Consider the following 144,179-nt stretch of genomic DNA (forward strand, 5'->3'; position numbering starts at 1 on the left):
AAGAAAATACTACTTATGTTATTTCTATTTTTTTCAAATTTGTTGAGGTTTTCGTAACAATAAGATGTATACTCTATTAAAAGTTTCAGTATTTATCAGAATCATCTTACCGATTTTGTTGTTTTGGTCTTCAGTAATTTTCTTTTTGTCCACTTGATTTGCCTTTGCAAGAGGCACTTATGTCAAAAATTTTCCCTTATTACTGTATTTGTCTGTTTTTTGATACATCTTCTTTTGTTTCTGCTTTATGAAATTTGCCAGGAATTTGTTAGATAAATGTAACTATTTTCTCTTCATTTTGAATTGAAGCCTAGGCATTAAAAATGTCCTTCTTTGTGTCTTTTCCTCTCTTTGTACTGAATTCTAAGCAATCAGTTATCAACTTAATGAGCCCTACTTCATTTCACCTAATGTGTTATGATTCTCTCATTTTGAGTCTATCTAATCTCTGTTTTATGTGTGTCTCTCATATAAGCATAGAGTTAAATGCTGATTTTGGACAATCAAGACTTTTTTAATAGATGTGTTAATCTAGACACATTTATTGATGTAATTGATATTGTCATGTTCTACTTTATATTTGGATGCATGTCTCTTGATACATAGATTCTTTCATTGTGTGGGTGGTTAAAAAAAGATTCACTTACTTATTTTAGAGACAGAGCACACATGCAGGAGGAGGGGCAGAGGAAAAGGGAGAGAATCTCACGCAGATACCTGCAGAACACAGAGCGTGATACAGGCTTGAGCTCACCACCCTGACATCATGACCTGAGTTGAAATCAATAGTTGGCTGCTCAGTGGACTGACCTACCCAGGCATCTCTTATTTACTTTTGTTTCTACTCTTTTCTTACTCCTCCTCCTTAACATCCTTCTTCACCTTCTCCTTTTGTTTCCCCTTTCCTTCCTCCTGTTCTTTCTCACACTGTTCTCTACAAAGCAGAATAGAGGATTCTCCAAGAGTTTAGGTCAAAGAATAAAATTTCTACTTAGAAAAATCCAACACTTCAAGGATGTGGGGAAAAAAGGGACCCTCCTCCTCGCACCTCCTGCACGGGTGGTGGGAATGCAAACTGGTGCAGCCACTGTGGAAAATAATATGGAGGTTCCTCAAAAAGTTAAAAATAGAACTACCTTATGATTTAGTAATTGCACTACTGGGTATATATACCTCAAAATACAAAAACATGAATTCAAAAGGATACATGCACCCCAATGTTTACCAGCATTGGTCACAACAGCGAGATTATGGAAAGAACTGAAGCAAGCGTCCATTGATCGATGAAGGATAACAAAGATGCAGTATTCAGCCACAAAAAAAGAATGACTTCTTGTCATTTGCAACAACGTGGATCAAGTTAGCGAAATAAGTCAGAGAAAGACAAACCATATGATTTCATTCATATCTGTAATTTATGAAACAATACGAATGAGCGAAGGAAAAAAGAAAGAGAGAGAAAGAGACACAAACCAAGAAACAGACTCTTAAGGATAGAGAACAACCTGATGGTTACCAGAGGGGGGTGGGTGAAGTCTGCACGAACTAGGTGAGGGGGATTAAAGAGTGCACTTATGACGAGCATCACACAATGTATACAATTGTTGAATTGCCATATTGTGCACTTGACAGTAATACAACACTTCATGGTAGCTATACTGGAAGAAAAATTTAAAACTAAAAAGAAAAAGGAAAAGCCAACAGTATGTGTGCTATTATAACATAGCTACAGGTGGCTGTACAGATCGCTAGATATGTCTGCTTTTTATTATCACTATTATTATGTTTTTACCTTGGTAATTGAAATCTTGCTATTGAGTAAGACTGGGTTGCTTGCTGTTGGCACTACTCTGGGATCTGTTCAATTAAAGGCCTGTTTATTTAATTCCCTGAGCATACACCTGCAGTATCACAAAGGCACCACACTCATAACATAGCAAGTATGATTGATATGTGGCTCACCTTTCAAAGCTCAGTGAAAACATTTCAAATTACCAGTCTTTTGCACACCCAAGTGACTCTTTCGGTCTCAGGAAGAACAAAGTGCACCAAGGTCGTCAGAATGACTTCTACAAAGAACCCCGGTGCTGTGGAGAAGGGGAGGGAAGCGAACATTAAAGGAACAAAACCAAAGCAGTGATTTGTTAGTATCTCAAAATGTTGCTGGATTTGCCATCAGTGTGGTCATGCAGTTTCATCTGCAAACACAAGCCTCTTTAAGGACAATCTTTGTGTCTGAACAGAAAGTATTTTGTCTTTTCAGGCAGGAAACCTAGGGAAGGCTTTCCCAGAGATATATTTCCACCATGTGGCCAGGACAATAAACATGAGGCTTTTGATCTGGGTGGCAATAGTGGTGGAGCCAGAGTTCTAAAAGGAGAAAAATGGGAAACAAATCTGCCAGAGGTGAGTGTGTGCCCTCAGGGTACTTTTGCATGTCTAGAGTTCACCAAGCAGAGCCAGAGAGATTTCAAATAAACATGTCTAAAGGAGTCATAAAAATCCTAACTAGCGTGATAGCTTAAACCCCAATGTCAAAACACAGAAACGCATGGCCTGCATCACATGAAGCTTCTTTGGCCCTGAGTTTATAAATTAAACCTCTTTCAAAGTCCTATTTCTATAAGCATAAATTAATAAGTGCCCCTCTTCCCTACTACCATCTTCATATTATAGATGACAACAAAATTATTTTTCTCATTCTGCAGGTGGAATAAAATGGGAGCAAAAGGTATCCTGAAAGTATATCTTTTCTCATTCTCACTAGGATACAATTGCCTGTCATTGTCCTAATATAGGTGTCCTTTTAACTTGGCTGCTTTAAAACTTCATCCTAAAAATCCCTGCAATTCATTATTTTACATGCTACCTTCATTTACAATCAAAATGCCAAAGAGGAGCTCAGTTTATTTCAGCACTGCTGAAAAAGAGCGCCATTATAAGGAAATGTGAGTGGGTTGAAGTGGGACTCCCTGTGGAGTCAACTTGGCAGAGTCTGAGTTCCTGGCTCGACCTGATATTAAAAGGGAGTCATCAGTTTACCCACACAGCAGGGTCTTCACTTTGTACTTCTCAATCTGAGCAAGGCAGCAGTGAGTCCAAAGAGTTGAGGTTAGTTTCCATAATTAATAATCAAGTGAAAGAAATTTCTCTGACTTACTTTGAGAATTATTTTATTATTCAGAAATTGCCTGATGTTAACTGTCTGATAAATAATAAGAGCATACATAAGATGTATCTAAGAAAATTCACTTGCATTCAGTGTGATTTATTTCCAGGAGAGGCCAAAGGCATCTCTGTTCACATTAAAGTAATTTTTCTCCCCTTTATGTCCATTAAGAGACATTTGAAGGGCAAAAGTTTTAGGCACCTCTGCTCCCGTTAGTTGATAATTTTAGAAGAAAACTCCAGTAGTTGCTGTGCACTCATGTATTAGAACTATTATGATTTTTAATACATCCAGTTTTATTAAGGACGCCAACAAAATGATTTAAGATCATTGCCTTGCTTTAAAAATTAATAAATAAATGCAATTTATCTTTCCTTTTATTTCATACATGAAATCTAAGAAATACAATCATCATTTTTAATCTGAACTCAGTAAATATGTAGTATATTTTTCAATGCAGCCTCAAAATCTCTTGGTGAAGGAGCATCTATATTTATCTATATAACAGTGACAGTTTTGTTAAAGGTTGGTACAAGAGGGGTGGATGGGAGGCAGAGTTGGTTAAGTGTCCAACTCTATGTTTCAGCTCAGGTTGTGATCTCTGGGTCCTGAGATGAAGCCTGCACTGGGCTCCATGTTCAGAGGGGAGTCGGTTTGAGACTATCTCCCTCTCCCTCTACCCCTCCCCCCTGTTCTCTTTCTCTCGCTCTAAAATAAATCAACAAATCTTTTTTTTTTTTTAAGATTTTATTTATTTATTTGACAGACAGAGATCACAAGTAGGCAGAGAGGCAGGCAGAGAGAGAGGAGGGGGAAGCAGGCTCCCCGCAGAACAGAAAGCCCAATATGGGGCTCCATCCCAGGATCCTGAGGTCATGACCTGAGCTGAAGGCAGAGGCTTTAACCCACTGAGCTACCCAGGTGCCCCTAAATCAACAAATCTTTGAAAAAACAAAAAAGGTTGCTACAAGATAAGTTGCTGCTGCATAAACAAAACTGTGCATCTTAAGTTTCTGTTCATACATTGTGTGTAAATAGGAACTTCCACACCTATATATACATAGATTTAAGATGTACTTTTTTTAGAATATCAGACAAAGTCCTTCATGCAAGAGACCTCATCTGGATTTCCAGACTTGGCTTTCCACTATTATACATCATGAACTCCAGCTATGGAAAGCTAATTCCAAGCAAGTTTTCCCACACTCTGCTTCTTTGTATAAGTGAATTTATCTTCCAGGATTTTCCCACTCTTCTAACTGCAATGCTGAAAACTATCTATGAAAGACCCCCTTCAAATATTATTGTGGTCTTTTCTGTCTTGTTATAATAATCATTACAAGGTATTTTAAATAATTGTTAAACATTGTTTCCAGCACAATACAGAGAGCTCTTGAAGCGAGAAAGGGCTTCATATTTATCTTTGTCTCTTTCTGTTTTATTCCCTGCCCTTCACCGTCAAGAAACACTGCATATCTTATAAGAGATTATCTGTTCATGTCAAGAACATACTGGTATATGGTGACAGTAACCTTACATGTCACTCAACTTCCTTTGGGACATCTTACAATGCTTAGCTTGCAGTCAGCCTCTTGCTAGCCATACAATTTAACCTCTGGTATGATTCCTTCCCACCTTTTAAAAATCTCACCCTCATCCCGTTGCTTTGATTGGGTATTAAGGAGGGCACATATTGCATGGATCACTGGGTGTTATGCACAATGAGTCATGGAACACTACATCAAAACTCATGATGTACTGTATAGTGACTAACATAACATAAAAAAATTAAGAAAAGGAAACTAAAAACAATAAAACAATTATATTACTCAGTGTTAAAACATATTTTCATCTAAATAAGTTAAACCAATATTTAAAAATACAGTAAGTATAGAAAATGCCTTGAGGTGTTAATAGATAGCTTGGAACACTGGGAATTTACTTAAATTGCAAATAGGTTAAATGGGCAACTAATATCAAGAATTTCATATAACTGAACTCTGTTTTGAAAAAAATAATTAGAAAAGAGACTTCTTAATATTTTGATTTTTAGTCTTTACACAAGTTCATCATCATGAAAAAGTAAGAATTTTTATTTTAGGAAATTCTCTAGTTTAATCAAGTCACAACAGATCCGACGGGGAAAGTCAAATTTCTGACTGAATTTCTAATCCCATGTGACAGCTTCTTTCAGGAACAACACAGTGCTCTGTAGAGTTCCTGGCACGCCTTCAGTAAAGGTCACAGAAGTTAAGTGTTCCAGCAGTGAGCCCAACTTTTAGTAGCCTTCAAAGTGCTTCACTAGGGTTTATCCTGTATGTTACAACAGAGAATATCAAAGGCATCCCTTGAAAACGTTTGTGCAGTGAATTCTGACCACCTTTCACTGTAAGTAAAGGCACTCAAACACTCTTACATTTTAGGTTACTTTACCCTGTATGGGACAAACAAAGAGAAATGCATAAAGACCAACAAATTGTAGCTCCTTGCCTCTTTTCCCTCTACCAACCACATACTCTCTCCCAGTCTTAGTCTAAGGAAGAAGAAGAACCTTATTTAATTCTAAGTCTTATTCTAATTTTCTTCCAAAGTTTATTTTTTAACTTAAAATTTATTGAACTATGGCAGATAATGCAGATAAATGCATTTATCACAAGTATATTTTTTGATACATTTTAATCACACACCCATATAACCAATATCGAGGCTAATAAACATTTTCAGGATTCGAAAGCCCTTGTGTCCCCTTTCTGTCACAGCACACTCCCCACAGTTCTATCAGGATAGAATAGTTCTGCATTAAGAAATTTTTTACTTTTTGTTAATGGAATCATATGGCATATAGTCTTTCATGTCTCACTTTTTATGCTATTACTTCATTTGCTCTCCTTGCTTGTGAGATTCCACATATCTTCCAGGTACTTTATTTTTTATTATTTTTTAAAGATTTTATGTATTTATTTGACATACAGAGATCACAGGTAGTCAGAGAGGCAGGCAGAGAGAGAGGAAGGGAAGCAGGCTCCCCGCAGAGGCCGATGTGCGGCAAGATCCCAGGACCCTGAGATCAGGACCTGAGCCGAAGGCAGAGGCTTTAACCCACTGAGCCACCCAGGCACCCCTCTTCTTTGGATGATTCACTCTTATTGCTACATAGCAGTCCACTGTGTGACTATAGTACAATTATTTACCCATTTTCCAAAATCAAATATTCATGCATATATGATTCTGTACATGAACTCTGTTTTGGGCTTATCATCTATTTGTGTATCCTTTTCCAGTTGAATATTGCCATGATTAGACTTAAATCTTATTATAAATGTTAATGTAAGTTTTCCACTTGTTTTCTTGTACATAATTATCTTATATGTCTTAATTTTTAAATTTCTATATACATTTTGGAAAATATCTCCCTCTGTCCACCCATCAAAAGAAGGGGCACCTGGGTAGCTCAGTGGGTTAAGCCTCTGCCTTAGGCTCAGGTCATGATCTGACAGTCTTGGGATCGACCCTGCATCAGGCTCTCTGCTCAGCAGGGAGCCTGCTTCCCCTTCCCTCTCTTGCCTACCTCTCAGCCTACTCGTGATTTCTCTCTCTGTTAAATAAATAAATAAAATCTTTAAAAAAAAAATCTTACCAACACTGTATGGGATACCTTTGAATTTATGGATTTATGAATTTATGAATTTATGGATGGATTTGAGGGTCAAACTTTATAATACTAAGTCTTCTAAACCCTGATTATATCTCTCCATTTGTTTTTGTATTCTTTAACATGCGTCAATAATATCTTATTATAGTCTACAGTGTAGACCTAGCACATATTTCTTCAGATATATTCCAAGGTATTGGATGCTTTTTAGTTCATTTTTACATTGCATCATCTTAAATTTTTGAATTTTTTATATGCCTCTAACATTGATTTTGGAATATTATAATTATATACCTTAAACTTGATAAATTAATTTACTAATATGTATACCTTTTCTGTAGATAACTTTGGAATTTAATGTAAAAAATAATCAAGTAGTCTATGAATAATGTTAGTTTTAGTTCTTTCCCGAAAGTATTATGCATTTAATTTCTTTTTTTTTTTGAAGTGTATCTTTGAATTTGAAACATACCTAAAAGTTGCAAGAATAACATAAGAAAGTCCAGTATGCCTTTTACCCAACTCATTAAGTGTTTACATTTTACCCCAATTGCCTTTACTATTCATCTCCTTCTTCACTTTTCCTCTCCTCTCCACTCTCTAATTTGTGTGTGTGTGTGTACACATATGCATGTATACATGTATAGGGACACACATTTATGAATATATACACATATATCCATAAACTAATGTATATGGTTAGAGATACCACATCCCTTTAACAATAAATACTTGACTACACAATTCCTGAGAACAAGGACATTTTCTTACATGACTGTAGTAATACAATTAACATCAGGAGCTTTAATATAATTATGATAACATTATCTAATGAGTAGAGCATATTCAAATTTTGTCAATTGTCCTGAAAATGTCTTTCATACCTCATTTTTCCCATGTCTAGAATTCAATAACAAATTTATCATCCCTTGTCTTAACTGTCACATCTTTTAAAGTTTATTGATATAAAGCTCACTCATTTCAGATGTCCAGTTTTATGAATTTTGACAAATATACACAGTTGCTTAGCAAGCACAAAAATTAAGACATCTATTTCCAGCATACCAATATGCTTCCTCACACCACTTTGTATACATTTTCTTCCCCAACTCCAGCCCCTCACTATTACTGATTTGATTCCTATCTCTATGATTTTGTCATTTCTCAAATTTCAAATCAATTGAACCATGCATTACGCAATATTTTGTGCCTGACTTCTTTAACTTAGTTCAGGGCATTTGAGATTCTTCCATATTTTTGTAAAGCATCAATATTTCATTCCTTCTTTTTTTTCCTCAGAGTAGTATTCTGTTGTATAGATATGCCTCAGTTGGTTTTCTCATTCACCAAATTGAGGACATTTGGTTTGTTTCTAATTTGTGGCTATTATGAATAATGCTTTAGGTGAGTATGTGTTTTCATTTCTCTTTTCTAAACATTCAGGCATGAGATTTGTGGATCATGTGGTCAGTATATGTTTATCTTCATATGAAACTGTCAAAGATTCCTCCAAAGTACTTGGGTTTTTTGCGTTCCCACAAGTAATGTGTGAGCACTGCAGTGGCACCACAACCTTGCCTACATTTTGTACTGTTGTTCTTAAAATTATAATTATAACCATTGTAGAAGATTTATAGTGGTATCGCATCATGGCCTTAATTTTCATTTCCTTGTTGACTAATGATTTTGAGCATCTTTCATGTGCTTATTTGACCATCTATGAACATGATATATATCTCTCTTTGCTTAGAGGTTCTTTCGTGGTTTATAATATGTAAACACTGAACATATTTTGGTATACTTATCCACCAGCATTTCGTGTTTCATGGTATTATAATGGTATTGTTTCTCTTTATAGAAAGTTCCAAATTTTCATTTGTAGTATATATGCATACAATTGATTTTGTTACACTGACTGTATCTTTTTACCTTGACAAATTCAGTTATTAGTTCTGGGAGCTCCTCTTAGATGGTTTGAACGTCTACATAGAAAATTTTGTCATCTGTGAAAGAGACATTTTAATTTCTTCCTTTCCAGTTTGTATGCTGTCTTTTTTTTTTTTTTTTGAGATTTTATTTATTCATTTGAGAGAGAGACAAAGAGAGCACAGCAGGGGAGAAGCATAGGGAGAGGGAGGAGCAGACTCTACACTGAGCTGGGGGCCCAACATGGGGCTTGATCCCAGGACCTGGGGATCATGACCTAAGCCAAAGGCAGATGCTTAACCATCTGGGCCACCCAAGCACCCCTATTTTTCTTTTTCTTATTTATTTTTCTTTCCTTATTGCACTGGCAGAAATCCCCCCATATAATGATGATTAGATGACAATATCAAACACCTTTCCTTGTTCTTGATCTTAGAAGGAAAGTATTATCTTTCATCATTAAGTACATATTAACTATGAGTTGTTTTTTTAAAATTCTCTTTATCAAGTCGAATAAAATCCCTTCAGTTAGCTGAGAATTTTCACTACGAATGGATATTGAATCCTCAAAATTATTTTCCCTGCACTTGTTAATGCTAAGGGTCTTCCTTTTTAGTGTATTGATTTGGTGAGCCACATTGATTGAATTCTGAATATTGCAACATCCTTGAATTCCTGGGATGACTGCAACTTAATCATGCCATGTCTTTTTAATCTCCTTTAATCAGGAAGAGTTATTCTGAAATCCTTTTTTTTTCCAGACCTTGGCAGTTTTGACAAAGAAAGACATTGATTTTTTTGAAATCCCATCTTTTTTAGATCCCAGCTCATTGTTTTGAGAAATTCCATATACTGGTTCTAATATTTCCTGATGAATAGATTCATGCTATGAATTTTTGGCAGGCATACCATTGATAAAACGATGTTACATCTCAGTTTATCAAATGAGAATGCACATACTATTATTTTCTTTCTTATTTTGGTGAGATTAACATCAATTACTTGGTTAAGGTAAAGTTTACCACACCTCCCCATTATAAAGATACTGATTTTTATTTAATTAAAAAGTAACTTGGGTAACAGATCTTGAGAATTTATAAATTTCCTATTCATTATCAAATTTTAATTGACTTTTTATCATCCATCTTTAAGTTTCTAAATCCATTATTCCTTTCATAGTAGCTATATAGTATTCTATAGTTTGGACAAACTTTCCTTTCTCCCGTATTCATTTATTATCAGAATGCAATTATAGATTGAAATTATATTCAGTGGGTTACAATCTAAGACCCTTATTTAGCTCCTGTATCTTTTTAATATGTGCTCTTGATTCTTTGTGCATTTCCTTAATTTGTGATGCAAAATGTTTCCTCAGGTTCATCTTGCTCTTTTCTTTCCCCACTCAGGAATCAAACATTCCTCCAAGAAGTCCTGATTCTTTTTACTGATGACTGGTATTTAGAAACAAGCACTCATGGACAATAGAGGTACTCAGACTGGCATATCCTTGACTATAGGCTGTCCCAACAGAGATAATGCATATGTATATTTAGCCATATATATACATATGTACACACATATGTAAATGGAAATATGTGATACAGACATGTTTATGTACATCTTTATACATATAAATATATACTTGAACATATAAATATGTATATTTATTTGTGTATCTATCTAAACAAATACATCCTCCTCCAAACCAATAGCACAAGATGTAGTCTAGTTTCTCTTATTTTGATGTTTTTAACTTCCCTCTTCAAGAGTGAGAAATTGCTTCCCATTATCATCAATATATTTAAACATTTTCCTCAAGCCCAGAATATACAATAATTAATTTCAAAATTGCTAACCATCGTATTCTTAAAAGCAAATTAACTAATTAGTAACCTTCATTTTACTGGTAACTTTTTGAGGTTTAATTTAAATAGAGTGAAGTACACAAATGTTATGTATACAATTTACCAGAGATGACTCATACTGGCTAATAGGAGCTGATTACTAATTTCCAGGAATTTTATGAGCCAGTTGTTATATGCAAGTATTCTTCAAATTATTAAACTTATAATTATATATACAACATTAACCACAAAATAATAAATATTCCGATCTCTATCCTCCTAATTACTTTACTGCATATTACTATTATCTATGCTTTTAGGTTATTTATGTCATTTATGTGCACGGTGGAAATACTATATAATGATGTGTTCTATCTCTTTCTAATTTTCTGTTCAGTGATGGCATTTTGGTAGCCTGAAACTGGCTATGGAGAGAGCATCTACACCACAGAAATGGGCAAATGCTGAAATCAGCACTTTATTGTTTTGCTGATTGTTTGAACTTAAAAAGCAATGGATAATGTTAATAACACAAACTAAATTTAAAATTGTGTTGTGCCTATAGCTTTTACATTGTAAATAGCACAAGAAAATGGGGAAATGATATTCTAGTATTCAAAAATTATTATCTGATTTAGGAAAGAAGGTTCTCATGTCATTGATGAATAAATCAAGCAGTAAGAACGAACACATTCAAAGATTGAGATGGTCAAAGACAGATGCATGTTGAAAACTATCACTCTCCTGCACATCCTGGTCTCCTCCTAAACTGCCACTTTGACTGACTTAAACAGACTTCAGGATCAACACTAGTTACAGAGGCAATTTCCAAAACTGCATAAGGTCTAACCCTTAAAAGAAAGCCCTTACTTTATGTTACTCGTGGTAGCTCTGATTCTCTGATTAAACTCCAAATGGAATGTTGGCTTATGATTTTCATTTATTTAATGGCACATATTTCTGATGAATTTTGGTTACCTATAGGAATTTTATGTTATTTTCTTCTTTTCTTATATAGTATCTTAGTAGGATGCTAAATGTACTCTTTTCTCTTACTTTTTTTTTTTTTTTAATAAATTAGATTTCCCAGAACTGTTGTTGAATGGTTTCCATACAGATAGAGGGTAGACTAGGATATTTGTCCAAACTTTACAATTGAAGAGATCTCTCTTCTGTTGCTACAAAGTGGTCCATTTTCTTAAAAAAGAGTTCCTCTCTGTAATCATTTCTTATCCAATTTCCACAACTTAACCTGGCTGAGAACAATTTGGGGGATTTTCTATTTTCCTTATAAACTCTGTCACAGGCTGCTGCCATCAAGAGGCAAGCCTTTGCCTTCTAAGTTAATGGCATCACAGTTAAATGTATATTTGATTGGTGTATATCTGATTTGATTGGTGATTGGTGATTTCGAGATTTGCATTTCCTTGCATCAAGTACTCTCCATTACATCTACCTCCATTTTACTATGTCATGGTCTTGTAGGCCTCAGCCCAGCTGATAGTGTTTCTCTCCATTTGTGGACTCTCTCTTTCTAGAAATAAATATTTGCTAGAGCTTTCTGAAATATGCCATTGATGGGTCTGATCATTGACCAAGATAGACATAACTGGCAACTGTTAATAAGGGAGACTGAGACATTAAACTAGGAAAATACCAGCTCTATCATAAAGCATCCTACAGAGTCTAAACTAAATGTCCACTATTTTTTTACTGCAATCGCTAAGTCCAATCTCATTATAATGTGTTGGAAAGGGGCGTCTGGGTGGCTCAATTGTTAAGTGTCTGCTTTTGGCTAAGGTCATGATCCCAGGGTGCTGGGATCGAGCCCCACATTGGGCTCCCTGCTTGGTGGGAAGCCTGCTTCTCCATCTCCACTCCCCCTGCTTATGTTCCTTCTCTCTCTGTGTCTCTCTCTTTGTCAAATAAATAAATAAAATCTTTTTTAAAAACATTTAAAAAAAATGTGTTGGAAAGTGGACTCATCATATGCCCCATGTTCTGGGTTTCTGTTTCCATTCTAGTGCTCCCATTGCAAAGTAACCACGTACAACAGAGCTCTGTCTCTATGCACAACACCACACATACATTCTAATGTTCATTCATGTATCATGATGGAGCTCTGGGTGAACAAAAGTTCTAGGCAACTCCAGCAGGAGACTTGAGAACTAGGGTTTCTGAGTACTCTTTGAATCCTCCCAGAACAATTTAAGTATTTTGTTGCTTGTTCTAATCAGGAAAGGAAATGTGCAAGTGTTACCATCCTGGCTTTGTTTTCTGCATTCTGGAACCACATATCCCTATGACTACCAACCCTACACACCCGAATTTATAAAATTATATTACCCCCAGGTTACCTCTTCCATGCAGCAAAGGATAATGCTCGGTATTTTTCTACTTTAGGCAAAATGGTACGGTTTCTATTTTAGAGTAGAAAAACTTCACCCGTGGCCAAAGTTTCCACATTGGTAGATGCTGCTTCTAACAATGATAATGACAATAATACTAATAAAAATAAATTATCTTTGCATTGAGTTCATAAACTTTCCTGAAAATAACTGTGAAAATATGTGATTTTATTTAATTAATTGAGAGCTTTCTAGCCATGCTATGAAAGAATATGCTTTAGTTTATTTTTTGGAACTATTAGACATATAAGTAGAAAATAATCTTTAAATCATATGAATAAAAACATCTTTGTGTTGTCACAACTAGTGATTCATAAAATACAAAATGAATTAAACTCTAAAGAGAGATAAAGTAATTTTCAAACATTCTAAGTCTAGTTTTCCTTGCTGCAGGTCACCATTTGAATATGTATTTAATTGTTTCCAAGTTCTAAAAGTACATATTCACCTTACTTTGACATTTGTATTCAAAGTAAAGTATGCTTGACTGGACCTAATATAACACTGTGTGTCAACCACACTCAAATAAAACAGTTAGTTTAAAAAAATTTTTTTAAGTATTTTTGGCTGCTTATTAATGAATGGAAAGTAAAAACCCCAACCATTTGAAATTTTTTTCTGTCATATTTAAAAATGTATTACATTTGGCTTCACTGGTTGAAAAGAGAGAACTCCAAATTAAGTCTCTTCTATGTCAAATATACAGTTATTTTAAAGTGATTTCAAATACAAATTAGAACATAAGAACTTTCTTTAAAGCTGACAATTCAAAATTAGCCAAGTGAAAGAGAGATGTTCTCACCAATTTGAGAATAATGATAAGATCCTGAAAAAATCTGGTGTTTTCTGGTGTAAACATAATCATAGCTCTCAAAGAGCTGTGTGAGCGGAGATATGGTTTGCTATTGCTCTGAGTCACGAATGTGCAGCTCCTCTGGATCCCAAAGGGGTCACCCCAAAAGATTCAGAATTATGATTTTTCTTCTCCAAAAATCTGTTATACATTGACAGATTAAGAAATTAAACACTCTGATGTTTTATGAATAATTGTCCTGGCTCGGGACAAGAAGCAGAACCCTTTGGTTCTGAGCCAGTTTCAGTCCCTAGGGGCTGTGAATTTAAATAAGTTAGAATTATCCTGTTTTTCAGATGCAGAAAAGTATGCACAAATAGGCTGTCCTTTCTACAACAGAACATTTGCTGTAATTGTATGTGCCTACTACTGACAATGAACTAAAATAAAAATAGTTTCCCCACCAACAGAATTCAGAGAGTAAGCACAAATCATGCATAAAGAAATCCTTTAATACTCGATCAGAAATTTGGCAAGAATGTTGCACACAAAAGTCATTTCCCCAGGAACTTTTCTCTACATCCCCTGACTGAACTAAATCTGTGTTCTTTATCCTCCGAACTATCCCGTGCCTCTCTCTACTTAATGGAATTGATCTCTACTGAAAAAAAAAAGTAATTTCTGTAATTTAATCATCTCAAGCATTAAAATTAAAATCTCACCAAGCAAGACATGGCTGTATTGCAGCCCCTAAAACAATTTCTAGCACACAGTAGGTACTTAATAATTATTCATTTAATAAACAATAAAGTTTTTTTTAAAAGATTTTGTTAATTTGAGAGAGAGAGAATGAGAGAGAGAGAGAGCATGAGAGGAGAGACGTCGGAGGGAGAAGCAGAGTCCCTGCTAAACGGGGAGCCCGATACAAAACTCGATCTTGTGACTCCAGGATCATGACCTGTGCCAAAGGCAGTTGCCCAACCAACTGAGCCACCCAGGTGCCTAACAATAAAGTTTTTAATAAGCAATATAGAAACTAGTAAGCACTCATGCTGGAGGAAGATTATAGGTCAAATCATATTGTAAAACATGAAAAATCTCTTAACACTATTAAGACTTCCAAGTTTTAGTCAGGAACTATGAGGCTACTAGCCATTTTTGTTAAATCTGTTTGCTCATTTGCTCACTAACACAGGAAACATTGAGACCCAGTCTGTCACCAAAGCTATACATGTAGAAGCAGTTTGGAGGGGAAAACTGGAAAACAAACAGGGTTTTTTTGGGGGGAAAGGGACTGAAACCTACCCCCACCCAGATATTTTTTTTTTAAGTAGATATATGTTCTTTAAAAATATATCACAATTAGATTTAAAATTTTCCTTCCAGTATTTTAGCTCTTTTTCTATTCTTTATACTTATCTGTGGAAAACATAAGAATCTACAGATAAAATTGATGCACGATGCATGTTGGTCAGTGTGTGGGATCAGCATCCAATAGACAGGATTCAGTAGGAGAGGACCAGAAGGAAGCAGTGGTACTTCTTGCTTTTCAGATTAAAAGCTAATGCGATTTAAACAATCTCTGAATTTTTTGCTAAAAATTATAATAGATATTTATTATCAAAGTGAAGGCTTACAAGTGGCTTGAAGCCCATAATGTTCTAATGAATACAGCTAGCTTCACAAAGCACACAGGTAATGTCCAATTGGCCTTTGGAATCTATAGTATCCACAAAATGTTGGGTATCATGCCAAGAAGTGGTATATTGCCATTCATAAAGACACAATACAGAAATAGAAATCTTTTCTCAGGGAGGTGGGAGGGGAAATTGTATATCATCTCAAAACCACTGTGCTTCAGGGAATGCCATAATCATTCCCACATGCAAGGTATGTGCACGCAAAATAAAAATGGTGAAGCACTAAGGAGCTCTGGGTGAACAAGGGCCAAGTTCTAGGCAGCTCCAGCAGGAGACTTGAGAACTAGGGTTTCTGGGTGCTCTTTGAATCCTCCCAGAACAACTGAAAGTTTGAGCTATGTATATATCCTTTCACTTCCTCCCTACCCCAAACCAAAGCAAAACAAGTTTTACTACCAAGCCTTCAATTGTTATCAGATGCTGGTAATTGTTATAATAAATTTAACTCAAGATAACTCCTTTTCTTCATTTTAATAACTTTAAAAATTAACTTTTATCCCTGCCATAATTTTTTATTATGGAACATTCTATCATAATTTTAGTTTATCCTGTGTACCATTCAAGTTTCTACTTTAGTCCTGCTTTTTCTACTCATTTCTCAGAAGACCGCCCAGCAGAGGTAATGAGGAGATAGCCCTCACTACATTGTGTGGAACAGGGCTACTGGTTTGCTTGGGGGGTGCCTGCTTGACAGGAAATTTTTTTAAACTTACTGATTTGGCACAGTTAAAACATTATTTGAAATCATTTAGATTTGAATTGTTTGTGTCTTTGGTTTTCTTTTAACACTTAAAGGTGGGCATACTAAAGGCATAAATATACAGGCACAGCTTTAGGAGGAAAGTATAGCTCTTGGTAAAACAGCAGCACAAGTAGGTTCAAAATAGAAACATGATGTCTAAATATTTTCTAACTGTGTCTTTTAGACAAACATAAAGGACTTCACGTTCTACAGTAAGTTTTATGGGTTCTCACATAATTTGACCTTAAGATGCAACAGTTTGGGATCTTGAGTTGCCCCTCAATACTTGTAAAGAGCGTAAGGAGTAGCGGAGTCTAAGAAACAAACTGAGGGTGTTGGAGGGGAGGGGAGTGGGGGGCCGGGTGAGCCTGGTGATGGGTATTAAGGAGGGCACATATTGCATGGAGCAGAGGGCGTGGTGCATAAACAATGAATCTTGGAACACTGAAAATAAGTAAAATTAAATTAAAACAAAACAAACAGAAAATAACAACAACAAAAAAAGAGTAGCATTACCTTAAATACTATAACACATTTCCAGTTTATTGCTTTGAAAGATAATTCCTACTACCACTGGCTATCCCCCATTATTTGTCTTCTATAGAAATATTTTCCCGACAAGAATACAAAAAACACAGTAAAAAAAAAATCCAGTCCAATAAATTGGAAGTTTAATAGCTCTGCAGAAGTCTTGTCATTGCTATTCAGAATACAGTTTTATTGCTATATAAACATAAGTCCACGCTTAAGGAAAATTTCTTTCTGGTTCACAGGATGTGTGTTATTTAAGCTGGTGGCTAGAGGGAGCACTTTTGTCTCAGAAACAATTACCTAAAGAAGAAATAAATCTAAGGTTAAAAAAAATCAAACTTTATTTTTAAATAAAGGGAATAATACATAAATACGATGGGCAGCTGGCATTTTATTTCACATCTGTGTTCTTTTGTTTCTCCTTTCCAAAAAGAAAGCAGATAAAGACAAATGGAGTCAAGTTCAACACTTTCAACGGGTAAGCAGACAAGTTCTGATGCAGTCCGTACCTCAGATTTATTGTCTAGAAGTTGCCAGTTTATGCAAGCTTAAAGACTTGTTATCCCAAGTTCATAATTTTGCTTTAAAAAGAGGGAAAGCAGAAGGAGATCAGCCCTCTCGTTTTAATCTTTTTTTTTTTTTTTTAAGGACACACCATATCCAGCATGGAGCCCAATGCTGGGCTTTAACCCCAACCCTGAGATCAAGATCTGAACGGAAATCAAAGAGTCCTATTCTTAACACACTGAGCTCATCCAGTGCCCCAGCTCTCTCGTTTTAGAAAGACAAGGTCTCTCCTCATGTGGCTGGAGAACACCTGAAACTTTAGAACACTTTACAAAACAAATCCTGCCACTGGTACCAGAGCCACACTGTCACCTGCTATCCCCTTTTCCTTCCACTGCTGTGTGGAGAAATCGGAGGCACATCTGAGAGAGAAATTGTTACAAAAAAGAGAAGAGGAAGGGAAAAGATTATCCTCTTACCAATTAGCTTGCTTACTTTTGCTTTTTCTGTCTCAGACCACCGGGTGCCTGGAATTAATATACTTAGGGCCAAATCCACTTCAACTCAGCCACAGTTCTGGCAAACTGAGTTTCTACTGTGTGGTTTGGTGTGCCTTTGGCTTTCTCTATCTGCCAGTCAGGTAGTTAGTTCTCTCTAACCATGAAATTTGTGGGCTGGATTCCTAAGCCTTTTCCTTATTCTTTCCATAGCATAGAAATTGGAGCATTAATATTTATTTAAAAATCAGAATCCTTGAGCATTGAAAAAATTTGTGGAGCTTAGCTGCCTTACCTTGGTGATATAGTCTTGAGGGACTGATTGCTTAGGACTTCTGCCAGAGGAGGGTTCAACTTAATTGTAAAAAGCCATCAGTATCATTGAGCCCATCCCTGGTCTGAACTTGTAACTGCGAGTCTAGAGGCCCTGACCACACACTAGGCCTTCTATAAAGCTGAGGTAGGCTCTGAGGGTGTGGTCTGTACTTTGCAGACTCCAGTGCCCGGGTTAGAAAAACAGGCGGCAGCGTCCTCAGAATGCTACAGTCATTTTGTAATTTACCTCTGCCTCCAGTTAAAGGCCAGTATTTTTATTCTTTTTTTTAATGCTGCATATTTCAAATATGAACCAAGACACTAACATGTACAAAAGGTACACTTTATTTGCAGCAAAAGGAGATTTTTTTTTTTTTTTTAACAGCTTCTGATTTTTACTTGGGGATCTCAAAGCATGGCCAGTAGTAACCTAGTGAAGCATCCACTGATTTTCACGATGTGGCTCTTGGATAACTGGAACCCATGAAGGTGTTCCAGGTAGTCTGGGACAAGGCCAAAATGCAAGTTACACAGGCAACAACACAGTTTTATAAATGTATTTTCCACTGCAGATCTGAGCCTCTGCTGGAAAGCATGAAAATGAACTTTAAAAAAAAAAAATCTAACTACAATTATGATTACAGAGCCAAGCAAAAACACTACAAAACGGTATTGAGGGCTCTGTGATATAAAAAAAAATGAATATAGTTGGGTAGGTGGTCCACAGGGCCTTATGCCCTGCCTAAGTGGTCTGCGGAAACTGCTACAGAGCAGTGGAGCCACCATCATTTTCCCAATGCCTCCTGCAGGTAAGTATTTATCTCAGAGAAAGGGTCACATCTTCCAAAGCTTAGGGCTACATTCTTCCTAACACTTACATGGTGAGTTAAAAATTCTGAGCATATGATACTTAAAACTCTTGGAAAACTCTCTAAACTCAGACATGTATAGAAGTGAAGTGTTTTGTGTTAGGGAAGCTATGGGTATATGTAAATATCAATACAATTTGGAAACTTGCATTCATTTATCATATATATAGTCATGCTAAATTAGAAACTAATTTTGAGAGAAAGCCTGGTGCACAATGGGGGTGTTCATACAAATGTTACCTATTGGCTTTTAGCAGACATTTTTTTGCAGAATGGAAGCTATGGCATTGGATCATAACAAAGTTGGGTTCACGCCAAACTAGTTCATATTTGGATATATGTAGAGTTGGGGAGGGAGCTGCTAGAGAAACATCTGTGGGAAGCCTTCTATATTATAAGGCTTTATAGAAGTTATCCTGTTTATATCCTCCAATAAATCTTTAGGACAGGTATTATTATTTTCATCAAATGACTGAGAAACAGAGATTCAGAGAGATTAAGTAACCTGTCCAAAATCACATATCTTAGAAGTAAGCAGCAAACCTGGACCCCTATGATAATGTTTCAAAGGTGTTTCCATTATAGTTCTCTCAAATCTGACATCCTGAGCTTTTTCATAGATTTTGATTTATCTCTTGTCTGTCTTTTACATACATGACAAAGACTCTGCCCCACCCACAAAAATTACATAGATTTTGATAGCCAGCCTTATTTCTACTCCCTTCCCTCTTAATTGAAATTCAAGGAGCATATTTTTCACTGCAACTGAAAGTCTGATCTGAAAGAGATCTTTTTACTTCATTGGGAATGGCCTATGTATTTGGAGATTGAAGGTTAATTTGTCATCTGGGTTCCTCAAGAATTTTTGGAGTCTGTTAAAATAGTCCTCTATAGAGACTCTTTTGCCTCCTACAATTCTCGCCAACCTTGCCAAGAATATGGTGCCCTGGCTACTCTTTACAATATCAATTTCTCAGGGCTGAATTTATGCAAATGAGAGATGAGTTAATGTCTCTCTACTAAACACAGAACAGTCTCGTTGCTTACTATAAAAGTGGTAGATTCCTCAAGCTTGGATTTTCTCATGCAGGATGCAGATTCACTGCATGTAAGCAACCATCTGGACCATATTTATTGTCCTCAAGGGACATGGGCAGCAGGACCTGTGGCAGGAGGAATTATGATCTAAGAAGATTCTACCCCCTGATCCCTGGGACTATGACTATCATGAGATGCTATGCTTGTGGATGTGTTGTCTCACACACACAAAAAAGAAATTTGCAGAGGTTACTAAGTAGTTTAAAACAGGGAGATTATACTGGATTATCAGTGTGAGTTCAATGTATTGATATCAGTATATACATACCCATGTATTTATTTCATTATTAGCAGAGGCAGAAGAGGCAGTCAGGGAGATACAGGGGAAGAGAGAGTCAAAGAGATTCAGAGAAAAAGAAATATCTCATGTGTCATTGCTCACTTTGAAAATAGTAGGTCCCACAAACCAAGGAGCACAGGTAACCTGAAGAAACTGAGAATAACCCCTGGCTAAGAGCCAGCAAAGAAATAATGGCCAGAGTCATACAAGCACAAGGATCTGAACTAAATTCTGCCAACAGAATTCCAGGTGTGGCTAAGAACAGATTCTCCCCCAGAGCATCCAAGGAAGATCCCAGAGCCACTGAGACCTTGATTTTGGCTTTCTGAGACCTTAAGCAGACTAATCTAGAGGACTTCACGCTACAGAACTGTGATATGATAAAGAAAAATTGTCTTAAGCCGCTGATTGTAGCAATTTCTTACATCGGTTCAACACAGCTAATGCTGGAAGTTGCAGCTGCAGCTTGCAACTAGAGTAAAATCAAAGACACACCAGTGTCTGGAATGAGTAGATTTTAGTGATAATGCCCTGTTGTGCTAATAGAGGCTGCATGGCCCAAATGAGTATTAGTGTGAAGAAGACCTGGGTTGCAATTCAGCCTCCAACACTTCAACAGCTATGTGATCTTACATGGGTCAATTGATCTTTATGAGCTCCCTTTTAAAAACTTCATATCAGGTATTATAAAATAGTGTGAACATTAAATGAAATTATAAATATATAATGCTTGCACAGTATCTGACAGATAGTGGAGTATCTCCTCCATCACTTCCTGTACCTCGTCCATATGTTTGCCAAGTTGTTAGCTTAGTGAACACAGCATGAGAAATAAGTGAAATTTTGGAAGTAATAAGATCTCTCTCATAAACACACACACACACACACACACACACACGATTGCTCTGATAGCTAATCTTATACAACCATACCTAAAGACTGTTAATCTATTCTCAGATAATTTTCATGGAAAGACTTTTTTGTTGCCACAACTGCATTGATGCCTTTCAGGAATTCTTACTCTTTCCACTTCGTTTTCATGCTCTTAGTATGCTCTTGTCTTCTTGTCAATAAGAAGCCACAGCAGGCAGAGGCCCTCCCTCCTGTTCCTTTCCAAATTCTTGTGTTATCTACAAATATTCAGAGTTGCCAGGCAAAACCCATGACCAATAGTTGGGCAGCTTTAGGCTCACTGAGGCCTAACTGAGATCACTGCGGAAACATGTAGAGTAAGCAATCATTAGAAAATATTGACCAGGTAACACTTGGGATTCATAGACTTTTGGTTTTGTCACATTTCAGTCAACAAAGATTTGTAAAATAAGAAAGCATCTTAGATGAGCTAACAGTATCCATTTTATGGATGAAGAATCCTGCAAGGTAGCAATAATAAAGTATAGTATTAGTGGCTACATGGAGATCAGAACCCAGTTTTAGGGGTTCCCAAAGCAATGGACTTCGTATTCTACCCCATCTCTACACATATGGATAGACAGTGTTTCTTCTTTGTGATACATGCTACACAGAGAGAAAATGAGGCATACAAAAATTAGTGCCATTCTCCTCCTACTTCTCCATCTTTTTTATGTACTTCTTCCCTTATCTATGCAAAATGGAAGCCACAACATATACAAGCACTTTCATGGCAGCAGACTCTCAAGGATTGCCTTCTCTACCAGAATCTTGGAATTACTGACCTAGCAAATAGACGAGGGGGTAATAAAGAAAGGGACAAAATAAACTTGAACACTGAGGTCCTTGACAGGTCACTGTTTCTAGAACATTGCTCAGAGGCCATCTTGATTTCCTTTTGTACTCAACTAAGGAAAAAATACAGGCTTCTACTGACAAGGTTTTTCTCTATTTGCTCAACCATCCCTGGTTGCAAAGTAATTCTTTAAGAACATCTTATTTGAAAAACTCAGGCACTTGACCAACAAAACTGAATATGAGTTATTTGGGAGAACTAAATTACTGTGTCATGAAAGAAATAAAAGAAACGTATTAGAAATTCTGTTGGAGGAGAACCTTTCTGAATGTTGAAATAGCCCAGGATGCAATGCATATTTCTCACATCATTAACTTACAAAAAAACATGCCATTGTCAGCTACTTTTCAAATTAAGTAGGCTGGATGACTCTAAAAAATGTTTGGGTTGACTCACCCCATGAAACAGTCAAGTTCACCTCTGAAGTTGTAAATATAAATCATGCTTGATTTGGTAATCTGCACTGATTGAAAACACTTTTGTATAAATGGGAACAAGTAGTTTAAAAAAAAAGAAAAAAAAAAAAAGGAAAAGAAAAATGGAGAAACCCACAGCACGGAAAGTTTGCTCCTGACCTAGTTTTGCAGAAGATTTTGGAAATTAAGACCTACCAACATTCCATATGCCTTTCTTCTACATTAATCTCAGTATCTTCAGAGTTCCCCTGTATTTGTTCCTCATATAATTTTGCACTCTTATCCATATGTGCTCCTCCTGAGTCTTGTAAAGACTAGCAGATTAGCAACAAAATAATAATAATCTAAAAAAGAGTTTGCTCAATATCATTTCCCAGAGAGCAAAACATATGCATAGTCAAGAGCATGACAGTGAGGTCTACATTTTAAAAATTTTGCTTGCTTTCTTTGAACATTACTGGAAAATAATATCCTTCAGTCTTCTTTAGTGAAATAGTTTAAAGATAATATTTTTGTTTCTTATAATTCAAATCCGTATCTTTTTTCCCCCCATCAGATTGATCTGGATAGGCAACTGAACTTTTTAAATATATAAACATTTCATAACTGACCTTCAGATAATTAATTATTTTCTAGGCTAAACCACTTTCATGTCGTCTATTTTTTCCTTTGAGGATTAATTCTCTATTCTTTTACTACCTTTGTTTCCTCTTTTAGAGCCTCTTACAAATATTAAAATGTAACTGAGTTTAGTGGATCCAATGCTTAAAATAAAAAGAATTTAAAAAGTTCTTACATTTGGCACCTTTCATAAAGGTATAATTTCTTAAGTTAAAGGAGGATAGGGGAGCTAGACCCTGTGCTTTAGCATATTGTGTATAGTGCTTTAATGGGGATAGCAGTGTGACGGTTGATGAAGAAAAATTCAGATTTGGCTTGAAATTTTCTGTATTGCAAAAGAGCTAACACAAATATTTCACCAGACAAAGACAATTTATCAACTGATTATTTCTAATTAGATAAAGCTAATAATTTAATAAACAATAGGTAGTATATACCTTTCATGAGAGTAATAAATAGATTTGTAACTTTCTTCAAAAGTGTATATTTAGAGCCCTACTATATGCTTATAGAAAGATATATATTGTTCTCTTTTCCTTGCTTTTCCACTGCCCTCCCCCTCATTCCATTCTCACAATTTTATACAAGTGGGAACAAATAATTTAACTAAGCTGAATTCCACGGAATTGTATAATTAAATATATATTGGCACTTATTGTTAAATCTCAATTACTCACATAGCTGCAGCCTCATTATTTTACTGTCATCTATTACTGGTCATTTGGCTTTCCATTGTTACTTTACATCCTTAGCAGAGGACAGGATGATGATAAAAAATGAAATAGCATTTAGTGACTGGTTAATGTGGACCGGGTTTTGCTTTTTTAGTATATAATTTAAATTAATTCTCAAACAACCCAGGAGTTAATATTTTTTACATTTATAATGGATAAAGCAATTAAGGCTGGGAGAACATAATTAAATTGCCCAGTCATACAACTAGTAACCAAAGAAGTGACAGAAGTGAGATTCAAGCAGAGATTTATCAGAATCCTAATTTAGTAATTTTAATTAAGTAATTATTAATGGCTTAAGAGAAATATATAGAAAGTCTGAAGCAAAATTTTTAGCCAACATTCTCTATCAGTTTATCGAATAAAAATATCAGAAATAATTTGATAGAAATGTGGTTAAAATATATTAGTCATTTAATAAATGCTATTTATTACTATATATTTAATAAATAAATTTAATAAAAAATGTATACTTCAGCTTCTCCATGACTGTATCATTTCTGGTAAACAGCAAACAATGCTCCCATTGAGGAAACTTAGGAAAGCTGGATAAGACCCCTTGCCCTCTGGGACATATACCACAGAGCTTGGATATATAAGGAGAAGTGAGGGGGCAGGCAGAATTAGAAAGGTCAAGCTCTTGGAGAGAAGGAAACTTCAGAGAGATGAGGAAACTTTCTACCTATCTTTACCCTTGGAATATTTGCTGATTATTGGTGATAGGAGACATGACAATTTCAGGCAGAAAATCCTTACTAAAATAAAGAAAATCCATCAGGCTTTGGAAATCCTACAAAGCTGGGAGGGGAAAAAAAGACTTAGTGTCTCTCAAGGCAGTCAGTACTTGTGGGACCACGATCTCAGAGAGAAAAGTAGTCAAGATTTAAGTAAAAAACTCAGTGAACTTCCTCTTGACACACCAGTGAAACACTTCAGCTGCACAAAGTAAAAGGCTGAGAAGACTAACAGAAATTTAATCAATACAGAGTGAAGTTTTAAGTAGTTTCACAGTGCCAAGGAGGAGATTCAAAACAGGAGCTCAGCACCCAGGAAGGGGCTGGCTTATAGCAGACACTCTGGGCTCCTAGATAGGAGGCTTAACTGGTAGGGGCTGGAGAGGTAGATTAAGACTTACAAAGTCTAAATTGAAACAATTATAATTGAAACAATTATAACTGGTTATCAGAGAAAATACTGAACTATCCTTGAAGATAGCCAACCTAATCCTTATCTTCTATATTGTCTCATAGAAAATATGCAGCATTCAACTGATAACTGCTGAGTAGAAAAATAAATAATCCCAAGACACAAAGGAACAAAATGACAGAAATAAACACACAAATAACTCAGTTAATGAAGTTATCAGATCTAGACCTTAGACTTAAAATAGATTATTAGTAGTAATAGTAAGAAGAAAATTTCTCCAGAGAGCTAGAATATTTAAAAATTGAACAAATGAGGAATATAGAACTGAAAAGTGCAATATTGATATTAAGTACCAAACAGGTAAGAGAGAGAGAGGATGCAAGAGAAAGATGAGTGAAAATGCATAAGGCAAAAGAGAGACCAGTGAAAAATATCTAGACTGAAGTGAGGAGAGAAAAGAAACCGGAAAATGGAGAAAAGCTCCTAAGAAAATATGTAACACAGCTAAAATATCTGATACATGTGTAATTAGTTACACTATTGTGCTAGGATTCACAAATAAAAATTGGATATATTTAGGTTGTACAATGTGGTAAATAGATATAGTGAAATGTTCACCACAATCAAACTGATTAATGTATCTACCATCTCACATAGTTATTTTTAAAAAATTTTTCATGATGAGAATGTTTGAGACCTATTTTCTTAGGAAATTTCATGTATATAATACATTATTATTAAATATATATTATGTTGTACATTAGGTTTCCAGAATGTAGTCACCTTGTAATGTAAGTTTGTACACTCTGACAAACATCTCCTCTTTTCCCCAGAACCTCATAGTCCCTGTTAATCACCATCCTACTCTGTTACTAGGGGTTTGATTTTTTTACTTTTAGATTTACATATAAGCAAAATTATGCAGCATTTGTCTTTCTGTGCTGGCTTGTTTCACTTAGCATAATGTCCTATAGGTTTATCCACATTACTGCAAATGGCAGGACTTCCTTTCTTTTTTTTTTAAGGCTCCATAATATTCCATTATATATTACATATATGTGTTTTTGGGGGGAGAGGGCAAAAGCTGGTATCTGCTACACTGTGATCTTGCTGATGCCCTTAGTTAAAGTGAATAAATTTATAGAAAATACAATTAATTGTTAATTAACAATGAACAAATTTATAGAAAATACAATACTAACTTAAGAAGAAATAGAAAATCTGAATTGGGAGCACCTGGGTGGCTCAGTAGGTTAAAGCCTCTGCCTTTGGCTCAGGTCATGATCCCAGAGTCCTGGGATGGAGCCCCACATCGGGCTCTCTGCTCAGCAGGGAGCCTGCTTTTTCTTTCTCTCTGACTGCCTCTCTGCCTACTTGTCATCTCTGTCTGTCAAATAAATTAATTAAATAAATAAAATCTAGAAAATCTGAATTGATCTATATGTATTTTTAAAATTAAGTTTTTAACTTAAAACTTCCCCATGAAGCAATAATCTTTGGTGAATTCTTACAAACACTGAAGAATATAATCAACCATACAAAAACAGAAATAGAGGAAACACTTCCTAACAAGTTTATAAAGTCAACTTAAATCTAAACAAATAAACAGAAAAAACTGACAAGGAACACTATAAGAAATGAATACTAAAGGCTAAGCTCTTTGCTAAATAAAGATGAGAAATCATGAATTTCAGCAATGAGAACCTAGGAAAATATAAAAATGGTAAGAAATCATGATGCTTTTAGCTTTGGTCAGTGATTATAAGGTTGCTCTAACATATGAAAAACTACCAGTAAGACTCACCAGCTTCAGTATAACCTGGAGAGAAAAACAAATAATTGTTTCATTAGTTGTAGAATAAATACTTGAGAAAACGGCTCTTTCATGATAAAATTCATTGCAGACCAGGGAATTTAAAAAGGATTTTTTACTGTAATTGAGAAATATTATGTTTCATAATCCCATATTAAAAATTTCCCAACAAATCTAAGCAAAAAGCTTTTACTAAATCCTGTACATTATGGCAATTAAATTAAAAAATATTCAAAAAGAAAAAAGAAAATCCAATATTCATGAATAAAATACTTTTTAATGTAGAAAATCAAAAAAGAAATAATGAGTGTTAGAATTTATAACTAAGAAAATTCTCAGTGACTATTATCCAAAATCTATAAAGAACTTATCAAACTCAACACCCAAAGAACAAATAATCCAATCAAGAAATGGGCAGAAGACATGAAAAGACATTTCTGTGAAGACATTCAAATGGCAAAAAAAAAGATGACGACGATATTCAAATGGCTAATAGACACATGCAAAAGTATTCCACGTCACTCGGCTTCAGGGAAATACAAATCAAAACCACAGTAAGATACCACCTCACAGCAGTCAGAATGGCTAAAATTAACAACTCAGGAAACAACGGGTGTTGGCAAGGATGCAGAGAAAGGGGAACCCTCCTACACTGTTAGTGGGGATGCAAGCTGGTGCAGCCACTCTGGAATACAGTATGTAGATTCCTCAAAAAAGTTGAAAACAGAGCTACCCTACAACTCTGCAATTGCACTACTGGGTATTTACCCCAAAGATACAAATGTAGTGATCCGAAGGGGCACATGCACATCTGAAGGGACGTTGTTATAGCAGCAATGTCCACAATAGTCAATCTATGGAAAGAGCCTAGATGTTCATCAACAGATGAATGGATAAAGAAGATGTGGTATATACATACAGTGGAATACTATATATCAATATAAATGAAATCTTGCCATTTGCAATGAAGTGGATGAAACTAGAAGATATGCTGAACAAAATAAGTCAATCAGAGAAAGACAATTATCATGCTCTCTCTGATATGAGGAATTTGAGAGGCAGGGCGGGGGCTCATGCGGGTTAGAGAGGGGAAAAATGAAACAAGAGGGATTGGGAGGGAGACAACCTTAAGAGACTCAATCTCAGGAAACAAATGAAGGTTGCTGGGGGGTGGAGAGGTAGGGCTAGTGTGGCGGGGTTATGGGCGTTGGGTAGGGTATATGCTATGGTGAGTGCTATGAAATGTGTAAGCCTGATGATTCACAGACTTGTACCTCTGGGGCAAATAATATATTAGATGTTAATAAAAGAAAGAAAAAGAAAGAAAGAAAGAAAGAAAGAAAGAAAGAAAGAAAGAAAGATCCCCAGTGAAAGGGTCTACATAAAGTGAACTGTATTGTTGACTAGCAGCAAACAATTTGAAAATGAAACTTAGAAATGATACCATTTTGCTTCTAGTTCTGGAAAAAAATAGAGTAGATATACTTTACCCTATTTTATCCTGCTTTAGTTTATATGGAAACCTTGGAAAAATACATGAAATAAACACCAGAGGACTTTGAAATATGGTGAAAAAGAAGTCTGGGCTCTCTTGAGACACTGGGTCTCAGAACTGAGTTTCCTATTTTGTGTTAACTTGTTGTTGTTTGTTAATTTCTTGGATTTCTCTTCCTATACATTTCTCATTTTACTTGATAAAGGAGTTTTTGCAGCCTGAATATACCACAGGCACAAACCAAAAAAATAAAAACAAAACACACACACACAGAGAGACACTAAAGCAAGCTATGCCTTAATTAATTATTTATTTTAAGTTCTACCTACAAGGCTGGCAGAGGCTCAACTTGAGAAGAACAAAAATGTTTTGACCAGCTCTACTCCAGCCAAAGTGAGCAAAACTCTGACTTTCACTTCACTTCTACAGTAAAGAGGCAGTTCTGCTTCTAGTTGGTGGACATTGATGGAAGATTTGTGTGAAAGCAAAATTACTATCATTTCAAGCTGGCAGTAAGGAGAGAGTTTCCTTCTCTAACAGTGGGCATGCACAGAGGCTGTAAGGGCAGACCCTGACTACAATCATAGTAAGGATATAGCTCTCCTGGCCAGGGGATATCTACAGAGATTATCTGTGTGAGCACAGCCCTAGTCACCATCCTGGTTTCTCAGTGATGAGCTTTACATAGAAACCTGATTCTCACATAGTAAAACTGAAAATGCCCAGTATACAATAAAAAGAAAATAATTTATCATATATCAAACACCAGCTCAAATAAAGAAACAGTCAGGGAGCTGGGTGGCTCAGTTGGTTGGGCAACCAAATCTTGGTTTTGGCTCAGGTCATAATCTCAGGGTCATGGGATCGAGTCATAGGTTGGGTTTCGGCTCAGTACGTAGTCTGCATGAGATTTTCTCCTTCTTCCTCTCCCTTCATCCCTGCCTCCACTTGCATTTTCTCTCTCTCTCTAAAATAAGTAAAATCTTTTTTTAAAAAAATGGAAGGACAATAAACAGACATCAACACTGAGATGGCACAGGTATCTGAATTATTTGACAATTTTTTTTACAGATTTTATTTATTTTTATTTGACAGACAGATCACAAGCAGGCAGAGAGGCAGGCAGAGAGAGAGGAGGAAGCAGGCTCCCTGCTGAGCAGTGAGCCCAATACGGGGCTTGATCCCAGGACCCTGGGATCATGATCCAAGCCGAAGGCAGAGGCTTTAACCCACTAAGCCACTCAGGCGCCCCATTTGACAAATATTTTTAAAAGCTATCAGAAAAATAATTCAATGAGAATTTATGAACACTCTTGAAACATTAAAAAGTAGAAATTCTCAAAAAAGAAAAGATATAAAGAGCAAGCAAATAAAAGTTTAAGAACTATAAACACTATAACTACAAATTTCTTTTAGAGTTCACTGGGAGGAATAAGAGTGGAGGAAAAAAATCAGTAAACTTGAAGATATAGCAATATAAATTATTCAGAGAAGATAGATTAAAATGAATAGAACCTCAGGGATGTGCAGCATAATTTAAAAATATATATATATCTTAGCTCTATTTTATGAGAATTCCAAAAGGTGAAAGGATATGGAGCTGAAAAAATATAAAATACCAAAATATCAATAAATGCCAAATTTGATGAAAGACATAAAACTCTAGATTCAAGAGAGGGGTGAGGGGTGAGGGGTGTCTGGGTGGCTCAGTGGGTTAAAGCCTCTGCCTGTAGCTCAGGCCATGATCCCAGGGTCCTGGGATCGAGCTCCACATCTGGATCTCTGCTCGGCAGGGAGCCTGCTTCCTCCCCTCTCTCTCTCTGCCTGCCTCTCTGCTTACTTGTGATCCTTCTCTGTCAAATAAATAAATAAAATCTTAAAAAAAAGAAGAGAGAGACGGAGTGAACCTCAAAGAGGATAAACAAATAATAATAATAATAGCCACTGCCAGACATATCAAAACTTCCAAAAATTAAAACAAAGGAATAAACTTATAATCAGCTGAAGAATAAAACCTATCATGCCCAAAATATCCAAAGAATTCATAGGAATCAATGAAAAAAGGCAACTCAAAAGATGTCTTGAGATTTAAACCAGCATGTCAACAACAGCAATAAAAGATCATATTCAAATGACTGATAACTATATGAAAAGGTATGTATGTTTAGTAGTGATGATAAAAGTGCCAAGTTAAATATTGAAAATGCTAAGTGTTGACAAGTTGGTGCAAAAATTGGAACTTTCATACACTGTTGGTGTTTGTGTTCTTTGGTACAGTACGGAAAACTCTTTGACAGGATCTACCAAAGCGGTTCACATGCATACTTCACAATCCTGGAATTTACCTGTTGTATATATCTACCAGATAGGTACCCATCTGTCCCCAAAGAATATTAAAAAGAAAGTTCATAGTAGCACTATTCTTAACACCCCAAAACTTCAAGCAACCCACATCTCTATCAAATGATAAAGGAAATTGTGGCATACTAATTGAGCAGAATACTATACGGAAATGAGAAAGAACGAATTGTTGCTACATGCAATAACCGTATAACCCACAAACATAATGTCAACCAAAAGAAGTAGCCAGACATCAGCGTACAAACTATATTTTATTTCTATAAAGTTCAAAGCCAGATAAAAATAATGTATTTGTGAGTGTGGGCTTCTGGGGTATAGTAATAATCTCTTCAGCAGAGTTCTGGTAAGCAGCTGAGTTCACTATACTAGGATTCACTTCACTGAGCACTTACACATTATGCTCTGTAATTAGATGGTAGCTTTACAAAAAGTTTATAGTTTACGTATATGTTAATTTTGAAGTTATTTTTACTTCCCCACAAAATTATCAATCAATCTCTAATAGCAATTTCAGAGTCTCAGAATTGAAGTATGGACAAATCCATGTTAGGTTATGGAAGGGAGGAATAAAATATTACATGTGATGAAAGGTAGAAAGGTTTACAAAACATTTTTTCTATTTCAACTTTAACCACTTCTTTAAGAAAAATGTCAAGGAAGATATTAATAAAAGCTGGGTGAAAGACTACTAACCAGTTTTCTAGTTAAGTAAATTTTATCACCAATACTGGTGTCTTAGAATTCTCTTTTGGAGAAACTCTAGTATCACTCAGTCTTGTGTTAAAACACTTGGAATTGAGGCTTGACTATTTAATTTTTGATAAATCGCTTGTTGACTACATGGGGACAGGTTTGTCATTTTTTGATGATCTAACAAGAAATGAATTTGACATCTCTTTTTGTGAACTGCTATTTGTCATTATCCTGATTATTTTTTCTAAGTAAGATTTTAAATTGCCACATATTTTGGAAATATTCCACAGACAGAAATCTTCATCAAAATAATTTCAGTGCCTGTTAAGGAAAGAAGGGAATACTATAATTTTCAGAACATAAACTGGAGCCAGAATTGCTCGGGGTGAAGGCAGCATGTGCTGTTTTCTCTGGACAGAGTCGGGATTTAACTGAAATACTCCCTGATGTTTTCCTATATTTCTGTATTAACATTAAAATGCAGTCAAATGTTAGTCTCAAAAGTTTATATTGTTTTCACTTAGACCATTGAAATGCTTTTTAATTTTTTGCCAATGCTATTAATACAGACTTTTTCCCTCGAAGTTATGTATATACATGGTTCAAACAATCAAATAGTAATAGTGAGGATATAGGAGAAAATAGAAGCCTCCTGCTCCATTGTGTATTGCCCTGGTTGCTGTTTTAAATTCTTTTAGCCAGCATTTATTTCTGTTTCTAAATCACATAATGTGGTTATATGTATATTTTTTTCATTTTAGCTATAACTTGATTTTCCTAGTGTGGAAAATGGTCATTTGGTTCTTGACCTAACTTCAACACACTTTTCTCCAACATGGTAACACGATTTGTAAATTTTTTTCACTCAGATTCTATCTCATCAAGAAAGCCATGAGTTTGGTTCTTAGGTGGTTTTCCTCTTCTCAGCGTTATCCCACACTTTGTTTTTTCTTTCTGCTTTCTCCCATACAGATGCTGATATCATGAAAGTCTTGTGACCTTCTGTGGGTTATCACCACCTGCATGTATCTGGGAGTTTTGGAGTCTGTAGGGAAACCTTCTTACCCGGTTTTGTTGCAAACGTACATGGATTTGGGGGGTTGCAATTTAGTTGTTCTGTTTTTATGTGGTGATTTGGAAAGATAAAATGTCTCTTTTCATCTCCACTACCATGCTCTCTGTCCACTATCCCTAGATTTACATATAAAGCTAAGATAATAATACATGTTCCTAATTAATAAACATATAACAATTAACTTAGATCATAAATAATAGTAAATACTGTTATTGCAGGAAACATAGGATAAATCACTGGCATGGGACTTTTTTTTTTAAAGATTTTATTTATTTATTTGACAGAGAGAAATCACAAGTAGATGGAGAGGCAGGCAGAGAGAGAGGGAAGCAGGCTCCCTGCTGAGCAGAGAGCCCGATGCAGGACTCGATCCCAGGACCCTGAGATCATGACCTGAGCCGAAGGCAGCAGCTTAACCCACTGAGCCACCCAGGCGCCCGGCATGGGACTTTATATAACAAAAAAGGAACTTTTCCCAATGAAGACTTATGTGATCATCACAGCCAAGGTAAAAATTTTCATCATAATTTATCTTCTGGAATTTAACACATGATGACTCAGATAATTGTCACATATAGACATAATTTATCTTCTCTTCTCAATTGTATGCTCATGAATGTTAGTGATTATATGCTCTTATATGCTCATCATACTGATACCCTAGCACTAAGCAAAAGTGGCACTAATGCTGACTAGTAAATGTTGAATGAATTAACAAATAAATGAACACATGAGTTGATTAAAAATGATTTTTCTTTGATTAATAGTAAATTCTCACACATCTATGAGCAGGTAGGTTACCTAAATGTCTTGGACTTATCTTGTGTGAAAATCCAAATGCACATTAGTGAAATATTTGCTCTCTTGATATATGACCTCCTATTTTCTCTGAGTACAGAGATTCCCAAACAACTGGATAGGTGTTATGTTACAGGGAAGAATTAAGAGAGGAGAGAACTTACTCTATTTTCTTCCTGGAGACATTACAGAACAGGACTGAGTTTGAAATTAGATTGTGGAAGTAGGCTCCTTTCTAGTTCCTCCTGTGTCAGATCTTCACAAAGTAGCTTTATTATTCTGTTCAAAGCCAGTTATCCCTCCATCAAATACACACATAATAATAACACATGTATCTAAAATGTTACCTTTAGGGGCGCCTGGGTGGCTCAGTGGGTTAAAGCCTCTGCCTTCCGCTCAGGTCATGATCGCAGGGTCCTGGGATTGAGCCCCACATCGGGCTCTCTGCTCCGCAGGGAGCCTGCTTCTCTTCCTCTCTCTCCGCCTGCCTCTCTGCCTACTTGTGATCTCTGTCTGTCAAATAAATAAATAAAATCTTTAAAAAAAATAAAATAAAATGTTACCGCTACTGGATGAGAAAAATTAATTTTCCATTATGTGATGTTTTAATCATTCTTCCTTGAGATCATAGGACTACTGCTAGTACCATCCTTAATTTTAAAAATGTGATTAGTTTATTATTCTGTCATACTTATAGGACAAACAAGTTAAAAAAAAAAGAAAAAGGAAGTACATGGGCTCCTAGGGAAAGGTAGAAGATGTCTGCTGGAGGGTGGATATGGTTCTAAATGAACCACATATTATGATTAAAGAATTTCAAGGAATCTGGAATCAGAGAATATGGCAACCAGAGAGGGCCTTAGAACTCATCTGTTAGAAAACATTATTTACAACTTATATTTTGAGACCTAGAAAGATTAAGTAACTACATCAAAATTTCACATGGAGGCAGAACTGAAACTAGAATCTGGACCTACTGTTCAATGTTTGTTCTCCTTCATTTTCTGAATTTATCCCATAGCAAATATGCTTTGATTAAATTTCTGGTCTAAATTATTCATGCCTGAAAGGCTGACAGAGAATATTCCAGAAAAACTTCTATAGCAGTCAGATAACAAAAAGTGTGAGAAAGTCCACTGAGTTTGAGAAGAGTGCTCAGTGCCATCTATGCTTCCCTCTTGGCTCCAAACTACAAAACTCAACTTCTCCCTGAAATGTTCTAATGTTGAACAGAAAATTCTATTAATTATAGTTCTCAAATGGCATCACTTAACAATTATCTTTATCATGCTTAGTCCCAAAATACAGTAAGTAATCCTATCATCCCCCAGTCCAGGCATAGACCTAGACAGCAGTAGTTGGTTACAGTTCACATGTATTTTCTCTTGATTTTTATCACTTCTTCTAACAGATGTTTTATATATTTAGCATTAACCTCATGGAGTTTGAAATCTAAAAAGACAGATTCTCTCAGCTTTAAAAACAATTATCATTCCACTCACAAAGATCATGTTTATTTGGCATACTTGTGACCACTAAAAAAATATATATATGCATTTTAAAGGAGAATACTTACTTTTTAAATCATGACAAATGTTTAGAATTTACAACACAGCTAAAATTTTATTCTCCATTTTAAGGTAAGCTATTCAACTGGATAATTTATGCTATTAAAATATTGCACAGATGATCCATGGTTCATCATGGTTTTATTTGCTTTTCTTAACACAATCTTAAATGTTTCTTTAACTCATTTCTATTTTAGAATCAATCATATTATTGCTACAGCCCAGGATGAAAAACAATAAATATCTTGATAAAGATTAATATTCTTGATATAGATTAATACTGAAAGAGTTTACATCATTTTCCTTTTCTCTGTTTTTCTTAATGTTTCAATTTTTCTCATTCAAACATGATTCTTCTAAAATTCAAAAGTACAAATCAACACTACAACTTATGCTATTCTCACTTTCCAAATTTCCAGTCTATAAATAACCACAATTAATATTTTTGTAGGTATATTTAAACATCATAATCATAGGCAAAAATGTGACATTTCCCTACAAATGGGGTCCTACTATATACATGAATCTCTAACTTGGTAACCTACTTACCTCTACTTTGAGGACATATTTATTGCAATGACCTCATTTTGTATTTCAATAGCAAGGATACTTTAAACTTTAATTTAATGGCAGCTAAATGTAAGTTGTTGAAGATACTTGTAGTAGAAGAACATGTTATTGAATGTGAGCAATTAGAAAGTTTCAATTTAGTTGACCATTCTTTCCATATTGGAAAACTGACTGGATTTGGAATAATGATGTTAAAAAAGATTACTTTACATCATAAACACTAATCCCAAGCTATCTCTTTCTCAAATCTAAATTGATGTATTTCATGTTGAATCTGTGTTCCCTTTTGAAAATTTTCCTGGGGTTCTTTAGATAATATCGACCTCATCACTAAAATCTGAAACTTGGTCAATGGCTTACTACATCCAGAAATGGAGCGCAAGAAAACATGGGAGACGGTGCCATTGATGAAAGAAGACCCAGGGAAGGATACTTTCATCTTTTAGAGTTGAAATCTTATTAGTACTCTTGTCAGAAATCTTATTAGTACTCTTGTCAGAAAAGAAAAGGAGGTAAAAGAAAATCAGATCAGTGCCATTAGTCATTAGTCGATGGACCAACTGGTGAACTGGTATACTGCTTTTAAGCATTCTTTTTGCTTTTATCGTGAGGAGAATTTGCCAATGGCCAGAGAATCTGGCAACTACTTAGTGGCTGGCATGATGAAATTGCTGGGCTCCTTTATGGAGATTATTCAATTCTGAAAAATGATACAGAAACTGTGAACAGAGTTTCACAGCCAGGAACTCCCCACTCTCAATTGAAGAGCAACTCCATATTTTTTTTAACATAACTAATCTTATTATACCCCTTTTGTAAATACTTGTTTTCATGTCATTCAGCTAAATCAAAGCTCACCAGGTTAAATTGGAAAATTAAGGGAAAACATATTTTCTCATCATATAGATGTCCTCAAATTGCCCAATCTCATTTAGAATATTTTTAGTGTATGTAAAAATGTACTCTGGCCATTATTTTTAAAAGATAGAACATTCCAGAAATCCCCTGGTAGAGATCATGTTATTAACCAATTGGTGCAATGTATACAAGAGACATGGGATTATTTGTATAAAAACTTACAGCCAAAGAATTTATGGCAGTAATATAAACTCATGAATGTCCTGTTCTGCCGGGGGGAATTCTCTGCAGTAGCTAGATGACTGATGATGTGGCAGAGTGCGATAACAAGTACAGCTGCTCCTATAAAAAAGAAATCATAACAAGCTAAAGAATAAATCCTCCATAAGAAATCTCTTAAAGTGACAATCCAGTTTACTTATTTTCCTGTAATGGGATTCTATCATCTACTTTTCCCACTCAATGTACAATTCAAGCGTACAGTATTTTTTGTCCTCAGTCTTCAAGTGCTGCCAATAAGAGAATTTTATAAATGTGGCATTTTAAGCTAATTTTACAAAGTAATAATATAGACTGAAGAAAACTGCACCAAACATGCCGGTCTGTGACACATACATTCAAGGAAAGCTTTTTCAGATAAAACCAGAAATATGTATCATTAGTAATAGAAGGATCCATGTTTCTTGAGTTTGCTGTAAAATTTGAAGACTCCATATCAGTCTGGGGGATCCCAGGGTATGAAATATTTTGAACCTTTAAAGTTATGAGTTAAAATTCTCTTCATGCATATATCTTATGAACAGAAAACTAGGGGATTTATATATATATATGTATATATATACTTAATGAAGTATATAATATTTTATTTGATAAAATATGGATTTTATTAAATAAATATACAATATTTTAATAGATTATATAACTATTTATATTATATATATTTATATATAATATATATTTATATATTTAATATTTAATATAAAATATATATATAAATTCTGACTTTTTGAAAACCTTGGGCTGGTTATAAAAAATGCATATTTAAGTATTCCCTATAAGATCTGAGTACCAGTATTTGACTTCCCACCATTAACAGTGCAAATCCAATCTCTTCAATTTTACTCTATTTAAGGTTAATTTAAAGTTTAATTCTGAAGGAGACTTATATAAATATTCTCTTTATAACTGCCAAAATATGTTTGGCTGGGGTAGAGAATTAAAATGTTACTATTAATTTTACCTGGTCTCAATTATGATGCAATAATGATTAAGACTTGAACAAAGCAATGTGATGCTGCCCAAACCAAGGGAACAAACTGCAGGGGTTATAGCAGTAGAGGCTGGAGTACTCAGTAAAGCTGCCAACTTCCAAACAAAGGGTAGAGGTAAACTTTCTACATACCAGCAACAGATACTCTAGTGGAGGTAGGATTGAGAATGGCTGTATCCATTCATTTATCCAGTTTAAAAAATTCTCTTCACTTGCATACCTTGTAATAGTTGTTATAAATGACCTTACATTGCACAAAATTTCCTCCTTTATCCTCAAACATGTTAAAAGGAGATATATTACTATATGTTAACAATAATCTTCAATTTTAGATAATTTCTCAGCATCCTCACTATGAACTAAAATGCTATCCTAGTCAAAGTAATTGGATTTTACCATGCTACACATTAGTTTGACACCTATATATATGTGTGATTTTTTTAAGCTCAATATATGTAATATGAAGGGTAACCACATATTCCAATTCACCAAGGTCCTACTTTCTAATTGTTATCTTAACATAATTATTACAAGTATCCCTTTCACTCTCAAACACCTTTGGATGATTAAATCATATGGTTACCCTGGCATGAATACATACTTGGATATTTTTGGCTCCTTTATATTTATCTGACTTTTCATCTCAGAATGTAAGCAACTTGCTTGTAAGGCTGTAGTCTTTGATATATATGAAAATACTCACAGAAAACAAGAGTCATCTGAGCTATGGTAGTATGTGTTAAAAATTCCATGTTAATTATCACGTATTACTGCTTCTAGTAAAAAAAATAAAAAAAAATAAAAACCCAACTGTAAATATGCTGTAAAATCAGGTAAGGGAATCAGGACATCTCAGATAGGGGTGTATAAGCTGCCAAGTTATCTCTCTCTCTCTCTCTCTCTCTCTCTCTCTCACACACACACACACACACACATGAACACATGGTAATGGGAATAGAAAGTGCTCTCTTTTGTTTTTCCTTTTTAAGACTTATTTATTTATTTGAGAGAGAGAGAGCACGCACAAGTCTTGGTGGGGGGTTGGGGGGCTAGACAGAGGGAGAGGGAGAGAAAGAATCCCAAGCTGACACCCCGATGAGCACAGAGTCTGAAGGTGTCAGGACTCTGAGATCATGACCTGAGCAGAAATCATGACCTGAGCAGAAATCAAAAGTTGGATGCTTAACCTATTGAGCCACCCAGGCACCCCAAAACTGTTCCCTTTTCTAAGCATCAACTCCAACAAGATCATTTTGGTAAAAAAATTCTGAGGAAGTGTTTCATTCAGATGAGCTATATAGATTCAATCTCAGACCAATGGACCTTAGAGAATCATCTCTTCCTATAATATTTACCAAGAAAAAAAAAAAAAGGAATTGAGGGGCGCCAGGTTACTCAGTCAGCTGAATGCCTAACTCTTGGTTTCGGCTCAAGTGGTGATCTCATGGGTCATGGGATCAAGACCTTCATCAGGCTCCACATTCACTGGGGAGTCTGCTTGAGATTCTTCCCCTCTGCCCCTCCACCTGCTCATGTGTGTACTCTCTCTCTCTCTCTCTTTCTCTCTCTAAACAAATAAATAAATCTTGAAAAGAAGAAAAGGACAATTGAATGATTTTCCTTAGGCACTAGTCAAAGCTTCTGAACATAGAAGGTTCATGGTACATTTCCCATAAACAGTAAGTGCTAATATGTGGTGAATGAATGAATGAGGTATAGATAACATTTTTATCTTATATTTCCATTTTAAACTTAGAATTTTTCCCAACAAAAAATAACTGTAAAATATGCATTAGTTCTATATTTCTTTGTTGTAATGTAAATTAAATAAACTTCATTTGGACTTACTGTATATTAATCTTAAAATGATGATATCTGACAGAATGTTTGAGAATGAATTACAGAACATAAGGAGGAAAGTAAGGAGCTAGATTACAATGATCAACTACTTAGAGCTAAATATCACCCTAGATACAATTACTGAAAATTAAAGAAAATAGGTACAAAGGCTAGTCTATTTTTGCTGATGATTTTTCTATTTAAATTAATAAAGTACTGCCTTCTATCCTCAAAATTTGCTTGTAAGTAGTCCTTTAGAATCAGTTAAGAAGTTAACCAATTTCTGAAGAGGTTGTGTTAATGTAAGTGACATGTCAACACATTTATTTAAGATGTCTAAAAGAGGTATAAAGAAACCCCTTAATTTACTAAGAGGATTCATACTAAGTATACATACTAATATATATATATATTCTTTTACTGACAAGTAATAAATATAAAATATAAGCATACTAATGCCATCTTAAAATTGAATCTCTAAGTTCCTAATGCTGTACTAGCTAATAGAACATCATTTCTTATAGTCAAATCTTACAAATAGGCTAACTGCAAATAGCTGGGTATGAATTACCTGGTATGTATTCTTTATATTTGAGTGGGAGTAAAAGTAAAATTGTCCCCATTCTCTACTGTTTTTCATTTCATGGATTTAGGGATATTATATGTTTTAGATAAATGATCATGTTTGAATTAAAACTGGGCTGTCCCTTTCCAATAAACTGGGTTCTATTATGGGATAGAGGATTTAAATTCTTATTTGGTTTGTGAAGTCTGCCTTGAGATTTTTCACTTTTGCTGTAGTTATTTTTTGGTTTGGAGTGTTGGTTTATTTCATGCTTAATTTTTCTGTATTTACCAGCTGAAAGGCCTGATTCATAATGAAGTGTCTGCGAGCAGTATGCATGTACCATGGGTTTTACTAGGTGGCTGCCAAGGTCTGCGTGCAAAATGGTCAAAGATAAAATGAGCCTTTTGAAGAATATTTGTTGGCATGGAAATGGAGATTGATGAGGAAATGTGTTTCCATAATGATAATATTAATGCTTTGCATTTATATAGCTCCTTTTCATAAAATGCTCAGAGCACTTCACCTCTGCCTCCATTTCCTGATATTGTCATATATTTTGAGTGGTTTATAAAAAACTAAGTTAGATAAAAGAGAAATGCTCCAAATTTACTATTTTTCAGACATCAATAAGAGAACCACAGCCAGTCTTGGTCTAGGGAGCTATGAGGCATGGCATATAAATTGGTATATGGATTCAAACTTCTTCCATTTACAGACACAACTCTTAAACCTATATTCAAATTAGAAATACTAGCCTAAGTATCATTGTGTTGGGTCAGTAAGGATGAGAAACCTCCTAAAAGTGCCCAGATGCCTGAAGTCCAGAAAGATATAGGCTGGTTACACAGTTTAGACCTCACAAATGGGAGCCTCAGTTTCCTTATCTATTTCCCTGGTAATTTTTCTTTGTCCCAACCCCGAAAGAAGTCTTCTTATAATGTTTCACACATGTGTACATCAAGACTATATGAATAGTTTCAAGAAACAAAACTCATACTGCAGCCAAATTCCCCAGAAACCGTGAACCCATAAAGAGCAATCGCTTGCAGCCAAAAGAAAATCCATCTAGCCTCAAAATTAACTATTGTTCAGCTGTTCGTTTTTTTTTTAATGTACCACAGAATAAATATTTCATGAAATGAAAACTGTAGATTTTTTTCTACTTAGTGCTTGAAAAGGCCAATCAAAACCTTGAGAGGGAAGAAAAATCATATTGACATTTTTTTAAAGGCGCTTTAAAAAAAAAAAAAGATGCACAGAGAACTCCCATTAGGAAAACAGTTAATAATACCTCTTGGAACCTCTGAGTAAAAGGCAATGCTCTTGCAAACTCATCACCTTAGATGGAAAAGGTTAAAGTAATTTCACAGGAGCACACTACGAAGTCATGGTAAGATGAGGGGGAAAGAGGCATCTTAGCTCCCACGCCTGCTTTCCAACAGAGTCATATTCTCTCCCAAAGGAATAGGAAAAACACCTGACCATTATCTGTTTTCCCAAACAGCTTTATTACACTATTATGCACTTTTTGCACGATTGGAATGAAAGATATTTCCTATCAAGGACAACTCTGCTTATAATTAACCTTGGGACTTATTTTTTCAACTCTAGAGATAAAGTTAATATGATGGTAAAAATCTTGTGCCAAAGGATCACAGGAGTATAAAAGTTGAAGTGAGTTCCCAGCCTAGCCAATCTAAATGTGAGAAGTCATTCCTTACCTTCTCTTGGGGCAAGGAAGTATACTATTGCCATGACCCAAAGGTCTTCTATTTTATTTGAATCTCCCTAGATAATTCTCTACTTGACCCATGTTCACAATGCAGATGAAAGTACTGGGAATAGAAGGCTTATGTTTATTAGCAGTAGGTCTATAAAAGGTGAAGTGCACTTTTTTGGGGTATTATAGATCACATTTGCAACAGTTAAGTAGGAAATGATGATTCTCTTTAATGAGACATTAGATTTATTTTCAATTCTTTCTCTAAAATTCACCTTCTTATGCAAATTTAGTCACACAGATTCTGTTTTTATATTACTAAACTGCACAGCGGACTGAAATTTAAAACAGAACAATAAAATGGAACCTTAAATTTAAGGAATGTCTGAAACTACTATTGATGCAAGCCAAAGCTTATAAAATAGCAGAAATTCATGGACAACGATCTACAGGGAGCAACACTGACTAAAAAGTTAAGTACAGCGATCTTCTATCTATCGCAGGCGTCAGAACACTGGGGGCCTCGGGACAAATATGGCCCTCCTGCCTCCTATATTTGTAAATAAAGTGTTACTGGAACAAAGTCACATTCATTTGTTTACATATTGTCCATGAGTGCCCTCGTCCTTACAACAAGAGTGTTGAGTAGTCACAACAGAGACACCATGGTGCACAAAGCTGTAAAATTTCACTATTCGACCCTTTACAGAAAAGTTTGTCCACCTGATCTATAGACCATTTGTTTGCAACAAGACCAACCCTAGGCCAACCCTCTGATGATCTACTGAGCAAACTCTGCTCCAGGCTGTATATAGGCACAGATTTGTTTTGCTTATTTTTGAGTTTTATAGAGATAGAATTATGAGATTTATGTTATTTTTGTCTCCTTTTGGTTAAAATTGTGATTATGAGAATTATATTCTTTTGTGTAGATTTTTCAATTGTATTGTATTTCACTGAGTAAACAAACATGATATATGTATCTATATATGTATCTATATACTATGGGAACATTACTGAACATGTCTTTTGATGTACATCTCTATGTATTTCTGGCAAATGTGTATCTAGTGATTAAATCACTGGGTCATAGAATATGCAAATTTCAGCTTTAACAGGTATTGCCAAAGTTTCATTTACATTCCCATGAACAATGTATGAGTTCCACTTACTCCATGTCCTTGTAGATCCTTTATAATATTAAAAAAATGGGGAGCAACCCTGAGAGGTGTATTATAACATGACATTTTAGCTTTAATTTGCATATCCCAGGTATATAATGAGATTGAGCAACTGTGTATGTCTGTCATTTGGATACTTTTTTGTGAAATGACTCTGCAGGTCATTTGCATAGTTTTAAAAGTGGATTATCTGTATTTCTCTTATTGATTTGCAGAAATCATTTTATATTATGGATATGAATTCTTTATTGGACACATAAATATATATAGTGAATATCATCTCTACTGTCCTCATAATCTAACTGATCATTTTTGATAAATAAGAGATCTAATTTTTATGTAGTTCAACTCATCAAATTTGTCTGGTTAGTGCACTTGATATCCATATAAGTAAATTGGGGTACCCCAAGACCACAGAGATATTGTTCTTCAATATCTTCTTTTCATTTTAGTTATTTTACTTTCCATTATTGGCCCATGCTTCATCTAAATTTGATAGTTGTATATCCCATGACATTGGGAGAAAGGTTCAATTTTAAAATTCCATATAGGCATCTAATTGACCCAGCCCATTTATAAAGTTATTCTTTTCATACTGCATTATAGGTGCAACTTAGAAATAAGTCAGAGGATTCTCTATGTATAAATATTTATTTGGTCTATTTGGTCATCCTTATACTAATACCACATTGTTTAATTTTGCTAACTTTATAACAAATCATTACATCAATTATTGAAATGCTACCAGTTTCCCAAGATTATTTTTTGTTATTCTTGCTCTTTTGCATTTCCATACAAAATTTGAAATCAGATGGTCTGTTTCCATGAAATATCGTATTGATATTTGATTGAATGTGCATTGATTCTATCAATCATTTTGGTGAGAGTCAACATATTTAGAATTCCCAAAGAGTGCAAATGAACACTCCTTTCCTTTATTAAGTATAGCTTTCTGTATGGAGGTTTCATACATCTCTTCTTGTATTTATTCCTAGGAATTTTATAGTTTTTATTCTAAGTAGTATCACTTATAAAATCTTATTTTCATGTATATTGTTAGTAAAATAATCATAATTTCTTATTTACACCTAACTTGCAGGAAGTGACCATGCAAAATGCAATTATTAATTCTGTTATCTGTATCTTATCTGTATTTTCTCAATTTTCTACAACTATAATCTTTATCCTCCTTTAAAATTTTTCTTTTACTTCTTTTCTTGCCATATTTTACTTGCAAAGATCTCTAGTATATTGGATAGATATAATTTTAATAAATAGCTTTGCCTCCTTTCTAATATCAGAGTTGAAACTTAATAATCCAATATAAAGTAAAATATTTGTTACATGTTTCTGTGGCTACCTCTTACCTCTCATTATAAATCTGGTTTTTTAAGAGTTTTTTTGAAATCATAAATGGGTGTTGAATTATATGGAATGCTGCTTCTGATCTTTTTAAGTGGGGGTCATATTGGTTTTTTTTCCTTTTACTGTTAATATGATTTGTTACATTAAGTAATTAATTTTTAAATATGTTAGATCAACCTTACAATTTTACAGTAAATCCCAATTGGTTGTAATTTCCTTTTATATAAAACTGAATTATATTTATTAATATTTTGTAATATTTTAATTAGGAAGTTTGTATTTTCTAGAGAGATTCACACTCCAATTTTGTATGAGTGTATGTGTGAGTGTGTGTGTGTGGGGGGGTATATACTGCCCATGTCAGATTTTTTGTCAGTTTTGCCACCTTCAGTGAAACACATTGGAAAATTTCTCCTTTTTAATCTCTAGGAAAGAAATAAAACTTGAATTAAAGATTCATTTTTTAAACTATTCATATTTTTTACTTCTGATGTCAGTATTGGTAAGGTGTATTTTTCAAGTTATCAATTTTATTTTAACTTTCAAGTTTATTGATGTAAAGTTGTTCATAATAGCCTCTTACTCCCTTCTTAGTAGCTGAAGGTGCCAAAAATGATGTCTCATTTTTTTATTCCTGGTATCAGTCATTTGTGCCTTCTTTTTTTCTTGATTACTTTTGCTAAAGGTATGTCTATTTTATTATTCTTTTGTTTTGTTTTTTTTTTCGGTGTTCCAGAATTCACTGTTTATGCACCACACCAAGTGTTCCATGCAATACGTGCCCTCCCTAATACCGACCACCAGACTCACCCAACCTCCACCCCACTCCCCTCCAAAACCCTCAGTTGGGAACCGCCATTCTAATCACAAATTTAGCTAAAACCCACATATTTTATATATTTTCATTATCAAACAGTTCAAATTGTTTTCTAATTTCCAATGCATTTTTATTTCACTTTTGTGTTGCTAATGTATACTATTTATTTTTTAAACACTGAAGAATTTTCTAGTTACATTTTTGTAGTGGCTTTCTAGTTTAGTTCTACTACAGTCAGAGAATATATTGTGTTTAAATTCTACCCTTTAAATTTTGTTTAGACTTGTTTTATAGGTTAGTAATTGATTCACATACACTTTTTTTAAAATGCGTTTTTGACAATCATTGAATGCAATGTCGTATATATTTCAACTAGGGAGAATTTGTTAACCATGTTGTTAAAATTGTCTTACTAAAATTGTAAAGTAATTGTAAAGTAAAATTGTCTTACTAAAATTGATAGCTTTACTGCTCTCTAAAAAGCTCATTTTATTGGTTTCTAAAAACAATGTGTTAAATTTTCCAACTATAATTTTGAATTTGTCTCTTTCTCCTTTTGTCTCTGTTCATTTTTAAAAATATATTTTTAGGTACGTATTAACATCAACTTGTTGTATCTTCCTCTTGCAGTCTCATTTATTATATTGTAAGAATGCTCTTTAACTCTGATACTGTTTCTGCCCTTAAACTCTGTTTCACCTGTTATCAGACGAGCTATACCAACTTTCTCTTGTTTATTTATTGTATCACACATATATTTATAGTGTGGTTCTTAAAAGAAGCATGTATGTTCTTTACTCCCAACAGAAAAATATTTGTTTTAATTGAAGTGTTTAGTCCATTTATATTTAATATAATCACTGGTGTACATGAGCTTAAACATACATTTCAATATTTACTTACAATTTGCCCCATTACTTGTTTTTTTTCCTTTTTGTCTTCTTTCCTGCCTTTTTAAAGAATAAGTAATATTTGTATTCTTCCAGTTTTCCCTTTATTAGGTTTTTAGAAGTACATTATTTCATTTTTTTATTTGTAGTTACTGTAGAGATTTGAACACACATCTTGGAATTATTAAAGTCTCTCTTAATTTTTACTTTAAAAATTTTCCAGAGCAAAATAAAAAACTTATAACATGTCAATGCCTTCTTTCTTTTGTGTTATTATTGTTATGTATTTTAAATCCACACACACTTAAACTTCAGAAAATGTTATTTTTTTTTTAACAATACAAAAAGCTACTTCTATTTACGCAGGTATTTAACAGTTCCAGAAATTTTTATTGCCTCCTGCATTACCAATCTTCCATTTGGAATCAGTACATGTCACCACTAAATATAATGCCACTTGTCAAAATGGTCATGTTATCTATCATGCACCAAAATTCAATGATTTTCCAGTTTCTATATAATAAAGTTCAGATGCCTTAACCTGACATTCATGATTCTCTACGTAACTAATTTTCAATCCTATTAACTTCTCTATCCAAACTCTATCTTCTGAGCTCACTGAAATTATCTTTATTATAAAAATATATGTACCTGATATAATGACATACGATGATTCATAAAATGTGCTTTTAAAAAAATCTTTGTTTGTTTTTCCAGTGAACTTTTAAAGTTTCTTTCTTGGTGGGCACCTTTGATGAAAACCTAGGTGGGTCTTAAAGTCATGTAGTCACTTCTATACAGCAAAACAGTATCAACTAAGCAGTATGAATATCAGAACAATGTATTAATCTACACTCAATCTCCTTGCAAAGTAAGACTTCTTTGTGTTCTCCCAATTAAGGCTTCTTGCTACCTAGCTGTAGGCAACAGAAAGGGTGGGGATGGGACTGTAATCCGTTTCTTGTTCCCTTTTTGTTCATTCTACCCACCCACCCACCCACTCCTACCTGCTATTTCAGACCCATTCTGGGCTGGGACTGAGGCATGATATGAAGGATATTTGAAGCAGATCTCTTCTCTTATGGCATGCTTTCATGGGTTCTAAAAAAGACTCTTATTACTGGCAATCTTATCAGCAGGCTTCTTGACCATTTTACCTACAATGATTCTCAAACTTTCAGAACTCACTCAGCCACCTTCAGCTTCCCCTCTAGGTGGCCCTATTGGACAAGCTCTAAGATGGCCTATAATTGTGCAGTGCATCTGGTCCTCAGGAAGCACTCAAGACTCTTCACCTGCGCAAACTCTCTAAAGCATAGTGTGATCACAATACAGTAAGCACATTCCTCACACTGCTAGCAGGTAACTGGGTGGCTTTCTCTGCCTTAGGTTATTTTGGCTGGAATCAGGTAGCTTCAGGAGACCCAGGAAGATCCCTGAGTGATAACACTAAAAGTCCTCTCTTTTGTCTTGAAACAAAATGGGGAATTTCCTTTCACTTTAAAAATTTAGAGAGTAGTATTAAAAAAAAATGGACAGTTCTCTCTAAAGAAACCTTTTCACCAATCTCCCTACTCTTCAAGTGTCTTAACATATATGACGTTTTCAAGGTATGCAACAGTTTTTGATTATTAGACAGTTTTTAACCTATCTTCAGAATCAGTCTTGATTGTATCTAGTGCCTAAATCGAAACTTCCAATTTAATATCTGATTACATACATTTGGCACTTCCCTCATTACCAATTCTCTTCCCAACCCTCTCCTTTCTCAATCCACATTCTATACATACTTCCATGTTGTAATTACCGTGTTTGTTTGAATAAAGCAACAACATTTAGGAAAGAATTGTCAAAAATGCAAAACACCTGCAGTTTACAAGTATCTAATTGCTAAAGAATGTATTTCACTATTTTTCTAGAAACACCACAAGCATGGGAGGTATTTTGGTTCCAAAATGTAAATGGTATAAATTGGGTAGATAAAAACCTTGTTTGGACAAAGTTCAGAACATTCACAGCTAACCCAGTCCACATGCATATAATACTTTGTCACTAGTGTAAGCTCTCTGAAGATTTTTAGAAATGGGTTTCTAAGTGAAAGTGCTAAATAAAAGTTATTTCCCTTCCATTCTCCAAATTCTCTTTTTTTTTTTTTTTTTTTTTTTGTCCTCTCTCCTGATTTCAACTATGACTATGGTAATTTCATTTATGACTTTGAAATCATTCAGGAGAAGGCAATTTGGAAAAACAAAAAAATGGAATTTCCTCTAAATGTAGCTCATTGTCTTCTTCCGAGATCATCTTAGGCTACTTTATTAACTACCTCGTCTGAGCTTGCCTCACCATCTGTTGGGCACGTCCCATTTTTTAGGAAGCATTAGTTTCCTTTTCATTTGCCTCATCTTCATTACTGAATTTTAAATTCTTGTGGCACAAGAATGTGATCTTATATTCACTTCTTGTATTTACCAGTGTTCCACAATGCCTCTTTTGAAAGCATGAACTTGTTGAAGATTTATATATTGTCTCTTCTGGTGGAGATTTAAAACTTTCACGATTGTTAGGGCAAGGTTTTGGTGTTTCTCCTGCACCAGTAAGCAGACAGTGCCTGCTCTAGTAACTATGAGAATTGTGAGAACCAGGAGGTGATACAAATGGTAAGCAATCGATGAGGTTACTTAAGATCTACTGGAATAGATGATCTTCATTAATTTGGAAAGACAAAGTGAATCCACAGGAACTTCTAATACAAGGACCAACATTCAATATCATACCTCATAGGTTAGGCTATGTATAAGATCAGTTGAAGGCAAGTAAAACTTGAATGGATGTCATTAATATATGACTGTGGTTGCCATAATTAGAGTAAAAATATTCTTATTGTTTCAGGTTACATTCATTAGAAAGCAGATTCTGTGACAGAAATTAGAGTACAGAGGGGTTATTAAGGAGAAGTCTGGGATCAACACTTAGACAAAGATAAAAGATTGAGACAAGAGAGCCATTAGCTGAAATGCAGTCTCAGTAAAAGACACAGAGAAGAACTCAAAGGGTGAGATGACCTTCAGGGTTGTCCTTTGTTAGGATGAAAAGGCTGGGCCTCCATGTTGACCAACCGCTGGGTATAGAGAATGATGGGAAGGAGGCATGGTCTTTGGAGAGGTGGTTCTCTTACAGCTAAGTAACCTGAAAGGGGGTTTAGCTGAGGGCTATCTGCCAGCAGACAGACTCCCAGGATTTGGGGTAATAGGCCCCTAATTCTTGAAAGAAGATCTGGGCAGCCATAACCCCTATGAATGTTGACTCTATATTCAATTTTATGTTAATGCCTATAAGTATTGTGATTAATTGATCATAAAAATAATGAATCTGAGGGTGCCTGGGTGGTTCAGTCATTAAATGTCTGCCTTTAGCGCTGGTCATGATCCCAGGGTCCAGGGATTGAGTCCCACATGGGGCTCCTTCCTCAGCGGGGAGCCTGCTTCTCCCTCTCCCACCCCCCCCTGCTTGTGTTCTCACTAATGCTCTCTCTCTCTGTCAAAAAAAAAAAAAATCTTAAAATAACGAATCTGAGATTGAACAAAAGCCTTAAAGGTTTTTATTCATGACCTCAAAAAGAAACAAAGCAACTACCAAGTACTAGAACAGAGTTAGGTACTGAAGTTCAAAAGGGAATAGGATAGTTCTTTCTCTTGAGGACCTAGGGCATGAAATTTCTAAAATAATAAATATATCTTATGTTTGGGAAGACTGTAATATTTTCATCAAAGTACAAATGCTGCCCTTAGAAAAACCATCTTATACACAGATGGACCAACTATAGCTTGTGGGGCAAATCTGGCCACATGTTTTTATAAATAACATTTTATTGGAACACAGTAATGCCCATTTATTTATGTGTTGTCTAGGGCTCATTTTGTGTTACAAGGGCAAAGTAACACCATTGCAATAGAGACCGTACGGCTTGCAAAGTCTAAAATATTTACTATCTGGTCTTTCACAGAAAATGTTTACTAGTCCCTGCTCTAGTAACACTCTGAGATTCAAAGGTATACAATATTAAGACTGATCTTTAATATACAAGTAATAGTGATCTTGGTTTCTTTAATTTTACTTTTTGGAGAAGTATGTGGTCCACACATTGGAGAATATTTTCTACTTAATTCTTAATCACCACTTTCTGTATAACACTCGCACTCTAAAAAGTTTTTCCTTTGGATACCTTTCATCTATTTCTTTTCACCATCATCATCACCATCATCATCATGTAAGCTAAAAGAATGAACATGTGTTTAATATAATTCTACATAAATTCAGTGTAGTCAATATGGTATAACATATTAATTAATGGTTAGATGCCACCTTTGCTGAAAGTATTCTGTGGTATTCTATGATGCTTTCTACTCTTTCAACATTTTTTATCAGAGATTTGGATGAAAATGAAAAGCATATTTATCCAACTTGTGTATGACCCAAAACTGTGGAATGATAGTTACTATACTGAATGACAGAAACAGTGTTCAAGAGGATTGCAAAAAGTTAGAAAGATGAGCCAAAACTAACAAAGTGAAATTTAACAGGGCTAAATAAAGTTCCATGTCTGGCTTTAAAAAAACTGAAACACAATTGTACAAATATAAGATCGAGAACACATGGCTAAACCGGAGTGAAAGGTGAGCAAGTTTCAGGGTTATGGTTAACTGAAAGCTTAATTATGAACAAACACTTTGATGTGGATTTGAAGAATGTTCACGTAATCTTCGTATGGGCTTTAATATCATTATGTACTCTATCCAGATGAAGATTGTTAATTGCATTGCATACTGCATTGGTCATAAACCATCTGGAATGATGCGTTCAATTTAGGGAGCCCCTTTTAATAGGGACCTTGACAAATGCAGGGAATGTTTGACATCCCCTCCCCTACCATAGACATCAGATACCTGCTTGTTCAAACCTTTGAAGCTAGGTTGCAGGGATAAAGCTAGCCTCTAATCAGAAGCACCTGCAGTTGAGTTTAGTTTGGGAACCAAAAAGGCAAAGCAGAGGGAATACTGAGGACACACTCTGGCAAGGATAAAAGCAGGGGCTGTAGATTTAATTTCTTGAGGCACTGCAGTTAAGTCATGCACCAGGAGATGTCAGCAGGGACAGTCATGGTATCTGTAGAGAAGTTAAGTCTTCCAGAGATGAGTTCTGTGTCCAATTTCAGACTTTGCTCTTGTCTCTATATCTCACTCCTCACATTATGAGGAATGTTGGTCCAGATCACCTCTATGGGCCTTCTCAAGTCTAAATTGCTCTATTCTGTATTTTCTAGCAGTTACTCTTAACAGACTCACAGATGTATGAGTGTGTACATAGGAAGGCTATAGTGCCTGGAACAAAGAAAAGTGAAGTAAGGAAAAAAAGTAGGTAGAATCTACCTACTGCTCAATGATTAATATTGAGTCCTTATTTTACAAGAAGAAATTAAGGTTTTTAATTACCTTGCTATCACAGGAAAAAAAAAAACATGCAGCACATGCCATATGGAGACAGCATGATTGAGCATTAAAAAGCAAGTATATAATTAGAAGCAGTGGTGTTTACACTATTTGTATGGTAGAATGTGATATGCTTTGCCAAAGTGCCTACAGGATGTAGTAGAAAAGATGTCACTTTTTTTTACATTTTATTTAAGCATATTATTCATGTTTTGTTTGTTACTCTGGTTTATTACCTGCATCCCTCTACCTAGTATTTTTCCTGTTTGTAGACACTGGTTTCCTAGTGGCAGAGTGGTCTTATGTAAAAAGAGCATGGGCTCCAGAAATAAACCCTCAACTCTATGGTCAACTAATCTTTGACAAAGCAGGAAAAAATGTTCAATGGAAAAAAGACAGCCTCTTCAACAAATGGTATTGGGAAAATTGGACAGCCACATGCAGAAAAATGAAATTGGACCATTTCCTTATACCACACACGAAAATAGACTCAAAATGTATGAAGGACCTCAATGTGAGAAAGGAATCCATCAAAATCCTTGAGAACACAGGCAGCAACCTCTTCGACCTCAGCTGCAGCAGCTTCTTCCTAGGAACATCGCCAAAGGCAAGGGAAGCAAGGGCAAAAATGAACTACTGGGACTTCATCAAGATCAAAAGGTTTTGCACAGCAAAGGAAACAGTTAACAAAAGCAAAAGACAACTGACAGAATGGGAGAAGAAATTTGCAAATGACCTATCAGATAAAAGGCTAGTATCCAAAAATCTATAAAGAGCTTAGCAAACTCAACATCCAAAGAATAATCCAATCAAGAAATGGGCAGAGGACATGAACAGACATTTCTGCAAAGAAGACATCCAGATGGCCAACAGACACATGAAAAAGTGCTCCACATCACTCAGCATCAGGGAAATACAAATCAAAACCACAATGAGATACCACCTCACACCAGTCAGAATGGCTAAAATCAACAAGTCAGGAAATGACAGATGCTGGCGACAATGCGGAGAAAGGGGAATCCTCCTACACTGTTGGTGGGAAAGCAAGCTGGTGCAAACACTCTGGAAAACAGCATGGAGGTTCCTCAAAAAGTTGAAAACAGAGCTACCCTACGACCCAGCAATTGCACTACTGGGTATTTACCCTAAAGATACAAACGTAGTGATCCGAAGGGGCACGTGCACCCAAGTGTTTATAGTATGTTATATGTTATATGTTATATGTTCACAATAGCCAAACTATGGAAAGAACCTAGATGTCCATCAACAGATGAATGGCTAAAGAAGATGTGGTATATATATACAATGGAATACTATGCAGCCATCAAAAGAAATGAAATCTTGCCATTTGCGATGGCATGGATGGAGCTAGAGGGTATTGTGCTCAGTGAAATAAGTCCATCGGAGAAAGACAACTATCATATGATCTCCCTAATATGAGGAAGTGGAGAGGCAACATGGCGGGGTTTGGGGGGGTAGGAAAAGAATAAATGAAACAAGATGGGATTAGGAGGGAGACAAACCATAAGAGACTCTTAATGTCACAAAACAAACTGAGGGGGGCCGGGGTAAAGGGGTAGGGAGATGGTGGTGGGGTTATGGACATTGGTGAGTGCTGTGAAGTGTGTGAACCTGGCGATTCACAGACCTGTAGTCCTGGGGCTAATAATACATTATATGTTTATAAAAAATTTTTTAAAATTATTAAAAAAAAAAAAAAAGAAAAGAGCCTGGGTTCTGGAGTCAGACTACACCTAAATTCAAGCCCTCAGGCTTCATCACTAAATCTGCGATTTTCACCTTGGGAAACTGACTCTAGCATTCTGGTCTTATATTTTCTGATCTGTAAAAGGACAAAGAATGTATCTCATGATGATACTCAAGTATATGTTAGTTGTAGCAAAGAAAGGTACACCTTTAGTGTTAGTTCTCACATCCATCTTCATATTTTTGTCATGGTCTTCATTTTTTTGTTTGCTCCCAACATACAGTAAAATCAATCAAATTTGGATAAGTAAGTTTATCTTTTTAAATCTACATTACCACTCAATTTCCTCATCCCCAAGGCTCACCGTGCCACACCCCATCGGATCCAGAAAATGATTCTTCTGCTTCGGGTAATATCTGTGATAACAGTCAAACCTGGACTTAGAGAGAAGCCAGTTCCTTCTATAAACATACCTTCATAAACTTTATCACATTAAGAGAGGCTCAAAGCCAAATATTTTTGGACATAGTAAGGGTGTGAAGAAAGAACAGAATAGTGGTTAAATCTTCACTGCATAGCAATTGCTTTAGGTTAATTCAATCACAAGGAGTTTCTAGGATTGCCATTAACATATCACAATCTTTTTTTGAACAGTTCCTATGAAAATAATTACTGATAGAAGGTAAAAAAAAATTTTTAACATTTAAGTAAGCAATATGTCTCTTAGATAATCTCAAGGCATATTTTCACAGAATTGAATTGCTACTATTTAAAAGACCATGAGAGACAATATTTCTAGAAATAAGATTAATACATGTATGTATGTATTATATATTTGACTTTAATTGAGAAAAAATTCTAAAACTTCTAAGAACAGAATCAAGTGAGAACTGACACTATATTTATTAATGGAAAGATAATATTTTAAAGATATCACTGTTCTTGAAATTATTTTATAAATATACTCAGTAATATCTTGTTAATCAATTGTAACAAATATTTCACATTAGTGTGAAATGTTAATAATAGGAGTAATCACATTTTAATGTGAATACTATTATCAAGTTCATCTGGAAAAAAGTGCTAAAGGAGTCACGAAAATGTTTTAAAAAATAATGAAGGAGTCTAACTCCACAAGCTTCTAAGGTAGAATATAAAATAATTCTTTATCAAAAAAGTACAAAAATTTAATAAATATGAAATAGTCCATCTAACTCATAATTACATAAACACAAATGTAAATAAGAGTGTGCCATTTACAAAAACATGGATGTACCGAGAGGGTGTTATACTAAGTGAAATAAATCAGACTGAGAGATAATTATGATCTCACTCATATGTGGAATCTAAAAAACAAAACAAATAAAAAATCAGACCGATAAATTACAAAGAAAAGAACTGGTGGTTGATGGGGCAGGGGGCAGGGATGGACAAAATGGGTGAAGGAGAGTGAGAGATACAGGCTTCCAGTTATGAAATGAATAAGGCACAGCATAAGGAATAAAGCCACTGATCCTGTCATAGCATTCTATGGCAATAGACACTAGCTATAGCAGTAGTGAACATGGTATAACATATGAAGACACTGAATCACTATGTTGTACACTTGAAACTAATGTAATAATGTGTTACCTATACTCAGATTTTAAAGATTTAAAAATAACCTTCCATGATTAATTATTTAAAATTAATTATTATAGAAAACTTAAAATAAGATACTAATTTTCACCTATTGGATAGGTAAAAATGGATGTGGGAAAGTAGATGTCATAAATTGTTACAAAATGTAGAGAGGAATTTGGTAACACTAATTGAAATTTAAAATGCGTATGCCCTTTGACCAAACAATTCCACAGCCAGGAATTTTTGCTGTGGACACACTTATAAAAGTATAACAAGACATTTGGACAAGGATTCTTATAGAGCATTGCTCGTAATGGGGAAAAAAGAAAAAAAAAATGACAACACTGAAAAAAAATTCAACATAGGACAAATATTACTTAATTTTGTAAAAATTATGAGATATAATTCTATGTGCTGATATAAAAGATTTCCAAGTGCTATTATCAATAAAATTACTGTCAGGTTGTATTAAAAAAGAGATAGATATACACATATAAATGTACATGAAAACATGCACATGTGCTTAAATTATTGAAGAGATAATGATCTACAAGGAGATACAAGAAATTTCAATGATTAAAAGTAGAGGACTAGGGACGCCTGGGTGGCTCAGTTGGTTAAGCAGCTGCCTTCGGCTCAGGTCATGATCCCAGCGTCCTGGGATCGAGTCCCACATCGGGCTCCTTGCTCAGCAGGGAGCCTGCTTCTCCCTCTGCCTCTGCCTGCCATTCTGTCTGCCTGTGCTCGCTCTCTTTCCCTCTCTCTCTGATAAATAAATAAAATCTTTAACAACAACAACAAAAAAGTAGAGGACTATACATCTGATGAACATATTTACATTTTTTAACTTTTTATAATGAATACATCCATTACTCTGTGCGTATATTACTATTTTGTATTAATAGATTTTACTTTCAGAGCAGTTTTAAGTTTACAGGGAAACTGGCTCATACAGAGAGTTCCCATATCCTGCTCTTTTCTCTCTCCATTTCACACACACAGTTGCTCCTATTATCAACATTTTGCATTAATGTGGTACATTAGTTGCCGCTGATGAGTGAATACTGATACACTATTAAATGAAGTCCATAGTTAAAATAAGATGCACTTTTGTGTTGTACAGTTTTATGGGTTTTGACAAATATATAATGTTATGTGATCCATCATGTGTATGTAGTATACTGAATAGTTTTATTTCCCTAAAAATGCCCTGAGCGCACCTATTTATCCCTTCTTCTCTTTCCCTGAATCCCCCAACCAATCGTTTTGCTATCTATACAGTTTGCCTTTTCTGGAACATATAGTTGGAGTCATACAGTTTATAGCTTTTGCAGATTGGCTTCTTTCCCTTAGCAATATGCATTTAAGGTTCCCTTAGTGATATGCATTTAAGTTTCCTCCATGTCTTCTCATAGCTTGATGGCTCATTCCTTTTTATTACTGAATTGTATGGATATATTCATTGCTCCATGTTATGGATGTACACTCAATAGATGCACGTTTGTTTATCCACCCACCCATTAAAGAATATATTGTTTGTTTTTCTGGCACTTATAAATAAAGCTGCTGTACCCTATCGTGTGCAAGCTGTTGTGTGAACATAAGTTTTCATCTCATTTGAGTAAAAACCTAGGAGCACAATTGCTGTCTTATACGGTAAGCCTGTGATTGGCTTTGTAAGAAACTGCCAGATTGTCTTCCAAAGTGGCTATACCATTTTGCATTCCCATAAGCAACAAATCAGAATTCCTGTTGTTCTACATCATCGCTAGAATTTGATGATGAATGTGAGCTGGAATTTAGCCATTTTTCAAAAATGTACTTTGATATATCACTGTTTTGATTTGCAATTCCCTAGTGACATATGATATTGAAATTATTTTATTACACCCATATGATGTTGAACTTAATACATCCACTTACCATTTATATATCTTCTTTGGTAAAGTGTCTATTTAGATTTTTTGTCCATCTTGTAATTGAATTGTTTTCTTATTGAGTTTTAAGAGCTCTTTGTATATTTGGGGTATAATTTCTTTATTAGATGTGTATTTTGCAAATATTTTCTCCTAGTTTGTCCTTTTGTTCTCTTAACATTGCTTCTCAGAAAGCAAGAGTTTTTAATTTTGAAGAAACTCACTTTATCAATTTTTGCTTTCATGTCTATGTTTTTGGTATTGTACCTAAAAAGTCCTTGATAAACAGAAGATCATCTAGTTTTTCTCCACTGTTATATTTTAAAAGTTGTATAGTATTGCATTTAGGTTCATGAACCACTTCAACTCAATTTTTAGGAAAAATGTAACATCTGTGTCTAGATTACATTTTTTGCACATATTTATATTAATTTTTTGGATGTCCAATTGTACCCCAGCCATTTACTGGAAAACACTATCCCACCTCTACTGATTGCTCTCTATTCTCTTATTCTATTTATCTATTTGTCTTTTTTTTCTGTACTACACTCTCTTGATTACTGTAGCTTTCCAGTTAATCTTGAAGTCTGTTAGTGTGAGTCTTCCAGTTTATTGTTGTTCAGTGTTCTGTTGGGTATTCTGGCTCTTTGCATCCATATAAACTTTAGAATCAATTCGTGATAATCCAAAAATAAGTTGCTGGAATTTTGATTAGGATTTTATTGAATTTATAAAACTGGGGAGAATATCTTAATAATATTGAATTTATCTATCAATAAACATAGAATATCTCTCCAGTTAAAGTCTTCGTTCATTTTTCATTAGAGCTTTGTAGTTTTTCTCATATTGCTCTTGTACATATTTTATTAGATTTATACTAAGTATTTCAGGTCTTATGGTACTGATGTAAGTGATTTTGTGTTTTTAAGTTCAAATTCTAACTGCTAATTTATTGCTATTTAAGAAAGCAATTAACTTTTGAATATTAATATTATATTAGTTAATCTTGCATCCTGCTACCTTCCAGGAGGTTTTATGTCTATTTGGGAATTTGTACAGAGATAATTATATCATCAGTGAACAAAGACAGCTTTACTTCTTCTCTCTAAAACTGAATGTATTTTATTTCTTTTTCTTACTGCATTAGCTTGGACTTCTTGTCTGATATTGAGTAATAGTCATAAGAGGGGCATAGCTTTTCTTGTTCTGATCTAAGAAGGAAAAAATCTACTTTCTCACCGTTGAGTATAGTGTTTGTTCTTTTCCTAATTTCCTGAGAATTTTTAATATGACTGCATTTTGGATTTCATCAAATGCTTTTTCTTCACCTATTGATTTGATTACATATTTTTCTTCTTTAGCCTGTTGATGTGATGAATTATATGAACTGATTTTTTAATGTTAACCAACCTTGAATACCTGGAATAAATTCCACTTGGTCATGGTATATAATTATTTTTATAAATTGTGAGATTTTCTTTCCTAATATTTTGTTGAGAATTTTTATATACATGCTTATTAAAGATCTGGGTCTGTCATTTTCCTCCTTAGTATTATATTTGCCTGGTTTTGGTATGAGAGTGATGCTGTCTTTATAGAATGAGTTAGAAAGTATTTCCTTGGGGCACCTGGGCAGCTCAGTCAGTTAAGCATCTGCCCTCAGCTCAGGTCATGATCCCAGGGTCCTGAGATCCAGTCCCGCAATGGGCTCCCTGCTAGGTGGGGAGTCTTTTTCTCCCTCTGTCTTCCCCTCCCCCGCTTGTGCTCTCTCTCTCTCTCTCTCTCTCTAACAAATAAAGAAATAAAATCTTTAAAAGAAAGAAAGAAAGTAGTAAAGTATTAGTATATTTCTTCTTTGAACGTTTTACACAATTCAGTGGTGAAACCATTTGGACTTGGACTTTTCTGTTTTAGAAGACCATTAAACTATTGATCAAAACTATTTGATGCAGGCTTGTTCAGGCTGAAGATATATAATAGATATATAATTTCAGTTTTATTTGATTATGTTTTTGAAGGTATTAATCTATTAGACAATTTGTTTCTTTTCTCTTTTTTTTCCTGATTAACCTGGCTAAAGGCTTATCAATTTTATTGCTATTTTCAAAGAATCATTTTTTTGGTTTTTTATTTTCTCTATTAATTTCCTACTTTCAATTTCATTGATCTCTGCTCTAATTTCTCCAAGTTCTCCTGAACTTGGACTGAATTACACCACCAGTTTTCAAGAGTCTCCAGCTTATAGCAGCAGATGATGTAACTACTTGCCCTCCACAATTGTGTAAGCCAATTTCTATCATAAATCTCCTCTTATGTGTATCCTAGTGGTTCTGTTTCTCTGGAGAACCCTGACTAACACAGTCTTAATCATATTGTAAATAATACTTACAATGTAAAAAGGAGCCTAGAAATTACAAAATATATTATCTCCAGAAAAATATTGGCTAAATAGAACATTTTTTTTATTTTGCCCCTGGATGAAAAGCAGCATTTGTTTTCATAAAGTTCTTGAAAAGAGTTCATCTGAATACACTCTGCAAATGTTTTTATTATGCTTCTCAAATCGCAACTACAGCAAGAAGGCAATTATCCACATTATTCTTGATGTCAAAAAAAGATACTTTAAAGCATAAACTGTTTTTTTCATTTATGTGTTAACATTATTATCTGCAATTTCAGCACTCATTCCATAAGACTACTACTTAATAAAAGGCTAATTTTTAAGCATATTTTAAAAGGCAGGGAGCAAATTTGGCCTTTTAGGCCTAGAAACTGTTTCTTGACTAGACCTTACCAAAATAGGTCCAACCAGCAAACATATAATTATAAATATAATTATTTAATTAATATTTCTGAAAATAAAAAATGTACATTTTTAAAATTTATCAAATTCATTACCTCTTCTCCTTAATTAAGAAGGAAACTAAAACCCATTTTAAAGATGTGAAAACTGAGGTTCAGAGACACTTAGTGGAAGATGATACTGGGCACTTGTAAGTCCATTCTAAATAACTAGATATTTGAGAAAAAGCATATAATTATTATAGGGCCAAATGGTAGCATAGACATGCATATGTATATCCAATTTTTTTACTCATGGTGTCAATTAAATATTTATTTTAAGCATGCAATTTAAGTACTAAACTATAGCATGATATATTTTGTTGGTCTGTCATTCATTCAAGCATGCACGCATTGTTTGAAATGTGCTGATGCAATTTCGACACTGGCTAGACATCAGTCAGACTCCCTTCTAGGGCAACTATTTTACATCGACATCCCGACCACTTTCCTCGCGGAGTTACACTCAAGGATCGCTATGTATTTTTCTAATCACTCAAGGGCTGCATACCAGACAACTTGGGGGTAAATTAGCCAATCTATAGGAGACTGGGAAATCCAGTTAACTTCATCCTCCTTGTCATACAAAGGCTGCTCTCAACAGCTCTAGCTTGCTGCTCACCTGTCCCAGGGTATGACCTGTTGTGTGACTCTGCCTGTCAGTTTAATCTCTCTGGGAGCTATAAATAACAAAGGTCTACCTTTCATCCATTTGCATGTCACTCTGTTGTGTCTTGCCATCAAAATATTCTTTATTTATTTTAAGGATTTTATTTCTTTATTTGAGAGAGAGAGAAAGAGAGAGAGAGAAGAGAGAGAGAGCATGAGAGATGTGGGAAGGGATGTGCTCCCCACTGAGCAAGGATTCCCAATGCAGGACCCTAGGATCATGACCTGAGCTGAAAGCTTAAGATGCTTAACCAACTGAGCCATGCAGGTGCCTCCAAAAGAATCTTTAAATCTCATAAAATAGGGAGATATAATGGTGAGCAAGGACCCACTCCTTGATCTAAGTCACTTTCATATTTATTGGGAGAACAGACAAATAAGCTATCATCTGTAACCTGGGAGATTCTTCATTTCCAAGACATGGCTAGAGCCATTATTAGAACTTAGATGACAGGTATGCGAGTCAGGAGGAAGATATTTCAGGAAGAGTTAAAAACACTGAAAAGACCAGGAGATAAAAGAAAGTTCCATGTTCAGAGAACATAAAATGAGTAACTGGAAGGGATACCTAGACAAGGGTAGCAAGGGATGACATTAGTTGAGCTGGGACACACCCTATCTTCAAAGAACTTGGACTCCATCTTAAAGCCAATGGAAAAGTACTAGACAATGTTAAGTAGACAACTGGCCATGATCAGAATGCTATTTTAGATCATCTTGATTTTAGTATGAAAAATGAATCAGGAATTTTAAGGCAGAATGCAAACTGTACATAGGGGATGCTGGTCAGTAAACCAGAACTACTGGCCACAGAGGATGGTGGCATGAGTCCAAGTAATGGGAGTGAGGTAAGAGAAGGGTACAAGCACACTGAACTGTGGAAGACAGCAGGGAGGCTTCATACTACACACACACACACACACACACACACACACACACAGTTTGTTTCCTGATTAAAGGTGTTCAGAAACTTTATTTTTAAACGTCTAATATGGCTTTAATATATCCTGTTATCTTTTAGCAGGTATTGGCTCCAGTTCAGAGTTTTATGAAAATTATCTTATTGAAACTCTTCAGCCTAAACCAAACCTTAATCAAAAACATAGTTCCTTCTGATTCTTCCAATGCTAATTTAAACAGTAGTAAAAAAAAAAAAAAAAAAAAAAGCTGCCTTAAATTAGCTTTAATCTTCATTTATATCATATCATTTAAAATTGAGTTAACTTGTTAAATATAATTGATTACAGATTAAGCTTTCCAGGGAATAAATATATACTCCCATGTAAAATGAAGAGAGGGAAAATCAAAGCACTTGATGCAAGCAAATCCTAAACAGTCTACTAGAACAGAAGGAAGAAGAGTTTTTCTTGTCTCCTATATTTCATCTATTATTGGGCCCCATATTTGTGTTTAAATCACCAAAAAATGACCATGTTTCCCCTGAAACAAATAGTAGATGGACATCCCACTCACAAACCAAGAGCTCACCCAAATACTCTTTTTTTTTTTTTAATCCTAAGTAGTTGTAAATTTATCAGCTGAAAAAAAAATAAGCAGCATGTTTTACAAGTTTTGCTTATTCTCTTTAAGCATTAGATTGAGGAATTATGGATATACTTCTTGGAATATGGTACAACTTTAATAAACTGAGAGTTTATTTTGGTAAAATTGCTCTTCATTTTGATTTCTTCATTTATTTCTAAAAACCACATGCCTAAACATTACATAGAAAGAAGCAGACACACTATTCCTCACTACATTTTTCCATTCTAAGAGCCTCAGATGGCCTTAGAGATAATATTATAATCCAGCATACACAAACTATTCAAGCAATTCCAGGCTTGGTCATCAAGCAGAAAACAGAATCCATAAATAGAATCATCTTAATCTTCTCCAGTACTCTTTGAGAAATCTGAGATATAAAGTGAGTCACACATAGAAAAATCATAATGCATTTCAGGGGAGGAAGATAGAAGTCTCCCAGTGCTAGAGTTACATGCTAAAAGAAGAAACCTACTGAGTGCAAGCTTAGCACTGAAAGCATGCTTGGTCAACTGAAACCCAGCCATGTGCCTATTTTTATGTATAGGATATCAAACAGCAGCCTAGGACCATGGTTTGATTTATCTGATTTACTACTCAATACTCTGAAAAAACGGAAGGACTAGAGCAACAGAAGGAAAAGATTTTTAAGTTAGCCATCACATTTTGTACGTTCATCTATCATATGGTGAAAATAGAATTTATGCTTCAAAGAGTACTGTGAATGTGCATTTCTATATCTGAATCAAGAGATTTTTTTTTTACTTTTTATTATGAGGTAATTATAGATTCACATCTCATTATAAGAAATAATAGAGATCTGCACACCTATTACTTAGTTTCACTCCATAATAATGCCTTGCAAAAGTACAGTATAAAATCACAACCGGGATATCAATATTGATACAATCAGCTGCCATATTTTTAACTATTTGGTGAACTTGACCGAGACTTCACCAAGTGTCTCCAACTCCCCTCACACTGTTCCACACACAATATTCCTATGTTTGTTTTGGACGCCTGGATAAGTCATTTGCCACTTGCTGAGATGAAGACTGAAGGAGAAATATCAAGTACTTGGCAGGGAGTGGGGCATTAGGGGCAAGAGTTTGAGCTCGTTAAGCTAGGGTTCCTGCAGGACACCCCGTTTGAGATGTCTAGCAGGTATCTAGCTTGATAACTCTGCAACGCAAGTCTCAACACTGCCATGCCTATCTGAAAGCAAGCATTATAATTAGGTCAAAGAAGCCAAGAAAAACTTGGCCACCTTTGGAAAAAAACGCCATCAACAATAGCCAGCACATGTCCTCCAGAATGCCCCTCCAGGAAAACTACCTCCTGTAGTCCTTGGGGCTTCTATTTACAGCTCTCATTGGCCTCTGTAGTGAAATGTCAAGAATATGGAGATTTATTTGGTTTTTGTCTGGGGATAAAGATTATTTTAAAGATGCTAACAAATTCAAGTGGTGGCAGAGTATAGTTTCTATAATATAAAATTTCAAACAGCCAGTTACTGTTCCTCCATCCCTTTGATGGGGCCCAAACTAAACAGTTCCACATTCATTACAAAAGACCTCTGTCGAGTACCTTATTATGCATCATTTAAAGAGAGGAGAAGAACACAAATCCAGGAATCCTTTGGAATTTCAGACTGTATAAATAGCCCTTCGGTGAATGACAGCTTAAGCCGTGCTATGCAAAAAGCATGGCAGAGACAATAAATTATTCGAACTGAGTTGGTTTTTCCATATTATTCTAACCCTTGAGCATCATAGGGACAATTTCCCTTTGCTATATTTCTATACTAAAGTCCAAGGGTAATATTTAGAGTGATTTCCCACGAGCTCTTGTGATGATCTGCATTATTAAAAACGATTATTTCCAACCAGCGGCCATTTCTGCCGGCAGCGAGGCAGGCAGGAAGCACCGTGTGAGCTTCTGGCTCTGGGAACACGGCTGTAGATCCCCGGACAGAGTGCCAGCAACTTTTTTCACCTGACTGGAGGGTTTGGAAATAGTTTTGCTTTGTGTCTGCAATCCTGTTTAACAAAATAGTTTCTGCGCTTAGTTAAAACTGGAATAATGGAGAAGATGAGGCCTTTGAGAATGGTTGTTTCATTGACTAAGGATTCCTGGCGAATTTTAAACAATGCAGAATTTCATTCCTTCTTGGTTTCTCTGACTAAAATAATATAACTGAATAAGGTAACTGGTGATATAATAGCAGGTCGACGTCGACCCATGGCTTGGATACGGCATAATAGCCTGCAACTGAGATTTATATAGACATTAACGAAATTAACATACCTGACTAAACACTCGTTAATACCAGTCAGTGCCTGCACCTTTGTTGTCCCTCTGACCCTCTTCATACTTGTCTGAGGCTCTTTCTAAGAACACTTCTTACCTGAATCTGGTGCCTATGCCGTGGGTGTACATGGTAGGAAACTTCTAAAGCTGAGAGGTTTCCTCCAGAAATCCATTAAAAACACTGGCCTCAGAATAATAATAACATCATGATGTCAACTGTTCCTTCCATTTTTTGGATATATTTCAGCCAATGCCAATTTTGACCTGACACAACTCCTTTCACTGTCTTGCATAAGAAATGCAAGCATATTTAGTATATTATTTTTGAATTTTTATGGGATTGTGGCTTGGGGTGGGTAGGTAACATCCCACAGCCCACTGGCATTTCATTTAAAAAAAGAGACATTTCTCTTTGCCAAGTCTTTTCTTCCTGTAGTCAACCACAAGGTCACCCAGCTCTAACCATTCCTCCCACAGGGTGTTCAGCATCATTTCTTTTCCTTTCCCTCTTTGAAGTGTTCCTTCACCAACTCTAGATGCCAGTCCCAGTCTAGCTTCTTCCCCACCATAGGCCTTTCAAAGTATCTTCTCAACACAGCTCCGCTTGCCCTACAAAGAAATTCCCTCATTAGCTGTTTAGAAAACACTATTTTCTCCATATCATTAGATTCAGAATAATGACAATCATCTTGGAAGAAAAGGGAGGAGGATGGAGCATACCTCCTACTTTCATCTCAGAAGTCTTCAAAGCAGAAAGTAATACCACTCACACACACACAGAGGGTACTATGAACAAGGAAGGGGGCAGGAGTCAGGGCCAGCTGAGGTCGAAATAGTTACTCTGCAAGAGAGAGCACAGGTCTCGTTCTTTGATTTGTTACCTTCGTCTGCATATTATTATGGCGTATTTGAAAAAGCCAGGGAGTGTAGCTGTTTTAGAAAAATTATGCAGGAGGTGCCTTTTACCTTTCCTAATTACTGACATTTCAAAATACACATCTCACCTCCCTAAATTAGCACCTCTTTACCCCACACAGATATACCCATTACTGTAAGGATTTACCCAGTTTTAGGACTTACAGACAAACCTCTTATGCTTCCTTCAGAAAGGAAGCATAGGGTACCTTTAGAAAAAGCAAAATTCATGAATACTGAATGCTGCCTTTGCTAATTTGAGAAAAAACCCTCAACGAGAATCCAAACTTCAACAGGTTAGAGTAGAAAAATAACTATATCTGCAAACTATTACTTGATAGATTATTTCAACGGGCAGTGGGCTCACAATATTTTTCTCCTGCTTTTTCTCTTTTTTACTATCTCCCTCCTTCCCAATGTTCCCCATCCCTTCCATCCTCATCATGAGTAACCTTAACTTCTACCATCCACGGTCAAGAGAATTTCATCTCTAATTTCCACCTATTCACGGCACACCCAGAAACTACTGACGAAGTTCAGAGCTGATTCTTCTTTCACATCTCTTCCCCTTCACTGGGGCTGAAAACCGCCCTTGACTGAATGGTGACTAGTCAACGTGAGGCTGCCAGGTGGGCTTTCAGAGGCTGTTAGCAAGCAGTTCCTTTTCTTTTAAGAGATACACTGAGAATGAGATGAGAGTGAAGAGGCATTGTTATTAAACCTTTTTTGCATCTGGGCAAGGAAGGAACAGGAAGTGCAGTAGGCGTGGTTTGCTTAAGGATGGCAGGGAGCAAGAGAGGACAGGGTGAGAGAAAGTGGGATAATTATCAAAGGATGATGGCTTACAAGTTCCTCCTCTGCCTTTCTGTTTCTACCAACGGTCAGCTTCTCCTTGGAATTAACTCTCTGCAACACTGCCATCAGTACAGAAGTTCAGTTAAGAAGGCTCTCTGTGCAAAGACATGGCTAACTCAGAAAATCAGTGATGAAGAATAGAGTAGCTGAATGGAACCGAATGGGAAGAAAAGGATGGCAAGAGACAGATAAGCAGGGAGCTATACACAAGACTTCTAAAGCTCTAGTTTTATTTGGGCATACAACCAAGGTTTTTTAAAATTTAAATTAAAAACTTCATGGAATTTTGAATAGACTAGAATAAGTTATCTTAGAGACAGCAAAATCCAACTATTCTCTTTTACATAAAGAAACTGGAGTCCACAGACATGAAAAGATTTATCCAGGGTCATATATGTAATAATAGAGATTAATTTGGACCTTGAACCCAAGTCATGTGAAATACAGACCACTGGGCTTTTGCAAAATGCTTAGTGCCAGATACCAACACGAATATTGTCATATTCTTCAGTCATACATGTAGGGAATTGGGTACAAGGCATTTGTTAGTCAACGGACAGTATTTATTAGGATAAGTAACTACTCAAAAATTATCCTGAGACTTACACTAAAATAAAAATAAGAATAGAGTAATTCACAAGTCACATGGACATTTTTTCAATTTGATCTGTTTCATATATGCAAAGGAGAAAAGAAAGAACACCAAAATCAAACAAGTCAGTATCCTGACACTTAAATGATGGAAATAACCATTTTAAAAAAAGAAAATAATTGCTTTATCTGATTTTCTCATGCTTTTAAATAATGTTTTTTACTATCTCAATCTCTAGCAAGCTCAAGCACCAGATTATTTTTTTGATCCTTAATTAAGAGCTAAGAGACCTTGGGTAAGTTACTTAACTTGTGAAGATCAGATGAGGTAGTTTATGCAAAAGTGCTTACTTTTGCACTTACTTTTGCGCAAGAATAATCAGCACAATGTTAGCTGTTTTATTATCATAAACATTTTTTCTTAATGAAAAGAATAAAAAAGGAAGGATCGCCTATATCAGGGAAAATGTAAGATTTGGCTACAAGCATCAGTTCACTGGGAGTAACAGCTGGTCTCTTTATAGGACTTGGGATACAGATTACATAAAATATATATATAGGAAAAGGAAAAGGGTAAAAACTTTCAAAGTTCACCAGTTGTAGCCCACAGCGTTTCACTCAAGCTCATTAGGAAGTTTACATTTATAATGTAATCTCTTTGAAACAGATTTGATTTTTTTAGTAAGGATCTTGTAAATTAGAACTTTCCCAGAGGGCTAACCTAATACAAGTTGTTCCAGAAGTGGAATTCCTTCTGATCAAATATCTCAGAGCAGAAGAAAAATGGTTCACTAAGACTGAAGTATACTGGCTTATATAATTAGCAGTGAATATCAGAATACCAGGGGCAGCATTAGCAATTAATAATACCCTTGCCTTCAGAACTGCATTTAGCCAAAGAAATACATTTAACTTACATAAAAGAACTGTGCAAATTAGCAGTACACTGTCTCAGCCCAGCTGCTGTAAAGTATTACCATATGGCTTTATAGTACACCTTTATTTTACCTTGGAGATTAAAAGCCCTTTTTAAAAAATACTATTTCCTAAGGTTGTTCTGTGCTACACAAAATATACAAGTACCTCTATACATTTTGGGGAAACTGGCTAATGTATGAAGGTTATGGTTTATACGCTTACCTTTTCCTGCTACCTCACCTAGCCAAGATTCTAATGAATGAAGTCATACTTACATCAAGCAAAGTAATTGAGAAGTGAATTAAATTCTCCTTCCAAACAACTAATGCAGGGACACTCACTGTGGAAAGGACCAACATAGCAAGGAGAGAAAGCAGATGCAGGGGTTTTTCCTTAGATCCACATGATATGAAAATGAGGCCCTTGGGCAAGAGAGATGGAGGAAACAGTGACCAGGACATTACCTGGCACCAAGCTGACACCTGATTGATGATGGATAAATCAATGAATACATTTAAAAATGGGGTTAGGGTAAAGTTGTATGAATTTGCTATTATTCATAAGGAACATCCAAACCCACAGTAGCAGATTCTACTCAGGCAGACTGATGATGAAATTTTGCCATATTGGGAATAAAGACTTGGAAGAATCCTGCCACTAAAGGGAAGGAAACAGATCCGAGTTCAATCAGGCAAATGAACAAGACAGTAGTTTTTCTGAGCACCCTTTATAAGTGGAAAACTTTTTTCCCAACCTATCAAGACAGTTTAAGTAATAGTAAAAAAATCAATTAAAGCTGTCTTTCTCCCCCCCCCCTTTTTTTTTTTTTACAAAAGACATATGCAAGCCTAGAATATTTTAATTTACGGCATAAATAAATATGCATTCTGGAGACAAATCACTCAAGTGGGACAAAGTCCTTTCTACTGCATAACATAGCTCTTCAGACTTTTTCTGTAAAAGGATATAGTAAATAGTTCTGGTTTTGAGGGCCACCTTTGTCCTCTATCAGTGCTCCTGCTCTGGTTCCTCCTCCCCTTCCTCCACAGTCCTCACACATTCCTCCTCCCCCTCCTTCTCCTGTTTTCTCTTTTTCCTCTTCCTCCTTTTCCTTTTTCTTCTTGTGCTTTTTCTCCTCTTCCTCCTCCTCCTCCCCACCCCCTTCTGCTTCTTTGTTTTCTCCTTCTCCTTCTTTTCCCAACCCTTTAAAATGTAAAAATCATTCTTAGTTCAGGGTCTGTACAAATACAGGCTATGGCCATTTCCAGTCTCAGCAATAGTTTGCCAACCTCTAGTGCATAGGTTCAGTATTGGTGCTCTGCTTTCTTCTTTGCACAAATCACATCCGTGATGGATCAAGTGTGACTTTCAAGCTCTGTTTCTCTTAACTTTAAACTTCAATGTTAAATACATCATCTAAAAAAAATGCAAAGCAGTATGAATGCAGAATTTTAATACATTTTTGCAATTGCTTTTCTGATTCTATCATAGTTTCCTCTCTCAAACCCTATATTGGCACCTGGAAACCTATGTCTTAACAAGCCCTCAGATGGCTCTAATGCATGCTCAAGTTTGAGAACCACTGGTTTAGAATGTAACATCCTGTCCTCTTGGAGATTACATTATAATAGGTTGTTGTAAGCATTTTTTCAGTTAATCCCTATGGAAGTACTCAGAGTTTTGCCAGACACAAACTTAGTAATCATTAAATATTTGGTACTATTATTAATATTCCCACAAGTAGTGGGAATATTAATATCATAACTATGAAGTGGGGTACTACTCTAGAATTGCATTCATTAGACATAAACAACTTCTATATGTATTTTTATAAATACAGCATAGCATTAGTCAGAAAGAGAGGACTCTGAGAACAAAATTGAACAAGTGGTTTTAGAAAATTCAGAGAAGACAACGGTCATTTGAGGGTAGAACAGATAACCCTGTTTGCTTCTGTTAAGACCTGACCTCAAGAGGAGACTGCGTGTTCTATCTATGTACGAGACCGCTGTTACTCAGCAGCACGCCAGTGTTGCTATGTACAAATGCCAGCCCACTAGTGGCAGATTTTACAATTTCTTTTTTTTCAAATGAAATTTTTTTCAAATGAAGTAAAAAATCCGGAATTTTACACAAAATGTCCTGCGTTTTAAGTATTGGAAACCTGATTCAAATTGTGGATCCAACCAAATACGTCTGCGGGTGACACTTAGCTCTAGGGTCATCGGTCTGCAACTTCTGATGCCATTCATTCCTCTTCATTTTACAGGCACATAAATGAGGGCCCAGGAAGCTCAGAAAGTTACATAGGTTGCCAGCATTCGACAAGGGATAGGAACGATGGTTTATGAGTCTTTTTTTCATCATCCCAATGCTTTCCATAGCCGTCTTCCCATTTGAAAACCCATCTTCCTGAATCGCGGGTTGGACTGACGAGGAGGGAAACAGAGATAAAAGTATATGAAATGAGAAGTTGCAGTCCATGGTAGGATTTCATAAATGCTCACTGAATTAAATTCCATCATGAATTAGAGACTTTAAAAACCCTCGTATTTCAACTATTCGGGTTCCCAGGAAAGTGTCATGTTTCATTTTTTCTTTTATTTTGCCAGCTTGCTCTGATTCTTAAAAACGGGTTTTAATGTTGTCACGAGAAAGTCAGATTGCTTCTTACTGTCTCCAAATGTTATCTCCCTCTTTATTTCTTTTCTTTGTCCCTGGTAGCTCAGATCTTATAAAACTGTAAGAACTCTGATTGGTAAATACCATGCTTGCCTGCAAACGAGAAGAGGCCACTTCGTTTGTGTGGAGAGTTGAAAGCCCAGCAGATCTGCACGAGGCCAGATTCCATATGAGGCTCCTCACGCTGCACCAAACACGGCATTTCCAGGCCCCAAGTGAAGTTAAAGTTAGCCATTACTATACACCATCATTCCAACTTGTTTAGGTTTTTTCTTTTGATTCATGCCTTTGCTGCATTTTGTACATCCTCCTGACCATTCTTAGCAGCTGTAACAACACTCGTGGTATTACCAGTAATTTGCAACTTATCAAACATGATTGAACCTTGTTCTTTTGTGTAAACGAAACAGAACTCTTTGGTTGGCTTTCTTTATACTTTGGACATAGTGTAAAGGAAACGGAGACTATATTTGCATGCCAGACAATGAAACATAACTCACAGTGTATACATGCCTTTGACATTGTAATTACTAGCTGTTGTTTAGATTCCATGTATGGTCACTGGCTTTGGCTGTGTTGAAATCAGCTGTATCAACATTTAATCAAAGTCTTATAGATTTTGGTTGTATATTTTTCTAACGTCAAAATAGAAATGCTGAGACTAAAAAATAGGTTGGAAGGAATGGAAATGTGTGTGCAATACATTGCAAAAATAATGAACATTCACGGCATAATAAATGAAGTTCATTCTAAATTTGTCAGTAATGAAATCAAACATCACATGGAGCCCATTTAAAATTAGGATTATTTCTCTAGTATTTCAGCAACTTCTAATTAATTTTGCTTCAGTTTACATTCAAAATAGCTCCCTTTGCAACATATTCCATTGAAGTATTTTTTTGATTTAACATGAAATATTAAAAAGAAAACAATGTAGGATTTTTCTCCTGAAAAAGATGTAATATATAACTCTTGGAAATCATATGTAGAATAAACAACCAACAGTATGTCATTTAACACCATATAATATGATGGCATTCAGCAACATAATGACCAGTATTACTTTGTTTCTGAAGAGTGGATAGGTTTCTGTAGATTTATACATGGGACTTCTAAAGTTTCATGTGCAAGATTGGGCAGGGGCAGTTGTGGGTGTGGGACAGTCGTTGTGGGGGAGGATGGAGAGCAATGGTCTCTGATGTCAAATTCAGGCCTTTTGCTCTATGTATCTTACGGAAACTCCCAGGATATTGGTCTTCTCTCCCCTTTACCTGTATCCTTTTTTAAGTTTATAAGGATTCCCATAAAATTTAAAGCTATAAAACCATATGCCTATAAGAAAACTGTGATTCATACATTACGTGATGCTATACTGAGAAATTACCTTTCACACTTAGATAATGAAAAGACTTTTACAATACTGTCTAAAGCAACTGTGGTATAAAAGAATGCATATCTGATGTTTATTCATTTGACAATTATCATGTATCTGTAATATCTAAAGCACTGAAATCGTCTCTATAGGATATATAAAGATAACTAAGTCTGAAATCTCTCTCTTGTGAGTTCACAATCTCACAATAAATAGTAATTATACCACATAGAAAGCAAGCCAGCTAGAATAGGACGATATTGTGTGTGAGTTCAGAGGGTGAGAGGAATCTTCTCCAAATAAAATGATCAGGGAAGTTTTCATGGAAGATGAATAGATATATTTGGGACACCTCAGGTTAAGACTAACATTCATATTCTCTCAAAAAGTCAAGGCTGCAAAGATGAGTTTCAGGAGACTGTGTCCATGAGGCTAGATATGTGATCTAAAACCAGAAACATAATTTAAGAGTAGATAAATATATGGGAAATTAGAGAAGAAAATTAGAGGTACAAAAAAATTAAGAGGCTGTTGCAATGATTTTAGATAGAAATTAAGAGAAAATAGGCAGGGCCTATTGATGTCTGCATAAAGGAATATATCTCGGAGGCAAAGGAAGCTAGGAAAAATTTAGATAATTAAAATTTCAGACTTGAACAACTTGGGGTGGACCATTATTAGAAATAACAAAACTGGATTGGTAGGACAGAAACAAATTTAGATGGAGGCATGCAAAATTTACAAATAGGAGTCAGCTAGCTGTCATGATCAATTGGAACCTTGACAAAAACAAACAAACAAAACCAGCAGCAGAGATGCAGATTCACAAAAGGGCTGTCCATTGGTTGAAGAGTGATAAGGAGTCAAGGATAAAATCCTTGTTGAACCAGGCAGACATAGAGAAAGACACATAAGACTCTTGTGCAAAAGGTCAAGAGAAAAGAGTTCTGAGAGGAGATAAGTTTCAACGACATCAAAAATTTTTAACAATATGAGAAAAGAAGATGGACTAAAAATGAATTTGGTAATTAAGGTATTAGAAAGTTTTTGTAAGGTCTTTTACAAAAATTTCATTTTTTAGATTCCTCGACAGACATCAGTGAAAGAATGAGTCATGAAAAAAAAGAAATAGTAGGTACATACTATGGTGAGTGCTGTGAAGTGTGTAAACCTGGCGATTCACAGACCTTTACCCCTGGGGCTAATAATACATTATATGTTAATTAAAAAAATTTAAAAATTTTTTAAAAGAAATAGTAATGATAGATGACAGACATTTTAAAGATAATTCTAGATTGAAAATGCAACAAATATTTTTTTCTTTTCTTATTAATATACCTAAAATACCTCCTTTTACTAAAGAGAATTTTAAGCACAAGTAACAATTATAAACTAAAACCTGCTTGGAACAGAACTATGTAGGAATCTCTAATAATGAATAAATCAATGCTTCTAAAAGTGACATTAAATATAAAGCACAACTAAAATCTATTACTAATTATCACCAGCTACACAGTAAACTGGTCCACAAGTCACCTATTGCATTTAAGCTATTCTCTAACCCCAAAATCAGTAAATGGATTTTAAAGGTAGCCCTGAAGACTTAGCAAACTAAACTCAAGTATAAGGCAAATGTACTTTAATTGGAAAAACATTTAAAAAGATATGTTTGTGTCATAAAAGACTCAAAGGGAATAGGAAACGTTTTCTTTAATGGAAAGTATCATAGATTTTAGATTAAAAAGAGGTATTCTTTATAAAGACAGATGAACCAGAGGAACACCATATGGAATAAAATCATTCAGGACATTAAAAAAAAAAAAATGGACCAATGGATACTATCGATGTCTCACGTTTGGAGAAAGGGCCTATTTATTCTCTTGTCACAAGATGGGAGAAAAGCATGATGGCACATGGAAGTAAAAAATGAATAGAGAATTCACATAATTATATATGCATATAAAAAGGTGAGATTTAGAGTTCAGTATAAATACATTCTATGTAAAAACAAAGAATCCATGGCACAGTTTTAAAAAATTATGCTATAACATCAATCTTTAAAAAATCAAATCCCTTAGTAATATTTAAAATCAACTAGCACAATTCTATATTCAGTATGAAGTATAGCCAACTTCTGTATTTTGGAATACATATAAATAGTGTTTATCATTTGATGCTTAGCCAAAAACCACTATCTGGGGCTACTGTGGATTGGTTCTTTGTGCTGGCAAAGTTTCTCAAAGCAAGAGAGCAATTTAACAGGAAGTCTGACTTATTATTTAGTCTTAATTTTTAGATTAGACTTTTTTAAGGGCAAAGTTTACAGTAGTTTCTAGTTACAGAGACAAATCTAAATATATAATAATTATAAACATAAAATACATTTACACATTAATCTTACTAACAAGATGTTAAATGCCGAGATTTTATAAAGGCAGAGTTAGCAAAAAATTTACAACTGTTCCATGGTTTGAATGGGACTTCATCTGTCAATAGGTAGAGATTAGAGTCAGAATAAGGCAAAACGGAATGGGTACAAACCCCTCTGGGAGAGAATTTAAAAGATGACTTTTTCACTTTCATGGATATTGAAAAAGTTGTCTTTGTTTTCTGAAAATGGGAAATGAGTTTTCAAATCTACAATGCTCCCTTGTAATAACTAACCTCTTTCTAAGGAGGACCTCTCTATGGAATAAAAGCTTCTCTTTTTGTTTATTTTAATCACAACACGTCTGTGTTTTGAGATAATGACAGGAATTTCTCTAGCTAAACCAACTCAAAGAGAGAGCTGCACTGGTGACTGTTACTCCAAGACATAAGAAGACATTTTGTAGGGAAAGTACTATAACAACACATTGTTTCTGACTGATGCCAAAAGTCAGCATTACGTTGTTTTAACCTAGTAGAGCAAAGGAGGGGAAAAAAAGAATGTCAAATGACAGGTAATATCACCCTGAAGGAGAGATGTTAACTTGGGGGGAGATAACATTGGGTTGAAATTGCTTTAGCCAGAGAAACTCTTCTCATCCAGAAGTCAAAGGTTTTGAGTCTGTAGTCCTATGCTTTAAAACAATAAACACAATGCAAAAAATCCCTGATTTCATCAAGTTTATATTCATTGGATAGACAGAGACAATAATCAAAATAACCAGATAAAAATTATTTGTTTGGGAATCATAAATGCTGTGGAGAATATTAAATCAGGGAAATAGAATGAGGGAGGAAGTCCTAAGAGGAAAAGAATTAAAACCTGAGGAGATGAATGAAGGAGCCATGTGAATATCACAGGAGTACTCCAGGCAAACAAAACTAAAAATACAAAGGCTCCATGGCATAAATATGATTAGCAGGTTGGTGAAAAAACAAAGAGGTGAAAGCTGTTGAGTTGAGTGAGCAAGAGGAGAAGAGTATGGGTTAAAGTCATAGAGTTGGTGCATAGCTCCCTATAGCCCACAGGAAACATACTGGCTTCTACTCTAAGTGAAATGGAAAGTCACTGAAGGATCTATAGACATCACGACACTTACAAAAATCCAGGTGAGAGAGGGTGGTAGAATGGACAAGGATGGTGGCTATGAAGTGAAGAAATGTGGTTGGATTCCAGATGTATCTTAAAGCAAGTGTTGACAGGATGTTTTGATGGATTGGATATGGGATGTGAAAGAAAGAAGAATCAGGAATCATTCCAAGCTCTTCAGTTTGAGCAACGGTAAAAATGAAATTACCATTCACGGAGATGACTAAGACAGAAGGATAAGATTTAGGGTGAAGAAGAAAGTCAGCATTTTAGTTGTGGGCATGGTAAGTTTGAGATGCCCACTGAATATCTAAATGGAGATGGTATGTGGACAGTTGGATTTAAAACTCCAGAGTTACAGAGAAGTTTGGGCTGGAGATAGATATCCTGAAGCCATCATCATAAATGTGATATCGTAAACCATGATTCATGAAGGGATTGAGTATAGATAAAGAAAGGAAGAGGACCCATATTTAGAGGCCAAGTAAATGAAAAGAAAATAGCAAAAGGACTTGGGGGGTGAGAATGGCTAGAGTAATAGAAGGAAGATAAGAAGATTGTGGGTTTTAGACACCAAGGGATGACTGCGTTACCAAATGAGTGACTGCTCAGCTGTTACATGGCCCACAGCCACTGACAATTTCAGCATTGAGAATGGCCACTGATATCTGTATTGGAAAGGTCATGGTGGCCTTAACAAGAACAATTTCAGGGTAAGCATGGGGATAAACTCTTAAGGCAGACTCAACAAAGAATGGAAGGAGAAATCTGGAGACTGAGTATAGACATCTCTTTCAAAGACATTTGTTGTCAAGGGAAGGAAGAAATGGATGCTTATGAAGAGGCAAATGGAGTCAAGAAAATTTAGTCTTTTATTTAAAGATGAAAGAAATAAGAACATGTTTAAGTAATGAGGGGGAAAATCAGGTACAGTGGCCAAACTTGACAATGCAGGAGCAAGAAAAAAGTGCTGCCATGATGTGAAGTAGGCGATAAAGGTAAGGATGTGGTGTGCACAAGTGAAGAGACTGGTCTTTGTGAAAAGGACAAACAATTCATCCAGTGTAACAAAAACAAAACCAGAGTTTGGAGGCTAAGGTGAGGTAAGAGAGAACATATGACAAGAACAAAACAAGTTCTCTTCTGATAGATTTTATTTTTTTAGTAGACAATAAGCAGTCCTCACTTAAGACTGAGAATGGAATATGAGGTGCTGAGAGTTTTGATGAAAAGACATGGACAGTCATCCAGGAGTGTAGAAATACAAATGAATTAGAGAATTAATTCCCATGATTCATTAAGGATCTAGTTGAGTTTAGTGATCATAAAATTGTTGTGTGACAATTGCTTTTTTTTTTTTTTTTTCCAGCCGTACTCAGTTGCTTGGGTGCATACCTAGAATTAACAGATTGTTAAGTTAAACACAATGTTCAAGTAGTTGAAAATATTGACTGTATTTTTATTCTTTGGTTGTGCCCTCATTAAAAAGTGGTCCATGCATGGATGTTCTTGTTGAACATCAATCTTATCTTGATTAAATGTTCTTAGTGATTATTGCTGTTCTATACCCTAAGTTCTTTAGTCTACACATAGATTTGTGCTTAGTAAATTGATTCAAATTGTTTCATAACATAGGAAGTCTTTAAAGCAGGGGTTGGCAATTTTTCTCTGTAAAGGGCTAGATAGTAGTTATGTCAGGCTTTGTAAACCATGGGGTCTTTGTCACAATTAGCAAGCCTTATGGTTTCCGTAAAAAAGTTATTCAACTCTGTTGTTGTCATCTAAAGCAGCCATAGACAACATACAAATGAATGCGTATGGCTAGGTTCTAATAAAATTTTATTTTAAAAAACAGGTGGCAGGCAAAAATCACAGGTCTTAAGTTGCCAAGCTCTGTTTAAAACTACACCCTGTTTAAATACTATGTGAAGGCAGTTGGGCATGTATTAAATAGCTGTTAATGAAATATTTAGATAAATATAAAATTTGTGAAAGCATCTACAAAGGTGCCTGGTATGAACTAGTCTATTTAGAATATTCTCTTTCGGTGGAACATACAGTCAGAATCAAGTGTTTTTTACAGATCAGCATCAGTATCACATGGGAACTTGTTAAATGCAGAATCATGGGCTTACTCCTTGAACTACTGAATCAGAGTATTTTTTAAGAAGCCCTAGGGCACCTGGGTGGCTCAGTCAGTTAAGTGTGGGACTCTTGATTTCAGCTCAGGTTATGATCTCAGGTTATGATCATGAGATCAAGCCCCTTGTCAGGCTCCATGCTCAGTGTGGAATCTGCTTGAGATTCTCTCTCTCCCTCTCCCTCTGCTCCTACTCCTGCTTTCATTCTTCCTCTTTAAAGTAAATAAACAAAATTTCCCCAAAAAAGTAAAAGGAGCCCTCTATGTTTTATGTACACATTGAACTTTGAGAAACTTTAGAAGTTACTAGAAGGATTTTCAATGTGTGAAATTAAATAACTTATAACAAATATCATAAGGAGAACAAAAACAAATAACATGAAACAAAAAAGAGAAAAATTAGCAGAGAAATAGAGAAAAGGAAAAATATTTCCCCATGAAATGTCCAGCAAATGACAAATGGATAAATAAAATGTATCATATCCATACAATGGAATATTAGTTGGCCATGGATGAATGCTGAAAATATTATGCCTAGTGAAAGAAGCCGATCACAAAAGGCCACCTATTTTATGATTCCATTTGTGTGAAGTATTCAGTCTAGGCAAATCTATAGCGACAGAAAGTAGATTAATGGTTGCCAGAGGCTAGGAAGAGGGGAGAATGGGGAGAAACTGCTAACGGTCACAGGACTTCTTTCTGGGGTGATGAACCTGTACTGGAGTTAGATAGTGGTGATGGCTGGACAACTCTGTAAATACCTTAAAAACCACTGAACTGTACACTTTAAAGTGGTGACTTGGAATTATTTTCAAATTTTAAAAATCCAAAAAAATTAGAAAACAAAGGGAGGATAATGAAAGGCTTCCATCCACAGCAATTTTGTGGTGACTGGATTTAAGGAGTTCAAGAGTTTTGGTAAGAAGAAATGAGCAGGCACTGCAGCTTATACAGAACTAAATAAAATAAATATTGATCGTCAGAATGAGCTTTTACTTAGACTTGATGTGGGTTTAATTGTAAGGACAAAAGAACTGCTGAGAAACTTGACCCAAGTAATCTGCCTCAGGTTACACTGTCAGGAAGGTTAGTTACCAATTGCTACGGAAAGAGAGAGAAAGGGTGGGGTGAGGTGAGGTGGAGGGGAGGGTGTTAGGGAGGGAGGGAGGAACAGAGGGAGAGAGAGAAAGAGAGAGAGAAGTAGAAGAGAGATTTTCCAAGTTTGGTACATTCTACTGGATGTAACTTGAGTACCTTCCTGTATTAACTAACACCCTAGAACTGTACCACCAACCCCACAATACCACACCCCATAACCACAGGCAGCCTTCAGGTTTTTCCTCCCTGTCTTCAAAACAGTCTTGGGAACAACCACATAATCTGAATTGGAAGATTTGGGTTGTTTGTATGTGTTCCAAAAGGAATCCCAACTGTTTGAGTGTTTCACATAGTTAGGAGTCAGTAATAACGCAAACCGGGTGATGACTGAGTGAGTCACACTGGGGAAAACACAGACTGAGGCGGAATCTAACTACAATTTGCAGATGTGCTTTCATACCCACACACAAGAATCTCCATGTATTTCCAGCCTCATGTATAACTTAGTACCCATTCACTTATATTCAAAATTTGCAAAGCCCAAAGTTTCCGAGTTGCAAACTGATTCTCAAATTTTGCTGAAAATTTAAGTAGCAAAGTGTTTACAGTTTGAAAAATGTAAGCAGGACATTAATTCATTAGATGCTGATTCTAGCAAGCTGTGATTGGGAGCCCTCTGAGGATCATTTTTCTCCTTAAGTCAATAGCATCAAACTCTTCTATTTATATGAAATCTCATCTACTTCTTATTCCTACACTCATAGTAAAATTATATCAGTAGTATAAACTAATCATTTTCACAAACAAAACCCAATGTCTTAAAGAATTCCATTTCAGATTAACTCATTTTTTGCTACAGTGAACACAGAATGAATAATAATGATTTAGAAGTAAATAGATGATAATCTGTTAGAGAAATTTTGATTAAGTCTCTTTCAATCTAAATGGGTTTAACATGGGTAGTCCTACAGTTTTAGAAGGAAACGTTGCACTATGTCTTCATATAACCCTTCTCTAGGACTAGTTCTCACACCAAGGTAGCAGAAAGAAAGTGATGTTATCATCTCCATGAAAGAGAGGAAGAGTAAATATTAAAGCTTAGAATATGAATCTCATGCAGGATGGCAAATAGATTTCACTGTTTGAGCCAATTTAAGAGATTAATGGTGGCTGCCTGGAGCTGAGAGTTAAGGAAGATTTTAGGTTGTACTTAAGATCTTTAGTTCAGTACATATGTGTGCCATGGGCCTCAGAAGTGGGGAGTACATAGAATTCCTACATGATATCAAATGCTCTGGCTGCAATTTCAGTCCTTAATACCTAACCCTTCCCTACCTCAATTAGGCCTCCAGAAATTACCTCCTTGGAAAGCCAAGCTCAGGTGACAACATAGCCCTCAGTTTAAATGATCTTATGAGAAATGAGAGAATTTTCAAGAAACCTAGCAATCATCAAAATGGAAATCTATTGATCAAAAACAATCAAATGATCAATAAAGAAAAGTCTAAAAATTACATGTCTGAAAGATGGGTGAATCATCCAGAGAGCACTTCCCAGGGAAGTTTATATGGTTAGCTTAGATACGCATGGCAAGGCATCTAAATACAAGTCCTTAGAGCAAAAAGCAACCATGCTCCCCATCTTGATGTACATGTTCTTTCTCTAATCTGCTGACTTTAAGATTCTCAAGATAACTTTCTTGCTTTTGCTGTTCATTTTCTTATAAAGTTGTCTTTTTCTGTTCAGGTTTTTTTTTTAATCATCTTTTCCAGCAAATCAAAATATTCGACATGGAAAAATAATCAATCAAAACTACGTTTTGAAATGCATAATATATAGACATACATTCTTGGTTGTCGGAATAGTATTATATAGCTGTGGTCACTAAATAACTTAAAAAATACATTTTTTTTTTGTTTTACTTGTACAGCATTTGCAATTTTAGTCATTAAATGAGCTTTGCAGGTGTGCAAATACCCTGTTAATCCTGCTGTTTTCTGAAAGACTGCTAGCCACATCAACCAATACTTTGGAAGACCGGCAAAATGGGGAAGCTTTTTCAAAGCCCAACAATAAATTAGTAAGATGACTTATATAACAAGTGGAACTTTGTTAAGTTAAAAAATAAGACCACCTGAAGTTTTATTTTTTTTAAGCCATTAAGGATTGGACTTTTAAATGCAAAACCAGATATGACCATTCTCGTCTGTCATTTGCTTTTCTTTTCATGTAAACATTATTTTCTTGATACAATGAGAAATAAAAAAGGTCCTAACCTGTATTTCTCATCACTGAAAATAACATTTAGAGTGCTTTGGTGAGTTTTAGTCTGGGATATCTCCTTTAAGGGGTATTTTCTCTCTTGCCCAAGAGAGAGAGACCATCCTTACTTCTTTAGGATGTTATGTAGCTTTTAGGAAATGCTAATAAAACAGTTTAGAAGATAAGCAGTAACCTGTAAAAAACACACCTACCTTTTTAGTGTTCTTTAAATGACCTTTCCACACCATATTCTTCGTGATCACACACAGTTTTGCAGTAACTTTGCTCTTTTCCATTTCTACAAAAGTAATCTGATATGTAATTCCCATTGTAGAGTCAGCCTGAGCTGTGAACTTCTACAATGTGTCAGTAACAGAAGTCAGGCTTTATATTACCTTGTTGCAGCCAAGAATTCAGGTTATATTTTGGACCCAAATTCTATAAATTACATTGGGGAATAATTCACTCGAGTGCACATAAGGAAGTTAGGAATGCCTCTTATACTTGGATGTCATGAAAATGACTTGAAAAAAATAGCAAGTTCCTAAATATGATTGCCACCCCAGTGGTGCTGGGACTTCAATTGTTTTAAAATAATCCTTACATATTATTTCTTATGAATTTACAATAATTGACTCACTATGAATTTGGTAACCCTCTGTATAAACAATTCTCAAAAGAGAGTATGAACTTAGCACTAAGAAGCCTATATAGGCATCTTAAACATCCTTTGATGATCAGCTTAAGAGAATAGTGTTTATTTTTTTGCTACATGTGAAAGTTCATTCTCAGTATCAAGTTTATTTTGTCCGCTAACTTTGTTAACCTTTCCAATTTCTTCAGTATTTGGTGTCCTTTCACAAAGAGCTGTTAGCATAGAACAGTTGCATCAGGGTTAAAGGTCAGAGCCATTACCGTGTTAACCTTAAGCATATATGCTGTTCCTTGAGCTTACAATGTGTTTTTGATTACTTCTTAAAAATAAAAAATGCCAACAAGAGTATATAGCAAATTAAAAGGCATCTATGAAACCTGTATCTACTATACTTTTCATAAAATACTTGAAGTATTTCAATTTGTAAAGTCACTAAGAAGGGCAGATCAATGCCATGTTTCATTTTGAAAAAAGTCATTATTGTTGAATTTATTTTAAAATAGTCAAACTTGAGATAAAGTTTCGGCAATTTGAACTCTTCCAGAAAATAGTATATTTCTTCTGATCTTTTAAAATAATATTTATATGACAGCCTGGTTAATGAGTGAAACAATACCCATTTTTACTGAAATCACGCTATCATAATGGATAACTAACTGAGAGATATTTTCCTGTAAAGATTTACTGCTAATCCCTTAGTTGAAATTCATTTTACTTGAGAGACATTGAACCCATCACTTAGAAACAGTATTTGCAGACTTCACCAGGGTAACAGCTCTAATCCTTAAGGTAATCATCTTTCACCCCCTCTCCAGGTCTTTCTCCTTTCAAGTTCTCACTGGTCTTTTTAGAAAAACAGAAACTAGAAGACAGCTATTATTCTCCTCCATGGGATAGTCTACTCCATTCAGGCAAGTAATATCGTTTTCTGTTTACCCTCATCTAAAACAAGTGCACAGGGTCACCATCTTCATGCTGATGTTTTCCCAGAGGCGGGGGGAGGGAGAAAGGACTAATTTCAGGACACAGCCAGAACCAAGTATAAGAACCTGAGAAGTAAACTTCATTTGCCTTTTTTATTTTTGCATTTGATACCCAAGAGGAAAAAGAGGAGGGGGAAAACTGATGAGAAAAAGGATGGAAAAGGCCATATTCCTTTGTGAGAATTCATATCTTGAATTAGTCTGAATATCTTCTTTCACTTCTGTTACTAGTCACTGACAACATTCCAAAGGGTACCATGTTTAGCAATAAGGTAAAAGAAATTTACTTCACCAGTATTTTCATTTAATTCTACGTTTTTCCAATACAATTTCAGGTCAAAGGCACATGAGTACATAAAGAATGGATTACATGCTTTCACATAACATAGCAGAGAACAGGACTACATACAGATTTTGTAGGCTTGCTTGTGTCAAAGGAACATTTGTTGAGTAAATAAAGGGGATTTCAGAATTCTAGAGCAGCAATGAGTTCTTAAGTAGGACCCTGAAACTATTTGTTTCTTTATTATTTTTTTCAAATCCCCTACCCACATTCATCATTGGCATGGGCTGAAGAAATTCAAGGCATTCACAGGCATGATCAACAATATATGATTAGCTAAAATTATGAAGCTTGCAATTTAGTAATGAATAGCAGCCTTTCTCCAAATAAGTAGACAATGTCTGTTATCAAGAAGTCTCCTAGATAATATCAAGGTAAAATTTTTATTCTAAATATCTGTTTGGTTCTAGAAGTTATTTAAATCACCTCTTTCAAGAATACAACTTTAGTCTATATAAATTTAGAAAAAAAATTCTCCTACGACCAGGAAACTTACTTTCAAACCAATTTGATGTGATGCAGTAAGAATTAATCTACATTTTAGATTGACCATATGTTTCTATTACCATTCCAATTATCATTGCTTTTTTTCTTTTCTTTTTTTTTTTTTAAGATTTTATTTATTTATTTGTCAGAGAGAGAGTGAGTGAGAGCGAGCACAGGCAGACAGAGTGGAAGGAAGAGTCAGAGGGAGAAGCAGGCTCCCTGCGGAGCAAGGAGCCCGATGTGGGACTCGATCCCAGGACGCTGGGATCATGACCTGAGCCGAAGGCAGCTGCTTAACCAACTGAGCCACCCAGGCGTCCCTATCATTGCTTTTTTTCTATGCACTTTAATTTTAATCTACTCATGGTTGTAAGCTGGAAACATCCAAATCCCCGACTTTCTCCTCTACCAGTCGACTACCAAATTCTTTCCAGTCTGTCTTCTAAAATTTTCTGCTATCCATGCTGTCCATCCCCATTGCTACTGCCTTTATTAAAATTCTCATGGAATGCCAGATCACCCAGTGGGTGATAAAATCATATTCTTAGGTTGTCAGTAAAGAAAACACAATATAAAATATGAGAAAAGCTTATGTTCAGTGAATGTAACCAGATTTTTTGAAAGTAGAATCTCTGGAAAAAAGTTATAATTATGATATTTAAGCTTTAGGCATTATTTTAATTTCAGGATATGCTTTATGTATTAGTTTAAATTACATAAAGGGTGCCCCCAGAATCTTTTCAATCTTTAGATCTTTAAAAAATTCTGATCAGATCTTACTAACACCAGGGCAAACTGTCCAGAAACAACAGTTCTGTCACTCACTTGCTTAAACATCTTCATGGGTCTGGAACACCCATAAAAGGCAGTTCACATTCCCTAATTTCACAAACAAGGCCCTCAATGATAAAGCCAGAGGTTGCCTTTTCATCTCATTTTTATATACTCACCCTTTACTCTTTTACCATGCCAAACAGTATGTTCTTCAGGCACTTTCTTTTGAATCTTGCAATAGAATCCCATACATTACTCCTCTCCTTAAAGGCAATCATAAAAACTGACTGTGCAGTCTTAAGAGTTCACAAAATTTAGATCATTTTCCTTTGGACAAATACTGAAACCTTTTTTTGACATTTTATACATTCAGGTTCCAAACTATTCCACGTTTAATATACTCTAAAGATGATATTTCAACTGGCAACAATCTACCTCAGATACTTTGTTTTTCCAAAGGCAGGATGTGGTTTCTTCAACCTGTCCTTCAGACACTCCTATTATTATGCAAATGGATAAACGAATTATAAAAATCCACTTATTGACTCACATGTTGGTTTACCATATAAAATCAGCAAAAATGTCACCACAAATTCTACATACCACAGCCAAATGGAGAAACTTCATGTACCACCATACCATTAAGTAGCCTCAGAGATTCTTACCCACTGTTTTAATGCTGAGTTCCACAATGAGGTCATGTGAACAAAGACTTCAGATTCCCAGAGTGTGGTTCTCTCTTGAAGGAAAGGGAACTTTTACTCTCTTGAGTTTCCAAGGGCCACATGCACAAACCTTAGGAACAGGGCCAGACCAAGATCCATGGGCAACCAAGACAAGCTAATAATTTGGCATCCCTTTAAACCTATAGTCTTCAAAGTTTGGCTGCCTCACTATTTATTTAGAAAAGAGGTTGGGATTTCAGTAAGAAAAAGATAGAAAAGGAGCATTCACTCAGCTTCTTTTTTTCTTGTCATAAAAAGTCAGGACAAAAACAAACAAAACCAGGGCTCGTGATAGTTAATTTTAATATGTTAGTTTGACTGGGTCACAGAGTGCCCACATATTTGGTCCAACATTATTTTGGGTGTTTCTGAGAAAAAGTTTTTGGATGAGATTAATATTTAAATTGGTAGACTGAGTGATGCAGATTGTCCTCCCTTCTATGAGTGACATTCATCCAACCAAGGCCTCAATAGAATAAAAAAGCTGACCCTCTCTGTGTAAGAAATAATTCTTCCTGCCTGATGTCCTTCAAACTGGGACACTAACTTTTTTTCTTCCTTCAGACTTGACCTAAAATTTCTGTTCCTCCTGGGTATCATGCCTGCCAGCCTTCAGATTAGAGCTACATCAAGTCTCCCGGCTCTCCAGCTTGCCCACTCACCCTGCAGATCTTAGGACTTGCCAGTCGTTATGTGTGTATAAAACACATTTACAGACACACACACACACACACACACACACACACACACACACACACACACATCAGAAGAAAGAGAACAAATATGGGACCTAATCTCTAACCCCAGCTCAGCAAAAAAAAAATCACCCTGTAGCTCCTAACCTCACTTTAGAAATAGTTTGGCATATATACTTTGTTACTCAACATAGATGATTGAATCTTTGCTTCCAATTCTTCACCAACCCCTAAGTCAGAATTATACATCCACATCCTTAGCCCTGAGACTCTCCATTTCCTCCATGAAAGGTAAAGGATATTTCCTCATACCATAGTCATTGGGTTGATTATGCGACTTGCTTCAGTAAATTAGATACGGAAGAAAATAACTCAAATTTCCAGACTAAGACTCAAGGACACATCATGCACTTGCTCTCCTGTGCAGCATTTATCATAGTTCTATTAATCAATGGCCCTTCAGTGGGGTCCCAGAATGGGTACATACTGCACAGACCTAAATCCTCACCTTAGAGCCACACCCAGATGAAGTCCCTTGTATACTCATTGAACATCAACCAGCAGACCAACAAATATAGGAAAAAATGCTTATTGTTGCTAGCCACTATGGTTGGGGTAGTTTATTACACATCATTTACAGTAGCTGATCATTACACTCAAATCTTTCCATTAGGCTGAAGTTTCACTTCCAACTCTGAGCTACATTTTAAAGTTTTCCTTTAACAACACACAATACTTCAAATAAATATACATTGTTTTATTATTATGCAAATGTGTAAGAAAATTACAAAAATCCACTTATTGACCCACATGTTGGTTTACCATATAAAATCAGCAAAAATGTTACCACAACTTCTGTGTACTGCAGCCAAATGGAGAAATGTTATATGCCACCACCATACTATTAAGTGGCCTCTAAGATCCCTACCACTGTTTTAAAAATCATTTTAGATTTCTGATATGGTTTAAGGACTTTAGTAATGTTTTAGTGCTTCTGGTAGATGAACATCTTGGGAAGCCTAACTTTAATTTTGATTATGCTTAAAACATAGGTAGCAAATATCTCCAGGGAGGGACAAAAACAGGCAAGATGCCCACCTAGAATACATCTTCAGTTTTTCAACTGTCCCAGAGAACTCTATGGATTTGCCACAACAGTATCCCTTGACGGAAGCTCACTTTCTCCTATAAAAGGAGCAGGGGAAGGACAATTATCTGAAGAGCCTAAAGAATAATGAAATTAAATTTAAAAATGTAATTTCAAAGGGTAAAAATCACTTTCTACATATATGTCTCCAGTACTTAGGTAAAAATGAAGCATTTGAAAAGTTGTAATTATTAAGGAAAGAAAATGATTATGAGAAACATGATCAACCAGTATTTATGGAACACCTAGGTACTTTATATATATTTAGGATCTATTTCTTTGGTCTTTAACCACTTCCTTCTCTACTCACAAACTATGTGGCAACTACTTTCTGACTTCAAGGGTAGGGCATGAGCTTACTGGGTCCTTAGACAAACAGAAGACTCCTGGATATGGCTACAGAAACCAGTTGGTGAATGGAATAATCAGAAGCTTACTAGTCTCAGTCCCAGGACACTGGTGATTGGGTGAGGCTGAAGCTACTGGAGAAATGGACATGGTCCTTCTCTCAAGACTTAAAATCTGATTTGATCCCGGCTTTTCGGCATACACACACACACACACAAAAGACAAGTCAAGACAAGAAAAAGACTTAAAACCTGAAAGTATACAGGCTTAAGAGCTACTGTTCAGCCTGACTGACACCAACAAAATGGAAGCAGAGCTAGAGGCGGATCCCTGACTCAAATAATATGAATTCTGACTTAAGCAATGTGCATATCTTTACACATAGATTACTGACATAACCCACTTTTGGCTAGGTCAGTCTTTTACTCACAGATTAAAGAGTTCCAACCGAAGTAATGCAAATAAATATTTCCTGTTTTTGAAAAGCTTACTGTATTCAATCAAAATTATGATAATAATTTAAAAGTTGATCTGCATTGCTGACCATAGTGGTGATTACCAGATACTGACTCAGTGGACAGACATTACTTTCATGCAGTCGACAAACATTTTATGGAGCCTCTATCATATGCCAGGAACTGTAATAGAAATCAAGGATATAGGAGCAAATAAAATAGGGGAAAATGCCCTTCTCCCATGAGGTTTTTGTTTTATTTTAATGGTGGAAAATAAGTGATAGACAAAAAAATAAAAAATAAAAAAGGTGATGGAGTATTTTAGAAAGTATTTTAGCTATAAAGAAAAATATGGCAACTAGGGAGAATAAGCAGGTGGTAATAGAGGTTGGGGAGAGCAATGTTGCTCTTTAAATAGAGGGTCACTGGGAGGGTGATATATGGCCAGAGGCTTGAAGAAGGCAAGAAGCAAGTCATGTGGGCATGAGGAAAGGCATTCTAGCTGTAGAGAACACAAATACAAAAGAAGATCTGAGTCTAAAATTAGCTTAGCCCAAGAGAGGAATAGGAAGGAAGCCAGTGTGGCTGGAGCAAAATGAGTGAGGGCAGGAGAAATAGGACTTATGATCATAAAGTATTTAATAGGAGTCCATACTGGGGCCATTTTAAAGACAAAATCAAAATCAGCATGTTTATTACTTATTTATTTTTAAAAAGTCAGTATGTTTAGATCTCATATATTCAAAAAACTACAGAATACTCATGAAAGTAATTGAACAAGGCATAAAGAAATGGAAAACTATTCCATGCTCATGAATTGGATGAACAAATATCATTAAAATGTCTATAATACCTAAAGCAATCGACACATTCAAAGCAATCCCTATCAAAATAACACCAGCATCTAGAACAAACAATTCCAAAATTTGTATGGAACAAGAAAAGGGCCTGAATAGCCAAAATAGTGTTGAAAAAGAAAACCAAAGCAGGTGGCATCACAATTCTGGGTTTCAATTTGTATTACAAAGTTGAAATCATCAAGACAGCATGGTACTAGCACAAAAACAGGCACATGGATCAACGGAACAGAATAGGGAATCCAGAAATGGACCCACAACCATACGGTCAACTAATCTTTGACAAAGCAGGAAAGAAGTCTCTATAACAAGTGGTGTTGGGAAAACAGTACAGTGACATGCAGAACAATGAAACTGGACCACTTTCTCACACCATACACAAAAATAATTTCAAAACAGATGAAAGACCTAAATATAAGACAGGAAACCATCAAAATCCTAGAGAAGAACATAGGCAGCAAACTCTTTCACCTCAGCGGCAGCAGCCTCTTACTATACACAACTCTGAAGACCAGGCAAATAAAAGCAAAAATGAATATAAGAAATGGGTAGAAGACATGAATAGACATTTTCCCAAAGAAGACCTACAGATGGTTAACAGACACATGAAAAGATGCTCAAACAGTCATCATTGGGGAAATGCAAATCAAAACCACAGTGAGATACCACCTCATACTTGTCAGAATGGCTAAAATTAACAACTCAGGAAACAACAGGTGTTAGCGAGGATGTGGAAAAAGGAAAAGCACTTTTGCATTGTTGGCAGGAATGCAAACTGGTGCAGCCACTCTGGAAAACAGTATGGAGGTTCCTCAAAAAGTTAAAAGTAGAGCTACCCTATGACCCAGGAATTGTACTACTAGGTATTTATCCAAAGGACACAAAAATGCTGATTTGAAGCAGCACATGCACCCCATGTTTAGAGCTGTGCTATCAACAATAGACAAATTCAAATTCTAAAAAGAATCCAAATGTCCATTAACTGATGAATGGATAAAGAAGATGTGATATATATATATACCTACATATATATGTATAAATATATATGTATATATATATGGGTGTGTATGTGTGTGTACACACATACACACATGCATACATAAATATACAATCTAAAAGAATGAAACCTTGCCAAATGCAACAATGTGGATGGAACTAGAAAGTAATTATGCTAAGGGAAATAAGTCAGTCAGAGAAAGACAAATATCCTATGATTTCACTCATATGTAGAATTTAAGACACAAAACAGATGAACATAGGGGAAGGGAAGGAAAAATAAAATAAGATAAAAACAGAGAGGGATGGGCGCCTGGGTGGCTCAGTGGGTTAAGCCGCTGCCTTCGGCTCGGGTCATGATCTCAGGGTCCTGGGATCAAGCCCCGCATCGGGGAGCCTGCTTCCTCCTCTCTCTCTGCCTACTTGTGATCTCTCTCTGTCAAATAAATAAATAAAATCTAAAAAACAAAACAAAACAAAACAAAGAGGGAGGGAAACCATAAGAGATTCCTAACTGTAGAGAAGAAACTGATGGTTGCTGGAGAGGAGGTGGGTGGGGGGAAAGGATAAATGGGTGATGGGTATTAAGGAGGGCACTTGTTGGGATGAGCACTGGGTGTTATAGGCGAGTGATAAATCACTAAATTCTACTCCTGAAACCAATACTACACTATATATTAACTAACTTGAATTTAGATTTAAAAAATCTTCAAATATATTGCCAAAATTCTATTAAAAGAAAATTTGACTCAGATGAAGACTTCTGGTTTGAAAATAGAGAAGAAAGGCCAAAATTTCCCTCTTCATCCCCAAAATACTCTGAAATTGACAAGGACCAAACAAAACACAAACAATATTAATTAACTCACTTAATTCTGAGAGTAATCTTCTAAGGTAGTATATGATTCTATTTTATAGATGAAGAAACTGAGGAGTACAGAATCTAGAGAAATTTCTCCAAATCATCAGAGATAGTAAGTATATCTTGAAACATGCTTTTAACCATATTTGAATGAAACAGATGCATTTAAAGGGATGTATCATTTATCTAAATTTGTTCCAAAAGGGAAAGAACCTGTGAGTGGGCTGATTTAATCATTGAAAGAAATAGAAAACTTGGGGCGCCTGGGTGGCTCAGTGGGTTAAGCCGCTGCCTTCGGCTCGGGTCATGATCTCAGAGTCCTGGGATCGAGTCCTGCATCGGGCTCTCTGCTCAGCGGAGAGCCTGCTTCTCTCTCTCTCTCTTCCTGTCTCTCCATCTACTTGTGATTTCTCTCTGTCAAATAAATAAATAAAATCTTTAAAAAAAAAAAAAAAGAAATAGAAAACTTGCCAAACATCTACCTTCTCCATTCCCTGAAAAAAGACCCAAGACAGTCAAACTCTACTGAACAATTATGGCATAGAAAATCCAATGATGATATATACACTTTCATAAAACATAAAAGAAAAGACACATCTAGTTATATTAAGTTAAGCAGAAATTACACAAATAACAAAATCTGAAAGAGAGCAAAAAGGTAAAACAAAATTACAATCTCACCAAGGAATATTGCTGCAAAAATTAGTAATATAGTATAGCCAAACATGATACTAAAAGAACATTGCAAGATATGAGAGAAACTTATTTCAGGAAAGCTCCTAATCAGTTAACATTGAATTAGATTATATTGGGTAATCTTTGTGACTAGACTGAATCTATAAGCAAGGCTGAGATTTCTCTGAGAGAAAAAAGAAACTCCACCAGTGGAGAAGACCTTCTGCTTGTGTCTGCAGAGTTTCAACCTCCTTATGATCTTCTCTTCCTGACTGGCTGCCCTACAAATTTTGGGCTTGCTTAGTCAGGCTCCACAATCAGATAAGCAAATGTCTTGTGATAAATCTTTTTATGCACACCTATATATCCTATATATCCATATATATATATATATATATATATATATATATATATCCATATTCTATATATATATTCATATATATCCACATATATATCCTATGTATGTATCCTATGTATGTATGTATGTATACATACATAGGATATATATGTGAGAGGTTTGAGATAGAGATTATCTATTTTCTTTCTGTCTGTCTTTCTATCTCCTATGTCCTATTGGTTTGCCTCTCTTGTTGAACCCTGGCTGATACAGAAGGGTAACTGTGTGCTTCGGATGACAGACCCAGAAGAGAAACTTTTTGTTGTGTCCATCTTACATCTTTACAACTGAAAAAATGTGACTTTATTACTAATTCAATGAATAACCAAGTACAGTTAGAAAATATGCCCTAAACACAAAGCATTAGGACCTGGCCATTAATTGATACAAGTATTCTAGCTCTTATAAAAGAACTTAGAAATTAATTCCAGTATTTTTCAAGCTCCTGATGTATATTTGCATATATATGGTTTTATTCCTAATTCTATTTCAGTACCTGCATTTTTAAAACAACTTGTGTTGAAAAACTGTCATCTATCTTGACACATAAAATTAGCATCAGCCTATCCTATCACTCTACCCTTACTTGCTAGCATGAATTTGCCCTTCATTTGTCTACTTCTCTTTCTCTCTCAAAGCTCACCCAGTTGCCAACAGCAGTATAGAATAGCAGAGAACCCTGTCCTCAGTGTAGGGACATCTGGGTTTCAATCTGGTCGTAACATTTATTAATTTGTGATCTGTGATATTTTCTGAACCACTTAAGTTTCAAAATAATCTTTGGTATTAACTGTGACAGTAATAGTTGCTCTTTCCATAGCAAGTAACCTAACAAGCTTGAAAGCATTTATAAACTACAGAGTTCTGGGTAAATACAAATGATTGTTTTCAGTATTGTTTGTTCTTTTAGGCTTGAGTCTGTACTTGGACTGAGGTTGTAAGTAAGAACAGAGAAAGGAGAGAAAGGGGTGAGCTGTTTGATGAGTGTGTGTTCTGCGAAGGCTGCTTTCCACCTCATTTAATGGAGCCGTTCTGAAGGGGAGGTTGACCCTGCCAGAGCCCCCAGAATCAGTAAGGAGAGAAGATGAACAGCAAAAACAGACTAACTTAAAAGTTGATACTCTGTTCTCCAAAGTGGCTGCACCAACTTGCTTTCCCACCAACAGTGTAAGAGGGCTCCCCTTTCTCCACATCCTCTCCAACACATATTGTTTCCTGTCTTGCTAATTTTGGCCATTCTAACTGGTATAAGTTGGTATCTCAATGTGGTTTTATTTTTTTTTTTTTTTTTTTTTTTAAAGATTTTATTTATTTATTTGTCAGAGAAAGAGCGAGCGAGAGCGAGCACAGGCAGACAGAGTGGAAGGCAGAGTCAGAGGGAGAAGCAGGCTCCCCGCGGAGCAAGGAGCCCAATGTGGGACTCGATCCCAGGACGCTGGGATCATGACCTGAGCTGAAGGCAGCTGCTTAACCAACCGAGCCACCCAGGCGTCCCTCAATGTGGTTTTAATTTGAATCTCCCTGATGGGAGATTCAAACTAAACATGAACATTTTTTCATGTGTCTGATAGCCATTTGTATGTCTTCATTGGAGAAGTGTCTGTTCATATCTTCTGCCCATTTTTTTATATGATTATCTGTTTTGTGTGTGTATTAGAGAGGGCACGGATTGCATGGAGCACTGGGTGTGGTGCAAAAACAATGAATACTGTTACGCTGAAAACAAATTTAAAAAAAAAAGTTCATACTCTGAGAGAATGAAAACCTTCCCTTGTTTATTTACATGTCACAAACATAAATACATATTCAAAAGACTGAAATCCTTAAGTTTAAAGAACTATTAAAATTAAAGTGAGTTAAAACCAAGTTCCACATTAGAACCATTCAATTCAGGTTTTTTAAAAAATCTCATCAGGTTCTGTTTTGTTTTATATACCCAACTTTAGAAAAGGATTGCTACTTTCTTGAGATTTTATTTGATAAGGAATGATAAATCAGACTACATTATATTATGAAATTACATGAATGAAATTACATTAAAATAGCCATTTTACTGGTTGAAAAGAAACACTGAATACTTTGTGCAAAATGATTGTCACAGCCCTCTAGATTTTCTCAGAAGTAAGATCACTTTAAAAACAGATTTACTATAGATTCATCCTAAATTGGCAAAAAATGGAATGCTATTATAAGGTATACCTTTTTTTTTTTCTCTTGTGACTGTGAGATGGTCCTATATAGTTTCTGCTAAATGTAAATTTTCTCTGGATAACCTTACTATAAAACCAAATATCTATTTACAAAAAAAGTAACTTTCTTGAATACTGTTATGCTGAAAATAAAAAATAAATTTAAAAAAAAAAAAGGCAAAAATGAAAATGTCACAGAGCATTTAAAAAAAAAAAAAAGTAACTTTCTTTTTGAGGCCATATATGAAACTGTTATTATAATTGTTATAATAAGACATGCATTTTAGATTCAGATTAAACTAAGCCATTTGAGTGTCTACCACACGCCATATGTTTTTATATTATTTCATCAATCTTCATAACCATCTTTTGTTATAAATCTAATTGTCTTAATGAGTTAACAGGCACACACAGAGTGGGTGTAATTACTTAAAGCTAACCCTATCTCTTCTGATCTGTCCAGAACCTTTCAATATAATTAGAAGGATCATACCTTCAAACCATGAGACCAAACTGCCTCTAGTGTCTTAGTCATTTGCCACAAATAGAAGACAGAAGAGTCTTCTTTAAGTGAATTCTTATATATATCACTCCATGCTCGAAACCTTTTAACTAACTGTTCCCAATTAGTTTCAAAATCAAGTTAATACTTTGAATTGAGAAGCTAACAGATAATTACTTGATTACTTGATTACTACAATTTGACATGGTATTTATTTTCCAAATAGTCACATCACTCAGAATTCTGTCCCATAACTACAAAGCCTCTTTTTTGTTTCTTACTATTTCTTCAGAAATCTGTTGCAACTTCAAGTCTTCCCTAAAGCTACTCCAGACTAAGGACAAATGTCCCCTTCTGCACGTGAACCTACTCACTCACATGCACACACATACCAATAACTGATCATTATATATATCTGCTTGTTGATAATGATGGTCTTGTATGTAATGATCGCACTCCAGCCACCCTTTGTATGTGAAATAGTGTAAACTGGGAGGCCCTTGTTAAGTTTCAGTTGCCATCTTCTTTATTTTCTTCTGATTATAAGCACCTTGAGGGCAGTGTTGCCATTTCAGTTCACCACCTGGCTTGTTATGGCTCTTCTAATATGGCAGGTGTTCAATAAATCACAATGAATAAGGATCTGTGGTTGACTGATTAACTTCTTGGCAAGTGAAATATATTTAATATTCCCCTTGAGTTCACAAATGGTTTATGCACTTCACAAAGCACCACACTCAGAATCATTCTAGCCTTGCAAGAACCTGACCAACAACTTTTAAATAAAGCATTAAGAGCCCTAAAACAGAGACTGTCTCCTATCCACATGGAGTGTTTTCATATTTATGACCCTATTGTTGCACACATATCAGACTGGAATATGGTTTACACACTGGAACCTTCCAATCTCCAACCCAGCCGTCTTGCCCTGGTCTTTGTGTGCTATTTTCTTTGTGAATCACAGATTAGAACTGCAGCCTTTCTGACCTGCAATAAAACTCACACATTCCCTTAAACATATGCTACTATACAATGAATTTCATTGAAGGAAAAAATAGATGTGAATTCTACCTGACTGATTCGTTTCAGCTTTGAGGTGCTGTGGTTAGAAAGATCAAATAATGCCAGTTATGTCACGTAGTGCCAGGAACTTGGGGCCCCTATAAATTCTGATCCTGGAAATCACTTGACAGAATTAGAAAGAATATTTTTCTTTGTCAAAACTTCAAACTTTTTTTTTTTTTTTAACCTCAGGACTTTCTACTCAACTTGCTGTTATTTCTCAGACAAAGTAAAATCAGAAGTCACATTGAGAGAAAGGAAGTGGTACAAGATAAATGGCTGGAAATAAAGCTCGCTACTGAAAAATGCCTTTAATAGTTTCCACTAGAATATCACACTTCAGTTAATGTGTTCTTCGCTCTCTCTTTCTAGGAATAGGCTTTGGAAAATGCACATATCCAACACACAGTGACGGCTAATTTGAATATATTAATACTTACTAAAATTACTCAATAGGAGGACTTTTAAAATCAACTTTCATACATATATCTTTGTCATTTTTAAAGGCTTTTTAAAAAAAGGTTTATCTATTGCTGAAAATACTATTATAAAACTCTTTCTTCACTACACTGAGAAGATATATATATGTGCATTTATATTTATATAAATATACATACACACAGACACACACACACATATTAATTCTGTCTGCCTTTTTCTACACAAAAACCCAGAGAGGGCAGGTTCTTATTTTTAAAAATATATTTCATATATACTTTAGTCTCATCCATTTTCTTAAGCACACATTTCTACAGGTTACGTAATTTTCATTTGTTTCCATTATAAACACATAAAATGCACTTTTAAACTTCTTGACTTTATGACAGTAGAGTTATCTCATCATGAATTATGGCATTGGTTTTAATATCCTTTAAAAAATATATTAAAAATTGGAGCACCTCAGTGGCTCAGTCAGTTAAGCATGTGCCTTCAACTCAGGTCATGATCCCAGAATCCCAGGATCAAGCCTCACCTTAGGCTCTCTGCCCAGTGGAGAGGCTTGCTTCTGCCTCTGTCCCTCTCACCTGCTCATACTCTCTCTCAAATAAATGAATAAATTCTTAAAAAAATATATTTTAAAAACTAATATACTTTGGGTTTTTTAGAACAGTTTTAGGTTTACAAGAAAACAATTTTCATATATTACCCCTCCCCAGTTTCTCCTATTACTATCCTGCACTGGTGTGGCACATTTTTAAATACCCTTCTAACAAACGCTTTTGGTAAAAATACTAAGACTTAGGCTATGCTTAATAGAAACTAAAAAGCACACTACTTTTAAATGGACATTTCACCTTTATATTATAGATACACAAAAGTAGTACATATCATAACTACTTTTTTTTTTTTTTTGCAAAAGATATAAATAGAACATATTGAATCCTTCCCATTTTCATGATCTGTCATAAAACTGTAAGCCTACTTTGAAGCTTTCTTTAAAACCACATGCACACAACAGTTTGCTTATTTTCTGAGGCCTGCCCAGGCACTTTGTTTCACAATGTGCTAATTGCTCTGACTTTGGCCCAGGCTCTTTGCTGGGCTGCTTGCCTCTGCTTGGTGCATCTGTGTTTACATATCTTGTGGATCACTCAGAGCCTTGCTGAAGGCCCTCTCAGCCTCTTTCAGGACGAGGCCTCAAGAAGTCTAACCAAAGTCCAAGTCACCCAGATCAGTTACTCCGAAAACCTTACCCTGGTCAGAATCTGCCTTCCACTGACATTTTGATGCAAAATCACAGGCAACATATTCCCTCAACTGAGGATACGTGGTTTGTAAGAGTGTGAATTCAGAAGGTTGTTGATAAATGACTCTAGAAGACCTTCACGATTAATTTCTGTCAGGACAGAGTAAAATAGTAGAGAGTGTCTAACATTGTTCCAAAAACAACACTTTCTGCCACAGAGTAGAACTCTCTGCAGTGCCAGGTGGAAATTAATCTTTCTCCATTGGTTATTGAGTGCTGTCCCAAATTATTCAGCTGGAGTTAAACAGAGGTATTGTTCTTATTTAAGGGGATAAAATCCAAATTCATAGACCAGTATATAATGTCAGCAACCCAGGTCTGAAGTGGAGGCGAGGACAAAAAGGTAAAGTCTAGAAGCCAGATCCACAAATAAAATTATCTAAAAAGGAGTTGGTGTCCATGCCTATTCTAATGGATCAAAGATATATATCCCAGCGTGAGATTCTTTTAAGCAAAGTGAGAACTGACTTGTCTATAAAGTATATTTAGAAAGGACACTTGTTATTCACAGACCTAACCTAGAGTGCATACAAATTCATAAAATGCATTTCCAATACCACGAGAAAGAGCCATAATTAAGAAAAGTCATATAATTCTAAATATAAAAGCCATCTACTTTGGGTACCTGGGTGGCTCAGTTGGTTAAGCAACTGCCTTCAGCTCAGGTCATGATCCTGGAGTCCTAGGATCGAGTTCCACATCAGGCTCCCTTCTCGGCAGAGAGTCTGCTTCTCCTTCTGATCCTCCTCCCTCTCATGCTTTCTCTCAGATGAATAAATAAACTCCTAAAAAAAAAAGTCATCTACTTTGTGTATTGATATGTTTTTAATCCTTCAATAGTTTTTGTTTGTTTGGTTTTGTTTTTTTTTTTCTGTTTTTAGAAAGGGAGAGAAAGAAAGGGAATAAGGTGAGGGAGAGGGAGAGAGAGAATCTTAAGCAGGCTCTGACGCTAATGCAGAGCTCCCCACCCACCATGAGATCAAAACCTGAGTTGAAATCTAGTTTGCTCAACCAACTGAGCCACTCAGGGACCCCAATCCTTCAGTAGGTTTTATAAAGATCAGCGGGCTTTAAAGCTGATTTTAATTTTGTTAATAATTATGCTAATGTAGGGCTACCTGGGTGACTCAGTTGGTTAAGCCTCTGACTTGATTTCAGCTCAGGTCATGATCTCAGGGTCCTGGAATCGAGACCCGCCTTGGGCTCTGTGCTCAGCAGAGTCTTCCTGGGATTCTTTCACTTCTCTCCTTCTGAACCTCCCTTTGGCTCACACACATGCTCTCTTGCTCTCTCTCAAATAAATAAATATCTTAAAAAATTATACTAATGTAGACTGATAAATTGGTTTTCTGCTTATCATGATATGACAGTGATATTAAATATGTCCTCCTAATTGCCTTTTGTTTGGGAATCACTTCCGTTACTGCTATTCTCCATCACTGATAGTAATTCAACATCCATATCACATATTTCCTCTTCCAAACATAGCTCAAAGAGCTAACCTAACCTATGCAGAGTATAAAAGGATTAAAGGAACATATAAATTATAGTCTTAAAAGTTGCTTGCTATTTATTAGCAAGTATTTCCACCCAAAATCTGTGTCACACAATATAAATAGCTTACATTATGTCTCCATGGTAGAACTGGATTCTGTTGAATGTTGGTGCTATTTCTTCAGTGGCTTTTGACCACATTCAAGGCTCAGAACATGGTTAGACTAACAGGGTATCAAAAGAGCCCATTGACCTTGAGGATGGCCCAGTGCAGTTTAATCCAAGGCGAAAAGAAAACAGGATCATGGACATCCTTGATGTGTGCCATTGTGATACCTCATTTCTTCTTCTGACCAAAAAGCTAAAGCCAAGCATACGGATCTCACAACCCATTGCTCTTCTTACTTGCTGTGAGATGCAACCTGGCTTCTTGGCAGAGCCACTTCCATTATAGCGCCTGCCACCACTGAGCTCCTAGAACAGCCCCTAGCCAGCCCCACCCCCCAGCTTTCCTGAAGCTGCAGAATTGTTTTCTCTCATATCAGGGTTCTCCTATTCTCCATCTCTTTGGAATCCTACCCACCCAACAGTGTGTCCAGGCTTCTGTTTAACTGGCTCAGACTAAAAGCATTTATTTTATATCTGAAAGCACCCTAGGTGTTAGGAAACCAGAATTCACTGCATGTTGATTTTGACTAAAAGAATGCTTGCGACAGGGAGAAAAAGTGAAAACAAGGAAAAGAAGTAAATGCTTTATATCATACAAGACTTAACGACTATACAAGGAGTTTTTCTGTTTTGTTTTTACTCAAGGGACAATCCAAATCTTTAGCTTTACTGGTCATCCTCTTTGGAGAATTCTAAAAATTTTAACAATAGGTTAGAAACTGCTCTCCCAAAAGAAGCAATAAAAAGACAAATGATAAACTTATAGCATATTTTATAAGCAGCTTAGCATGACAATAAATGAAATAACAACTAATTTAACTAACTTAATGTGATTTATTTGAAACCTAGATGTAGGATATGTGTACAAATTTTAAAAACCATTGTTTATCTCATGCTGTATTTCATTTTGATTTCTTTGAAGTTCAACTTTAACCTACTTGAACAGTTTTCATTGTAAAATGTATAAATGCATATTCACTTTTCCATGCATAAGGTTCAAATTCTCTTGTGCAAAAGGTTCAAATTCTCTTGCCCAAACTTGTGATCACTTTATCAGAACTCAGTAGCATTCTAAAAGAGAAATAAAAGCATCAAATGAAGCACTTACAGATTTTATGCATGGGGAAGGCTCTGAACAAATTCATATTAACTGCTGGACAAGGCATTTTGTTTTGTTTTGTTTTGTTTTGCAAGACTTAGGTCATCTGTTAAAAATAAGGTCACCTTGATACTTCCAAAATACAACTGCATAGTAAAGGGAAGTTCATATGTAGAATGAATTGTATTTTAACTTTGATTTTTTTTCTTGGTTCCTCAAATTCTCTAACTCTGATTCCTACTCATCTTGAAGATAGGAGAAATTCTTCTCTACCAGTAGATAGATATTTACTACCCAAAGGGATAAAGTTAAAATGATAACTAGAAAGTATACAGATAAAGCATTCAATTTACTTCCTCCTGAACATCCCCCTCCAGAGCTTCTTTTCTGAGTAAATCTCTTTGGCCATAAAAATCAATGAATCTGGAATACAATGGATAGGTTGCCAGGATTCCAAAGAATTGATTAAGAAAGTTGTTCATTATACTTAGAAAAAGTACCTTCAGCTAAAGTCATGAATTGGCTTCAATAAGTCATGAATTGGCTTCAAAAGTCTCAACTATTTTTGAATTGGCTTCAATAAGGAGATTGTAAGGGAATTAAAACTAATTCTAAGCTATGTTTGTTTTATACTTTTTACCTCCATTTTACATTAATTAATTAACTTTCCTCTTATTTTCATACAGTGGTTACATAACTCACCTGCTCTTATTTCTGGTTAAAGTTAACCAAATATTTTTTCCCAAAAGAGATACATGTGTTTGGTAGAATATAAATTGTAGAATTGATAAAGATATTTTACCCTGAAGATATTTTCTTATTCCTCTTTTTCCTATATTTGCAAGGGGTGGGGGGAAGATATGTCTACCCTATGTTTAAAATTCTCCCCGAGCTCTGAAAATCTTCCAGCTGTATCTTAAAAAACAGGAGACTTTGGCTTTTGACTCACTTTCCTGTATTATGGATAAGAGCCTGGCTGTTTTCATAAACAGTGGCCAGCTGTTCAACTTTTAATACTCTACAGCAATCTTCCACTTTTCACAGGGGAAACACATCTTGATTGCATCTTCTGCCTCAGTTAAGAAACTCATTAAAGATTTTGAATGTAAATGCTTCCTTAACCAAGGCCCTCAAAAAATGTACTTAGCTGCTGGTCTGAACCTAGAAGTTGCTTATTCAGTTACAACCACCTTCTCTTATTTATTAAGCAGATTGTTCAAGGATGTTTTGGAATCCATTAGAGTAAGAAACTAATAAAGAGGACAGCTAAAGGACAAGTAAATGCTGGGCACTTATAAGAACTCTGTGCCTAACCATGTAAATTTATCTCACGCAATTAGCAAATTAGTCAGCCTTGCAGAAATGTTAAGAGAGCAACAGATACTTTTAGTGTCCACTACCTCTTCCACCATGCAAATGCCTTAAGAACAGTGTGGTCGGGACACCTGGGTGGCTCAGTTAGTTAAGCAGCTGCCTTCGGCTCAGGTCATGATCCCAGCATCCTGGGATCGAGTCCCGCATCGGGCTCCTTGCTCAGCGGGGAGCCTGCTTCTCCCTCTGCCTCTGCCTGCCTTTCTGTCTGCCTGTGCTTGCTCTCTCTGCCCCCCTCTCTCTCTGATAAATAAATAAAATCTTAAAAAAAAAAAAAAAGAACAGTGAGGTCAAACATACTGTCACAAAGATTCTGCTTCACAGAATGATGATAACACAATGAGTACAAAGCCATAAGTTGATCCATCACATAGGAATATTAAAGCTTTATTTTTTAAAATAGAGATTTAGCACAAAGATTGATAAAATGTCAGGTGGAACAGAAAAGAAGGGAAGGAGAAGGAATAAATGAAAATACAGATAAAAATTTTAAGGGAAATAAAAATAGACAAAATGTTTTAACTAGACTTGAAGAATATTAATTATGCTCAAATAAAATATTTATTTTTGACCAAAAGCTGTTAGCTAAAGAAAACACCTTTATTGTAATGGAATCCAAATGATGAGAATAAATATTCTAGGAAGACCTCCTATTCTTATTAGACAAAGGATGGGTTTGGATGTGGTTATGGATATGTAAATGGACATGAAAGTGGACATGGAAAAATTTTTTAAAATGAAAGTGGATATGGACAGAAACATTGTTCTAGAGATATCTACTTTTTACATGCAGACTACCATAGACAGGGATCACATAGGGAAGGGAAGGGAAGGAGATGAGAGGGGGGAAACTAAAAATATCTTCCACATGATAATTCAAATATTAAATGAAGAAAAATTCCTGAGTGAAAAGTTGTTCAACCATTATCCCCTCAGAATAGTATGAATTAGTTTTCAATGCAATATGTAGATTTTTTAAAAATGTCTTTCTAATAGTCCTTAATGGCAAAGGTGTTAATGAAGTCCAATGTTACTCAGAGCCTGTTTCTTGTGTATTTTCCTTACTAAATCAGTGCCTCTAAATTTGCAATTCCATAGGGGATTTTGAACTAAGGAACTTTAGCAAATGGAAGGATAAGTATCAGAAGGTTTCCTGCTAAGTAATTTAAAATGTCAACAGGGTGTGAAGTTTAAGCATCCTGGAATATTTTGAAATAAGATTATAGGAAGTTTTCCTGAATATTTATAATGAGATCAATAGGATCTACCATTAAAATAATCATGGTTTTTTTCCCCATTATATTTCAGGTACCTCTATAATTTGTTAAAAAATACCATGCAAACACTACTTTTAAAAAATAATTTACATCTGATTTAGAGTCTCCGTGAAATTTAGAATTTGTATCTGCCAGTAATGATGGATTTGCCATGAAAATATTCTCCCAAAAAAAGAAAGGAAAAGCTCAACTATCAAGAATAATTTAAAACTTCAAAGAAAGAATACTATTTTAGATTTACATAAAATGTCTCCATGTATAAAGCACTCTGGCAGCCATCATATCACTTGATTTCCTCAACAACCCTGTGAAGTTGGCAAAGTACCATTTTCCCCATTTTCCAGATGAAGTTGAGGTTTCATGCCTTGTCTCAGAACAGTGCGTTATTTATACTCAGAGACCTGAATTCTAATCAGCTTTGTCCAGCTCCCAATATTCCTCCATTTCTGTGTCACTTGCCAAAACAGTCACAGGAGATGAAGAATGACTAAAGTGCCAGAATTAAATATTTTTGCTTTTTAATTAAAACTTTTTTTTGGTATGAACAAGAAAATTTAAGAATACAAAACAGGTAAACAAACTTTTCTTCATCAATTTAATTCTTTTCCAATGCAAAGCGTTTAATGAAATTGCTATTGAAATGACCAAAAAAAAAAAAAAAATCCAAAATATAAACACACAGATCAAACCTAGAATTACAGCGATATTCACAGAAATTCAGAATTGCTGTTCCTTTTCTGGTTAATTAATATGATTTTAAGTATTTCATATGGGAAGATTTTTTTTTTTTTTTTGGAAAAAATGAAATGAACCTAAGATTGACTGGAATTTACAAGCTCATTTAAAGAAAAGTCTCAACTATTTTTTTCTTACAAATGTAATACCTCCCCAGATGGCAGTCTTTGTAGTTTGTGGCACTGATTCAAAAGGCATATTAACTGCCACTCTCTGAGCTGCATCAAGCATTTACAGGCCTCCCCACAGAATGGGTTCAACAGTAATTAAAATAACACCCTTCCTTGGGGTGAAGTTACACTTGAAGAGTTTGGGGATGTTTTTTTTCCTTCCTTTGGGTAAATAATTCCTTTCCCAAAAACATATGAGAAAGAGATGAGAATGGAAAGACCTTGAGAAAAAGGAGACAGAGGTGTGTGTGGGGTTTGGGGGGTGGGGAAGGGTAGTGAGAGGAAGGTTGGGGGACAGGGAGTGAAAGAGAGGGAGAGATTCAAAATAGTACACCAAGTGTACTAACAAATTCCATAAACTATGTTAAAATATCGGTATTTCTTTCATTCTTTACCAGACACTGACAGACAAACAGGTTTAAAGAAAAAAAAAAAAAGCAAGGGGGAAAAATACCATTTACTCACTGTAGCAGCAGGAAATCAAGGAAAGAAAATAAACAGGGCTTGAATTGTGGGCCTTTAACCTGCTAGTCAGACAGTTTCATTCTGCATGTATTTGTGTGCTGGTAAATGGCGAAGGGGAGGTAAAAGGACGGGGCCTTGTGGGATTCTTGGGACTCCCACAGCTACCAGTCCAGCTGTACAAACACGCACAAGCTTTGTTAAGGTACAGTGGGCAACAGGCTGAAACTGCTGAGCTATCTGACCTATAAATCCCTCGCAAAAGCTCCACTTGAGGGGAAGCCAGGAGTTATGTGTAAATGTTTTATCCAGCCAGAAGCCAGCTATTGGTCATTTCCGTCTCCCCTCTCTCTCTCCTCTCAATGGATACTCTGACTGGCAACGTTTAGAATAGTACGCTTAGATGCATAAAAGACAATCTTAAATTCTACTTCCCTCCGGCCTTAACAAGAAAGGGAATAATGACTCAGAAGCTCCTCCTTCATGTCTTTATGGCTTGGGAAATATGTTCCACAATTGTGAGCAATAAATTTAGGCAGAGCAATGGAAATTTCTGTTATTGTTCTTTTCTTTAAATTTCTTTTTCAAACTCAGTAAGTGTTTCATTTTACAATTACCACAAATCTACACACACATACACACACACACTTTTTAAAGAACTCAGGCTCGAGGGATGTGAGATATTCCTTTAAATATGATACCCCTTGCTTTCCCCAGTTTTTCATTTTCCTTAGCCTGATTCACAACAGAGAATCTTAGCATCACATGTCGCATTCTGAGTGCAAACAATGAAGAGATTCTAAATTGCTAACCTCAAGAAGAACCTTCCTAAGATTTCTTCCCTTTTCTAAACATTTCTGAACTCTCTGTGACCTCCTTTTATGAAGCCTACAAATGACACCTAAACACCTTAAACATCATGCAGTTAGTAAGCTATATAAACTATCAAAAAGCTGAAGAAAATGACACAGAACAATGAAAAGTGAAGCAGATAAATTTAAGTAGAAAATGGCCTTTGCAAACATCCAGAAAGCCAGAAAAGTCTCTAGGTTGAAAATACTTAGAAGGCACAAAATCCAAGAGTGGAAAAAATATATATATAGCTCACACTAAAAACAAAAGATACACACCAACACAGAGATCCATCCTGCTCTGAGTTGAGTAATTTTGGTAGGATTTGAGTAATAGTAAACATTCAGAGATATTAAGCAAAAGCTGTGTTTTTCTGAAATGTCGTTCTGTGACTGTCTAAAGATTTAGTTTAGTAAATGTTCACTGACTCGCTACATAACACTGAGCAACAGACCAGGAGTGTGGGTAACAAGAGGTAAATCACAACTCTTGTTCTTTTACCAGAGTATGTGCTCAGATAGAGAAGATAAAACAAGCACACACGCATAACTATCACATGGGACAAAAAGAAGCACACCAGAAAAGTAAAAATGCATGGCAGTGGAAATTCAGAGATGGCAAGAAGTATTACAGAGGACAGAAGTCAGTAAAAATATGCCCTGAACATCACCATCTTCTTGAAATATGTCATATGAAGGATTGTGAATAACTACCATCACATTAAAATAATGAAAATAAGGCAAAGGAACAGGGATGACTTGTGGAAAAAGCGATGCCGGCCAGACAGAATGGTAATTTTTTTTTAAGATTTTATTTATTTATTTGACAGAGAGAGAGAGAGAAAAAGCATGAGCGGGGGGGGCGGGGAGTGGTGAGGGACAGAGTGAGAGGGAGAAGCAAATTCCCCGCTGAGCAGAGAGCCTGATGAGGATGATGTGGGGCTCAATCCCAGGACCCTGGAATCACAACCTGAGCCGAAGGAAGACACTTAACCGACTGAGCTACCCAGGCACTCCTAGAATGGTAATTTCTTAATAAAATGATTTGTAGCTCAGCAAAGGCAACCTGAAGCAGGATCTGGTCTTCTGATACGGATTCAGTTTTACATAATATCTAGGAACCCAGAGAAGTCTAGTGATGTCAGTGTTGTATATGAGCTTCCCCTAATTAAACTGATGTAAAAATAATACAGTGTATCTTGCCATGATCTCTATCTTTCTAGTTAATTCTATAGGTCAGTAATTTAAGTGTTTTCTAGCTATCTCCAATACTCTAAGAAATAGCAAACTCCCAATATATTCAGGTTTTAGTAATAAAACAAAGTATACTATTTATGGTTTTTCTACTGCCTTTTGACTTGTGAACTAAAAAAAACATAGGCAATACACTGGCCAGGACCCAGGATAAATTCAGCAGAAAAATAATAGCACAGAGTCACAAAGGGTAAAACTCCGACCAATATGACAGTGACCCAGATCTTCAACTAGACACATAATAGTGCATCACCTTACTTTGTCATTCTTTCACACATTAAAAATTTGCCACTTCAAATCCAAAGGAATTAGATACTGAATTTTATCCAATTGAAACGACTTAGAAGATTCAGAAAAAGAAAAGAGAACACTCTGTTAAATATGTAAAGAGGGACAAAACAAATTTTAAAACTATAAATACAGTAGATTTATCAAAACCAACCATGTTCTCCAATGGAAATGTTACTGACTCAAGATTTAGGACACTTAGTTGTTCCAATGAATATCCTTGTGATCCACCAAAGTTACCCAATTGTTCCTTGCTTTGCTTATGCAGCTATAAAATTAGAAAAGCAATTGTTTTCACTTCCTACCTTACATGGATGTGAAAATATTTCAAAGTCCATTGCAATATTATCATTAACATAATGCCTTGTAATATTGCAATTAATTACTAAACATAAAGCAATAGAGCACATTAAAAACTTATTAGTCATCCACCTATAACCAAATGTAATTAAGACCTTTTAATTTCATAAAATTTATTATTTAGATTCTTGAGTACTCCAAACACCAAAGACAAATTATTACTGTTATTGTTATCATTTCAACATTTTTGTTCATTTTAAGGGAAAATTTTTGTCAAACATTGACACAGTGGAGTACATTAGAATTCTGATTTAATGGCTCAGACTAGTGTAAATTTTCTGTTGCATTCTAACTCTATTACTCCTAACCTTTTCCTGGAATAGACAGTGATAACACTTGAATTTTTTTATTATTAGAAAATATAGCTTAATAACTGATCAGTGTGACTGACAAGATACTCTATAATATTTTCAATGTAATATGATATATGGTGACAGTAGTTTTTAAAACCTCTCACCAACACAATATTCACGTCTTTTTGGGAAGCATTTTAAAGCATGGTATATACTAGATGTCAGAAAATATTTTACGCAGTTTCATTGGGCTATTCCCTGTTTAGATATTAACTCTTAGTAATTGCCTCAATTTCACAATATAAAATTTAATTACTAAATGCAATTATCTCATATCCTCACCATTATAAGTATTTTATTTTCTTTGGGCTATACCCCTACACACACAAATATATAGATAGTTAATACACAGCTATGGTCATAAAGATACAGGGACATATTCAAATGACAGAGTAAAGATACAGTCACTAAATTACAGTTTGTGAATGGATCTGATATTTCTTGAGCAACTATGTGCCATAAATGCACAACACCAGACACTTTACATATTACTGAAGCCTCATATGAATCATGTGAAATTGGTATTTTTATTCCCTGTTCTTTCTACCAATCTATCAGACATGAGAATTTGCAGTTATACTTTAAGTAAGTCCTCTGCTGCTTAGTCTCTGCACTGCTTCAATCAGACCAGTCCTACTTTTTATTTATTTGTTTATGGCACCATGCAAGATTTCATTTGAACAGAGATTTTCATGACCCACGAGTTAGAAAACTACTGTTTTATACTACACAGCTTCCTGAGAACCAGAATTGGTCTAGTCCTGTATATTTATGATTGAGAAGTCAGGAAACCACCACTGAAAATTCGTAATAGTCTGACTCTTTCCAAAGGGAAGCAAAATTGTGCCAGAGTTAAGAATTTCCTTGCTTTGGAAAATTTAACTTTGTTACATGATCTACTTACAACTTTATGGTAAGCAGTGCAGTTAATACCCATGTTTCCAAAAGACCTTAACCTGTATTTTCACAAACATAAACAATACCAACAGTATGAAATGGAAAGACAGAATAAAACACTTGCATTTAAAAAAACTTGGGGGAGGGTGCCTGGGTGGCTCAGTGGGTTGGTCCTCTGCCTTCGGCTCAGGTCATGGTCTCAGGGTCCTGGGATGGAGCCCCGCATCCGGCTCTCTGCTCAGCAGGGAGCCTGCTTCCTCCTCTCTCTCTGCCTGCCTCTCTGCCTACTTGTGATCTCTCTCTCTCTGTCAAATAAATTTTAAAAATAATAATAAATAAAATCTTTTAAAAAAAACTTGGGGGGCACTTGGGTGGCTCAGTGGGTTAAAGCCTCTGCCTTCGGCTCAGGTCATGATCTCAGGGTCCTGGGATCAGGCCCCACATAAGGCTCTCTGCTCAGTAGGGAGCCTGCTTCCTCCTCTCTTTCTCTGCCTGCTTCTCTGCCTACTTGTGATCTCTGTCTGTCAAATAAATAAAATCTTTAAAAAGAAATTAAAAATAAAATAAAAATAAAAATACACTTGGCTTTCTCACCAAAACCCATAACATCAGTCTAATTATGAGAAAAACATTAGATGAGCCCAAATCAAGGGATATTCTAACCAACTACCTGATCAGAACTTCTCAAAATTGGTAAGGTCATCAGAAATAAGGAAAGTCTGAGAAATTATCACAGCCAAGAGAAGGCTAATGAAACATGACTACTCATTGTATTGTGATATCCTGGATGGAACAGAAGAAGGACACTAGGTACAAACTAAGGAAATCTCAAAGTATGGATATCAGTTAAGAATAATATATCAATACTGGTTCATTAACTGTAACAACTTTATATATGAATGTAATACATTAATAATAGGGGAAATTATGGGGGACAGAATGGGTATTTTCTGTACCATCTTTATACTTTTTCTACACATCTAAAACTATCCTAGAATAAAAACTCAATTTTTAAAAGGTAAAATATGCACTTGGTAAAAACACCCATATAGGAATCTGTGGTAACCACATGCAGTTCTTATAAAACAAAAGGAGAAATGTTGCTTAAAAGAGTTGAATTGGGGGAGCCTGGGTGGCTCAGTGGCTTAAAGCCTCTGTCTTTGGCTCAGGTCATGATCTCAGGGTCCTGGGATCAAACCCCACATTGGGCTCTCTGCTCAGCGGAGAGCCTGCTTCCTCCTCTCTCTCTGCCTACCTCTCTGCCTACTTGTGATCTCAGTCTATCAAATAAATAAATAAAATCTTAAAAAAAAAAAACAGTTGAACTGTAAATTTTATTTGTTTCTCAGTAGTTTTTGCTTGTTCTTTATTTCACCTTTGTGCCCACGGAAGCAAAGCAGATAGCAAATTTAAATTTTTAAATTACTCTAATAATTGGGCGCCTGGATGGCTCAGTGGGTTAAGCCGCTGCCTTCGGCTCAGGTCATGATCTCAGAGTCCTGGGATCAAGTCCCGCATCGGGCTCTCTGCTCAGCGGAGAGCCTGCTTCCCTCTCTCTCTCTCTGCCTGCCTTTCCATCTACTTGTGATTTCTCTCTGTCAAATAAATAAATAAAATCTTTAAAAAAAAATAAATTACTCTAATAATGTAATAAGTAAACTATCTATATTTCATTAAAAGACATTTTGGTATTGGGAAGCACCAACTTGAAAAAAACTCCTCAAATTTAAAATTTCTGTGTAGGTAAGTAGTGAAGCAAGGAATCTAAATACAACAGCTCTAGGTGTTAATGTACAAAGGAACAGCTATCATGTATATGAAACCGTTTTGAAATGTATTCCTTCTAAATTTGACATCAGGAAAATGGTATCATTATCTTTACGTGAAGTATAAATACTAGATTATTTTCTCAAGTATGTGTCCATGGAAAGCTTGAACAACTGGTCAAAGAAAACCACATCTTTCAAAATGTCTATCTGGTACCCAAATATTCATAAAGTGCCCATGGTATAGGAATCACTTTTTTTAGACCCCAGTGAGAAGACAGATCTATCCAATAAATTTGTATCATTGAATAGACATAAATCTAGAAGGAGACACCAGGTCTTCAGCATACCTTCTGTACTCTGGACAAGGCATGGCCAAGAAACTGCGAGCAAAGCATCTCTTTTCTTTTCCAAATATTTCCAAGTTTGATAAATTCACTCATTCTTGGAGGTTTATCAACCTCAAAGCGTTGCTTCCTTACATCTACTTCACATTTCTTTTTTTTAAATCTAAGTATGCATTTAAAATCAAAATATACTTCACCTTGAGAGGTTCTCCACCAGAAAAGAACAAACTGATTACCACTCCTCTCTAAAATAAAGAGAGAAAAAGAAAACATTTTTTTAAGACAGCACATATGACAAATGTTCATGTTGAATTGCTTACTATAGCATAGGTTAAACCATGTAAAGTACTGTAGACTCAACACCAATGTAATATTACTAACTTGTGTGGCAACACATAGTCATTACCATTAGAAAGACATTAAGAGTTCTTCCTGTATTACAACATTGTGCTGGTCCCACCTTAGAGAATCAGCTCCTCAATTTGTGAAGGCATCCTCTATCTTGATTTGATAGCCTAAAATTGAAACCAGCAGGGTTACTAACCCCTCATAACAATGGGAACAGAATTTTGAAGAGCTCATGTCACCTCTCCATTGTCAATAAGAAAAAGAACAGTTAACAATGGCAAATGGAACAACAACAACAACAAAAAATCTAAAATCTAGCTTCTATAGAAACAGAAAATAAAAAGATGTAGGTTCATAAGTAAGGTGGTACGAGTATATTGGGGGAGGGTAGTAGTGCTAAAGGAGGAATATGAAGGATAAATAAGAGAAGTGAACTTTAAAAAAAAAAGAGCTGACAACTTCTTTAAATAAAAATACTACAAGAAGACACTGGAAAACAGCATAATGGAAAGAAAGACTTGAATTGCTATCCATTAATCAAAAGGTACAAACATGCTTCTTTTCTTTTGACCTCAAGGAAATACAGTATTTTTGTCTGCCCAAGCCCTTCTTAACCATTCCTAGCTACTGTTGTTAGCACAACTATGCACATCTCTGGGGAAGACTTCATTCTTTTAAGCAAAAGGAAACATCTCAATTGATAGAAATGATTAGCATGCTTTAGAGAGGTGCTAGAGAACAGCAGATAATAAAGTGCTCAAGTTCAAAAATATATTAACCTTGTTTAGGGTCATGTTTCTTACAAGAGATGATGTTTTTCTAGGGGGATTTTAGCTGTTCCCAACCACTCACACTGTTTGAAGTGCTCTCTAAGAGCCCTCGAGCCAACTCAGCTAGTAACCTCCTTCCACTTTGATGTTTCACCATGACAAGGCTCCAGGAGTTGCCCAAACAAAAAGATGACACATCCAAATGATGTGTGTGTGTTTTTGCGGTAGACTCATAAAAAGATGCTGGAAGTAGAATAAAAATTGTATATCCTTACATTTCTACACTTCTCCTCAAGTGTATTTGTGCATAAGAACACGGTATGTCTGGTTTTGTCCTTTTGGCAGACACTATTATTTGTCCAACCACCAGGCATTCTCATCCCCTTCCTAGTTGCTAGACTGCTTCAATATTTTGGAGGTATTTACTCTCCTATAGGCTTAAGAAAGTCACCCTGCTGCCAGGAGTAAATGTAGTTTTCAAAGTTTTCTTTCAAAGCAATCATGATCATTTTAGGCCTCTTGACAGTGGTTAGCTCAAGGGTAGGCATTAGAGGCAAGCCAGACCAATGAGACATAAGGGTGTTTAAGGATTTCTGGGAAAGCTTTCCCTCTCTAGATATCATTAAAAAGATTCTGCCTGACTCTGGATGTCATCTAGTGTTATATTGGAGCCAGCACACACTGGTTCATGATTGCTACTTCTATATGCTGCATACGATGACACCATTATAGGACCTTGAAGTTGCCCAGCGCTGGGAAAATTCACAACATGGAAATCATCAAATGCTACATATTAGAATTTGTTTGTTTGTGTTTGTTTTCCAGAGAGTGGGTCATTAAACATTGACCAGAACACCACTAATAGTATTTTCTGAAGATGTGATGCTTGACTCTAATGAAACCATCTTGTCACCATGAGTGCAGACATCCCTCACCCACTGTGACAGTGAGGATGGTAGAAGTGGGAGTTCGATTGCGATGTTGAACACCTGGGTCCTTTGTAACATTCTTCAGCTTCTGAACTAACCCTGGAAAACACTTTGCTTCCAGAGTTCTTCTTATGTTAACTAACAGGTCCTCGTTGTTTAAATCACTATTACTGGACATCTTGTTATTTTACTTGGAGCTGAAAATAGCATCACAGTTTATGATGGACTCTATTTCTTTACTAAAGAAATTATGAAATTTTATTTATATCCTTTTATCAGAGGAAAGAAGAAATGAGAGGAATATATGCTGAAAGCATTTTTGTTTTATTTGAAACTTCAAATTTAAAAAGGGGAGGCATTTAGCGAGAACAAGGTAAAATTGTACCCACTATTTCTTTTCCACATTAGGAATATGATCACTAACATTTTCCTTAATTACATGACTAGGGACACATTTAGTGTTTGTAAAGCAAGATATTCTGAGAAAAATAGAAGGGTCATAGCCAGAGCATCGGGGTGAGCACAACTAACCACTGAAATAACACTATAATAATCCTTCTCACCACACAGGGACTACCAGGACACAATGAGATCCAATTCAGACTAGAATTTAAGTGATGGGATTTCCAAGAAGCTGGGATTTTGCCTTGAACATGTTATACTACGCCCTCCAATTCCTTGGGCACTGGGAAGAGGACAGTGTAAAATGAGTTGTTCTGGAATCATCTGAAACCAATTACCATGAGTGGACCCAAATTGCTAAGACGGCTGCTCAGCAGCCGCATCCCCAGCACAGCTGGGAATCAGCTGGTGAATGCTGTCAAGAACTCTCCCTATCGATTGATTCCAGGCCAGCTTGTGATTGCGTTTCACCTCTCAAGCATCACTTTTCCATTGCCTTAAAAACTGTTCCAAATGGCAAGAATTTGCAAATATAATAAAGTAAGGGGGGGAAGGGAGAGATTAGGAGAGACGAGAAGTAGGAAAGATCAGGAACGCAAAAAGGAACGTGGCATAGGACTGTGAAGAATTTTATTTGCTGGTGAATTCTCATTTATCTGGGCTCAATGTTAGGAGGATGCATCTGTCCTTTTCCCCCGCCAAAACAACTCTTCTTTCATAGAAGCAGTATCCTGTTGTCATTAAATTAATTTTCAAAACGCAATGATTACAGGTTTATTCATTATCAATTTAGATTTCAAAAATTTTCTTTCATTCTGATCATTTCTTAGTTTAAACTAAGGTTCTTTAGTCTCATAAACACACAACCTCTTTCTACACTACTTGTTGCTTTCATTTCACAGATATGGACGAAATGCACAACTCTGGAGTTTCCTACACTTGATTTTAGCCAAAAGGCCGAGAAGCGATCTGGAGTTTCCTGAAAGGTCATTATCAGGCAGCATTTTTAAGAAACATTAGATTTTAGCATGCATTAAAAGAAATAATATTTAGGAAAGACAAGTCAAAAGTGTTAATTTGTTTTTATATTTAACAAGGGACAGAGATTGAGTAACCAAATAAATGAATATCCTATCCCAGTGGTTCCCAAACTTCACAGTACACAGGAATTACCTGGAGAAGAATATGGAGCATGGTACGATTTAATCAAGAATATTGAAGATCAATGTGACTGCTTTGAAGGAAATTGAAAAGAAAAAGTTAAAATTAAGGCAAAAATTAGTGAAACTGAAAGCAAATGCAAACTACCCCCCAAGAAAGAATTGTTCAAAACTCAAATCTATTTATATGAGTATATTATCTTAAGGGTAAAACCAAGACTATTTAGGAATAGAAGCACAAAAGAGACTGTTTTAAATCATAAAAGAACTCTTTAAAATAAACACAATTTTGCCAATAAATTTGAAAATTTAGCTACAAAAGTTAAGTTTCTTGGAAGGAATTTAAATGACAAAAACAGATTCAAAAATAAAAAATAACTCAATGCCCAAATGTTGGTTCCTAAGTACCATTCTTGACAAATAAGAATTAGGTTTCTTGAAGAAACTGCTGTTTCCAGGTCTGTGGGAATTATAATTCTAGACCATCTCAAAGTACAAGAAAGTAAAGTGTTCAGCTGTGATGAAACCATGTCAAAAAGACATTGGATCCGGCTTAAAAGGGCTCCTACTCACCTAATCTGTGATAATTTGCTTAATCATGAGACAAAAACTAGTAAAGGACAGCACTAGAAAACCATATAAACTAATCTTAGTCATGAAAGTGGATGGAAAAAAAGTATATAAGATATTAGTAAAAGATTTCAGTAGTATTAAAATATGTATCATAATGATCATCTTTCTGCTCCCAATCTTCGATCCCTAAAATATCTTCTAACAGAGAGCAGACTGAGTCTTTTAAAATATGTCAGAAAATGTCACTTGCCCTACTCAAAAAAATTGCAAAGACTTGCCATGGTACTTGATGTAAAAATCAAAATCTTTACCATCTCCTGCAAGACTTTTCATAATCTGTTCTTTCCCATTACTTCTCTTATTTCCTACTCTTTTCCCCCAGAACTCAACCACTCTAACCATCTGGCCTCCCTAGATGTTTCTTGAACATTCTAAGCTTTGCTTTGTTAAGATCATGACATACTTTGACACATTTTCTGCTACTGACCCAAATTTATATTTCTGAGATAAATATTATTTGGTAGGCTCATTAAAAATCAATCTCTTGGGCTTCCCGGGTGGCTCAGTTGGTTAAATGTCTTAACTCTTGGTTTTGGGTCAGGTCACAATATCAGGGTTTCGAGATCAAGCGCCACATTGTGTTCTGTGCTGGGAGTGGAGGCTACTTAAGATTCTCTTTCTCCCTTTGACCTCCTTCCTTCCATCCCACTTGCATGCTCTCTTAGGATTTTACTAATCCTCATAACATAAAAGATTTGAACTTTATAACACAGGAACCAAAAGCCCTAAAAAAGCAGTAGGATATAAGGATACAAGCAAAGAAAGATTAATTACAGCAGGAATTGAAAGTTGAAGAGCAGAACCAAAGACTGCACTAGAAAAAAGCCCAAAACTGCCAAAACAGGAATAGCAGAATATTAGATTGGTAAAATACAGAACAAAGGAAAAATTTTTCTAGAAGGCAAGAATAATGAAAAAGACATAGTATTCAGAGGAGGATGTTGGAGACTGGATACCAGACCTTAGAATTATAGATACAGATATTTTTATTATAGAAATTGGAATTATACATATATAGATCATTTTAGACAACCTAAGAAAATATTTTTGGAATTAAAACAAAATTTGGATATGCAAATGGAAAAATTTATGCTGCCAAAAAATACAAAGAAATCCATGCATAGTAATACCTTAAGAATTTTTTTAGAAGATTTTATTTATTTATTTGACAGACAGAGATCACAAGTAGGCAGAGAGGCAGGCAGAGAGAGAGAGGAGGAAGCAGGCTCCCTGCTGAGTAGAGAGCCCGATGTGGGGCTCAATCCAAGGACTCTGGAATCATGACCGAAGCCCAAGGCAGAGGCTTTTAACTCACTGAGCCACCCAGGCGCCCCCCCTAAGAATTTTTAAATATCAATGATAAATAAGTCATTCTACAAGTATTTTGAGATAAGATGAAATAAGAGAAGGGAAAATGCCAAAATAACTCCAAATTCTCCTTTATATAAAAATTAAATTCCAGAAGACAATGGAGGGAGGCCACTTTAAAGATGTACATTAACATTTTAGTATATTTAATTGGGGAATATGTGGTCACAAAGGGGACTCTGATTTGGGCATACTCTACTTTAACATAACCAATTGCATTGATTCTACTTTCTAACTCTACCCAAAACTGCTATGCATTACTTCCACATAATCTAGATCTAATGGAATGGGATAGAAAGGAGGGGAAGACCATATTATCGTAACCATTCGTGTGCTAACAACATTTTAAATTATCTTCAAATTTGAGAAAACACAAATTAATGAAAGATCACAAATTCAAGCAGAAAGCCAAAGTCTGAGAAACCTGAAGAGTTGGGGACTATAAGAATGGCTAGAATTCACAGAGGAAACTTGAAAAGGAAAAGGAGAAATGCCAGAACAATGCACTTAACTTTCCCTCAGATCCTTGGCTGATTTCTAAAATTGTGCAAAACTTAGTGTTTTTCCAGGGGGAAGAACAACAACTCGAAAATTGAAAGAGATAAGCAGACATCGTAGCTTTTTCCATGTCAGAAGACACAGAGTTTGAGTTCAAATCTTAGAAAGACTTGATAAATATCTCGGGCTTTCCATTAAAATACCAGAAAGGCCATGCCATAGGAATAAAAATTACATCCTAGTATTAAAGCCAAAACTAAAGCAGACATGTCCTAACAGAACACAAAACCAAGTCTACAGACATCACATTAAAAGTGATCCATCAATGATTCACTACTAGAATAAATCTCCAATACCATTCAGAGGAAGACAACAAAATAGAGTCTCTATGATGAATATGCCAAAACGCAGTATGCAGTATGCAATTAAAAAATTATAAAAGTGAAGAAACAAGAAAATGTGGGGCACTTCAAGAAAAAAAATGTCAGTCAGTTCAAAGAAACCAATAAATGATCCTGATTTTAGAATTAGCAGAAAAGAGCTATAAAATAACAATTATAAATATGTTAAAAATTCTATAATCAAAAATGCAGGGGAGGTGTGTGAATTGTCATTCAGTTTCAGAATTCTACAGATAGAAATTGCATAATTAAAATAATATTTGAAGATAAATTTAAGATAGAATTAAGAGCAAATTGATCAGAAGAGGAGCAGTGAAATTAAAGAAGAGCATTATTATAGAAGAGCATCCAAACATAAACCAGAGAGGAAAAAAATAGAAGTAAACAACAGAAGATGAAATGTGGGACACTATCGTCTCCTAGGCACATCATAATCAAATTGCTGAAAACTAATAATAAAGAGAAAATATTTAAATACAGAGAAAAAAGATAAACTATATACCATTCAATTTGTGGAAAGGTAGTATGAATGACAAGTCAAAAACAATGAGAGTCAGAAGAAAATGGAGCTTTAAAAGTACTGGGGGTAGGTAGGAATGATAGGGAATTCTGCTATCTTGAAATTCTATATTCAAAAAACAAGTATAGTTCAAAAAATGAAATCCAATTATGTTAGTTGCTGGTAGTACATAGGAATTCACTAAATGGAGGCATAAAGTAAATTTCTGGGGATTTGGAAATGTTTTATATTTTAATTGGATCATTGGTACATGACTATGTGTGTTTGGCAAACTCACCAAAGTGGATACTTTAGAGATATACATTTCCCTATATATAAATTTACCTTAATTTTTCAGAATAAGGGAGAAGCAATGACTTTTTCCATTATATAAAAGGTAGGAGTATTTTTTTTTTTTTTGCCTGAAGGTTAAAGTAACATTTTAACAGATAAAAAGTGAAAATCTATAGAAAAAGGAAGAGTGAATATGAAGAACAGCCAATAGAGATCATCCAAACATAAACTGGAATAAGGAAAGTACCCTGAAATGATAACTGTATGTACTGATACAAAAGATTGCTTTTTATTATTTTCTTGGATTGGTTTCATTTGTTGAAACATAATGGCTATATATTACGAGGTTTATAATACATGAAGAAGTAGAATATATAGCAATAGGAAAGAACAAGAAAAAGTATAAATATAATTATACCACTGTATGATTCTTACCTAATTCAAGGGGGGTATTATAAGGTAGATGATACTAAGTTAGAAAGGCATGTTCTTGGTGCACTTCACTGGCTCAGTCAGTGGGGCATGCGACTCTCGATCCTGGGGTTGTGAGTTCTAGCTTGGGTGTGGGGATTACTTAAAACATAAAATTTTAAAAAAAGAAAAAGAATGTATGTTCTCATTCCTAGAACCATTAAAAAAATTACATAAAGAGGAATGCCTAAAAATACAATAGAAAAAATAATAAAACAAAGTAATACATAATAATTAATCTAAAAGAAGACAGAAATGGAAGCACAAAAGAAAAAAAAATCAGTGAGGAGCAACTACAATTTTCATATATTACTGGTAGAGACAGAAAATTATGTAATCACTTTGGAAAATAATTCAGTAGTTTCTAACATGAAGCTGAATATTCATTTACTGTAAGATACAGCAATTCATCTAGATATTCATCCCTAGATATTTGTCCAAGAAAAGTGAAAACATGACCACTAAAGGCTTATATAAGAATGTTCACAGCAGTTTTAATCATAATCTATAAAATATGGAAATGACCCAAATGCCAATTAATAGGTGACTGGATAAACAAATTGATGTGTTCCTAAAATTGAGTAATGTTAAGCCATAAAAAGGTCAAACTGCTGATATTATGCAACAATAAGAAAGACCATCAATGACATCTTGTTGATTCAAGGCAGCCAGACACACAAAAAAAGACATATTGTATGATTCCATTTATATGAATTTCTGGATCAGTATAATACATAAACTATAGTGATGGAAATCAGATTTCTTGCCCTGAGAAAGTGGAGATAGATTGAAGTGGGGGGGCTCTGGGAAATTTACTGATACGATGAAAAGGTCTTACATCTTAATTGGTCACACAGAGGCATTCGTTTTATCAAAACAATTAAACCTCTCATTTAAAGTCTCCTCATTTTATTACATACAAATAACAATTTAAAAACCCAAAAATATACTGTAGCTTATTATATTATTTTACTTTTTCTACTTAAACATTTCATGCCATTTATGTACTCAATATCTAAAATCATTCCACCATGAATTATCCATAAAGAGCAGTATTAACTTGTGATACCTTTCCTTAAGTTATGCACTCTGTTACTCCAAGAAACTCTTTCCAGAAAGGAACTTGGTAAATGTTTGTATAAACAGACCAAAAACATTTACAAAATTTTCAGTCTTTAATTTGGGTGATTTTCAATGAATATTATTTCAATGAAATGTTAGGTATGTAAATATATACCTGATTCAACTAAAACCTCGGGGCAAGGAATGGTAACTAGATTTGTTTGTATATAATTAATATCAATTTTTAATGGTTCTACAGTGTGTGGGTATGTGTATACATATATATATATATATATCTCCTTGAATGTTCTAAAAGTAACAAAAGCCAACTCTGGCTTATTTAAACAGAAAAGGAATGTGTTGAAGAAAATGTGTTAGTTCACGTGATAACTGTGTTAGTTCCAGTTCAAGAAGCAGACACCAAGACTCAATTAAAAATACAAGAGTTTCATTAGGGAAACACACCTGAGAAGAAAAGTGGGAAGGATGTGGGTCAGCTAGAAGAGTCATCAGACCATGCAACAATCTGATGCCTGGTGAAGGCAAGAGGGGGAAATGATAGGAGGAAAGCTCTTTAGCGCAGTCTTAAAGAAAGTTCGGCAAAGCCATCAATCACCCAACTGAGTACCTGTCTTAGAATTCTTGCTGAATTATAGCAAGAATTATAGGAAGAACTTAGAGGCTCTGTAGCCTATGCAAAGCATGGCCTGAGTGCAAACTCAGTGATGAAATTCAGACCGCAGCCGCTGAACACTTGGTTAATTAAGCTTTCTATAATTGGAGCTTTGAGAGACACATTCTCCTGTCCACCCCAAACACAAAGTCTCAGGGCTATACAGCCAAGAACAACTCTGGAAATCATACTGCAGACTGTCCATGGAAATTATCACTGGCTCTCTCTGAGGATTGGATAAGGAACTTCAACATTACGAATACGGAAAACACTAAGTTCAGGATGCCACCATTAACAAAAAAGCCATCTGTCGCTGTTCTATGAATTGAATCTTCTTGGAATCTCCAGCACAATAGAAGAGTTTCTGGCCTTGTTTGCATCACAAATACCTGCTTCAGAGTCTGGGGCTGGTGAATTTGATTGATGAAAATGTAGTCATTGCTCTGTACTCTTATACAAAGGAATCCAGGAAAGCAACTATTAGATATGTTCAACTTCTAAATTGGGAGGGGGCATTACCTCTCACCAACACTTAAAGGCAGAATATCTGAAAGATAGATGATAAGCAGCCAAGAGAATGACAAACTTCTACTATAATATGCCGTAAGAAGAGATGGAAATATTTCCCAAGCTGTCAGCTATACATATACTGTATTTTTTTGTTTGTTGTTCAAATTCTAAACTATCTATAGTCACCATGCATTAGGTCAAGGTATTTATTGATGCCTACATAGTTTTTTTTTTAAGAGAAATTGTTAGGAAGAATGAACATATTGCATACGTCTAAACAGGACAAGGGAGCACATTTGTCAAACATCTGGAATTTTCATTGAAAACCTTTCTGACGTGAATGCTTTGACTGTATCTGTAACCCTAATAATGCCAAAAGAAAATTCCCAGGTGCCAAATATTTCCTAACTTTGCTGATGTGTTTTAAAGACTCTACAGGTTAGTTGTTATACCCTATAGCTTTAAGGCCTTAATTTTAAAAGCTGTTATGTAATTTTGCTAAAGGGCTATTTCCACAGCCAATCTGATTAAGTGCAACTTAAAAACTTCAGGCAATATATCTGAATACACTGATTGAACCAACCACAAAGACTGTATTTACAAAATTGAACATTATTTTTTACCCTTGAATTTTAAAAGTAACTTCTCATTCATTTCATACTATTTTATTTTTCAATTTTGGCATCATAAATTAATGCTAATGGTGCTAACTTACAGGAAAATCCTCAACTAACCTATACTATAAATGGATTTTCAAATGTGGCTACTATATATACACAGTGTAGATAGGCAGAGATTATGAAAGAATTTTCTTGTAGAAATGCAACAAAAATATTTCCTACCCATAATTACTTAATTGAACAAATGTTAAGTAATTTATATAACTATATCTTGGAATTCTGAGTATAAGGAAATTATGACAAATACAAAGACATAAATAATTTCACAAAATCAGCTACATTTGTTATTTTTTTCTGAAAAGACAGCTAATAGAAAATCAATAAAATGTAAGTTGCAATTTTTCAACTGTCTCCTTTGAGAAAATAATAACCACTTAAAATCATATCATATACTACAAGGTAAGTAAATTTAATGTGTAATATGTAGCTCATTTTTGTTTACTGTCTTCACGTTCAGCACCTTTTAAGAATACACGAGAATGTATGTGGCATGTCTCAGGTTGACATATACAGTATCTTTTTTCTCTTTCCCATTGTTCCTCTAATAAATTATGTTTAAAATATTTTTGAAATGAAAAGTTAGGTTAATGTAACTATCAGCTATATCATTTTTCACTTAAACTAGAAAATCAAATATTTATTCATTTTTTTTCTTCTGAACTACATAGTTGTATATGATCATTCCAAGCCAATCCTTTTATCTTATTTTACCAACATTATGAGTTTTAGAATGAGGTAATTTGGACCACAGAGACCAAATTTATTGATAGGAAGTCAACTAGACAGGTGATAGAAGTTGTCCAAGGCCATGCCACTCATTAGGCTGGATGTTAAATGGGATGCCATTTATTTTGACTACTTGGCCACTTTTTAAAATTATTATAAAATGTTGGATTCTTTTCTCATATAATTTGATAGTTGTTTTGTAGTTTTTATGTGTTTTCCTTTACATAGGACAGAGGCTATATAAACACAAAGATAAAAATGTCCAAATAAAATTCAAAGGGTTTAATTCTCTGAACTATCCAAACCAGTACTTTTTAAGTGTATTGTAATATTCACTTATCAATTCGCACGTAGTTTAGCTGCTTAACAGATTATATTGTAGAGTGGTCAGCATGCATACAAGTTTGTGTTGAATAAGCATAAAATGGCACTCCATATGGACAGAAAATGTGAAGCAAAATGTGGCAGATATTTTTACTTGCCTAATAAGAATATTTCCCCTCCCTCTGCCCTTTCTTGGTACTAAAAACTTAATTATATTCAGGGTAGTAATATATCCAGCCCCTGGCAATGAATCATGATTAATCCAAACCAATCATAATACTCATACTACCCATCGCCAAATACTTGATTTCCCTACTTTCATGGCAGTTATAAGTAATCACATGATTGAGTTCTAGCCAATAAGACATAAAGGAAAGTCTGAAAGAAATATTACTTAGAAGCCCCTAGCTGTCCTGATAAAAGAGACAGATATGTCGGTGCTCACCTGCTCCTCCTTCTCTCTACTTTAAATGTGGCCATGATTCCTAGAGCTGGTTCATCCATTTTGCATAAGGGAAAGACCAAGAGAACTGCAAAGATATCTACCCTGATGTTATTGTACCTATGAGCCAATATCAGTCAGAGCTTCTATTTCTACATATAATAACTACATGAAAAAATATAACCATAAACTTTGGCTACATCACTGTAACTAAAGTAGAATACTCTGGTCCCCTGACATGTGAGCACCCTTAGTTCCTAAAGAGCATCCTCCTGACCAAGCCTGAGGCCACAGGTGTCTAGAAAGACCTCTTCTTTTCCAGTGTAGCCTCCTGATCATTGTTTTTTATAACCTGTTCTCAGTTGCATTTTTTAATAGAACAGGAGATTTCCTTTCTTTCTCACTCTTTCATTTTGTTGGCATATTAGGCTATCTCCTTCATTTTCTAAGTTCATTTCTGTCTAGAACTCTAACTTTATTTCCATTTACTCCAAACCCTGTAGCCATGCTACAGCCCATGCAGTCTGAGTTCATGGAAATGAGTCTAAAGAGATGCCCAGGATATCTTTTTCTTGGAATGGGAAGAAGCATGAGGATTATCTAAGATTAGCTGAAAATATAAGTTTCAAAAGGCAAACAGACGAATTTTTCTGTACAGGCTGTTGTGAAAATACCACTTGACGCAGGGGAGAAAAAAAGATCTATAGCAAATGTTTACTGAACTGAATTGAGCAACTGAGAAAAAAAATCCTCTTCTACATTAAAGCATGACATGTTTCTAATCAAATACATTGGCTTAATCTGTACTATCACACATATAAGCATTTGGTAAAGACTTTTGGGTATAGGAATTTTTTTAAATGTACAACCAAACAATAACAGCATATAGGATTTTAATCCTTAATTTATATAATTAATTTATATAGCTTTGATGTGATCAGTACTAAAAATACTGAAGCTCTACTAAATATTTCTGTCTGTATCAGTACTTTACATAGAATACATAGAGGGCGCAGTACTGACACATAATTCTTAAAGCTGTTCAAGTAAAGAAAAAAGTTTAGGGGCATTAAGAAACTTTTTGAGGAGATAGAGATGTTTATCGCCTTGGCTGTAGTGATAGTTTCACAGGAATATACATGTCTAAATTAGTCAAACTATATGCACATTAAATATGTGGAGTTTTGTGTGTCAAGTATATCTCAATAAAGCTGTTTTTAAAAAGAGAATATATATATATATATGTATTTAATGCTAACAAAGTTGCATTTCCACTCACACAAAATCACCCAGTATTAGCATAGTAGCTTCAGTTCCCTATGTGGGATCTAATAAAGATTCATTGCCAGCCTATGAAAATCCAGATTTCTAGGAGAGTGGTTTTTAAAACCAAACTTGACAGAAATTTAATTTGTGGCATACTAAATGTAACTATTTTCTATTCCTCTTAGAAAAGTCAAAGGGTGATACAGCCATATGGGTTACAAATACATCAGCAAGCTAAATCTATTCCTGGAGCTCATTCATCATTATAACACCCCCTTGACATGGGAGGGTGACAAGGATTATTGTTCTTGTTTTAAATCTGATTGAAAAGTCCTTGACTGAACTTGGGTAGATTGTGAGAAAGCAAGTGGACTGGGCCGTCACCCATGGTTTTACTTGAATGCAGATCTCTTAACACTAAGTGAAGTGTTCTTTGCTACTAAAACCTGCTCATTCTAGATTATATCAAAGGCCCATGCTCACTCAAAAATTCTAATTCTCATTGAATTATGAAAGACAACTACATTCTTTTCAAATTTAAAGAAATTATTCAAAAAATCAGATAAGACACAGTATAATGAACCATATAACTAAAACTGATATTTAAAAATTAATAATCAGGGACGCCTAGGTGGCTCAGTTGGTTTGGCCACTGGCTTTGGCTCAGGTAATGATCCCAGGGTCTTGGGATCAAGTCCCACAAGCCTGCTTCTCTCTCTGCCTCTGCCTGCCACTCTGCCTGCGTTTGCTCTCTCTCTTTCTTTCTCTCTGACAAATAAATAAATCACAAATAAATAAATAAATAAAATATTGTGTTAAAAAACTTTAAAAAATTGGCAATCGTTATGGCATATTTGTTTCATTAATCAACCTAATCTGTATCTACTTTTTCTTATGCTTAGATGTTATAGAATAAATTACACTTATCGTAACAATTAATCTTTAAATATTAAGGTATGTATCCTTACAAACAAAGATATTTTACTATATGCTTTTATCAGATACAACCAAATTAATAATTCTCTTATATCATCTAATATCCAGTACATATTTACATTTTCAGAGCTAATTGTTCCAGAGCTATGTTTTATAGCTAGTTTATTCAGACCAGGATCAGCCAAGGACCATATGTTTCATATGTTTGTTTTATCTCTAAAATATCTTTTAATGTGCTCTAGATTCCTTCTCACTTTGCCTTTTTCTTAAGACATCAGCTTCTTGTAAAGAATGGGCGGTAGTCTTATATGCAGTCTTATTTTCTGGTTTCTTATGATTGGTTGCTTGTTTTCTTGTTTGACCTGTTCTTCTCTACCTGGTATCTGCTACAAACTGGTCCCAAAAATGACAGATTAGGGGCACCTGAGTGGCTCAATGGGTTGAGCCCCTGCCTTTGGCTCAGGTCACGATCTCAGGGTCCTGGGATCGAGCCCTGCTTCGGGCTCTCTGCTCGGCAGGGAGCCTGCTTCCTCCTCTCTCTGTGCCTGCCTCTCTCTCTGCCTGCCTCTCTGCCTGTTTGTCATCTCCCTCTGTCAAATAAATAAATAAAATCTTTAAAAAAAAATGACAGATTAAAAATTTTTGGCAAACATACATACTTAGTGACGCTGTAAAGTCCCTATTTATAATGGAAAAATAGTAGAATAAACCTAAGGTTTTAATTTGTTTTTACAGGGATAATATAATCATTTGTAATTTTATGGCAACTAATGGCCTCAAATACTAGGGACTTTGGAAGATTTTCTTATTCATTAGGTGACAATCTGGACCAACCCCTAGGTATTTAAAAGCTTTCAGGGGCTGGGATATGGAATAAACTTTGCAAAAATTCTGATGTCAAGAGGTTTCCATCTCAGTTAATAAAATTAAAAGGATCAAAGCGGGTTCTGAGAAATCTACTAAACCAGACTTGGAAAACATACTTCTCACTCTGGATGACACATACACTCAATGGAAGTTTCAAGACTAAAAGACATATTCTAGACCCAAAAAACTGCTTGGTTTGGATGTCATGTGGGCTTATTCTCCTTGGTGCAGCTACATATATTCAAAACAAAAGGAAGCTAACCTTAGCATCTCTTCTTCCAATTATGCATCTGTTCTCAAAATTACGGTTGCCATGACTCTGTTAGAAAATCTCTATTTTAGTTAATTTGGAGCAGTGCTGGGAAATAATATTTCTACTTTTAATTCTTTGATTTTGAATCAAATGCATCAAAAAGGAAGGAAAGGATAATTCTCTCAAAAGGCTAAGAGAATAAATTGTAAATAAGCAAACCGAGTACAAAAACAGTAGGAAAGGGCATGGCTGTTCCTCTAATCTATAAGTAATATTCTTGCACTCTTGATTCTTGGCGTGTCATTCACACTGTAGTTTGCTACCATATTGAGAAAGAATTAATGAAATATTCGTAAAGTCAAGAACTCATCCTTGAGAAATGCCTGAACTGTTTTGAGCATTTTATTTCTTCCAGACCACACATGACTCCATTTTAATTATGCTCCTCACATGTTCTTTAAATTATCTCTATCGCCACATTCTTAAAGCTAACACTAAAGCAGAGTTTATTTATTGCTGTTTCCAATTATTCCCTCAAGGTATTAACATAATGATGACGTCTGCCTTAAGAACTGGTTTCATCATTTTTTTTCAAAAAATAAAGATGGGCTTATGCAAAGTTACTAAGTACTTAGGTTTAGCTCTTCTTTGAATTTCAATTTTAGATAGAGTCTGTACATACAGCTGCCATACAGACACTAGTTTAGAGCCTTTACTACTAATCTCCAAAAATCCTTCTCACTCATTCAGGACCTCTGCTTTCCTCATTTTTATTTTGACTCTCAAAGTCAAAGAAGAGTCTTCTGCCAAATTCAGGTAAAAAGTGTTTTTTCTTTGTTAGTTACACCAGACCCAGCCTGACAAGTAACTTGTGTTATTCCAATGGCAACTGGGTATTAAACTACACTTTATCTGTCTGTCTGAAAATGGTTTGCTTGAGGATACTGGCATGAACTATTTGCTATGTAAATTCTATAGACAAATTTTATATATTAAAATAGGAGATTCAACTTAGCACACATATTCCTGTTTGCCATTCATTTTAAGAACATTTTTCAGCACCTTGCACTATGCCAGGTCTACAGTAAAGATTCTTATATGTTAGTGTTTGTATGGAAATTTGCGAAAGAAGGAAATTTCCAACCACATCCTTGAAGACTTTAAGAAGCTCTGGGGTGGGTCCAAACATCTGCATTTCAAACAAACACTCCAGTTGTTTCTGGCACAGATGGTCAATGGCACAGACCGTGAAAAGCACAGTATATGCGTATACGAGGATTTTAGATGCAAAATGTAAAAATTAAAAAGAAACAAAAGTCAGGTAAACAGTCAACACATAAGACACTACAGGATAATACCATATAAGTGGTATAAAGTATAATAGTATTTCACAGGTTAGTCTAACTGAAAAGATTATGTCATTCTATGTTACTCAAGACGTTATTCAATAAAATTGGGAATTAGAAGTATTTATTATAACAGAAAAATATCTAGAGATCTTTAAAACTGAATTATGTCCTCTCTTTAAAAATGTGATTGTATAAATCTTCAAGTCAATACATTAAATTACATCATAGTCAAGATTATTTAGAAGCACTATAAGATTCTACCTATTTTGCACCAAATTCCCTTCAAGTAATTACTTTCATTCCATTTGTAATTTCAGATAGTACTCTATCTTTTGGTCTGGGAAGTATACATTTTATTCACTGGACCTAAGGGATTTAACTTCTATTTTGCCAAAAAATAACTGCAAAATAATATAATCCCAGTCTATAGCTCTTTCCTCTGTCTGTTCATTCTTTTTGTATCAGTTAGCTATTCCTGGATACCAAACTACCTCAAATTTCGTGGCTTAAATAAAAAACATTTTTTAAACATTTTTTTAAATCTCATAATGCTGTAGATTGGTTTGAGCCGCCTCTCCTATTCTCTAGGGGTCTACTCAAGTATCTGTGACCAGCAAGTTGCTGGCTAGGGACTAGATGTCCAGGAAAGCCTCATTGAGAAGGTATCCCAGCAGCCAGAGGGAAAGAGATGGCTAGGGTTCACATGACTCATGCTAACTAGTAACATACAGAAAAGAGTACTGTGGGAAAGTTGTTTAGCACAGCCAAGGTGAGAGTTTATAAAGCACCGCAATGAGAAAAGCTGTAAAACACTAGATGATTATAGTGTATATGTCACAGCAATTACAAATCTGGGGTCTTAATTTGAAACAATCATGAATCCCACCTGTTAAATGCCTAAATATTTAGTAAATAGCACATATAGCCTCTTAACTGAGGGTGTATTCTGGCATATGTTAGTGTCCTTTCTATTAAGATCTGTACTCGTTAGAAAAATTACTATCATTATCTTCTTAAAACTTAGTAAAAATTAAATATACAGTGTACAGATAAATGAATGAACAGATAAGAACTACAAGTATGACTAGAACTAGAACAGAGAAGGAATGAAAAAGTGGAACTCAAAAACAGAAATATGAAACATACTACTTATTTCCATATGTGTTTTAATGTTTAATGTAATTTTAATCTAAAATAAGTGTTGATGGGGCACCTGGGTGGCTCAGTGGGTTAAAGCCTCTGCCTTTGGCTCAGGTCGTGATCTCAAGGTCCTGGGATTGAACCCCACATCGGGTTCTCTGCTCAGCAGGGAGCCTGCTTTCCCCCCCTCTCTCTCTGCCTGCCTCTCTGCCTACTTGTAATCTCTATCTGTCAAATAAATAAATAAAATCTTTAAAAAAATAAAAATAAAATAAGTGTTGAGATCACACATGTACACATTTATTGTTTTCCCTTATAATCAAAATTTAAACTCTTCACAGAGACTTATTTTTCTCTCTTTCACTTACTGTAACATGGCCTATCATGAAGGTTATGATATCTGATTTATTGACTTCTATAACTGTGGTGTCTGATCCATATTAGGAAAAATAACTCATGAACAAATTAATTTCTTTTCTTGAAGATTTTTGTAGCAAAAATATAAATGCTATATAGAAACAAGTATCAATAATATGTGCAAAAGAAAAAATAAAAGATTTTTGGATATTCTATAGTAAGAATTAAATCCCCATTGATTCTGGTCTATATCATTTTTCCTTGTTAAATTATTTGCCTTTCTAGTAATTGTCATTTGGCCATGAACAGAAATGATTATGATTGGGCAGGATCATTTTATTCCTACCTATGTTTGAAAGGGTTTCTGTTTTAGCCAACCAAATAATAAGAAAAGACTATCAAGAGATTCATAAATTTAAGCTAATTTTGAAACATATTGGGCAAATTATGTACTGTAACAAAAAAAATACTATGACATGCCTTATTGCCAAAGGTGTTTCAGAATTGGAAATCTGGCAGATCTATGCTTTGCTTTCAGGCATTCTTCAAAGGTTGTCAGGGGACATGACAATTGGATGACCCAAAAAATCAGCTTCAAAATTCACAGGCCCCGTGTACAGTCAGAAACCAGCCCAGGCCTCAATAGAGCTGTTACATTTAACATTCTGAAGGCTTGATATAATTTTCAGCAAACTTTTTAAAAATGAGCTTCAAAGTTAGATTTCAAAACTACTGACTTTTCTCCTGATCAAACATAAATTGATTTACAAAGCTTTCATTACCTAAACTGAATTGTTATTGGTACAAGCACATACTGAGAGTAGTTTTTTCCCATGAAAATCAAGCATAACTACTATGGTGACACATTATCATTTTTTCAAAATAATAGACAATACAAAAAACAATCAACAGTTATTTGTATTTTTCTCTTTGAGCCTAGAGCCTAAGGGCACATGATTCAAAGGCACCTCATAAATAGATTGTGACCACACACTACTTGAGAGTGGCCATAGATTAATAGCATTTAAGCAATCAATAAGTGGGAATGAACATTATTCTGTACATTTTGGGACATCATGGTGAAAAGAAAGTATAGAAATCAAAGGAAGCAGACAGAAAACTTATTTAAAATACAAAGAACAAAAGAATTGAACATACAACACATTCATGGTCCATTTCTTTTTTTTTTTTTTTTTTTTAAGATTTATTTATTTGACAGAGAGAAATCACAAGTAGACAGAGAGGCAGCCAGAGAGAGAGAGAGGGAAGCAAGCTCCCTGCTGAGCAGAGAGCTCGATGCGGGACCCGATCTCAGGACCCTGAGATCATGACCTGAGCCGAAGGCAGCGGCTTAATCCACTGAGCCACCCAGGCGCCCCTCATGGTCCATTTCTTAAGGATTACTAGAAATACTAGCATAAAGAGAGAGAACTCAGGGTTTTGTCAAAGTTTCATACCAGTTTTTGAATTAAGGAAGAGATACAGTCTGACAGTGGCATGTGAAGGGCCTTTTTAGGTGAGAAAGTGATCGACAGATGGATAGAAAGAGATAAAATCAGGGATGACTGAAAAAAAAAAAATTTACTCTCCAAACAAAAATTGAGAGCATTGGACGCCTGGGTGGCTCAGTTGGTTAAGCAGCTGCCTTCAGCTCAGGTCATGATCCCAGCGTCTTGGGATCGAGTCCCACATCGGGCTCCTTGCTCCGCAGGGAGCCTGCTTCTCCCTCTGACTCTGCCTTCCACTCTGTCTGCCTGTGCTCGCTCTCGCTCGCTCTCTGACAAATAAATAAATAAAATCTTTAAAAAAAAATTGAGAGCATTTATTGCTAGTAGACTTCTTTTGCAAGAAATATTTTAAAAAGTTCTTCTGAGAGGAAAAAAAATGATATAAGTTAGACACTCTCGGATCTAAATAAAGAAAAGCAGTATCAGAGAATAAGTAAAGGTAAACTACAAAATTTTATTTTCTTATCCTTAATTGATCTAACAGATAATAGTTTGCTCAAAATAATAACAGCAATAATATATTTGTGTGTATATATACGCTTACATATAAGTAAAATGAATGACAATAATGATTCAAGAGATGAAAGGGACCACTAGGAATAATTTGTTGTTACAAAGTATTTGTGCTACCCATTATTTGAAAATTGGACTTAGAAAAGCCATAAATGTATACTGCAAACCCTACAGCAACCACTGAAAAAAGTTAAAAAAAAAAAAAAAGGAAGTATAATTGGTGAACTAAGAACAATTAAATGATGGGGTGCCTGGGTGGCTTCAGTCGATTAAGCATCTGACTTGATTTTAGCTCGGGTCGTGATCTAGGGGGATGAGGTCAAGCCCCAGTGCAGCTCCATGCTCAGTAAGAAGTCTGCTTGTCCATTCCCCTCCCTCTCTACACTTACCCCTGCTCATGTGCTCACTCTCTCTCTTTCTCTCTCTCCTTAAAAATAAACAAACAAAATCTTTTTAAAAAAAGAAAGCAGATTTAAAAAAAAAAAAAGGCAGATTAAATGAAATCATACAAAATGCTCAATAAAAACCACAAAAAGCAGAAGAAGTGTGGAAGACAAAATAGGAATCAAAAACAAGGGCAACAAATGGAAAACAGTACCAAATATGGTAGATACTAATCTAGCTATATCAAGAGTTACCTCAAACATTACTAATCTAAATACACCATTAAAAGACAGAGATCATCTCCATCAAAAAACAAGGCCCAACCATATGTAGTCTACAAGAAACCCACGTGAAATACCAAGATACATATACCTTAAAAGTAAAGGGAAGTGGGCGCCTGGGTGGCTCAGTGGGTTAAAGCCTCTGCCTTCCACTCAGGTCAGGATCCCAGGGTCCTGGGATAGAGTCCTGCTTCGGGCTCTCTGCTCAGCAGGGAGCCTGCTTCTCCATCTCTCTCTGCCTGCTTCTCTGCCTACTTGTGATCTCTGTCTGTCAAATAAATAAATAAAATCTTTAAGAAAAAAAAAAAGTAAAGGGAAGGAGATAGACCACATTAACATTAATTTTTTAAAAAGCTTAAATAGCATACTTCAGAGCAAGGAAAGTTATCAGATATAAAGAGGGCACTACATTGTGATAAAGGGATAGGTATTACAAGAATACATAACAATTCCTTTTCTTTTTAAATTTTATTTATGTATCTGACAGAGAGAGAGATCTCAAGTAGGCAGAGAGGCAGGCAGAGAGAGAGGGGGAAGCAGGCTCCCTGTTGAGCAGAGAGTGTGATATGGGACTCGATCCCAGGACCCTGAGATCATGACCTGAGCTGAAGGCAGAGGCTTAACCCACTGAGCCACCCAGGCACCCCAATACATAACAATTCTTAATATGTATGCATCCAACAACAGACACCAGTGATGAGGTAACTGGGTGATGAACACTGGGGAAGGTATGTGTTGTAATGAGCATTGGGTATTATATAAGACTGAAAAATCACAGACCTGTACCCCTGAAACAAATAATACATTATGTGTTAATTAATTGAATTTAAATTTAGAAAAATGATAAAATATATATATGCAACACAGAAAAATAAAAACTATTTAGACAAAAAAAAATCATATACAACAACCAAGGGAGATTTATCTCAGGTATGCAAGGTTGGTTCAACATTCAAAAATCAATTAATATATCCATCACATCAATAGGCTAAAAAACAAAAACCACGTGATCATATCAATAAATTCAGAAATGCATTTGATAAAATGCTATACTCATTTATGATAACAACTGAGCAAACAAGAAATAGCAGGGCATGTCTTCAACTTGATAAAGCCTATCTACAAGAAAATTATACTTCACAGTGAGAAACTCAAAGCTTTTCTGCTAAGATCAGGAACAACACAAGGATGTCCCCTCTCACCATTGCTTTTCAATGTTGTACTGGACGTTTTCAAGAATACCATTAAAAGGGAAAGAAAATAAGAGGGAAGAAAGAAATTAAACTGTCTTTGTTCTCAGATGACATGATCGTTTAGTCATTTAGGTAGAAATCTGAAAAAAAAAAACCTACAAAAAATCTTTGGGGATTCATAAGCAATTATCTCAAAGTTTTAGGATATAAGGTTAAAATACAAAGAAATATGCTATTTGGCGAATATATAGCAAAATATAAACTATGTGTATAGATGACTTCCCTGAAAAATAAGAGTACAGGAAGTTTAGAGAGAAGTCCAGTACTATGCCAGGGAACTCAAAATTAACAGGAGAAAGGTAGGCACAGGAAAATCAACACTGTTGCCAATATGTTCATCTTAAATAATTAAAATAAAAGGACCATACTCTCCATTGCCCTCATGAGTTTTTCTTTCTAATTGACTGAAGAATTCTTAATACTTTTAAATAATTAAGTACAACACTGAAATTGCCAGATATTTTTGGTGGTCACTAGACTGACCAAATTAAGACCTCTTCTTTATTTTCAGACCTAGGCATTTGTGATTGATTTTGTAAGCTAAATCTCTAAATTAATATATTTAGATTCAAATATCGTATTATTAAGAAAGTATGAATTGCCCCACTGAAAGAATTACACACCAATATCCCTGATGAAGATGGATGCAGGGATGCCTGGGTGGCTCAGCTGGTTAAGCAGCTGCCTTCACCTCAGGTCATGATCCCAGTGTCCTGGGATCAAGTCCCACGTCGGGGTCCTTGCTCGGCAGGGAGCCTGCTTCTCCCTTTGCCTCCGTCTGCCAGTGCTCACTTTCTCTCTCTCTCATTCTCTCTCTCTCTCTCTGACAAATAAATAAATAAATAATATCTTTAAAAAAAAAAAGATGGATGCAAAAATTCTCACCAAAATACTAGTCAATAGGATCCAACATTATAAGGATTATTCACCACGACCAAGTGGGATATATTCCTGGGCTGCAAGGTTGGTTCAACATCTGCAAATCAATGTAATATGCTACATAAATAAAAGAAATGACAAAACCATATGATCCTCTCAGTAGATGCAGTAAAAGCATTTGACCAAAGTACAGCAACCTTTCTTGATTAAAACTTTTCACAGTGAAGGGATAGAAGGTACATATCTTGATATCATAAAAGCCATCTGAGAAAAACCCACAGTAAATATCATTCTTAATGGGGGAAAACTGAGAGCTTTTACCCTAAAGGTCAGGAACACAACAGGATGTCCACTCTCACTGTCTCACTGTTAAATATAATACTAGAATATAATATAATACTAGGCGTCCCGGCCTCAGCAATCAGATAACAGTAAGAAATAAAAGTCACCCAAATTGGCAAAGAAGTCAAACTCTCACTCTTTGCAGATGACATGATATTCAATGTGGAAAACCCCAAACACTCTACCACAAAATTGTTAGAATTCACACAGGAATTCAATAAAAAGTGTCAGGATATAAAATCAATGCACAGAAATTAGTTGCATTTCTATACACCAATAATGAGACAGAAGAAAGAGAAATTAAGGAGTTGAACCAATTTAGAATTGAACCCAAAACCATAAGATACCAAGGAATAAATCTAACCAAAGAGGCAAATGATCTGTACTGAGAAAACTACAGAATACTTATGAAAGAAATTGAAGAAGAAACAAAGAAATGGAAGAATATTTGATACTCATGGATTGCAAGAACAAATACTGTGAAAATACCTACGCTACCTAGAGCAATCTATACATTCAATGCAATCCCTATTAAAATACCATCAGCTTTTTTCACAGAACTGGAACAGATAATCCAAAAATTTGTATGGAACCAGAAAAGACCCCAGATAGCCAGAGGAATGTTGAAAAAGAAATTCAAAGCTGATGGCACCAAAATTCTGGACTTCAAGCTCTATTACAAAGATGTAATCATCAAGACAGCATGGTACTGGCACAAAAACAGACACATAGATCAATGGGACAGAACAGAGAGCCCAGAAATGGACCCTCAACTCTATGGTCAACTAATCTTCAACACAGAAGGAAAGAATGTCTAATGGAAAAAAGACAGTCTCTTCAACAAATGGTGTTGGGAAAATTGGACAGCCAAATGCAGAAAATGAAACGACTATTTTCTTACACCACACACAAACATGGACTTAAAATGGTTGAAAGACCTCAATGTGAGACAAGAATCCATCAAAATCCTTGAGGAGAACACAGGCAGCAACCTCTTCAACCTCGGCCGCAACAACTTCTTGCTAGACACATCTCCAAAGGCAAGGGAAACAAAGGCAAAACTGAACTATTTGGACTTTGTCAAGATAAAAAGCTTTTGCACAGCAAAGGAAAGTCCATAAAACCAAAAGACAACTGAAAGAATGGGATAAGATATTTGCAAATGACATATCAGAGAAAGGACTAGTATCCAAAATCCATAAAGAACTTAACAAACTCAACACCTAATCAAGAAATGGGCAGAAGACATGAACAGACTTTTCTCCAAAGGTATCCAAATGGCCAAGAGACACATGAAAAAGCATTCTACATCACTTGGCATCAGTGAAACACAAATCAAAACCTCAATGAGATACCACCTCATACTAGTCAGAATGGCTAAAATAAACACATCAGGAAACAACAGATGCTAGTGAGGATATGCAGAAAGGGGAAACTTCCTACACTGTTGGTGGGAATGCAAGTTTGTGCAGCCACTCTGGAAAAAGTATGGAGGTTCCTCAAAAAGTTGAAAACAGACCTACCCTATGACTCAGCAATTGCACCACTGGGTATTTAAACCAAAGATACAAATGTAGTGATCCTAAGGAGCACCTGCACCCCAGTGTTTATAGCAGCAATGTCCACCATAGCCAAACTATGAAAAGAGCCCAGATGTCCATCAACAGATGAATGGATAAGGAGATGTCATATATATAAAATACATATAAATATATACATAACATATAATAAATATATATATACATTATATATATACATACTTATATGTATATATACATATGTATATAAATATATACATATTTATTTACAATATATGTATAAATATATATACACAAACATAGAAAATGGAATATTACACAGCCATCAAAAAATGGAATCTTGCTATTTGCAATGACATGGATGGAACTGGAGGATATTATGCTAAGTGAAATAAGTCAGTCAGAGAAAGACAATTATCAAATGAGCCTATTGATATGTGGAATTTAAGAAACTAGCCAGAGGATCATAAGGGAAGAGAGAAAAAAATGAAATAACACAAAACCAGAGAGGGAGACAAACCATAAGAGACTTAATCTTAGGAAACAAACTGAGGGTTCCTGGAGAGGAGGAGGATTGGAGGATAGGGTAACTGGGTGATTGATATTGGGGAAGGTATGTGTTATAATGAGCACTGGTATTATATAAGACTGAAGATTCACACACCCGTACCCCTGAAACAAATAATACATTATATGTCAATTAAAGATTAATTAATTAAAAAAAGAAAGTATGCAGTGAAATAGGATAATCTTTCCCCTTACAATGTTCAGTTAACATTCAGTACCCACTGCTTCATTGCCTTCAAGATTCAACTGAAATCCTGAGTCTTCTATGAACTTTCCAAACCAATAGCAGCCAATCATTTCTTCCAAATTCTTTCAACCTCTGGTAAACTATGTCACCTAGCATTCATAAGAGATAATGGAGAAGAGCATGGTCTACAGAGAATTCTAGGGGTCAAACATCGAGATTTTAATCCTGGCTCTAGTTAACACTGCATATTGTGAACAAGAAATTTATCCTCTTGAAGCATCAATTTCATCACCCAAAAAAGGTGCTAAAAAAAGTCTTCTTACAGATTTATTATCATAACTAAATTAGGTATTTGTGCAATGCTTATCCTAATATCTAAAACAGATAAAAAATGTTTAATAATTGGTAACTTATTATTTCTTAAGTCATAGATAACTTGTATTACCAATCAAAATAAAAGAGCAAGATTTATAACTGTTACTTATTAACAGTAATAGCCACCATTCATTGAGTGTTGATCACTTTATATGAAATACCTCACAAGAATTATTAACAACGCAGTGCTGGCATGGCTCAGTGGGTTAAAGCCTCTGCCTTCGGCTCAGGTCATGATCCCACGGTCCTGGGATGGAGCCCCGCATCATGCTTTGTGAAGAAAAAAAAAAGGGAGAGAAAGAGTATTGACAAAGGATGTTAGAAGTCAAATTATGGAGAATGATAATCTAAGAGGGTGTCTGAAAGGTCCTGATCTCATACAAGGCTTTAGGGTATTTCCCATTTACCCATTAGCTTGAAAGGTCTAAAATGTGGAGATAGTATAATGCAGAATACAAGAGCTGAGAAGCAGAGCAACCTGAAAAGTGAGGAGGGACCCAAGAGCAACTAAACACAGAAGTGAAAGGGTTGTATGAGGATTTTATTTCTTTACATATTTTGATAAATTTGTTCACAGAGCTTAGTTGTTGGCAGAATCCCTTAAATTTCAGTGGATACATGAATAATAAAAGAGACTATGCAAAAGATACCCTAGAAATATAAATGGTCCCCATTAAAATGTACATTTTTCTACTTTCTGGAGATAATGACATTCTATCTACTTAATTGTGTGCATAGGAACATCCTTCTGAAGAGATGAGGAAATTGCTGTATCAAGTATAATTTTGACTTGCATCTCAGCCCGACCAAAAAGAAAAAATAATGAGGGGTGGGAAAGGAAATAGAAAGCCAATTATATGCTGATTTGCTAATGTTATTTTTCAGATTAAATGCCACTTCAAGTTACAAAGCCTCTGGTACTTGAAGCTGTCAGTTCTCTGAGCACTTTCTTGAGAAGTCTTGTCTTAGCAAAGAGAATGTTGAAACACAGGGCCCCTCAGGGGGCCAACCAAACTTTGACAGAGGTTTAACAGTCCTTGAAATTATATCCCCAAACCTTAGAGAGCCTGCTGATTCAGTGGGAAAGGACATAAGCTGAGCAAGTTATAAATAAACTCTTTTATCAGAGGCAATGGTGTCATGGTGACTTCAAAGACCAAATCACGGATAGTAAGTTCTCTGATGTTCTGAAGACAGTAAGAACTTTATTATATTGGTCAAACCAGTCTTGGACCTAAGCTGAAATTTGATAACATTAATGGTTTTCTCCCCTCTATTTTTGTAATTTTGAATAAATTTCTAGTCAATCAGGGCCACTAATTGTATCATTACATTTTAAAAAAACAAGACAGTGTATGTTTTATGGTATCTTAGAATCATTTCTCTCCCAGAAGGAGACAAGATTTTCTAATTAAAAATTCAATCACAGAGGGCACTCCTCATAGTAAAGATCTATTTGGGGCAACAAGTTAAATTCATCAAGAGGCAAAGAATAGACTATTTCTATACTGCCCTGAAAAATTTGAGAAAATTCATTTGCCTTTCTTGGTCCCACAATAATTATAATAGAAATGAAACACAAGAGGGAATCTTGAGAGTTAGGTTTAGTGGATTTAATTCCCGAGCAGGTCACTTTAGAGTCCAAGAAAATAACAGAGATAAATTTAATGTAATAATAGCTAACAAATATGTTATTTAGAAGGTAAATATTTATGGTTATCCCTTGGTCAATACAGAAAGATTTTAAAATTTTAGCTGGAAAATAGTATTCAGAGAACATTTTAGAAAATATTTCAAGTATAATTTAAAAATAAATTTGAAGCCTAGTTATCCCAAAACACTATAAGAAAACTAAATAATTATACATAAAATGGGCTATGCTATGCCAAAAATGTTAATACATAAAGAGATTAATCAGATATTAGCAGTGCTCCTTGTGTATAAACTTATAGACTTCATAAAAGTGATACCAACAACCACCTAAGACATAAGACTTGAGACTTGTACATCCACTAGCATATATTAGAGAAAAATTAAGAGTAAATTTTATGACATTATGTGATTGTAATAGTCAGCTATAGTTAAACTCAGCTAAGCATCTGCTTGGGACTTTATTGCTAATGGGAGTTAAGAGCACAGGTCTTGTGCACACTTGTGTGTCCATGTGTATTTGTTGTAGAGGAAACCTTGTCAGAAAGATACCCCAAAAGAGTTCAACAATGAAGAATGCTGCCATTGGCAAAGGAAAGGAAGTAAGTTGAAGCTTTCATGGCATCTGGGGAAACTTAAGTTCATTCAAAACTTCTGGTGCATATGTATTAGAATCATTTTTGTTGCACAAAAATAAAAAATAAAATTAAAAGTTGTGTTTGTGTTTTATACTAGGGAACCAGTTCCTAATTTAGGTTTGCAGAGTTGTTAAATCTTGGGAACATACTCTTGAATGCTGCATACACATTTCTGGGAGAAGCATGCTCTTTCTGCTAACTCACATATTTCATGTCACAGCAGTTCACACAAAAAAGGAATGGACAGAGTATCAACAATCACAAAGAAAACATGAAATTTTTTGAAAATAATATTTGCTATTGTTTTAGCAAAATGAAAGATGTGTGTATTCACTGTGTTTTCTTAGCTCTATAGTTCTTTTTTAGCTTTGCTATAAAGTCTTTCTTGGTGGGCTGTCAATATGGCCAACTAGAGTTTCTTAGGAGAAGACTCAAAATGTAAGCAAACAAATTTTTAAAAATGACAAATGTGATGTTATGTGAAAGAAAGCAAACAAGAGACTAAGATTAAAAAAAAAAATACTTTTAACCAGTAAACATCTTCCTAAGAAAGTCATATGCAAGCTGAGATCTTAATATAAGGGGAGAACACTGCACGAAAGGGGGACAAATTCCAAGAAGCAACAAAGCCTTCACAAAATATCCAAAAATCAATTACAAAGACCTTAAAGCAGAAAGACTGATAAACAAAAAGACCTGTTCGGATAAAAAGAAGTGAACCGGGGTGAGTGCTTCATGAGACATGGAGGAGAGCTGGGTAGAACCTAGCTATACAGTCTTTTTAACACTTGGTGAGATGGCGGCCATATCCATTCTCACCCCAGCAGAAGTCTGGGGCTTTAGTCTCTGGAGCGGTCTATGAACCGCAGGATGCCAGGCACATACCCTAAACCTAATCCTAACACTAGACCGAACCCTAACCCTTATCCCCTAACCCCTAACACTAACTCTAAACCTAACCATAACCTAACCCCTCTGGAGAGGCCTTTGAACTGCAGAATACCAGGCACATACCCTCACCCTGGCCATAATCAACCCTGACTCTAGATCTGAGGGGGAAAAAAAGAAGATGCAGCATATATGTACACATGTACATATTATAATGGAATATTACTCAGCCATAATAAGAATGGAATCTTGCCATTTGCAGCAAAGTGGATGGAAGTAGAGTGTATTACACTAAGTGAAATAAGTCAGAGAAAGACAAATACCGTATAGCTTCACTTACAAGTAGAATTTAAGAAACAAAACAAACAAGCAAAGGGAGGAAAAAAAGAAAGAGACAAGTAAACCAAGAAGAGAGGTGGATGGGGGGATGGGGGGTTAAGGAAAGCACCTGTGATGAGCACTGGGTGTTGTATGCAAGTGTTGAGTCATTATATTGTACACTCAAAACTAATACTAATATTACACTGTATGTTAACTAACTGGAATTTAAATAAGAACTTAAAAAAATAAGTTAGAATTGGAGAATTTTATACAGAGGAATGGCATGATCAAATTTCAATTTTAAGAGTATTTTGATGGTCTGCTGAAAACTGATAAAGGAGTGAAACAGGGAAAGCAGCACCACAGATTTGTGAGTTGGTAATCATCCAGAGGAGAGAAGAGCTTCTTTGGCATTGCCTACTTCCGGTCCTTGTCTCCTTCTTCTTGGCCTCCTCGCCTGCCTCCCTGCCTCTCATGTTTTATCCATATAACACCATCCTGCACATGAGGACAAGTATAACCTTTATAAGGATGAAAATTTCCAGTTCTTAATTTTCTTTTATATTAAATAGGTCATTAGCCTCAGGGAATCTCAAAGACAGGACTGCAACCTCACTTGCTAACATCCGTCAACATCTCTCAGTTCTGGCAACTTATCATTCCTTAAACACCACCTGTCTCCATGATATTGATGAATTATTACCAGTGCCTATAATTCCCTTCCTCATCTCTCTCTCTCTCAGAGGTTAATCATTCTTCATGACCCAAGAAAAGATCCTTCCCCCATGAAGTTTTCCTAATCTTACAAATCAGAAATAGTTTTCTTTCTTCTATCCACCTCTATTTCACATTGGTTTTGATGTCATTATGGTATACATCATGAATTGTCTTACACTGGGTTTCTCATATAAATGTTATTTTATTATGGAAAAGCACACATTATTTGGGTACAGAAAGCATGTTTGGTTTGTGTTCTAGTCCTGCAATTCCTGAACCATACAGCCTTTAGTAAGCTATTTAACTACATTAGCTCCCTCCTCTATAAATAATGCACAGAGATCTATTCAAAATATCTCTTGAACTTCTGCAAACCAAAAGTTATCAAAAATTTATGAAATACTATATAAAATGACACATGGAAAATGATTAAGTCATATTATTTTCTCTTCCTTTCTGAGGTCACAGGCAGTGTTAGAAACATCTCTGCTCCCCTACAGCATTTATTTAACAGCTCACATGTTGTAAGTACTAAATAGACATTACATGGTAAATATTAGGTGTTCAATTAATAATTCTTACATATTGCTTCAAATGATTTTGAGCATATATTACTTGCAAATTTTATAATAAATCTTAAAATATATAACCCATTAACACAAAGTTTATTATTAGAATAGAAAAATATTTTTTACAAAGGGAAAATAATTTGTGTCATCAGGGAAAAGATACTGAATTGACTATCAACAAGTTAATACAGTCAAACATCAGAAGCCACCTCCTTTATGTTTCGGAGGATATGAGGATCTGGATTATTGCGTGGAGTCCTTAAATATGATCTAGTCCTACAAACTCTTTTTTAAGATGAATAAATGAAAGCATGGAAGACTTTTTAAATTCCTTGTCCAAGTGAAAACGGTTTAAAGTGTTAGTTAAACAATGTCCCAATCCATTGTTCTTTTAATTACATAAGTGGAAAAAGAAAGCAAGAACAAGAAATTTTGCATCTGACCATATCTCATGTAAAAAATTTTAGAGCAAACAATACCAGGTTTTCTCTTATTTCAAATTTGAAAATGTCATTATTTATCATTATTATTATCCATAAAGATGACGGTTTATAAATCTATATAAATTTGTATAAACTAGAACAGGTAGAAATGCATTACTATAGTTACACCTGGGCAATCCAACATTAATTTGTTTCTGGGTAAATCTCTCCCTCTGCCTTCTCCTACTTCTAAAATCTGAAAGCAATAAATAAATAAAATAACATAAAATCTGAAATCAACTGCACTTTTGTGTCCATGTTTTCTGTCCCTCACTCAAACTTCAACATAATTAGGGATCAAAATTATCAGTAAGATGATTCATACTTAATAATTCATTAGAATATGGTTCTATTTCTGGTAAAAATAATGAGATCAAAAGGATACATTCTGTAAGACTTCTTTAGAAAAAATGACTATTTTCATTAAAATTATTCTCTGTGATTATGTACAATGTCAGGATTTTTCCTTATCTGTATCTAAAGGTATCACTTTCCATACATACATGGTTTGGGTGAACTCTCAATTTTCTCCTCACTGGTAGCCTCCAAATTCCATCTGGGGTAGAAGCCTTAACAGCCTTTTCTTTTTTCAATTCAGCCTGCTGAAAGCCTCATAATATCATCAACAATCCCAGCTGTAGCTTTCTGAACAATACTTTCTTTTGTGGCAGTTGTCAACTCCATTTAATGTAACCAAAGAGGAAAAAAAAATCCCTAGAAAATCTAAATCTTCACTCAAAGGTAACTCTACCAAGCTCCTGAAAGAGAAATTATCTACTTTGATAATTCTGAGTTGAAATAAAATGGATAAGTTTTAATTCCAATATAAATAATGTGAATTTAGATGATCCTCATGTATAGAGTACAGACTCAATTTAAAACAAAATTAAACATACACAAAATTTCTCTCTGCCCATAATTAAGAAATCTCTTCTGAATATGTTGCACATATAGGGGAATCCTGAACTAATATACTTAGCACATTCTCTATACTCGGTGCTTTAGATTTCTGGTTAAACTTAGTTAATTCAGTGATATTTCAGTTATCTTCTTTTAACAAATGATGTATCATACTTAAAACATCCTAAAACCTACAACCAAAATAAAAGTGTGAAACTAAAGCCTGTGTGCATTTTTCTTCTTCTGTGTAGAAAAAGAAAAGATTCCCCAAAACCTTTTTCCTTGATGTTTCAAATAAGTAAAAAGGAAGAAAATATTATTTTTGGCATTTTTAACCTTCAGATTGCTCTATAAATCTTAGTCAAGGCATAAACTCATTATATATTTCCATATTCAAAAATGTATAAAAGGAAAGGCTTTCAAACTATCCTAAATGGATCAAACATCCTAAAATTTAAGATAAAATGTATCTTCTTTCACATTCAAATTTCACACTAAATAGAATAAACAAATTTTTTTAACTTTCCTGTGTTACAATGAGCCCTGACTAAAGCCATCGACTTAATTGGCTTAAGTAGGAAAAAACTTTACACTCTGGTATTTTAGTGCTGCATAGAATATTCTACCTTCTGCACAACACATTATTAAGGGAGAACATGAAAGGTGAAACTCTTAAAACACACAAGCTCAAGCTCCAATACTTCCTCAATATCAATTGGGCTTTATCACTACAATTGTTAGATAGCTTTTAGTAATAAAATTCAGGGTAACTGGTATAAACTTAACAATTATGGATAACAATTCTAGGTATTAGTTTGTGATTTCATTCCATTCCATGGTTGTCATTCAAATGCCAGTGAATCATTAAGAATTTGGAATTATCTCCTCTTTTTTTGCAGTGACTTTTGCAAACTCAGAATCATAGCAGAGCTCCTAGTGGGTAGAACAGTCACATTCTATAACAAATGTCAACAGTTCCTCAAGATACTTGACATTAAAAATAAAAATTTTAGCCACCTCACACCCATTTGGATGGCTACTATAAAAAAAAAAAACAGAAAATAACAAATGTTGATGAAGATGTTGAGAAACCGGAACCCTTGTGCATTGTTGGTGGGAATGTAAAATGGTTCAGCTTTTATGGAAAACAATATAGTGATTCCTCAAAATTAAACATAGAATTATACTGATCTAGCAATTCCACTTCTGGGTATAGACCCAAGAGAACTATAAGCAAAGTCTGAAGGAGATATTTGTATAACACATTCATAGCAACAATACAACAGCCAAAAGGCAAAAAATACCCAAGAGTACATTGTTGGATAAATGGATAAACGATATGTGTGTCTGTGTAAATATACATATATATATATATATATATATATATATATATATATATATATGCAATGGACTATTATTCCAAGTTAAAAAGGCATAAATTCTGACACATGCTTTAACATAAGCAAGCCTTGAGAACATTATACATTATACTAAGTGAAATAATCCAGTAACAAAAAGACAAATACTGTATAATTCCACTATATGACATACCTAGAATAGTCAAACTCATAGAGACAGAAAATAGAAGGTGGCTCTCAGGGACCAGAGAAGTTGGGGGGGAGAAAAATGGAGAGTTATCATTTAAAAGACAGAGCTTTAGTGTTACAAAATGAAGAGTTCTGAAGATGGATGGTGACTGTTGTGGTTCCACAATGTGAATGCCCTTAACACGACTGAAGTGTAGACTCAGAAATGATTAAGATGGTAACTATTATGTCGTGTGCCTTTAGCACAATTAAAAACTAACGTACATTAAGAAAATAAAAGACTTCTAAATTCAGGACTATTCGGTATACCATGCATTGCTGTGAACTGAGGGGAATATAAAATAATTGATAGATGATTCTATCAAACTTAGATGAACATTTTCAGGTTGCTAATAATAGTGAACATTTTTTGAGGGCTTCTTACATGAAGCACTTAAATGCACCCACCAACTCCTTCAGCTTGCAGTCCAGAAGAAATGAGTAATATTAGTACCCCAAGTCTACAGCCAGGGAAACTAAATTATAGAGCCTAACCGAGGTCATACCTGTCGATGGTTGAAAACGGATTTGCACACAAAACCATTCACTTCTCCATCCCAAAACAAATTCTGATTTACTCAGGTAACTGGGTTTTTTTCAAGTATAGGGTAATACATACAATTCCTTTAAAATTTATACCAAATCTTCCGTGAGAGTTGTGTGTGTGCGCACATGTGCATGTGCGTGTGTGTGTGTGTATTTAGAAGCACATAAGAATCCTGTTCTCTATTATGCATGTCACTGACAATACAAATTTGGAAATGCAGCATTGCTAATCCAATACTGGGACTAGCAATCTGGTGGCTTGAGTGATTGATATTCCTGCTTTTGTTGCTGACATTATAGCTTTGGACATCACTGAGTCTTAAATTTTTCACTAGTAATATGGGATAAATTTATATTTTCACTCAAAGTGTGGTGTATTGGAAAGTACACTGATACCACAATCAAAAGATTTGGTTTTAACAGATGTTACTTAGTTATGTCACTTTGGAAATATCACTTCTTTAAGTCTAGTTTTCTTACTACAAAATGAGAATTATGTGTTCTTCAAAAGCGCATGTTCATAACTCTATTACAAGGAAAACATAAAGATTAATAGTATTAGCTA

The 144,179-nt window shown here is 35.3% G+C and overlaps 2 long non-coding RNA genes across 3 annotated transcripts; one reads left to right on the top strand and one right to left on the bottom strand.

Moving 5' to 3' along the window:
• Positions 1-37,589: 37,589 nt before the first annotated feature.
• On the top strand, positions 37,590-81,902 carry LOC309845630. Its single transcript, XR_014301392.1, has 3 exons — positions 37,590-37,672; positions 72,407-72,460; positions 81,813-81,902. It is a non-coding gene; the product is annotated as an uncharacterized lncRNA (long non-coding RNA).
• LOC309845628 lies at positions 69,401-109,672 on the bottom strand. 2 transcript variants are annotated; one of them, XR_014301389.1, is made up of 4 exons: positions 109,593-109,672; positions 109,330-109,377; positions 80,555-80,640; positions 69,401-69,700 (listed from the first exon to the last, which is right to left on the bottom strand). It is a non-coding gene; the product is annotated as an uncharacterized lncRNA (long non-coding RNA). The 2 variants fall into 2 exon arrangements; XR_014301390.1 differs by having other exon boundaries at positions 109,539-109,665.
• Between the last annotated feature and the right edge of the window lie 34,507 nt (positions 109,673-144,179).

Source organism: Mustela nivalis (genome assembly GCF_964662115.1).
Source record: "Mustela nivalis genome assembly, chromosome: 12".
Lineage (NCBI taxonomy): Eukaryota > Metazoa > Chordata > Mammalia > Carnivora > Mustelidae > Mustela > Mustela nivalis.